Genomic DNA, 143,503 nt, shown 5'->3' with positions numbered 1-143,503 from the left:
ATACAGAAGAATGTGTAGATTTATGGCAGTAGAACAAGATGTACAGATTAATGGGCAAGGAATAAAAGATAAGGTGGGGTATAGAAGGGTGTGAAGTGGAATAGGATGTGTAGATTAATGAAAAGATTATAAAGAGGGAAGAAATAGTAGCATAGAGATAAGGTAGGCTACTGAAGGGTATTTAGTTTAACGGGGTAAGCCAAAGTGTGTAGATGGATAAAGAAGGACTGTAAGGATGGGGAAAGAAGATAGAAAGGGATCCAGAAATAGGAGAAAGTTAACCAATAGCAAGGGAAGTTAAGGAGCAGAATTAAAATAGAAAAGTTATCAGACATAGAGAATAAGAAATATATACAAACTCCACAAAACGACCAGACACATTAATATTGTTTTAGATACATTTTTACATATGGATAGATGCAAATATGTATGTATATATACATTTTTATATTCATGTATAGATACATATTCATATACATATATTATTATGTATACATATATATATGAGGATATTTGTGAATATGTGTGTATATTTAACTATAGTCTGCCTAGGGGAGATGGGAGGAATGAAAGGGGAAAAAAAGAATAAAGTAAAAGTACATAGTGGAAAACAAAAGAATAACCTACAAGGAAACAAAGAAAAGATGGACACTCATGAATATAATCTCTTCTATTATTATATATACTCTCTTGAAATAGAAATTAGTTGTTATATATTTTGAATCCTCTCTGATGTTCTGCTGGGCACATGATTGCTATCGAAGCCACCTGTTAGTGGCTGTTGGGGATCTAATTCTGACCAGGAGAAGAGATCATGTCATGTGAAAGGACAATAATGAAACAAGGAGATGGAGAGGCAGCTGCAGTGAAAATCTCTGAACCTCTTTCTTTATTCCATTATTAATACAGAATATATAAAAGTATTTTAAGTACAGTATGATTATTAAAATAAAAGCATACATTCTTTCACAAACATCTGCATCAGTAAATTTGTTTTATGACCTCCAGACAGATATATCTGACTTCTCTGGGTCATGTGGTCTTTCCTTAAGTCGGTCAGTTCTGCTCAGAGAGTTAGATAAAGATTACCAAAACATTCCTTTAGTTTCTCTAGTGTGCTGTGAGTCACAGCTGTGGGGGGCTGGCATTCACAACTGGGGGGAAAGGGGGTTTGGAAAACTGAGCTGCTCCTTAAAGGCACAGTTTCCTTAAGCATGGTCCTCAACACATGATAATGTTTTTTGTGTGTTTGCTTTTTTATTTTCCTTTTCTGATTTTTTTTCCTATTCTGTCATTTTTTATTTTGAATTTAGATCAATTTTTAAAAACAAAAAAATAAGGCTAGTGGAGGTAAGATCAATTTATAGCCCATCCTAGAGAAGATCAGTGTCAAGAGATGTCCTAAGTATCAAACAATAGCACATATTTTACATACCATCAAATTATGCTTAATATTCTACAAAGGAGGCTTTAATAGTAAGTATAATGAGAATTACCAGAAGCAAAGACAGGTTTTCAAAAATATAGACCAAAATTCACTGTATTATGAAGAAAGAAAGGGAGTTCTAGAAAAAAGAAATCTACTTCTGCTTTGACAACTTCCCAAAACTTCTCATTGTGTGAATCAAAACAAAATTTGGCAAGTTCACAAAGAGATGGAATTACCAGACCATATTACTTGTCTCATGAAGAAACTCTGTGTTGTCTAAGAAGCAAGATAGAAGTGAACACTGAACAACTAATTGGTTAAGATTGGAAAAGGAGTACAACAAAGCTGTCTATTATCACCTGTTTACATAAATCATAGCCAGAGTACATAGCCAAGCTATATGAATGAAAAGCTGGAATTAAGGTTCCTGGGGAAGATATGCAATTTCAGATATGCAAACAATACTTCTCTGATGACAGAAAGTAAAGCAGAATTATTCAACCTCTTGATGAGGTGACAGAAGAGAATGTAAAGACTGACTTGAAGCGTAGCATAAAAGTAATTAATATCTTGGCAACTGGTCCTATCCCTTCCTGGCAACAGAAGGAGAAGAAATGGAAGCAGTGACAGATTTTGTATTCTTGGACTCAAAGATCATTATAGGCAGTAACTGCAGTCATGCAAATAAAAGATGCTTGCTCCTTGGAAGAAAACCTATAGCAAATCTAAGCTGTATGCAAAAGAGCAGAGACATCAACAAAGGTATGTACTGTCAAAATTATGGTTTTCTAATAGCAATGTATAGCTATGAGATTTGGAGATTAAAAAAAAAACCTGAGTGTTGCAGAATCAATGATTTTGAAATGTGGTCCTGAAGAAGACTTTCGAGTCTCTCGGACAGCAAGGAGATCAAATCATTCCACATTTAAAAAATAATTCAGGTTATTCACCAGGTGGTTAAATACTGAAGCTGAAGCTTAAATACTCTGATCATCTGATGGAAAGATGGGACTTGTTAGAAAATAACCTGGTTTTGAGAAAGACTGAAGGCAAAGGAAAAGGAAGCAGCAAGGGATGAGATGAATATGTAGAATCGAGGAAACAATGAACATAAACTTGGACAGACCTTAAGGGATAGTAGAGGATAGAAGAATTTAGTATGTTATGGTCCATAGGATTATGACAGGTTATGACAAGGCCATCGTGACTGCATGACTGAATAACCAATGTTATATTCCATAAGAGAAAGGAGGATGATGAAAATGATAATGATGACAGTGAAAAAGGAGGAGGAGAAAAGAGAAGAAGAAAGAAAAGGAGGTTGAGGAAGAGGAAAATGAGGAGGAAGAAGAGGAGCAGGAGGAGAATTTGAAAAACATCTGTTATGAGCCAGAACTTGAAATAAAGTGTTAACTCACTAGAGTTGATAGAAACAATGCTTAGGTAATTGGTTCACACATTAGAGCTCACACCTTTAAGAGAGTTTACACATTAGAGCTCACACATTAGAGTTCACAAGTCAGGGAGATTCACAAATTACACCTCCCATAATCCCATTCTTGGAGGAGGAGTCAACCTTTGAGTTTATACCTCTAAAAGAGCTTCAAAAGGAGCTGACTCAGTGGAGTCACTCAGTTTGGAACATTGACAGAGTGAGAAGTCGGTTAAGGAGATTGAGAAGCTAATCTGCAGTATGGCAGAACCAAGATTCAGAGAGAGCTGGAGGCTGAAGTTAGCAATAAGATCTCTCTGAACCAAAGAAAACTTACTGGCCTATTTTGGAAGAGAAAATAAAAGATTTGAATTTTTATCAGCTGGCTGTGTTTGAGATGACTAGTACTTTGAGCTGAAACTAAGGCTGCCTCCAGAAAACCTCCCCAAGAAACCTGCTCCCAGAGAACCATCATATATTATAAAAAAGAAGAGAACAGTATAAGCATCAATAACAAGGAAGCAAATGAGAAATCTGATGCAGAAAATTATCTAGAAATTGAACTGAAGAAGTAACCCTAAAGCAGTGAGGATGTAGCCTGGAGAATTCAGCATTTAAATAGCTCCAATAAAATTTTTCATTACCAATGTTTTTGTATTTTCTTGCTAGAATCAAGGAATCAATTTTTGCTAAAGGAAAAAAAAAGATAAAATGAATTTTGAAGAACCAGTTCAGGACATAGATTTTTCTAGTACAAATTTTAATAAGATGATTTCCCACCAGATGTGCAGAGCACAGGATCTCCCCTGAAGCGTGTCCATGGGACATCATGTTGCTCTTGTGAAGTCACTTGCCTTTCCACTGTTATTTTGAAAATTATCCAGTTTATTAAATTGGACTAGAAAAAATAAATTCTTCTGGAGAACTGACCAAGTATTTTTTCAGTCCAGGAGTTGCAATGAGCTACGTCTACTCACACTAACTATGCCTGCATTCCTCTATTACAGAAATGAAGTGATTGGTACTAAGGAGCAAAAAAGAGGTATTTTAACATTTGATCAGAAAAAAGACTATTGCATGATTATCTCGAAGATAATATCTAATGTTCCTATCTAGTCATCTACTTGTTTCACTTTATTATTATCTGGAGATCTGGAAAAAAATATTCATCATATTAAGGACATTGTTTGTCACTGCTGTTTTTAGAAAAGCAAGAGAATATTCCCCATGGCATTCCAAGAAAAAAAAAATTGGCCTCCCAACTTTTGACTGAAAACCTCCAGGGGTAAAGATTCTGTCGCCTCTTGGGGAAGCCTGTCATTCTGTGACAGATCCTGTTATTAGGAAGTTGTTCCTGACATTTAGTCTCACATAGCCCTACTTGTCACATCTCATTGTTTCTGGTTTTGCCTTTGGAGTCAGGCATAAAACAAACTAACCAAAAAAAACCCACTAAGCACTTATATATATGTAGGCCCTTTAAATATTAGAATTAGACCTATTCTCTCTCTTGAGTCCCTTCCTACTATGAATCATTCTCCAAGAAGCCTTTTAATTCCTTTCAAATTTCCCATCTCCAATACAGTTTTCAGCATTTCTTTAAAACCTATCCAAATTCTCTTCATGCTTCCATGTTCTTTCCTTTCCTTCTTTGTCTCATGCTCTAATCCTGAATGTTCTCCAAATAACCTTTACCCTTCCTCACCAGAGGTAGAAGTGAGCAGTGACATAGTCAGAAGGAACAAGCAGGAGAATTATGAGGCAGTGTAAAGGATGGAGAGCAGAGAAGCCTCCATCTGCCTCCTCCAATCCCTGAATTCCTATGAAATATGGAACAGAAATGATTGGTCCAGCTTCTCTCGCCCCATCTTCCTCCCAACTCCTAGATATCTGTTTCTTTCTCTTTTAATTGGGGCCCTCATGTGCTCACCTTGGCTTTGCTTGTGAAATGGACTTAGGGAAGAGATGGACTGGGAGATGGGAAGGAAGAGATGGGAGTTTGCCTGTTCTTGACCATTTCCATGTTAAATTTTATCTCTATCCAGGGAGAAGTTTCCAATAAGGGACAGATTTAACCCAAGTGGGGTCTCCTTTTGAGTAGATCAGCTGAGGATATGTATCATCCAATGGGTTCCTGTATAGAATAAAAATAAAAAGATAGGTTAGGGTCTCATGATTATTTTATTCACAGAATCAGACACTCTGAGGAGGCAGAGACCCTCAAGATTTCAGTCTTGCCATATTTGAAGTCAAGCCAGTGGAAAACTTCAACAGGAGGAGGAAAGGTCTCCCAGCTCTACCTGACAGAGTGCTGGTTACTAAGTTGAGATGAAATTTGAATGTGCCTGGAGAGGTGGGTGGCTACACCAAAGAGACTATGGTGATTCCAGAAGCATCTTTGAGGCACTTACAAGGGTGCCAGGCACTGTGCTGAATGTTAGGATCAAAGAGAAGGCTAAAACTCATTCTCTTACCACAAGGCTCATAATCTCAAGGTAAGAGGAGAAATGTGAATAACTCAGTTCATATAAGTGACATAAAGAATGGGTGCAGGGGAAGGTGATATTTGAGCTCAGTCTTGCAGGAAGCCAGGGAAGGTATGAGACCAAGATGAGGAAGAAGAACCTTTCAGCCATGGGAGAGACGGCCAGTACAAAGTCTAAGCTTAGTGTAGATGTACAGTGTATTGTGATCAGAATTAGGAGACACAAGCATGTGGTCCCAGAGTTCATGTTGCTTACAATCATGGCTTGAGGTGGACCTCAGGCAGTGCAGTTCTGTGAAACATATGCCACTAGCTAGGCCTGCCTGGAAAGATTGTGATGAGAGATGTAAGAGAGAAAGAGCTGTGATGGAGAAGTCCATTCCGATGGGATTAAGAGTTAAGGCAGAGATTCTGGTCCATAAAGGAGGTATAAGACTTCACCAGAGAATTAGGTTCTTTTGTTTTTTCCCTGAGAGAACTGGGGTTAATTGACTTCCCCAAGGTCACACAGCTAGGAAGTATTGTGTCTGTGGCCAGATTTGAACTCAGGCACTTCTTAATTCAGGGCTGGTGAGCTATCCACTACACCACCTAGCTGCCCACTCGAGATGGGCATGGGAAGTGCATTCTATATTTTGAGGTCTGTGTAAGTAAACACATAGGAGGAGGGCAGCAGAGAGCATTTCTAGACATGGGTTAACAGGGCTGTACAAGTGCTGCTTTGCCCTATGGGCCTGAGGGTGTACAAGCAGGGCATGTGTACAAGTGCCCCTCTGCTCTGGGGTCTGAGGACTTGATTTGAGTTCTAATCCCAGTTGTATGATTTGCATGCAAGCTAGGTGACCTTCCAGAGATCTCAGAGTGTTGTAGTTAATGAAGTGTTAGGGATGGAGTCAGGAAGTCCTGTGCTGGAATGCTGCTTCTCCTGAAGCCTTCTGCTGAAATGCCAAATCCAGTCTCACTTCTAAGTCTCTCTGGAGCATAGTCCCTTTCCACTCTTCCTGCAAGTGACTCTTTCCCTGACTACCAGGGACACTGACCTCTGGGAACAGGAGCATGAATCTAGCCTGGCCCTCCTGGGGTGTCTCAAACACTTCTTCCTTTAAAGAGCGTAAGGAGACATTTCTGAGGGACAAGCACAGGCAAAGAGGGACGGTGGTGTCAGGATTATCAGTCTTCTCTGTCTCTTTTTTGGTGGCCTTTTGGTTCCTTGCCAGATTCTTTCCTTCTCAGACCCTTTTGTTGTTATTCATTTTTTGAACACTTCTCTTACACTTCCTGACACCATTCGAGGTTTTCTTGGCAAAGATTCTGGATTGGTTTGCTACCCATTCTCCAACTTATTTTACAGATGAGGAAACTGAGGGAAACAGGGTTAAATGATTTACCCACAAACACAGCTAGGAAGTGTTTAAGTCCAGATTTGAACTCACAAAGATGAATCATTCTCACTTTATTTTACCACCTAAGTGTACTAAGATACTCTGTTTATGCCTTGGATTTATAACCTGAGGTCCATGAAGGTCCAGGGGTAACTATAAAGAGTTTTCAGAGGATCCATGAAGTTGAGGGGGACAACTTTGTTTTTAATAACTTTTTCCTAATGTTTAGTTTTCCATCTAATTATTTTAACTGGTCACCAATGACAAGGGTGGGCCACCTGCAGTCTAAAGTCTCTGTTCTCTGAGGTCTGAGCCTAGAATGTAGAGAAACAGAGGAAAGCTCATGTCTTCTAAAGAAAGATACTCCCTCCCCATGTCCTGTTTCCTTCCCCTGCTCCTTACCTGACTTGGGGTAGGTCACTACTATGACATCTTCATCCTGAAACTCAAACTCATCTTGCATTCTTTGAATATGTTCCACATCATGAATATGGGAAAGAGAGAGTACTCCTTGAAAACAGGAATTTGTTGGAATTCTCCATGGGGCAGTTGGTTTCTACTTAGGTGACAGCTTTCTCCTGATCTTTGTGAGGGCTGCTCCTGTTGCTCTGTTGTTTTCTACACTCTGTCCAAGCTTCAGTCAACTACCCACCTGTTGATTAGCCAAAGGGAAGGTGGGAAGATTAAGAAGCTTTGGAATTAGGTTTTCTGATATAAGAATGATCAAAGCCAAGGAATCGAAATCCCTTGGGTCTTTCTGGCGAGAAGTACAGCTGAATTAAAACAACATGGGATCACAATAACAGATATTAGCTGAACAAGAGCATATTCTGAGTCAGTTTTCATGGTACATATACCTTTAAGACTTCTGAAGGCGTGTCATGTAGAAGAGAGATCAGATCTGTTTGTTTTAGCTTCAAGGACAGAGTGAGAGGGAGATAGAAAGGGTAATTGGAGCCACATGTCCAGAAACGTTTTCTAGCAACTATCATTGTGGTTACAGGTTATTAATGAAAAGCAATCATTAGCCATTAGTTTTTGCAATGCAATAGTTTCTGATAAGATATAGGAAGAGCAGAAGAACAAACTGAATTCCCCATAACTGGTACATATATTTCCTTCTACAACCCTTATGTTTGTGAAGAGTTGGCTCCATTTTACTAGGAATGGTCCCCACCAGGTTCACTTATGAATGTGACAGAGCTTACAGGTGAAGCCATTGAGAAACAGAAGCCCTTACATTCTGCTTCTCTTACTAGAGAGACCACCCTACATTACCCAGCCCATAATAAGCAACTCTGGACAAATGAGAAATCCTCTGTCCTCTGTTGAGTAGCAACAAAGGCCCAAGAAGAGGGAAGCCACTGCTTTCTGAAACTGACCTTGTGAAGGATTGTTCTGGGGAATTTGGAGTCCTATAAGGCTATTGGCTGCTCCTTCTGATTATCCTCCTTCACTTAACCTGGTCTGTAGCCAGAGACCTCCAGAAAAACATGGACCTTGCAGAACTAAGGGGAAAAAGTGGAGAACCCTTTGCTTTAGATTTCCCAGAGCTGAATGTAGCCTAGACTGGGTCATATTCATATAAGTAGCCTGGGACTGTGAGCATTTCCTCCAAAAGGGCGGAGAACACTTCTTGGCATTTGCCTTTGACTGGTAAAGTTAGCTTAACAACCATTCAAGCAGGTATACTTGGATCTATCACTGGAAACAAGTCAAAGGCTCTTTTAAGAGCCTTTACCATGTATCACAAATTCCTTGTGCATCTCAGGGCAAGCCACAGTTGTTTTCAGTTTAACAGCAAAGGATAAGGTCCCAGTCAATAATGATTGCCACTAAAATTTTTTCATGTGTTTTATTTTTTTCTTGTAATTTGTTTAGCATATTCTGATAGAAAAAATTCATCATTAAACATAAAGGATAATGATCACATTCTGATGACATTTACATAATGTAAATGAATGAAAGCTAGTTCACTCACAAACAGAAGGACACAGAAAGTAGTTATCCTGGAGAGGTTAATGCTGCTTAATTCAGAACTGAAGCCCAAAAGGAAATCTTTATAACTGGGGCCCAGTGAACCAAACTAGACTCACTATTGTAACCTGGACATATCCTGAATAAGGAGTAATTGAACCAGTTAGTGTCCATAGATTCCATAAGAAGTAGTCAGAAAAGCAATCATATGTTTAATTTTTCTGCCATATGGCAAACCTTGAGACAGTGTAAGCATGTGTGTTTATGTGTGTGTTTGTGTGTGTGTGTGTGAAAGAGAGAGACGAGACAGAGAGAGTTAGTCTTGTTTAGAACTGACCTCTTCCAATCCTCCCATTTGTTGCTTGTGGCTTTGCTAATTTGGGGATATCTAGGGACTGTGAAATGTGGTCACTGCTGTGGTCACCGGGAAAGACTATATGAAATAAACTACAGGCTATCCCATACCAAGAGCTCCATTCAAATTTGTTCCTGAGTAAACTCTACATCTAATTTGATGAGACAGAGTGATTTTGGGGCAACTCCCTGGGGGTGACCTCTTTGAGAAAGAAGGACTAACAAAAATCACAAGGATACCACATGAAGTCTCTACACAGAGAGAAATTCCAGAGAAGACAATGTGAGTCAAACGTTGCCACACATATTTCTTACAACCTTGTCCACTAGTATTATGATCTAAGTTTAAGACTACTTCTGCCACGGATGCTCACACTCTGTCAACAGGTTCTGCTGTGTGCTCACTCATATCCAGACATTTCCCTATTGTAAAGGAGAAACTGTCAGTGATTTCCGAAATTTGTAACCACAAGGCTGTACCAGGATGTGGCAAATGCACTTAAAAGTGTACCTCACTAAAGGTTTGGGGCTGATCTCTACTAGCCTGTTCTAGTGGGGTCAGTCACTGGCTGGCCAGCCGATAAAGGATGCTTTACATTAAATAATCTGGTCTGAGCTGTCTATCTCATGTCTATCCATTTCATTTGGAGGTTCCACCGAGATAAAATATGGCTCAGAATGACAGACAGTCTCTCTCCCTGGACGGCTAAAGAAGTTATGGATCCTAGGGAGTGGCCACCAAGAGATAGATGTTCCTTGGCCCCAGTTTCTGAGGACCAGGAGAGTGAGACCCAAATTTTTGAATTTGGTTCAAAATTGGTACAGAGCATCCTAAAAGCCAGTTCTGGTTAATAAGATTTTGAGGGGCCCCTGCAACTCTAACTATCTTGCAGCTCCTGTCTAGTCTGGTGAGTACTCCTGTATCTTAGCAAGTGGGGTAAAGGGATGCAGCAAAAGCCCCTTGCCAACCTCCACAGGATGCTGTGTGATGGTCATGGGTATCTAAATCTGGACACATCTGGTCTGATCTGATTCTTTTGGAGGCATTCTTCTAGATGTATGTGTTCTGTGTGATTTGTCTGTTTTGTTCATTTAAGAGCTCTGTTAAATTTGAAGAATAATGATTAAAAAATTTGGGAATTGGCTATTTAAAATTTTGCTTGTGATTTTAAACTTTATAACCTATTGTACTAATTTGTAAGTAAATGGAACTTGGCCATTTTAAACTGACAGGAAAGTTTTTCCCTTAAATCAGTTTTCAGAGCCTGCTAGAGTAGAGGACAATAAAACCTTATCTGATAGAAACTGAGGCTAGGAGAAAACATTTGATTAGAAATATTGGGAGGATTCTGAAATTATGGGAAACAGAATTTTGGTATTGCCTTTGCATGCTAGATTGTTTATCTTGGAATTTGTTTAAATATTGATACGTTTATTACTAAAAAAAAAAAAAAAGGCAGTCTAATTTAGTTAAGGAGGAAGGGAAAGAGCAATAGAATTCAAGCTCTGCCTGCACACATAAGAGACATGCTAATTGTGGTCAGACAAACACTCAGGAAGAAAAAAAAAAGAAGAAGAAGAAGAAGTTTGGTTTGATTCAGTTTATTTCTTATCATTGTAAGTTGTGTTTTATGGAGTTATCTAGCTATTCTCTATATTGTGAATCTTAAAAGTTTGGAAGAGAACCGGAATGCAGGTGATTTATGAAGGATTCATTTGGAGGATCAATTAAACGTTTGCATGATTTTAGGAAGTAAGAGAAAGGATTTTGGCAGCAGGAAGAAGAGGTGGGGAAGAGAGAAATGGGAAAAGGATCTTTTGTCTTCAAAGATAAAGATTCGACTCACCTGCCCCACCCCACTGCTTTCTGCTATCTTAGCAGGGGAGCATCTAGTTAAAGTTGTTGGAGCATGAAAGAAGGAGAAAGTTGGGAATCTGGTAGACTTGGGAAGAAACTGATGGGCTACATCTTGAGAGGTTTTCCTGTGTAAAAAATTGAGAAAATTTTTGTCCAGGAGTGCAGGAGTGGGGGAAGGGTGGCCACATGGAATCCTCTCCTCCCCTCACCCCTCTAAGTGTGTCCCAGCCCTTTTTACTTTAATCAAGTTACTGCCAGTGCAGCAAACTGATTTAAAGGGACAGGCTTACTTTTAGGTTAATTGACTAAATATTTGTTTCTTGGTACATAATGGTTTTCTTGTTTGAGGAATATGGTCATAAATGTGATCCATACTGTGGAGGATTGTGTCTAAAGTTTAAAGAATCTTTCAGATTCTCTTACGTGGTATTTGGACATTCTGTATGAGTTTTAAATTGATTCTATTGGGTCATCCTGAGGTTATTTAAAGGGCCTCTGAAATTAATAGTTTTTCTTTTTCCTTATGAAAATGTTTCTCTTATGGACAATATGCAATTTGGAAGATTTTTCTATGTTTGGGTATTTTCAAAGCAAACTGATTTGTATGTATGATGTTCACTTATGAAACATCTACTTGGATAATTGTTTCAGTTGTGAACTTATTGGGAAATTTTTTTTTTACTATTATCACTATAAGCTTATGGTAAATAACTCTTTAACATTTGTCTGAAATTTGATTAATGGAACCTGTTATTGAGGTAAAATTTCTTGGGCTAATAAGTTAATTAGTTAATGCTTTATGGAGTTTTAAAACTCCACTCTCTGACAGTTAGTGGGACAATTTATTGGAATAAAACTGGGGTAAAGCTATTTTATCCTATATGTGCTAAAGGTTGAGTTTGACTGTTTATGTTAAGTTCTTGCAATTTTTCCTCCCATAACTGATCTCTATAGTCAGAGCAATGATCAATGGTATTGTTAATGCAATTCAATTATGTTATACCTTGCTGTTTTCAGCCTGATTATATATAATCATTGCATCCTAAATGCTTAGGCAAATCAGTATTTAGCCCGGTCATCTGTCTATTATTGGGTATTTGTGTTTTGTTTTTTAATGTTTCTAAACCTTAAGAGTGGTTTGTGAGATCTAACTGCTGTTAAGACTTGAAACTACAGCTGGTGCCTGTCCTGTAAAGCAGTCATCTCTTCCCATAGGAAGCTGCTGGCTCTTCACATTTTGCAGCTGTCTTGTGGACCCGTCTTTTTATCTCAGACTGTTCTAACCTTTATTTGTTAGATTTGTGTCAAATCATGAATATTGACTCGCTTCTGGGACCTTGATCAACTTTGAATGTCAGCATGGCACACCCACCCTCTGCATGGAATGAGAGCCTCTGACCATTTCTCAACCTGCAGTAGTTTTTAAATGAAACTATGGACCCTGCTTCTAGTGAACTTTGGACTGTTATGGAGGACTTTGGGAATGGTTGATAGCTGACTGTTAACCCTCGACTGGGTCATCTATTACTGTGTGTTTAAGATTTGGGATGGAAATTGTTAAAACTATGTAACTGTTGCTGTTATGTTTGAGGGATTTTTAGGAAATGCTATTGCACTAGTCTGTTGTGTATAGGGATTTTGATTCACTCTTGGTATTTATATGTGCAATGGTCATTTGACAATTCCTTTCCATGAAAGAAAAAGGGAGGAAGAAATAGAACATTGGGGAAAACTGGTATATTTTTCTAATAGGAACACCTTATTCTGTCAGAATTGCCCTGGTGAATTCAGTTTGGGGGATTATTATCCATATTATAGCAGAAATCAGACACCTGTCTTGGGACTGGCAGTCTCTCTGATCTGTTTTTTCCAGTCCTATAACTCCAGTTCATTAATTAGGATTTCAGCAATCTCAAAGATGCTTGTAATTTGAAATCAGGCACCTAAAAGTTTGGTATTTGCCTGTCTTGATGGTCTACCTGTGCACAATCTGCTCTCCAATCTGCTCCTTTCTGCAGCCTTGTTTGTTCCTCTGGGCAGGGACAGGTGAAGCTACTCCAAGCCTCACTCTTCTCTCATGGAGAGTGTTGCCCCTCTTAATGGGCCTTGAGCCCCTGAGCCCTGCTGCTCTGTAAGCAGAGACTAAGTTAGATGTACAAATGCCTGCAGACCACCTAACTCACAGTGAACTATCTCAAAAAGACATAAAAGGGATCTGAATAGAAAACAAAGTGGTAAAATTCTCTCTGTCTTTACAGATAATATGGTACACCTGGAAAATCCCAAAAGCTCAACTAAAAAGTTATTAGAAACAATAACTTTAGGAAAGTAGCAGGATGTGAAGTAAATCCATATTATTCATCAGCATTCCTATATATCACAAACAAAATTCTGGAAGAAGAAATGGTAAGAAATACCCCATTTAAAATAGCTCTAAATAGTATAAAATACCTGGAAGTATGTCTGTCAACACAAACCCAAGAAGTATATAACAAAATTACATTAAAAACATTTTATAAAAATAAAATCAAATCTAAATTGGAGAAGTATTAAATGTTCATGGGTAGACAGAAGCAATATAATAAAAATGATAATTTTACCCAAACTAATTGACAAATTCAATGCCATCCTAATCAAATTACCAAAAAATCATTTTACTGAATTAGAAAAAATAACAAAATTCATTTGTAGGACCAGTCAAGAATCTCAAAGGAACTAATAAAAAAAAGTAAGGAGGGCAGGTTAATAGTACTAGTATCTTATAAGACAGTAATTGTAAAAACTATCTGGTATGACTAAGAAATAGAAATGCAGATCAGTGACAGAAAGTAGACACAATTTATAGCAGCAAATAATTATGTTACTTGGTAATTGACAAATGTGAAAACTTAAGATTTCAGGATAAGAAGTTATTTTCTGATAAAAATATTGGGGAAAACTGAAAAGCAATATGGCATAATAATGGGCACAGACTATTGTCTTATTCCATTTACCCAGAAAAGATTAAAAATGTATATATGACCTAGCTATAAAAATATATATTACCAGAAATTTTGAAGAGTATGAAAAATGTCACTTATCAGACTGATGGATAGGCAACAATTTATGAACAAATAAGGGAGAGAAAACACAGTAAAGTGTAAAATGGATCGTTGTAATTACATTCAATTAAAAAGGGATGGTATAAATAAAACAAATGTATCAAAAATCAGAAGTAAAGCTGAAAATTGGGAGGAGAAATATTATAGACAGTTCTCAGAAGAAGGTCATATCACAAAGAGAGAGAGAGAGAGAGAGAGAGAGAAATAGAAAGAGAGAGAGAGAATTCCCTTTGACCCAACAATACCACTGCTTTGTCTATTTTTTCAAATGATCAGGAAAAAAAAGGAAAAGACCCCCTATCTACCAAAGTATTTAGAGTACTCTTTGTGTGGTGCAAAGAACTGGAATTTATAGACACCTAAAAATTGGGAAATGATTGAACAAATTGTCATATGTTATTCTAATGGAATACTACTGTGCTATAAGAAATGATGAGTTCAGTGACCTTAGAAAAACATGGGTTGACTTGCATCAAATAATGAAGAGCAAAGGGAGCAGAACCAAGAGAATATTGCATATAGTAACAGTGATTTTGTTTTAAGGACAACTTTGAAACTTACATGAATTGATGCAAGGTGAAATGAAAACCAGGAGAAGATTACACACAGAAATAGCAATATTGTATGTTGATCAGCTGTGAATAATTCCGCTATTTTCAGCCATATAATGATCCAAGACCATTCTAAAAAACTTAGAATAAAGGACATGATGTATCACCAGATACACCAGAGAAAGAACTGATAGAGCCTGGAGGCAGATCTAAGTCACTTTTTCTTTGTTGTCTTTATTTTCCTTTTTTAAAAATATTTTCTTTCCCACTTACATATAAAAAATATTTTTTACATTTGTTTTAAAACTTTGAGTTCCAAATTCTTTCCCATTCTCCCTCCTTTCCCTCCTCATTGAGAAGGCACATAAGAAGTTACATAAAACTTTGCCATAGAAATCATGTTGCAAAAGAAAACAGATCTTCCCCTGTAATGTTCTGGCTAGCTTTTGGGTGGTCCTCTGAACAAGCCTTGGATTCAGCAGAATAATCATCACAAGAATAGTCAGGAATAAAGTCCAACATCTTTATTTGCTCCTTCACAGTCTGTCTCTTTTGCCTGGGACCAGGCTAACTTTCTGAGGGACCTTCAGATTGACTTTGGTCTTACTTGGTCCACTTAGTGGAGAAGTGAAGGAGGACAGGCCAGCCACAACAAGGGTCTCTGTCTTCATGTTTCTTCAAGTCCTCCTCTAGGTCTGACTCTGACCTCTTAAATACTCTATTACATAAATCCCTTCATCATACTGAGTATAAGCCAATCATTATATCACTAGGGAACGATTATTTGTTGTAAGATTGAATCAATCATACTGAACTAGAGAACTATTAATCACCAAGCTAAACTAGATAACCATTGTCTCATCAATTCCACTGACTTAACACCTTATTGTAAGAATCCTTGCCTCAAATATATTTTTCCAAGGTCTAGCCCATTACATTCTTCCCCCACCCCCCAACGAAAAACTATCAAGATAAGTAGTTTTTCTTTTAAAAACTATTCTTTGTTTGTGGCAGCCCTCTTTGTAGTGGCCAGAAACTGGAAACTAAGTGGATGCCTATCAATTGAAGAGTGGCTGAATAAATTGTAGTATATGAATATTATGAAATATTATTGTTCTGTAAGAAATGACCAGTAGGATAATTTCAGAAAAGCCTGGAGAGATTTATATGAAGTGATGCTAAGTGAAATGATCAGGACCAGAAGATCATTATATACTTCAACAACAATACTATATGATGATTAATTTTGATGGACGTGACCCTCTTCAAAATTGAGATGAACCAAATCAGTTCCACCAGAGTAGTAATGAATTGAACCAGCTCCACCCAGCAAAAGAATCTGGGAGATAACTATGAACCACTACATAGACTTCCCAATCCCTCTATTTTTGTCCACCTGCATCTTTGATTTCCTTCACAGGCTAATTGTACCCAATTTCAAAGTCCAATTCTTTTTGTACAGCAAAATAACTGTTTGGACATGTGTACATATATTGTATTTAACTTATACTTTAACATATTTAACATGCATTGGTCAACCGGCCATCTGGGGAAGGGGTGGGGGCAAGGAGAGGATAAGTTGGAAAAAAGGTTTTGCGATTCTCAATGCTGAAAAATTACCCACGCATATATCTTGTAAATAAAAAGTTATATTAAAAAATAAAAATTTTAAAAAAAACTATTCTTCAATCTGTATTCAGACACAATCATTTCTTTCTCTGGTGTGGAGAAGATTTTTTTCATCAAAAATCCTTCAGAGTCGTCTTAGATCATTGTATTGCTGAGAATAGTGAAGTCATTCATAGCTATGTGATCATCCCACAACTTTTCTATTATTATATACACAGTACATTTACTTTGCTTGGGCTCATGGAGTGTGATCACCGCGCATTTTAAAAACAACCGGAGTCAGGAAGTTAGGGGAAAATCTTCAATCTTTATTCTCAGTAGAGATGAAGAAAGATCAGAGGTAGAAAGGAATTGGCAATAGCAATGTGTGCAGCTGAGTCAAGAAGCTAGCCAGACCAGAAGCCATGAGACCAGCAGCCACCAGAACAGAACCCAGCCAGCCATCTCTCTCTCCATCTCTCTTCCTGTTCCTCTGCCTCCACCCACCAAAATTGTCATTTCCTATACAACACATTAGGACTTGCACAGAAAATGGGAGGGAGCCATTCTTTCTCCAAGCATATATATTAATAGAGTATAGTCCAATTACTATTTTGCCTCACGTGCTAGGGACCTCAGTGCATCAACTCAAGACTCAGCCCATTACATCTCCTGCTTTCTTTTGTTTTAGAACACAGGTGGTCATGCCATCCCTGACTCCTCAGGGAGGTCAGAGCCCCCAGGGGGAGGTGATCCCACCCTCCCTGACTTCTCAGGAAAGGAGGTGAAAGCACTGAAAAGTAGGTGATCATGACCCCCACTGACTTCTCAGGAAGGGAGGTGAAAGCACTAAAAAGGAGATGATCATGCCCCTCCTGACATCACAGGAAGGGAGATGAAAAGCACCAAAGGGAAGTGGGGGTTGCTAGCGGGTTTCTGGGCTGAAGGGTCTTATTATGCACAAACCCATCAGCATGGTAGGTCTTACACAAGCACATAGCAATAACACAGAGGCTATTAGGGATGACCCTCCCCTCAGTCAATGCAAGCTCGATGTGATGTAACAAACATGAATTGTACACACAAGTAGTAGAATAGCAAACAATATAAATCAACATGTTGTTGTAAAAGATCGCCAGAAGTCCTAGAAGGAGGGTATGTAAACAACAGTCACACATTCGCCTTCTTCAGCAGCCAAGAGATAGTCCAAAACCAATCTATTGTCCATTGCTTCACATGTCAGGGAATCCAATGATCCTCCTAAGTTTTTGAAGTCCTACAAAAGTCTTTTTATGTGTTAGGGAATCCAATGATTCCAGCAGATTTTGAAGTCCTGTAACAGTCTTATCATGTATCAGAGAATCCAGTGATTCCTGAGGGTTTTGAAGTCCAACAATTTTTGATGTCCATGAGTCAAACACCATAACTGCCACGCTCTTTCAATGGTGAGCACGATCAGCAACAGAACCACCCAATATTTCTTGGGTCTTCTCCTTTGTTTCAAGGGTCTGCTCCGTCTCTGTGTGATGGACATGGTGAATATGGCTTATTGGCACCCATCTGATTCCTTCTCCACCTGTAGAGATACAAGCAAACCCTCTCCCCCAAGCAGTTAGCCTATCTGGTCCCTTCCATTCACAACTTTCTGGGTATCTCCACATCACTAGGCGATTATCTAAAGATAGTGGAGCTGCTCGTACTGGACACTGCCCTTCCAGTGGGTTATAAAACCTGTCTGCCAGAGCCAGTGCATCTTTGTCAAAAATCAAGAAGTTAATAGTATAAAGGGTTAGATTTAGAAGTTCTCTAGGGTTACCTGTTGCTCCCCCTTTCTTTTGTTTTTGGAGGAGCATCTTAATATCTGTGTTTCTCCTCTATACTAATGTCTGTTCTTGAGGATGTGATGACTGTGTATTTTAAAATCAGCCGGAGTCAAGAACAAGTTAGGGGAAAATTTTCAATCTTTATTCTCAGTAGAGATGAAGAAAGATCAGAGGTAGAAGGGAATTGGCAATAGCAATGTGTGCAGCTGAGTCAAGAAGCTAGCCAGACCAGAAGCCATGAGACCAGCAGCCACCAGAACAGAACCCAGCCAGCCGTCTCTCTCTCTCTGCCTCTCTTCCTGCCTCTCTGCCTCCACCCACCAAAATTGTCATTTCCTATACATCAGGACTTGCACAGAGAGTGGGAGGGGCCCATTCTTTCTCCAGGCATATATATTAATAGAGTATAGTCCAATGACTATTTAGCCTCATGTGGCTTGGGACTACAGTGCATCAACTCAAGCCTCAGCCCATTAAAATGGAGGACTTTCTAGGTTTTTCTGATAGCATCCTACTCTGATAGCATCCAACAGAAAAATAATATTTCTTCATAACCATATACCACAATTTATTCATCCATTCCCCAATTGATGGACATTCTCTCAATTTTCAATTCTTTGCTCTGAGAAAAGAGCTGATATATATGCATATCTGTAAATACACACACACACACACACACACACACATATATATATAAATGTGATTAAGTTCCTTATGCATTTGAGAAGTGAGACCTTCATCAGAGAAACTAGCTTGAAAATCCTTTTCATGAGTACTATTGCTAACTGCATGCCACCCTTGTTAATTCTATTCTCTTTCTCCTTTCATCCTGTCCCTCCTCAAAAATATTTTGCTCCTGATCACCCCATTTCCCATGCTCTCTCTTTTATCACCTTCTCTGCTTCTTGTATCCCTTTCCTTTCCTACTTTCCTCCAGGATAAGATAGATCTTTTTCTATTGTTTGCTCATTTTCCCCAGCCTCTTACTCAGCTTTTAACTCTTTCTTAAAATAGGACTCTGTTTCCAGAGTGAAAAGTGTAATCTCCTGAGCTTCAAGGGTTTTATGCAGCTGTCTTCAGAGATCTGTCTAGGGACAAGTACTGTGAGTCACCATTGCAATCTATGGAGTGAAAGCTCTGGAATCTGCCTCTGCTGCTGCCACCACGACTGTTAATTCAGTGGCTTCCAAGGCTCAATCTTGGTTTTCTGGGGCTCCACTCTCACCCTAGTGTGATAAATCCTTTCTGACAAACTTTCAGAGTCCCTGGTAATCGTGGACTACTTCTGGATGACCACCACTGCTACTGCTGATTAAGAGTCCTCAAAAGGATACCTCTGGGTTGGTGGGTCCCTGGATGTGCTAGCAAGGCCTGTGCCAGGACTGCATCCTAATGCAGTCTTTCTTGCCGATCCTCCAAGTTGTCTTCAGCTAGAAAATTGCTCCGTTCCATCTTTTTTTGGCTTCTGACACTCTAAAATGTGATTAGATTCATTATTTAAAGGTATTTTGAAGGGTTTGGGGAGAGCTTGGTTGAGCCCCTGCCTTTACTCTATTATCCTGGCAAGAGAACGAAATGACACTCTACATAGGCCATCATCACCCCCAGTCTGGCTATTGCAGTACCTGGGGGGTAGGGGTGTCTGCCTTCCTCAGATCTCTCCCTTCCACTCCATTCTTCTTCCAACTAAAAACCTTATTTTCCTAAAGGTAGATCTGACTCTGACACTTCTTTTCTAAATAAACCTCACTTACTCGTTATTACCATTAGGATAAAATGTGAACCACTCAGTTTGGCATTGAAAGCCCTCCATAACCTGCCACCTCCTACCTTTCCAGGCCTTTACCTCACTCAACAGTATATACTCTTACGTCCAATGATACTACCCTTTTGGCTATTCTAGAAACAAGACACTCTATATCTGGGCATCTTTGCTATTTCCATGCCTGGAATGCTCTCCCTCTGTTCCAGCTACTGACATTTTTGGGTGCCTTTGAGTCTTAACCTAAAATCCAAACTTCTGGGTTCTACTATTTTCCTTTTATGGCACAAATATGGTTTTGACACTTAAACCTGGCAGAACAAACTCAGAGGAAGAAAATGATAAGCAAATTTCCTAAATGAATAATAATGCAAAAGAAAACTATACAATGTATTGCAAATACTATGCACTATGACCAGGGATGGTTCAATATCAGGAAAACTCTCAGCATAATTGGTCACATAAATAGCAAAGACAAGAGATGCAGAAAAAGCTTTTGGGAACATAAAACATCCATTTCTATTTAAAACACTAGAAATCATAGGAATGGAGCCTCTCTTCAAATGATATGTAATTTCTATCTGAAACCAAGAACAACCATGATCTTTAATGGAATAAACTAGAAGTCCTACTAAGATTAGAAGTGAAGCAAGCCTGCAAGTTATTGCCACTTATTCAATATTGAATTAGAAATGCATGCTTATAGCTTCTTATGTCAAGATGGTGGAATAAGACAGGAACCTGCCTGAGTTCTCCCAAATTCTTCTACAAAAAACCTTACAATAATGCCTTAGAATTATTTTTGGACTTGTGAAGCAGCTTATTAGTTCAGTATGGCTTGGAAGGTCAGCAGGAAATGCCTGTCTCCTTGGAGTGGGAGGGAAACACAGTAGATGAAATATCCAGTGGCACGTCACACTCCAAGGGTCTACAGCAATGACCTGAGTCTTGGAACAAGCCAGCAACAATGTCTCACCCTCAGTGAGCACAAGAAGAAAGTTCCATAACCAATGCTATTCAGTAGCAAGATTTTGTCCCTGGGAGAGACCAGCAGTGAGGCTCCGCCCTCAGAATAAACAAGAAGCAAATCCCTACCCCTTGTTCAAGCCAATAGTGAGACTCCAACCCATGGACAGGTTAGCAAAGAGACTCCCCCTAAAGCATGCCAACAGGAAGTATACCATACAGTATAAGTCAGTGCAAGTCAAGGCCCTGAGCCCTAGCACAAGAAGCTTGAGTTTCCAGTTTTTACATATAAAACACATCCACAAAATAAACAGAAAATGTGCAAAGTAAAAAAAAAAAAAAAAGAAGAACCTGACCATAGAAAGTTACTCTGATGAGTGGGAAGATTGAGACACAAAGTTAGAAGAGGATTTCAATGTGATAATGGCTACAAGATAAGCTACAAAGAAAAATGTGAATTGATCTCAGTCAGGAAAAAAAAAGCTCACTCTTGGAAGAGTTCAAAAAATGGTTTGAAAAGCAAATAAGAGAAGAAGAAGAAAAATATAGAAAGGAAGACAATCAAAAGAAAACAGCTGAAAATACTGAAAATAGAAAAAGCTGTACAAAGATTTACAAAAGAAAACAACTCCTTAAAAATAGAATTGGCTGGAAACGAAAAGAAAGTACAAAAGTTCCCTGACATCAACAACTACCTAAAATTGTCAAATAGAAGAGGAAGTACAAAAATTCACAGAAGAAAATAATTCCTTAAAAAACTAGAAGTGAGCAAGTGGAAGCTAATGACCCATGAATTGTCAAATAATGATAAAATAAAATGAAAACATAACAGAAAATGAGAAAAATATGTTTCAGAAAAACAACTAAATTGGAAAATAAACCAAGGAGAGAAAATTTGAGAATTATTAGATTACCCAAAAGCCACTTTGAAAGAAAGAATATAGACATCATATTTACGAAAATATAAAGAAGAATTTCCCTGATATCTTAAAACCAAAAGTTAAATGGAAATTAATAGAATCTACTGGTCACCACCTGAAAGAGATCCCAAAATAAAATTTCTAAGACTATAATAACTAAGTTTATGAGCTCCCAGGTAAAAGAGAAAATCCTAACCCTACAAGCAGATATATCCAACCAGAAAATAAATTTTTTAAAAAGTTGAAAAAATGTTGTTTTTCAATTATGTCTGATTTCTGGTAACTCCCTTCATGGTTATTTTGGCACATATACTGGCTTGGTTTTAAATGGTTTTAAAAGCCATCTCATTCTCCAGCTAAATTTACAGATGAATTAAAGTGAATAGGATTAATAGAATTAATGATTTACCCAAGATTATACAGCTAGGAAGTGTCTGAGGACAGAGTTGAACTCATTAATAGAAATCATCTTGGCTCTAGACACCGTATTCGATCTGTACCACTACCAACTGCCCCCAAGATGAATAGAATTTTATAAAAAGTGAATATGATATGCATATGTAGAAAACTGAATAGGAATGCAAAAGATTGTACCATTTTCACAGTTATTCAAGAATTTTTTGCAAAACAAAAAGGGCATGTATTATGGTATAACCACTCACAAAACAAATTCAAAAAAGGTGAAATATTGAATGTGCCTTTTCAGACCTATAATGCAATAAAATTACTTTCAGTAGCAGGTCACGTAAACATAAATTAAAAGTCAATGAAATGGCATCCCAAAGAATGTGTGGTTCAAAAAAAACCCAAATGCCATGGAAGAATAGAGTATTTATGGGGAAATTTATATCTTTTAATGTGTACATCAATAAGATAAAAAGAACAAACTGATGAATTGGTCATGTACCTAAAAAGCCTTGAAAAATAATGAATTAAATATCCTCATGAAATCCTAAAAATTAAAAGAGAGAGATAAATAAAACGGAAAATAAAAAAAAAAGTAATTGAACTTTAAAACTTGGAACTTGTTTTATGAAAAAGCAAATAAGATGTATAAATGATTGATTGATTTGATTTTTTCAAAAAAAAAGATCAGTATCAAAGATGGGAAAGGTAAATTCACCTCCAATGAAGATAAAATTAGTATAATTATTGGAAGTTATTTAGCCTAATTTTATACTAGTAAAATTGACCATCTAAATTTCTCAAATTAAAAAACTAATTACAACATTTAAATAATTCTGTATTAGAAAAGGAAATTAAACAAGCAACAAATGAGCTAAATAAGAAAAATTGCTAGGACCAGATGGATACAAGTAAATTCTCTGAAATGTTTAAGGAACAATTAATCCAATACTGTGTAAACTATTTGAAAAAAAGGAAAGAAAGAGTCTACTAAATTCCTCCTTTGAAACACATATAGTTTTGCCTGAAAACATTTACATGAACTGATATAAAATGAAATGAACAGAACCAAGGGAGCATTGAGTATAGTAAAGTAAATATTTCACAGTGAAAGATCAGGAATGACTTAGTTCTTCTCAACAATACAATCATTCAAAACAGTTCCATTGGAGTTATAATGAAAAATGTTACCCATCTCCAAAGGAAAATATTGGTAAAATCTGATGCAAAATGAAGCTTATTTTTTAAGCTTTTTTTTCTTGTTTGTGCGTGTATGTGTGTGTGGTTGTTGTTTCTTTTTATTCTCCATTTTCTTTCACAAAATGGCTAATATGGAAATACTTTTTGTATGACTATAAATGTATAGTCTATATAAAATCCCTTATCCTTTTTAGGTAAAAGACAAAAGAGGGAGGGAGAAATAGAATTGGGAACTCAATTAAAAAAAACCCATGTAATTGGAAAAAATAGATATTAAAATATTGTTTTGATATCTAAATGAAGAAAAGCAAAATCAGAGAAAAAACCCCTTATAGACCAATTTCCCTAATGAATATTGATGCAATCAAATAAAAGATTCAACAGAATCATAAAAAAGGTAAAAAAATGAAAGAAAAATCATAAGGGTGGTGTTTAAAAAAGGATAAATCATTTACATTCCTATATAGGAATCATTTGGAAAGTTGAAATTATAGAAATAAATGCATTAATGGGAAAAAATGTGCAGAGGTTGCACTATGGCATAGTAGAATCTATGCCAGGAATGTAAAGTTGGTCAGTATTAAGAAACTTAAACATAATTGACTTTACCAATTGTAAAAACAACATAAACCATTAGATTATCTCAAGATGCAGAAAAAGCTTTTGACAAAACATAGAACTTCTTCCTATTAAAAACATAAAAATAAATGAAGGCTTTCTTAAAATGACAAGCCATCTCTATCTAAAAGCAAAAGAAAATATTATCTGTAAAAAGTTAAACTAGAGCTCTTCCCAACAAGATCAGAAGTGAAAAGGACAAGGACTGGAGAAGATGTGCAAAAATAGGGACACTAATGCATCGTCTATCTCTGCTGATTTGGAGACCCATTCATTGGGACCAATGTCATTTCATAGATGATCACTCTTGTTCCAAATGTAACATTTTAAAGTCCATTAGCATTCTACATTTTCTTGCGTTCTGATTTGGGGAAATCAACACATACAGAATTGCAATTGATTTGTCAGATGACTCTCAGGATCTGAGACTGTTTGGTGGCTAGAAGGTTAAACCTGAAGGGCAGGATTCAATTCATATCTCATAAGCTACTTGTTACACTTATAATCTCGTTTGGCTTTTTCTTGGCAAAGATGCTGGAATGATTTTCCATTTCTTTGTCTTGCTCACTGGACATCCAGAGAACTGGGAGAAAAGAGTTAAAAGACCTGCCTATGTATAAACTGTAAATGTCCAAGGATGCATTTGAACTCAATTCCTCCTGATTCCTGAGCCCCTGAACCACCTGCTGCCAAAGAAAATATTTACTAGGTCTCTGATCCCTGAAAATTCATAAAACTGCTCTTCCCTGAGTTTCCATATTTGTAACGTGAGTATTATAATTATACCAATTCCCAAATTGTGAAAATAAAAAGGGAAGATAGCTATAAAACATTATACAAAATGTATGTGGGTATGTGTGTGTGTGTACCACCCTCATTGGCTGCAAGGTTTGCCAACTAATTATGGAATATATGGAAATTGGTTCAACTGCCCTTCCTCTGGGACATGTTGAAGGTTCACCAGGGAGTCTAGCTGGATACAGTTAGCCTGTTTTAAAGATTTCCCCTTCAGGCCTAGGGGCTGTCATGAAATAACATCTTAGGCTCCCAAGGATAATCACAATCTGTATTCTTTTGATTTGTGGGTAAACTATCATGCATTCATTCACTTTATGTGAAAGTCATCAAAAAGGGATGATTTCCTTCATGACTTGTGAAGGATTTTGGGATTTTAGAATCAGAATTAAGTTAAATAAAGAACAAAAAAATAACCAAATGAAACTTTTTGGTGGTAATCATTATTGATTGTAAACTTACGGTTTTTTCATTAAGCTAAAAAACAACAACAAAAAACAATGATTTGCCCTGAAGTGTAGGTGGAAATTCCAAGTGAGAGGCAGAAGTCCTTGGGATACTTGCTGATTTGTTCTCGGGAGTGCATCCAGGCATTTCGGTTTGAGTGGTTGTTGAGCCATTATTCCACTAGTCGAGAACAAATGCCAAGAAATATCTTCTAGCTTTTGAGAAAATGTTCACAAATCAAGTCTGCCTTGTCTATACTTTTCCTCAGAAATGTCTACATGCAACCTTAGAAAACCTTAAATAGATGGTCAGCCCATCTCTCGCCCTTTGGGACTACAAGGCCCATGTTTCTGAGGTTCTTGTGTGGAGACTCAGACTGAGATGAGTTGGCCAGAACAAGTCACCAGAGCTTTTACTCCATTTGAAGAGAAAACTAGACATATGAGCTCTGGGTCCTCCAGAGAAACCCCTTTAGAAGTGGGAATCCTCAAAATTTATATCAACAAATGCAGAGGAAGCAGTCCTGACCACATAAATGTAATAGCTAACAATACAAAATGTGATTCTACAGGACTCAGAATGGAGGATGAGGATTACACTGCTTGTCCCAACAGTCAGCCATTGATGTGGAATTATTCTCAGAGTTTTCTGTGGTTAAGTATCCAGATGTTTGAGTCAAAGAAATGTTGTTCTGTCAGTTCAGGACACAGTTTGGTGCATGGGCTTCAACTCTGAAATAGAGTGCCTGCTCATAGTAAAAAGAGACGGGTGATTTTGAATAGAGAACCTGACTTTTCTCCTTTTAGAAGGTAGGGAGTTTAAGAACCATCCCTTTGAAAGTAAAGGAAAGCAGGTATTCACAGGGTAGCTCATATACTAAAATTGGAATGGTCCAGATTAGCATAGCCCTGACAAGGATGACACACAAATTCAGAAAGTGCTCCATATTTTTTCTCTTTTTTGTTCTTTTTCTTTACTCAGTTCTCTTATACAAATGACAATTTATTCTATTATGATGCTTTTAAATCGAAGCCCATTTTCTCATGTTTGGGTGGAGAAGCTTAGGTGGGCTAGAGTCCATTCCCTCCTGATGTTAACACTAAGGACAAATTGCCAGGAGAAAGATATACTTTGCTCCAATAGTCTCATAAAATATTGCCTCAGAATTGTTTCAGAACCTCTTATAAGGTTTGGGTATTCCTGAGAAGCCTGGAAACTTGACCAGGAGAACCTGTCTTGTCCCATCTTTAACAATTAGGTGATCTTATCAAATTCTAATTGCCAGTAAGTCTGTATATCAGGGACCTGGAAAAGCTGGGACCTGTAAGTTTACAAAGCCATTCCTTGTAAGTAGTGAAAGAGAGAGTGAATAACGCATGGCACCTATGTCTGTTTCTTTGGAAGCAGCAATGACAATCTGTCACCACCTCCGTGGTGCTGACCAATTAGATGATTTCTTTTCTGTACTTTGATCTGTGCTCATAAAAGTGTGTTGTGTCCTGTTGGCATATTGTGGCCAGAGCCAAGGCCACTTAGACCTCTCCTTTATTATCAGGTCACATGCTCCTCATTATAAATGATGAATTATTGGGAGATTTGCTTCCATCTTCCTCTGGTAAATTTCAAATGAGAACATTGGTGTTAAAAGAGAGATATGGATAGGAGAATGTTCCAGCTGCAGAATTTTATCACCTTACTTTGGCCCAAGGAACAGCCTCCCCAAAGCCTCCCTCACTGTTTCTCTTAGGGACTCTTGCTGTGGATAGGCTCTCCACTGTATTATTAAATGTCAGATCTTCTCTTGAAAGAAAAGGTAAATGTAAGGATTAATAGTGTATTTCATGTTACTGTTTTATGGGAATTGCTGAGAACGATGCTTTCAGAAAAACCTGGAAAGTCCTCCATGAATTCTAGCAAACTGAAATATTCCTCTTCCCTTCCCCTTCTGCTCCCCCATCTCTCACTTTTCTTTTACATCATGACTTTTTATGCAAATGTTTTCTGTCATTTCACATGTGCTTTAATGGGAGCTGGGTGTGAATAAGAAAAGAATCTACAACTCAAAGTTTTAAAACCAAATGTAAGAAAATGTTTTAAATGTAACTGTAGGAAAATAAAAAATTGAAAAGGAAATATGTTATATTTCTATGTTTGTTTTGAATGGTTTTTTTTGTACTTTAAGCTACTCCTCCTCAATTTGGAATAGAGTTTGAAAAAATAAAATTTGCTGTCTTTTGGGTGTCTTTGATGGAGAAAAGACTTTTCCATTAATGAAAATCCTCTGAGAATAGAATAAGGAGATGAATTTAAGCAGATTTTAATTGCACCACAGTGATGACTTCTTACTAATTAGAGTGACTGAGGAAAATCTTATGTTCCTTCCAGAATTTAAGACTATTTTGTGGCTATTGGTGCTTCCTAATATTTTGTTGCCATTTTGGGAAATTGACAATAAGTTTGCTAGCCAGAAAGTCAAGTGGTGAATAGTCTTTGGTATTTGTCTTGATGAATCACCAGGCTCGAGACCCATAAAAGAGGACAAAATTTTAAATGAGCAAAAATATATTTATATGTGCTTTACAACTTGAAAACTTTGTCACAGCCAAGTCTCAAGTGACATCTATTGTCCAAATTAGAAACAGCAAACACCTCTATGTGTTTTGAGGAAAAGATTTTGCTTCTCCTTACTTTTGCCTGGAATTTGAATTATTCAAAGATTTCTTTAATTTCTCCACATGGAAGATAAGGAGAAATAACTTTTTTCCTTAGATGGGTTGCTGAGATTTTGCTATATCACAAATATTTATTTTGCATTCTCTTGTATGATGCTTTTATTCTATTTTTTGTATGTTTTAAAGCCTTTTTTAAATACTGGAATTCAAAATAGTAAAAATAACACAGCAAAACAGATTTCTTTAGACAACAACCTATGCTTATGCCATACTTATGCAAGGACATAAAGTAAAAGCAATTAGTTCATCAAAAGCTCACTTTGTCAAGATATAATAGTGTATTCTTCGCTCTCTCTACCTGTCAATTTGTTGAAGACTCTGGAGCAGTAACAGATCTGCTTCAGTGCTGTGTTGCAAAATCGCCATCCCTACTTCAGCAGGTGAAACGAATCAATTGCTGATCCTGTTCTCCCATGTGAAAAACAAATAATCATAGAAGAATAAATAGGTTAGCTCTGGTAGAAGGGTAGTCCCTATCTTCAGACATATCTCTAGTTGATCATCAGAACCACAATAGAACTCCAATAAGTCTGAAAATTACTGAAAGTGAGACAACATGAATATTTGTGAAATAAAATTTCAGGAGACAGTGCAAGAAGAGACGAAATCTGAATCACTTCTATGATAGACTATGCAAAATTGCCAAGCCATATGTTGGCAATAAACAGTCCCATACGTATCATTTGTCATCCATTTTGTTCATCGATCCCCATGAGAGACCTAAGAACATTTCATAATTGAGATCCTGGTTTGCACAATATACCTATAAACACATCAAAAATGAAGGAAAAAAGGAATGAGAATAGGGAGGAAAATAGAATAGGAGGGATAGAAATTGAGAAAGATCAGGTTACCATCTCATAATGGCAGGAAATCTCAATGGAGGTTAACCAAACTCTCCCTTTTCTGCAGACTTAGGGGCTGAGACACTAGGGTCAGTGGCAGGCAAAGTCTACTTTTAAGATCCACATAAATGTTTTCACCTAGGAAGAAAGGACCACATTGCCCAAAAGTATAGAAAGAAGGATAGAGCTCTATGAATAAAAAGTAAATAGCAAAGTAGGTTCCCTAAGGAGTAGTAATGTAATGACAGGGAGAAATAAAGACTGGGGATCTCAAAGACTAAACTTTTTTCCAGGCTCCAAGATCCTAGCTTCTATTTCCCAGGTGTCCCTTTCCTCACCTTTATTTCTCCCTTTCCCACTTTTCAAAATTATATTTATTTATTTAAAACTTAAATGTAAAATAAGAAAATCAAAATAAAGAGTGTTCAAAATATGTAAATAAATTTCATTTAGAAAAGCATGTGGTAATAGAAGTATTATATTAAGGTCCATTTTGCTTCCTTGTAGATTTTCTTTTGTTCAATACTGTGCACTTTTACTTTACTTTTGCCTCCTTTCCTCCTCCATGTCTCCCTAAGACAAGCTATAGCTCCCCATAGATACATTTATAAACCTATATACATAACAACAGGACACATACCCACTCACATACAAATACTACATGCACACATACATACACTGTTGGGATACGGGAGCCTACCTGCCATTGGCTGCTGGAGGTCTAATTCTGACATGAGAATGAATCTTTCATGTGAAAAGATGATGATGATATAAGCTTCATTGCATTATCTGACCTCTCATCTTCCCTCTGCCAATTTATCTCATTCCCAGTCCACAGCACCTGTGTCAATAAAGACTGCTTTGCAGCTCCTTCAGATGTGATGATTCACAGCTGTGGAGGCTCTCAGAGAATTGACCTGCTCCCTTCACCTAGGTCATGGTCCTTACAATCCCTTATGTTTCTTTTCAATATTTAGGATATGAAGTATATTCTAAGGTGCCTAATACAAAAATTTTCCTTAAGAAGTTAGAACAGCTTAAATGACTTTTAGAAATTGATAGGAGATATCCAATGTCTGAGACCTAGTGTTAGGTTTGACTATCAATTTCAACTATTATATGACATTTTAATGGGAGACAGAGCTTTTAAACTGATCATGCCACCTTACCAAAGAAGTTCTCAAAGAGGCTTTGAGAGATTGAACTGACTTCATCCAATGTAGTTGACTTACTCAAAACCCTTGAAATATGAGTTTTGCTACAAAGAGGCACCCATTCAGCATCCTTCATCACAGGAGACAGTGTGATAGAGTGAGGAACCTCCCAGCACAACCAGAACAAAGCCTTACCTCACCCAGTGCTTGTGCCTAGGATCTTATTAAAGGCCATTAGCCAGTAGTACAATTATCCGGGATAAGACCTGACAACATATGTACCTTTTATACAATCCACAAGTTAATGTATGTTGTGAAACTATCCCAGAGTGGCATTATTTTATTGGCCACAGCCCAAATTTCACATGGGTCTCCATTAAGATAATCCAACTATTACATCAATTGGCAATGAGATTTTGATGGAAAAGGTTTCTAAGGTTTCTCCTAAAGGATCAATTATCTTTACAGATGCATCCAAACATAACATTTGTGCTGTATACTCATGTGACTTAACTATAAAGAGAGTAGTCAGAACTCCTTTTCAGTCCACTCAGCAGAATGAATTTTATGCAAAATTCTAGCTCTTATTAATCCAAGAGATATAAATATAAAATTTGATTCGGCCTATTCCACAGGGTAGTACAAAGAATTGCCACAGCCCAAATAAAATTTAGTAGCTCAATATATGTCTATGCTCTTAAGGAACTTCAAAAGCAAGTGAGAAAAGCGATCCAGGTAAGATTTCGGTATCTGAATGTCCACCTCATAGTGGATTTCCAGATGTAAAGGTTTTCTGGAGGCAGCCTTAGTTTCAGTTAAAATAAATAATTACTCCAAATCCAAGCCAGTGGTAAAATTGCTAAACTGTTTATTTCTCTTTCCAAAATAGCCGGTTAGTTGGAGGCCTAACTCTCGCTTGAGCTCTTGCAGCTTTGTCCTTGCTTCTGCCTCTGCTTTCTTGAGCCTCCAGCAGTATCAAGGTAGAAGATACAATGAACTCTCTTGCCTGGAAGATAGGGCTTTATAGGCTTTCTTCCAGAGTCTCCTACTGCCGAGAGCTTTTGTTGTATACTGTACACTGAGACATACTCATCATTATATCACTGGGAAACATTATTTGTTGTAGGATTTAAATTCAATCTAAACTAGATTTAACCATTGTTTCCATCAGTTCCACTTTGTACACTTGTTTCAAGTTCTGGCCTAAAATATTCTATTCTAGATCAAATCAACTCCATTGGCTTAACAGTTTGTAAAGATTCAACATCAGGTCCTATTTGCTTGATGGAACCAAAGGCAGATAGCCCTCTAATCCATGTTGGCCAATATTCCTTTATTTCAGGTATCCAAGAATCTAATTCTAAATATCATCAGGCTGCATGAGCCTTTATGTCTCCAGTTTGGGATTACAAAAAAGGAAGCTAGGGGCAAGTGTAAATTGAGTGATACAGCTTGACCTATCCTTTGCAACGCCCTACGCTCCCTCCAGGGAAGAACCTCATGGTTTCAGACCCATGAAATTTGGCAAATGGATGTGAGCCATTATTAAATATTTTGGTCATTTATCTTTTATCCATGTTGTAGAGACACTTTTCAGGATTCACTTTGCAATACCAGCAGAAAGAGACAGCCGAGTGGTCATTGAATTCCTTATACAAGCATTTGCAATTATGGGTGTGCCACAACCAATAAAACAGACAATGGACCTGTATTACTTCTAAACCTCCTTCCTGAGAAATCAGGTGAGCATGACCACCTGGGTTCTAAAACAAAAGAAATGGGAGATGTGAGGCTGGAATTCTGAAAAGGTGTATTTGAATCAAGGACAGCAGGATGTTTATCGTTAAACACCTAGTGTGACTATATCGACTCTCTAATCATATATCTTAATGTGACATGGTGATATAATGGCTAGCACAAACTCAGTTGCTGTAATGATGTAATTGTACTGAAGATTTAAGCACTGAGAACTGGGAACGACTCTCTCAGCCACAGACACAGAAGAGTCTCAAACACAGAGAAAGAAAACTCAAGACATATTTGACCAGCTTCATGGTGGTTTTCCTGCCTTCATCACTTCTCCACCTAAAGACCAAGGTCCATCCTGAGAGCCTCAGAGAGCTAACTCAGACATTACAATACACTTACATACACACATATAGATCAATGACATATGCCTACATGTTACAAACATAGAGACACAATATTCACATACATCTAAAACAATATTGATATAGCTGCATGTAATGTAGATTTCTCTTCTTTTGAATCGTTAACTTTGAGAAGGCTTCTCCTGAATTAGACTTGACTGGCTCACGGAAGTCTTTTATTTATGCTCCTTCTTGAGAGTGGGATTGTGGGATCCTCCCAGAGTGCTCTCTGGCCCTAAGAGCTTCTTGCTTATATGAGCTCTTTAAAGTGTGAACACAACCATTGTTTCTATCAGTTCTACTTTAGTACTTGTTTTAAGTTCTGAGCCATAACATCTCCTCATAAGGATCAGATCAATCATACTGAACCATGCTAAATTAGGTAATTATTGTCCCTATCAACTCTAATGACTTAACTCTAATCCACTTTGTAAGGATTCCAACAATATCAATCACTTTTTAATGTCACAAAAGTGAGTTAAAAGTGCAGAGAATGCCACGTCCACTAGCTTATCATTTGTTGTTTTTGGAAGAATGTTGCTCAGTTGTCAATGAAAATGCCAATTTTATTAGCTCCTTTCCTAAATACTATTCTCTCATTTAATACAAATGAAAATTGTTGAAAATTCTTGAATATGCAAACAGCAATAGTTTCTCTTAAATAACATTTAACAGTAAACATCAGATGAGGACTTCTCCCTATACTTATCTGAGGTCATGTTGTGCCTTTACTAGGGAAAATCAGATGTCCTAACTAGCACAGAGTGTTTTTGTTTGTCTTTGTATGCCCAGTGCCAACCTGGTTCCTCCCAAATCAGCCCTAATGACAGACTCACTGTCTGTTCTGTAGGCAAGATCCAATCCTAACACCAGTGCCACCTCAAACTCTAAATATACTCTTTAATTTTTGAAATATAACTTTTTATTTACAAGATATACGCATTTGTAATTTTTCAGCATTGACAATTGCAAAACTTTTTGTTCCAACTTTTTCCCTCCTTCCCACCCTTCCCCCAGATGACAGGCTGACCAATGCATGTTAAATATGTTAAAGTATAAGTTAAATACAATATATGTATACATGTCCAAACAGTTATTTTGCTGTACAAAAGAATTGGACTTGAAGTAGTGACAATTAGCCTGCAAAGGAAATTAAAAATGCAGGTGACAAAATAGAGGCATTGGGAATTCTGATAGTGGTTCATAGTCATCTCCTCAAGAGTTCTTTTGCTGGTGTAGCTGGATCAGTTCATTACTGTTGTATTTCAATTGATTTGATTCATCTCATTGTTGAAGAGGACCACGTCCATCAGATTTGATCATCATATAGTTGTTGTTAAGTATATAATGATTTCCTAGTGCTGCTCATTTCACTCCTCAACATGTAAGTCTCTCCAGGCCTTTCTGACAATCACCCTGTTGGTTTTGCCTTAAGAACAATATATTCCATAATATTCATATACTCACAATTCATTAGCTATTCTCCAATTGATGGGCATCCACTCAGTTTCCACTTTCTGGACACTAACAATGAGGACTGCCACAAACATTCTTGCATATCAGGTCCCTCCCTTCTTTAAAATCTTTTGGGATATAAGCCCAGTAGTAACACTGCTGGATGAAAGGGTATGCAAAGTTTGATAGCTTTTTGAGCATAGTTCCAAATTGCTCTCTAGAATGCTAGATGTATTATTCCACCAACAATGTATCATTGTCGCAGTTTTCCCACATGCCCCTCCAACATTGCCATTATTTTTCCTGTCATTCCTAGCCAATCCTGACAAGTGTATGGTCATATCTCAGAGTTGTCTTAATTTGCATTTCTTTGATTAATAATGACTTAGAGCATCTTTTCAAGTGGCTAGAAATAGTTTCAACTTTCTTCATCTGAGAAATTGTCTGTGCATATCCTTTGACCATTTTATCAACTGGAGAATGGTTTGATTTTTATAAATTAGAGTCAATTTCTCTATATTTTTGGAAATGAGGCCTCTTCAGAACCTTTGACTGTAAAAATGTTTTCCCACTCTTATTGCTTCCTTCTTGTCTGCATTAGTTTTGTTTGTAGCAAAACTTTTCAATTTGATATAATCAAATTTTCTATTTTGTGATCAATAATGATCTCTAGTTTTCTTTGGTCATAAATTCGTTCCTCTTCCACAGGTCTGAAAGGTAAACTATCCATGCTCTTCCAATTTATTTATAATCTCATTCTTAATGCCGTAGGTCATTGAACCCATTTTGACCTTATCTTGGTGTAATGGTGTTAAGTGTTGGGTCAATGCTCTCGTTTCTGCCACACTCAATTTCCAATCTTTCCCAGCAATTTCTTGTCAAATCGGAGGTCTTATCCCAAAACTGGGTCTTTGGTTTGCAAACACTACATTATTAAGATTATTAGCTGCTTTGTCCTTTGAACTAATCTATTTCATTGTTCATCTAGTTTATTCTTAGCCAATACAAAATGGTTTTGTAACTGCTGCTTTATAATTTTAGATCTGGTAAGTTAGTTACTTGGCATACATTTCCTATCAGGTATAAGCAGTATGAGGAAAAGCTTATTGGGAGGATCTTGATATGATATCTAAGGAAGTAAAAGCATGGCAAAAATATTTTAGGATGAAAATGGAAACAAAAAAGAAAAAGAAAACAATACTTTCATGACAATCATATATACTATCAAGGATAATATATCATACTTAGACTCTAAAATCAGAATTCCTGTTATCCAGTAAATGGCAATAAAAGAAGAAAATAGGGAAAGCATCCAGATTGGATCAAACATATGTACCTGAGATCTATGTGTGAAGTACAAATTTGAAGATGATATTATATAAATTCTCTAAAGGTGAAGAAGTTAATGAATTGTGAGAGAGGAATTCTGACCTTATAACAATACAAAGAAAAATAGGGAAGTAATCAAGAGAACTATTACAAACTTATCTGTCTACTTTATACTTTAAGATTTCTATATAAACATTGTCCTGAAGGAGGACATTAGTAGGGAAAGTAGCTTTCATAAGTGGTATTTCATTAGGAATGGCAACTTTAGCATCACAAGTAACTCAGAAATGCAGAGAATGCCACATCCCACTATGTTCATCATCTGTTGTTTGGGGAAGTTGTTAGACTCTGTCCAGTGAAATGCCAGCTTCTGGGCTTTTTCCTAAAGGTAGCTCTCAATGTACTAGACTCAAAATTGTTGAAAGTGCTCTTGAAGATGCAACAACAGTATTAATGTTGTGCAATAACATTAAAATATGCATCGATGAGGACTTGTCCCTTTCTTATCTGAGGACATATTGTTCCTGCTAGGAGAATCGATGTCCTTGAGGACACAGAGAATTGTGTTTGTTTTGGTATGTCCAGTAGCAGCCTGTTCTTGGCACTTCCCAATGAGTCCTAAGTCAGACTTCGCATCCTCTTCCTTAGTCAAGATCCTAATTCTAACACCAAGTGCCTCAAACTCCAAATCCACTCCTCAATTAATAAACATAAGCCAATTTTAATGTTTATATTACTCAAAATAGCTTAGTCATTTCCATTTACTTTTGAACAATAATCCTGTTACTGTACAATCATTGCCTTGGTTTTATTCATTTCTTTGGATGTGTGTTTTTCTTCTTTTTCATATTTTCCAATTAGATGTAAAGGCAATTTAAATATTTTCCCTCCTTCCGTGATCTATCTCCTCCTAAGACAGCAAAGCTATGTGATAACATGTTATGCAAGTGCAATCACGACACATATTTCCATATTACTAATGTTGTAAAAGAAGAAACAGAACAAAAATAAAAATGAGAAAAAAGTGAAAATAGTATTCACTAATAGCTTCACTATGCATTGAAACTCCAGAGTTCTTTCTCTGATATGGATAGCATTTTCCATCCTATTCATTGTTACACTTGGGAAGAAGTTATTCACAGTTGATCATTACATGATATTGCTATTGCTCTGTACATGATGTGCTTTGCTTTGCCTTGCCTTTGTTCCTTCCCTTTCCTTTCCTCTGTCCATACAGGTACCATATTCTTACTCTAGGTGCTCTGCCCAAAGGAATGTGAATTTTGATTGCTGAAACCTCATCAAGATATCTTGGTTGTATCAATAGTTAAAGACCATGGCTAAAGCCAGATCAGTCTGCTTCTCCTTGACTGACCAACAAATAGTTCCTAACCAAACCCCATTTGGTGCTTGTTTGGCCCCTGACGGTTCTTGGTGCTAATTATAGCAGAACAAAATAGTGTAATTATGTCAGAGCAAAATTAAGTCATTTTGTCTAAATATACACACTAGCAAGTGTCTCAGCCTGGATTTGAACTGAGGTCCTCCTGCTTTAGAGGCACTGTAGGTCCTAGGTACCAAAGGAAGTTCTTACTAGGTGTGGGACCGTTGGGAATCCACTTAACTTTGTTTCCTGAATTTCTCATCTTGTCAAAGTAAGGATTATAATCATACTGATTCCTAAGCTGTGAAAATATAATGGGAAGATAAGTATAAAATATTATGCAAAAATGTATGTATACATATATAGATATATACATTATATATGGATTACACATATGATCTCATTATTGTTGTTGTTGTTGTTATATGGAGGAGATGAGCTTCCTTTTCAATGTACATGCTTGGATTTCATAACTTTGATCTATTACTTATTATTAGATCTTATTATTATTAGATTATTGATATATTATTATTATTCTATTTGGAAGACAGAGTGTCCTCTGGTTAAAGACAGTTGTAAGGATTCAAATGGGTACTTTATGTTTTCTGAAAAAGAGGAAGAAAGAAGGAATAAAAAGGAAGGAGAAGGAAAGAAAGATCATGAGGAGGAGGAGAAAGCAGAAAAGGAAGGAAAGAGGAAGAAAGATGATACGAAGGAAAAAGAAGAGAGAGAAAGATGAAGAGAGAAGAAGAGCAGAAGAAGAAGAAGAAGCAAGAGAGAGAAGAAGAAGAAGAAGAAGAAAGAAGAAGAAGGAAGAGAAGAGAGAGGAAGAGAGAATGGAAGAAAGAGAAGAAAGAAGAAAGAAGAAGAAGAAGAAGAAAAAGAAGAAGAAGAAGAAGAAGAAGAAGAAGAAGAAGAAGAAGAAGAGAGAAGAAAGAGGAGAGAAAGAAGAGAAAGAAGAAAAGAGGAGGGAGGAGGAGGAGGAGGAGGAGGAGGAATAAGAGGAGGTCAAGATCATTCAGGAATTGGCAAAAAGGTACAAAAGACCTTGAGAACTCTCAATGACAGAGAAGAGAGTAGAGAATGGATATTCTTTCTTGGGAAGAACATAAAACCTCAACACTGGAGAGAAAACAACTGCAGGAATGTGGGTGATAGTGATAAGAAGAGATTGGTTCTACAAAATCTACAACACACACACACACACACACACACTATCCTTATTGACTTCAAGGTTCATCAGTTGATTATGGAATCAATGGAATCAACTGCTCCTTGTCTGGGACATGTCCAAGTTATGTCAGTGAATCCAGTTTGGTTCAGTTAGCCCCAATGTTAAAGATGTCCCCTTTGGCCCTAGGGGTCAATGTGGAACAGCACTTTAAATTCTTCAAGATAAAGGTAATCTGTGTTCTTCTGGCTTGTGAGTAAACTATCATGTATTCATTCACTTATGTGAAAGTCACCAGAAAGGGATGATTTCCTTCAGGATTTGTGATGGATTTTGGCATCAGAATATGTTGAATGAAGAACAAAAAGTTAACCAAATGAAACTTTTTGGTGGTAATCATTATTGACTGGGAACTTACTGCTTTTGCTGTTAAGCTAAAAATAACAATGACCTGCCCTGAACTGTAAATGGGAAATCCTGATGAGAGGCAGAAGTCCTTAGGATACATTGATTTGCTCTGGGGAGTGAATCTAGGCATTTCTATTTGAATGATTGTTGAGCCAGCCAGTACTCCACCAGGAGAGGACAAATTCCAGGAAATATCTTCTAGCCTTTGAGGGGAAATGTTCAGAATTCAAGTCTGCCTCTTTCATATTTGTCATCAGAAATGTCGACACGCAGCCCTAGAAAATCTTAAGTAGATGGTCAGTCCTTTAGTCTCTCCCTTTGTGAATACAAGGTCCATGTTTCTGGAGGTTCCTGTGCAGAGACCAGACTGAGAGGTAATGGTTGGCCAGAGTGAATCACCAGTAGCCTTAGAGAGCTCCAAGTTCCTAGAACAGCCCCTTATGAGTGTCACTGCTATCCAAATGAGAGACTCACAGCAGCTCTAAGAAATTAGAGAGCTCCTATAGGCTATCACAAGCACAGTTAACTCTAATAATAAAATAAAAACAAAAAGCTAACAGTGACCATGAGTAAAAGGCTTTCTTTATTCCATTTAAAGAGGAAAACAAGACACATAAGCTCTGGGCTCTCTAGAGAAAACACCCTTTAGTGTGGGCAAATCTCAAAACATATCAATAAATACACAGTGAGCTGTAGCCCTGACCATGGAGAGATAATAGCAACAATGCAGAAATGTGATTCCTAGCAGGATTCATGAATGGAGCATGGGGATTACAGGTGCCTGTCCAGTCAGATCAGCTAATGCTGATTTGGAATTATTTTCAGAGTTTTCTGTGGCTGACGTTATCCAGATGTTGAGTGCAAAGAATTGTTGTTCTGCCAGTCTCAGGACACAGTTTAGTTGCTGGGCTTCAACTCTGGAAATATGCATCCTCAAAGTAAAAAGAGGCAGGGTGATTATGGAATGGAGAACTTGACTTTTCTCCCTTTTGGCCAAAAAGACGGGGAATTTAAAGAACTGTTAAAGGATGGATCAGTTGTCTGAGAGCCTCCACAGCTGTGAATCATACCATCTGAAGGAGTTGCAGGGCAGCCTTTGCTGACATAGGTGCTGCTTGTGGACTGGGAATGAAATAAATTGGAGGCAGAGGGAAGAGGAGAGAGATCAGTCAATACAACTGCCTTTCAGTTTTTTTTGTATCATCCTCTCACAAGAGGAGATCCATTCTGGGTTGTATCTCCAGCAGCCACTGTCAGATGACTCCTGTGTATGCCAACAAAGAATCATCCCACTTTTTTGCCAGTAAAAAAGAGGCAGGTACTCACATGGGTCCCTCATTTATTAAAATTGGAATGATAAAGATTAGCATGGTCCCTGCAGAAGGATGACAAAATTCATGAAGTGCTCCATATTTTTTCTCTTTTTTTCTTCTTTTACTTTTACTCAGTTCTCCTTGTACAAAATGACTAATTTATTCTATTATGATGCTTTTGAAGGTGAAGCCCATTTTCTTTTGTTTGAGTTTAGAAGCTTAGGTGTGCTAGAGTCCACATCTCCCTCCCTGATGTTACACACTAAGGATACGGTTGCCAGGAGTTAAAGATAGACTTTGTAGTCAATAGTCTCATAAAATATTATCTCATAATTGTTTCAGCACCTCTTGCAAGGTTTCTGGGTTATTCGTGAGAAGCCAGGACAACTTGACCAGGAGAATCTGTCCTTGTCCCATCTTTAACAATTAAGGCGATCTTTCAAATTCCCCAATTACCAGTAAGTCTGTCCTCATCAGGGACTTTTGGGAGTAGCTGGGACTTGAAAGTTTACAAAGGCATTCCTTGGAGGTAATGAATGAGAGGTAGTCTTCATACCACATGGCACCTATGTCTACTTCTTTGGAATCAGCCAATGACAATCTTTCACCTTTGTAGTGCTGAACCAATTAGATGATTTCTTCTCTGTACTTTGTTCTGTGCTTAGAAAAGTGTATTGTATCCTCAAGTTGGCATATAGTGGCCAGAGCTAAGATCACTAGGCCTATGCTTTATTATCAGGTCACATGCTCCATATAATAAATGATAAATTATTGGGAAATTTGCTTCCATCTTCCTCTTTGGTAAGTTTCAAATAAGATCATTGGTGTTAGAATAGGGATTTGGATAGGAGAATCCTCCAGCTACAGAACATTATCACCCTTACACTGGCCTAAGTGAAGAAGTCTCCCCAAAGCCTCCATACTGTTTCTCTTAGGGGTATACAAGAAAAAGAAAAAGAAAGCTTTTAGCATGGGGTATCAAACAAGGAAGTATGAGGACAAAAACAAGCAGGGGTTATGTCTGTAGCTGAGGAGGGTACAGCCCAAGGGAAGGAGTTAAGGAAGTCTTTTATAGTATTTTGTTTATTTATGTTATTTGTATTGAGGCTGGGAAGTTTGAGGAGCATGGCAAGTTGGGCCAGAAGGAATATAAGGACTGTGCTGAGAAGTTTGAGGGGTAGAGCACTTCTCAGTTTCTCAGCCTGCCTTCACTTCTGCCTAAGCCCAAGCATGTGCCCTTGGGATATCCTCTGCTTTCCTCCTCCCTCAACTCCACCTTAATGGGTGGGAGAAGGAGGAGCAGGAGGGACAATGACACACTGGGCACCTTTAGCACAGTTTTTCTTTCTCAAGTCCTGAAGCAAGGCAAAAGAGAAAAGACATTGCACAGCTGTTGGGATTACAATTGAGTGCTTCAGCTTTTTAGTCAGGGCTGCTGATGAATGTCTGCCAACCCTTACCTCTATTCCCTTCTAACTGAAAATTGATACAACAGTGGGTGGAACAGTGGCCCTTACCCAGGAAAAATTCAGGTCTTATTAGATATAGTACAGGAGCAACTTGACCAAGGACACTTTCAACCTTCTCTAAGTCCTTGCAATTCCCTTGTATTTTGCTCTATAAAAGAAATCTGGAAAATGGAGGATATTGACTGATTTGAGAAAAGTGAATGAACAGATGGAAACTATGGGAACTCTTTAGCCTGGGCTTCCATCCCTTACTCAGTTGCCTAGGGAATGACCTCTGTGGGTTATACATATTAAGGATTGTTTCTATTCTATCCCTCTGGATAAGGAAAATTGTTAAGGGTCTTGTTGAAGGCTTAGCTTAAGAAAATGAGAAAATACCAAGCTGGGTTGGTGCAGGGTCAACTTATGAGGTTGATGGATAACAGCATTGACTAAGAATGGGTACAGGAAGGATTGCTATTGGTATTTACAGACCTCATTGTGCATGTACTCAGGGCCTGTTTTCCATCAAACTGAAGTCATGATTGTTGACTATTGCTGAGAACATCAGAGTGTTTGCTGCCATGCAAGAGAATATCTGTTTTTTATTTATTATAATAATTTTTTATTGACAGAACCAATGCCAGGGTAATTTTTTTACAACATTATCCCTTACACTCACTTTTCTTCCAATTTTTCCCCTCTCTCCCTTTACCCCCTCTCCTAGATTGCAAGCAGTCCTATATATGTTAAATATGTCACAGTATATCATAGATACAATATATATGTGCAGAACCAAACAGTTCTCTTGTTGCACAGGGAGAATTGGATTCAGAAGGTAAAAATAACCCGGGAAGAAAAACAAAAATGCAAACAGTTTACATTCATTTCCCAGTGTTCTTTCTTTGGGTGTAGCTGCTTTGGTCCATCATTGATCAATTGAAACTGAATTAGGTCTCTTTGTCAAAGAAATCCACTTCCATCAGAATACATCTTCATATAGTATCATTTTTGAAGTATATAATGATCTCCTGGTTCTGCTCATTTCACTTAGCATCAGTTCATGTAAGTCTCTCCAAGCCTCTCTGTATTCATGCTGCTGGTCATTTCTTACAGAAAAATATTATTCCATAACATTTGTATACCACAATTTACTCAATCATTCTCCAATTGATGGGCATCCATTCATTTTCCAGTTTCTAGCCACTACAAACAGGGCTGCCACAAACATTTTGGCACATATAGGTCCTTTTCCCTTCTTTAGTATGTCCTTGTGGTATAAGCCCAGTAGTAGCACTGCTGCGTCAAAGGGTATGCACAGTTTGATTACTTTTTGGGCATAATTCCATATTTCTCTCCAGAATGGTTAGATTCGTTCACAACTCCACCAACAATGCATCAGTGTCCAAGTTTTCCCGCATCCCCTCCAACATTCATCATTATTTTTTCCTGTCATCTTAGCCAATCTGACAGGTGTGTAGTGGTATCTCAGAGTTGTCTTAATTTGCATTCTCTGATTAATAGTGATTTGGAACACTCTTTCATATGAGTGGTAATAGTTTCAATTTCATCATCTGAAAATTGTCTGTTCATATCCTTTGACCGTTTATCGATTGGAGAATGGCTTGATTTCTTATAAATTTGAGTCAATTCTCTATATATTTTGGAAGGGAGGCCTTTTTCAGAACCTTTAATTGAAGATGTTTTCCCAGTTTGTTGCTTCCCTTCTAATCTTGTTTGCATTAGTTTTGTTTGTACAAAGGCTTTAATCAACATTTTCTATTTTGTGATCAATGATAGTCTCTAGTTCATCTTTGATCACAAATTTCTTCCTCCTCCACAGGTCTGAGAGAAAAAGTATCGTATGTTCCTCTAATTTGTTTATAATCCCGTTCTTTATGCCTAAATCATGGGCCCATTTTGATCTGTGCAAGAGAATATCTTGACCAGTGACGAATGTGTAGGAGTGAGCACAAAGATCTGAGGAGATCCTTCCCAGCTGTAACTTGGCAATAGTTCTTCAGGCTTATATGAGGCAGTGAGAGCTATAGGATATAAAAAAATGAGGCAGGGGGAGAGGCAGAGGAGAAGTTCCTGAACATGTACCTGATTGGCTATAAAGCTGTCTTCTCTTTCCTGTTCCTCTGGCTTCTGGCTGCCCCAGTGGTAGGATCCAGACAGAGAATATAAAAGTTTTGTCTTTCAGTGCCCAGATTAATGTTAGCTGAGTCCTATAAAGATTTGAATGGACAGTTTTGCCATAGGGAATGAAAAATGACCCTACTATGTGTCAAATATATGTTCTTACTCTAGTAAGAAAAGCATTTCCAAAAGTATGTCATTATGTTATTATATTACATAGATGATATCTTGGAGTGTGCCCCTGAGGAGCAAATGTTAGAAGGAAGCCTACAAAAGACCACAGGAACACTAAGGAACTACCAATTGTATACAGCCCCAGAAAAAATTCAAAAATATGTTCCTTCTCAATATGTAGGGTTTGAAATCTACCCCAAGACAATTAATAGTACAAAAACTTTCTTTAGGAACAGAAAAGTGGAATACCTTAAATGACTTTGAGAAACTGATAGAAGATATCCAATGGATGTTTCCAGTGTTAGGCTTAACTACTTATCAATTACAACCATTGTATGACATTTAAGGGAGGCACTGCTTAGACAGACCCACCAGCTTACAAAAGAAGCTCCAAGAGTCTCTGAAAGGGGTTGAACTGGCTTTATCCAATGTGGTAGAAAGATTCACTAAAACCTTAAATATCATTTTGTACACAAGAGGCACCCACAGCAGTCCTTCATCAGGGAGACAGTGTAAGACAGGGTGAACCTCCCAGCACAACCAGAACAAAGCCTCACTCCTTACCCAGTGTTTGTGGCTAGAATCTCTTTAAAAGCCATGAAATGAATAATACGATTATCTGGGATAATTAATGCATGCTGGCAAATTTTATTGGGCACAGCTCCAAATTTAATATATGGGTCCTCCTTAAAGATAATCCATTTATTACATTACTGGCCATGGATTTTTGAAGAAAAGAGTAGTCAGAACTCCTTTTCAGTCCACTCAGCAGGAGTTGTATGCAATTATGCTAGCTCTTATTTATTATTCAGGAGATATAAATAGAATATCTGATTCAGCCCATTCAGTAGGTGTGGTACAAAGAATTGCTACAGCTCAGATAAAATTTGTAGCCTATACTGTATTTCAGCTTTTTAAGGAACTTCAAGAACAAGTGAGAAAACATCCAGGTAAGTGTTACCTCTTTCACATGCACTCTGATACTTGTATTCTAGCAACTATTTTTCTTGGAAACTCAAAAGGCAGATCGTGTTCTCACTATGTTAGCCAACATTGCCCTATTTCGGCCCACTCAAGAAACTCATTTTAAATACCATCAGGCTGCTCGAACTTTTCATTTACAATTTGGAATAACAAGAGAGGAAGCTAGGAGCATAGTAAAAGCCTGTACAGCTGGCCTTCCTTTCCACGCTCCTATGCTCCCTCCAGGGAAAAACCCTCATGGTTTGAGACCCAATGAAATTTGGCAAGTGGATGTGACCCATTATAAATCTTTGGTCGTCTGTCTTTTATCCATGTTATGGTAGACAGCTTTTCAGGAATCACTTTTGCAATATCAGCAGCAAAAGAGACGGCCCGAGTGGTCACTGAACTTGTTACACAGGCATTTGCAATCATGGGTGTACCACAGGCAATAAAAACAGAAAATGGACCTGCATGTTGGAATCTTTATAAAGTGTTAAGTCATTAGAGTTTATAGAGACAATAATTATCTAATTTGGCATCGTTCAGTATGATTGATCCGATCCTACAAGGAGATGTTATGGGCCAGAACTTGAAACAAGGTACTAAGTACAACTGATAGAAACAACGCTTGTGTTCACAACTTTAGAGAGCTCACATAAGCAAGAAGTATTTAAGTACTCATTGGAGTTCACATGTCTGGGAGATTTCAGGGTTTAGTATGAGATATGCGACTTCACACCTCCCTTGAAGCTCTCAGGGCCAGAGAGCACTCTGGGAGAAACCCAAAATCCCACTCTCTCAGAAGAGATCATATATAAGAAACAGAGAGAGGCTCTCTCAGGGAGTTGAGCTGAAAACATTGAGGGGGAGCATCAAGTCAGTTCAGGAGAAACCTTCTCTCGGAGGGGCAACCAGATTCACTTCATCTCACACAGCTGTGGAGACTGGGCTCCTGCACTTCCCCCACTGACACCAAGGCTGGTCTGAAAGGCTCTTCAGAAAGCTGCCTGGAGGTGCTGGCTGAAGGCTGAAGAAAGCAGAGGCAGAAGCAAAGGACCTTGCTCTTGGATCTTAATCTGCAAGAGTTCTTGGAACCAAGCAGAGAGATAGGCCTCTGAGCTAACCAAGCCCAAGGAAAGAGAAAAGAAATAAAAGACCTGAACTTTTATCACCTGGCTGCGTTTGGGGTAATTATTACTGTTAACTGAAATGAAGGCTGCCTCCAGAAAACCTCCCCAAGAAACCTGCTCCCAGAGAGAATGATTATTATATTAAAGAAGAAAAATACTACACCTGCATAGATTTTTTTTTTTTTTTTTTTTTTGCTGAGGCAATTGAGGTTAAGTGACTTGCCCAGGGTCACACAGCTAGGAAGTGTTAAGTGTCTGGGACCAGATTTGAATTCAGGTCTTCCCGACTTCAGGGCTGGTGCTCTATTCACTGTGCAACCTAGCTCCCCCTCTGCATACACTTCTAAATATTTTGCACACTTTTTTACACAGTATCAGATTTCACATACCACTGACATACCCTTCAATCCTTGAGGACAGGCAATACGGGAGAGGAGGAACAGAGTCATCCAGACGCTTCTCCAAAAACCAAAGAGAGGGAGAGCCACACATAATCCTAGAGAACTTCTACATATAACTACTTTCCCTATTAAATGTAAACTTTCTGTACAAGACAGTCCCTGTACCCTTTTGATTATTTGTAATTCTAGTGCTCAGCAAAGTGCCTGACAGACTGAGGGCTTAAATTCTCATTCAATAATTTTCATTATTTTTATTCAAAGTTGATTTCTTATATTAGGCTAATTCATCAGCCCGACACCTATGCTTTAAATTTGATTTAGAGACATGTGATAGCATAGCTTTCACTCCTGCCTTCAATTTTGTTTCCCCTGAATTCCTCAGTATCTCACCCTCTATTGTTTTTCCTAAATTTGGGCTACAATTAGGGCCTAATTAATGAAATGATGAATTCCATAAAGGGGATATATGCCTTCTAATTTTCATTATTCAGAGTTATTATTATGAAAAATATATGCACTGGCTAGAGCCCTAGAAAATGCAATGTGAATGTGAATCATGTGCGCATTTATGAGATTCATTGTGCACACTAACCAGGACCTGACTGTAATTCTCTATAGACTCAACTTTGGTCAATATAGGTGCACAGCTGTCTTTTTTTACCCTCCTTTAAAGCTTTTCAGGTTATATTTGTAAAACTCCAAAAAAAAATCAACTCACCATCGTACTTTATATGTAATTTATCCTTTGTTGCATTTCACAGGTCACAGCATTGCTTAAACTATAAGGACATCCTGTTGTTGTTATTTTAAGGTAGAAATGTTCCAGAAACCAATGGATCAATGGGGATGGAAAAATATCTCATTTTGCAAACTATTCATCATGACCAGGTTGGAGTCATTAAATTTATTTCATCAAGGCAAGCGTTATTTAACATTACATCATCTCTTAACATTATGGATTTGTTGAGAAAGGATTACAGTCACCATCATCTCAACAGGTAGAACATGCCCACAACATTCAGCATTCATTTATGATTAAATCACAAGCTTAAAAGGATCTTTCCACAATAGCATCTAGAGTATGTGTGTCAAAGGTACAATGAGCATGTTGAGTAAGGGATCCAAACTGGAAGCTTTCCTTTGGGAAGCAGCATGTATGTCCTGTGTCTCAATTCTAATTTTTTTTTTCTGCTAGAAATAAGAGCAACAAGAGAGTAAAAGTAGAATAGGGATGCAAAGGAGGAGCCAGAATTATCATTTGTTGATCATATATGGGTGAATTAGAGAACAGCAGATATTCTCCATCTCAGCATTGATCCCATGGGAACAGATCCTGCTCCATCCCCTTCATCTTCTCTTGGTACTGCTCGTTGAATGTTTCCTTTTGAGTCACTGTGAAGTGGTTTTTCCAGTCTCCACAGATTCCTGTCACATATGAAATGAGAGCAACAGGTGCTTGGGTCATGTCCTTAGTGATCATTTTTTCCCATCCCTTTCTCCCTCCTCCTTGACTCAGGAAGGAGACATGGGTAGACTGCAGTGACTGATATTTATGGGATAGCACCCTCCCCTGCAACCAGGGAATATTTCTCTTCATCATTCATCATTCATGCAGTATTGACAGGAAGGCTTACCTCTTCCTCTTACCCTCCTCTGTTTGTTTTTCCTCCCTTACAGGAAAATCTGATAGAGGTTTTCTTGGAAACTCATGCATTCTATCTCTGAGTGTGTCATTGCATAAAAACATACTACAGTCTATTACATTAATGGGATAAATTCTTTGGCTGCCTCTTTTCTGTCATACTGTTTTGTGCTTCACACCTTCTGATTCTATTTCGACGACCATAGATGTCAATTGGGATGGGGGGGTTAACCACCTACTTAGCTCTCTAGTGGTCCTAGACCATTGCTTCTCACCTTTTCTCATCATCATAATTTTGGCAGATTCCATATTCTTTATAGGCATAGGTTCTTTGTTTTCCAGGATGTACTTTTTCATAACTTGGAAAGAAGCATTCTTCATGACTGAATTGATTTCTTCCTCAATCAGCTCCTTGCCCATGAATTGGCAAATTTTTTCCACACTGACCTTAAGATTCTAGAAAAAAAAACAACCTATAATGGTGGGATGAAATAAGTCTTAGAGAAAGAAAAGGAGGGAAAGGGGAAGGCCAACAGGGTAAGAGAAGAAGAAACAGGGATTTTGGATGAAGAGAGAAAGAATAATCTGAAAGGAAAGATGTGAGGGAAAGAGTGAAAGCACTAAGTACAGGGAGAAAAGACACTGGAGTTGGTACTAGGGAGTAGTGGGAATGGGAAGGAGGACAAGATCTGAAGCAGGAGTGCAAAGGCCATCAAGTAGAGAAGAAGAGAAAGAAGAAAGTTTGTAGGTAGAGGAGGGAAGAGGAACGGGAGTAACCTAAGAAATTATGGTGAGTGGATGAAGAGCTGGTATGGGAGGTGGAGATAAAGAACAGAAGAAAAGAGAAGAATTGAAGCAAATAAAAAAAAAAGAAAACAGTAGGAACAGATAAGGAGAAAAGGGAAAAGAAAACAGAAGAGCTGGAGTGAAAGAGAAGAGGAAAAAAGCAGGAAAATAGAGGTAAAGACAAAGGAAGAAACAACAAAAAGGAGCGATGGAGGAATAGAAAGAAATTAAATGAAAATAGTAAGAAGAATTGAAGAAAAAGAAATGAAGAAAGAGAATAGAAGGAATAGATGGAGGGAAAGAAAAAGGAAAATAGGGACAAGAAATGTAGGGAAAGAAAGAAAAGAAAACATTGGAAGAAGAGATGGAGTTAAAGAAAATGGAAAAAAAGGAAAATATATTAGAGTAAAAGGAAAACAGAAAACAGAAGGGAGAGAAATGAAAAAATATAAAAGGTAGAAGTGGAGGTTGAAGAAAAGACAGAAAGGAAGAGAAAACTGGAAAAAATAAACAAAGAGAAAGATAGAAAACAAGAAGAAGATATGAAGGGGAAAAGTAAGAAAGAGCAAGTTGGAATAAGAGTTTGAAGGGGAAGTTAAAGGATACTGAGTAGATGGGGAAAAGTGAATTATATGTTATTAAAGAGATGGAGTGGCTGAGGAGAGGAAGGAGAGAGGGAAAAGGGATTACAGAAAATGGGGGAAAGAAAAACAGCAAGGTTAGGTTAGGTCATAGAGAAGAATGTGAGAGAGATCTCTGAGGAAATTTTTCTTTTAAAACTAAGCAATGAAGAGGGAAGAAAAGATTAGATGAAGAAAAGAAGGAAGATAGAAGAAGGAAGAGATAAAGGATGAACAAAACCATAAAAAAAGGAAAGAAGGGAGATCAAATAGGAAGGAAAATAGATATGGAAGCTGGGTAAGGAAAAGCTCAAGAGATTTCTGAGAAGGAGAAAAGAGGTCCTTCTTATTCAGGATTTTGGGAGCTCTTCCCACCAGGCTTCCAAATCACGTAGAGAAAATCTGACATGTGGAGATATCCTACAAAGAACTCTTGATAAATGCCAGGATCTCCATGGAAGAGATTCAGAGTGAGGGGACTTAACTAGACCAGAGGATGGACCCAGGATCAGAACTGGCAGGGATAAAGAACACTTGATGGTCTGTTTTTTTTTTTTTTAATAAGTTACTACATCATATGTTGCTACCTTCAGAACCAAATACTGGCATATGGAGTCTGGTCTCTCTGAACTGGGATTCATTCCTCCTTTCTCTTTCTCAGCTGCTCTGTTGATACCATTTCTGACAGGCTGGATTGATATTCCAGCTTTCTCCTTAGGTGTGTGTCCTTGGTCCTATTTCTAGATTTTGTGCCTGCTTTCCCCTCAGCCTCTGATGAACACAGCCCTCCATGTCCTGGTTTTGGGCATTTGTTCTGACTTTCCCCCATGCTTGGAAAGTTCTGGACTTTCCTTGGCTTCTTTAATGTCCTAACTGAAATTCCCCCTTGTACAGGAAACCTTTTCCAAACCCTCCTCACCCTAGCCTGCCGGTCTCCTGAATGTGTCCAATTAATTACACACTTATTCTTAGTCATAAAAAGTTGTTTGCACATTTTTTTTCCCAAGTAGATTTTATGCTTTGAGGGTAAGCGCTATCTTTTGCCTTTGTTCATGAACATCTAGTAGAATCCTAGACATATCCTTAGAAAATAGTGTTTCTTTTCTGTCTGAAACAATATGCAATCTGTCATGCAGAATTAAGACATATGCAAGATAAATTGGAAATAATTGAGAAAGGGAAGACAGTAACATTAATGGGGACCCCTGGAAAGGTGACAAAAAGACAGGGACCTTACTTGATGAATTTCCTCATAGGTTAGGAACAAGAACTTCTCTGAATTTCTCATGGGTAGCCATCCTTTGATGTGGTCAAACCAGGATCCATATAGAACTGGAAATGAATGGAAAAGGGGAGATGGGAGCCCAGGTTATTTCTGTTTCAGTTTGATAAGGTGCTTACTCTGCCCTAGATCCTTGTGAGAATGAGAGTCATGGTCAAAGAAGTTCTGCTCTTACCGTACAGTGTGTATCTGGCAGGAAGAGTAGGGAAAATGGTGGGGCTGGGATGGAGAGGGAGTTTGATTCCCAGTCACAAAAAAATGTCAAACAAGAGAAGGCTAACTAGGAGAAGAGCCCCAGGGAAGTCACAAGTACAACCAAAAACTTGGTTCAGGTTCTGTGCATCATTTTACCTGAGAGTTCTCATGCAAAAGAATAATCTAGAAGTTGGAGTCCTCCTGAAATAAATGACGGAAACTTCACTATGGAGATTGAAGTAGGGAACTTGAATGATTTACATTTCAAACCAGGCCTGAGCTGGTCTCTAGAGACTTTGCTATTTCATGAAAGAGCACTGGTCTTAGATCTGAAAGTCCCTAAAGTATGGGCCCCAATTATTGTCAGTCTCATGAGGAAATTTCTTGGTCATAGTCTTGAAAAACATCTTAATTGCAGTCTTCACTACTTAACACTCTTCTCTAAGTGGGTTTTGCAGGCAGTGACATTGCCTGTCTATATTGCTGAGCTTTGAAGGAATGTGCCTCCCAGGAAATGAAGAGATATCAAGAAAATAGGATTTTCATTAACATGGCATACAGGGTGCAGCAGAAATAGAGAAATATGATAAGGATGGGAAGTAGGATGCAGCTCCACTCATTCGCTTCTTCACTCACCATTTCTCTGCAGAAGTCCTCAAAGAAATGTCTTCAAAAGATGGGCAAACGGGTAAGATGGGATATAATTTTAAAATGGTATAAAGAACAAGGACGTCCCTTGGATTCCTGGCAAACATACAGGATCTGAAAGATTGAAATTGGATACACTTGGAGTTATTCTTACATCCATTTTCCTTCTTCATGAAGCAAAGTCTCATAGCAGGGAAGAACTATTTGACCCATTTTTAGAAGCTGCTTTCTCCATCCATTTCTTATATCTCTTTTTTTTTACTACTGTCCTGGTTAACAGGTGCTTAATAAATCCTTTTTGGCTGACTGACTAAATTATCTCTGGCAGTTGCTGCTACTGGGCAAACTGTTTTTGCTCTTTTCCCAGCTGCATGTAATTATTCAGTAGAGTGGATCACTCATGTTAGTAACTTTGCATACATCTGCTATGGCCATGGGAATACCTTTTCACCCCATGGGCTAGATTGCTTTTCCCAACTGCTCTTATGTCAGGTCCTTATTCTCATAAAAAACGACCTCGGAATTAGAGTTACACTTGGATTTTGTCAAAATTCTACACATGATTCTTTTGTGGAGAAAATAATTTCCTCTTTCATGACTTTAGTTTTTGAGTCCCTGCCAATGTCTTTCTATTAATACAAAACAGCTACTCACAGTAATGACACTATTAGATATCTAATATAGTCATTTACTTAGCAATAAGGAAAAAGAAGGAAAGAAAGGAAATAAGCATTTGTTAGACAATGGTTCAGAATAAAGGCATGACAATATCCTGGCTGAGGATGGCATTCAAATAAAGAACAGATAATAATGTGTATGATAGGAGTCTTGTAACTTAAATTAAAATTTTTTCACCTGGAAAGTATGGGAAAGAGAATTATCCAATAGAAGGGATGTCTGTTCTGGAGAGAATGGAAATTCTATACAAAAAAATCCTGATGACTCAAAGGGAGACAATTCTGGGGGTAGATAATGTTCAGAAGAGGCAGATCAAGATGCTCTGGATATATGCTAATTAACACATTTAAAAGTGCAGACAATGCAAACAAGGACAAATCACAGAGAATGTACACTAAAAGTCAAAGTGGGCCCAGATGACATAGTCAGGGAAAATGGAGGGGAAAGGCAAGTGAAGAAGGAAGTCAGGACATGCTAATATCTTAAATATGACTGAACAACTTGTTCAGACATCTTTCAATGAATGTGGTTTTCCACACAGTAGAAATGTGAGCATTTGCTCAGATATGCCAGACATTCAGGGTTCTCCTGGAAGAGTGGTTGGACACAATATGTGACAGCCTTGATGTACTGCTCTTTCCAGCTTCAGCCTCAAAATCTCTATTCTTCCCTTTATATTCATCATCTCCTCCTCTTCAGGCATTTTCCTGAATTTCTTCTTCTCTTCTTCCTTTAACTCAAATTGTTCTTCAGAAAGCTCTAGCATTGCAGAATAAGAGAAGACGAACGGAAGAGAAACAGCCATCCTGTCAAACCCATACATTAATGGAATATTTGTGATTTGAGTGCCATCTGCTCTGGATGCTGCCTCCTTCTCTTCCTCCTGTTACTCCTCTTCCTTCTTCCTCTTTTGCTTCCAGTTCTCTGATTCACCGCCTGCACAAATATGATTCAAGTACATGATAAACCTATTCTAAACTACTTTAGAAAGGTATTAAAGTGAAGTTCTCAGATGCTTCCTCAGATAAATCTAATGTTACAATTTCATTTTGAACCATGAAAACACAAAGGAATTGTTGATGAATAAAATATTAGTGGCCAGAGCAAGATCGTTCAGATCTCTTTGTCTGATGAACCCGAAATTAGGGGTTGCCCAGAGTGATGAAAAACCTGGGAAACAGGCTTTAATGACTATAAAGAGATGAGCAAACACAACAAAACCGACATTTCTCCCTAAATTAATTTACGTATTGACATGGCAGCAATTATTTAATAGAGCTGCAAAAAATTTGGTGAAAGAATGAAAGGTCCAGAATATCCAGGACATTCTTTTTTAAAAATATGGAGGTAGGTGGCCTAGTCATATCTGATTTCCAATTTCATTATGAAGTGGTATTTTTCAAAACACTTTGGTCCTAACAAAGAAATAAACTGGTGGATCAGTAGAATAGATTAGGTATACAAGATATTGTAGTAAATGACCATAGCAAGCTAATGTTTAACAAACCCAAAGATTTAAGCTTTTTGGACAAAAATTCGTTATTTGATAAAAACTGCTGGGAAGACTGGAAAATAAAATGGCAGAAACTAGTTATAGACATACATTTCACATGTATTTCTTCACCAAAAGAAGGCCAAAATGTATGCATGATTTATTCAAAGGTGGTGATACTAGTAGGAAAGTAGAAGAGCATGGAATAATTTAACTATAGAATCTATGGAGAATGGAAGAATTTAACATGAAACAAGATACAGAGAGCATCACAACATGTAAAATGCATAATTTTGACTCTATAATATGAAAAGTTTTTGCCCAACCAAAACCAATACAACCAGAATTAGAAGAAAAACACAAAAGGAGGATAAAACTTTATAATGAGTATCTATGATAAAGACCTCATTTGTCAATAATGTAGAGTTAGGGTTATAAGAATTTGCTAATTCCTCAGTTGATAAATGGTCAAAGGATATGAACAGGCAGTTTTCAGATAAAGAACTCAAAACTATCTGTACTCATATAAACTTCTAAATCACTACTGAGGAGATAAATGCAAATTAAAACATCTCTGAGGTATCACCTGACACTGATCAGATTGTCTAATATGACAAAATAATAGGAAAATAATAAATGTAGGAGGCAATGTGGAAAAAGTAGGATACTAATACATGTTGGTAGAGTTGTGAACTGATCCAACTATTCTGGAGAGCAATTTGGAACTCTGCCCAATAGAATATAAAACTTTGCACCCTTTGATCTGACAGTGACACTATTAGGCCTACATCCAAAAGAGGTAAAAAAGGGGAAGGAATTATTTGCACAAACTATTTATAATAGCTCTTTTGTAGTGGCTAAGATTTAGTAAAGGGGAATGGCTGAACAGGATGTGATATCTAATTGTAATGGCACATTATGTGGTATAAGACATGCCAAGCAGGATTATTTTTAGACAACCAGAAAAGAATTACATGACCATGTAGAAATTGAAGTGAGTAGAACCAAGAGAATATTGTGTATAATCACAGCAATATAGTATGATAAACTAGTGTTGCTTCTCAGCAATATAATGATCAAGTACTTCTGATAGAAATACTATCCAGCTCTAGAGAAAGTAGTTTGGTTTTTGTTTGTTAGTTTGTTTTTGGGGCTGGGGTTTTTTTCCCTGAGGCAATTGGGGTTAAATTACTTGCCCACTGTCACACAGCTCAGAAGTTTTAAGTGTCTGAGACCAGATCTGAACTCAAGTCCTCTGACTTCAGGACTGGTGCTCTAAGCCACTGTACCACCTAGCTTCCCAGTACTGATGTTTTTGAAGGCAGATTAAAACATACAATTCCTCCCCCTTCCTTCATTTCTTTTTTTTTTTCATTCATTTCATCTTTATTTCCTTTTTTCTTCTCTCTTCTTTCTTTCCTTCCTTTTGTCTTCTTGCTTCTTTTTGTTTCTTTATTTTTCCTTCCTTCTTTCATTTGCCTTATTGAACTCAATAAATAACAAGGAAATTTTAAATATGATAGTACATATGACTTATATGAGATTGCTTTCTGCCTCAGGGTAGAGTTAGAAGAGGGAGAGCAGAGATAAAATTTGGAACTCAAAATTTTAATAAAAACCAATGAATGTTTTAACACTATTGTTACATGTAGGTTCCACATAGTTGGAGGAAAATAAAATGTTATTTCAAAAAATAGAAACAGAAGGGATATCAAACAATTTGTACTGGGGAAAAACTCTTTCACAAGTTTTTTCTCCATTTTTCCCTCCTAAACTAACTCAGAATAAAACCATTCATTATGATGTTGCAGATTTCAAAAATGATCAATTTACATGAGTCTATTTAAAATCTCTTTTATGGTATTAGTCCAATCCATGATGTTTTCTTAGCAGAGATACTGAAGTGATTTGCCATTTCTTTCTCCAGTGGAAGACCTTCTGTCAGAACTCTCCCCTGTGAGCCGTCCATCTTGAGTAATTCTCCAAAACCCAGGTCATAATTTCATTAAGTTACAGAATCCTTTCCTTCCACAACAATGAAAAGCTAAAAGGGATGACACAGGAAGATGATCCCTTAGATCAGGTGTCCAATATGCTCCTGGGGAAGAATGGAGGACAACTACAAGAATCTCTAGTACTAATGGAATGGTTGGCCTAACTGGAAGGGAAAGCCCAGCGTAGAGTGCATCTAGTGAAAAAAAAAAAGGGCTGATATTATAAAGATAAATATTGCTAAAGACTCTGGAATATAAGATCTATGAACCAAGATAAATTGGATATGGTCAAATAGGAGATAGAAGGATTAAACATTCACATCTTAGGTGTCAGTGAACTTGAATGGAAGGGAATGGCTGAATTTGATTCACATGATCACTACATATGCTACTGTGGATATCAAGTGATATTTGTTCAAATCTAAGAGAAACTGTTCAAGGTCACAGTAACACAAGCAAGTTCTCTAACCACTGATGCTAAAGAGACCACAGTGAATCAATTCTATGAAGATCTATAACATCTTCTAGAAATAATATGAAAAATCACACTCATTAATTGGACTGGAATGTTAAAGTAGGAAATTAAATGATAATTGGAATAACAGGCAAGATTGATTTTGGTACAGAAAACAAACCAGGGCAGAAACTCAGAGTTTTGTCAAAGTAAATTATTGGTCATAGCAAACACTTCTTTTCAAGAACCTATAAAGAACCTCTACACACAAATATCACCTGATGGTCAATACAGAGATCTCATTGTTTATATATTGTGCATTCAAATGTGGAAAAGTGTAGTCAGCTAAAATAAAACCTAAAGCTGCCTGTGGCTCAGATCCTGAGCTTCTTCTAGCAAACTTTGTACTTAAAAGGAAACCATCTGACCCTATAGTATGAACTAATTTATATCATTTATGAATATGAAATGGAGGTGAATTGAAAGATTTAAAGGATGAGAACTGGTATATAGAGTGCCTAAAGATCTCTGGACAAAAGTTTGAAATATTGTCCAGGAGGCAGCAACAAAGAAAAAGCATTCCAGTATTCCAGATAAAAAGAAGTGTGAAAAAGCTAAATGCTTGTCTGCTGAAGTTTTACAAATAGCTGAGGGAAGAAAGAAAATGGAAGAGAAAAAGGTCAATTACACATATGCCCAAATGAATGCAGAATTTCAGAGAACAGCAAGGACACACAAGAAGGTTTTCTTAAATGAGCAATGGAAAGAAATAGAAGAAAATAATAGAGTAAGATACACAAGAGATCTCCTCAAGAAAATTAGAGAGTTCAGGGAAGTTTGATGCAAAAATGGAGAAGATAAAAAGACAAAAATGCTAGAGGCTTTAACAGGAGCAGAAGAGAATTAAGAAAAGATGAGAATATACAAAAGAAGCAGATAAGAAATCTCTCACCATCACGGATAACCAGGATTTTGTGGCTACTGATCTAGAGCTAGACATTCTGGAGGATGAAGTCAAATGGGTCTTGGGAAGCCTTACTAAAAAGAAAGCTAGTAGGAGGACTCTGGGAAGGTGGCAGAGCAGGTCAGAACATTTCAAGCTCTCAGATTTCTCCATAAACAGAACAAATTTGTGTCTCAGAGTAAACATAGATTGTGAAAAACAAAGATTTGTAGAAGAACAGTGATTCCTCCTGAGAACAGAAGATGAGAAGAAAGTCCCCAGGATAAGATTAACTTGGGTAAAGTGCAAACAACTGCAGAGCTAGCTCCACAGAAAAGCAAGTGAAGAACCCTGGGGCTAGTTAAATTTGGCAGGAGACACAGACAGAATCACAAGAACTTTCACCTCCCAGACATTGTGGGGAATCAGGATCTGAGTACAGGAAATACAGGAAGACTGAGGGAACCTCTGCTGATTAGAATGCCAGGCCCAGCTAGTGCTGCTGAAACATGGCTCTGCAAAAGAAGGAACCAGCATACCCAATTAGAGGTATAATTCTTTGAAATGTTTCCCTGCCCCGAGAAAATTTATAAAAAACTCAAAAAGAATTTTAAATCAAATGAGAGACAATGAGAAAACACAAAAATCCAAGAAAAACACGAAGATTGTGGGAAAAAGTTAACCAACTAAAAAGGAGATAGAGAGTCTCAAAGATGAAAATAACTCTGAAAATTAAAGATTGGGCAAGGAAAGCCAGTGAACCTATGAGACCAGAAAATAATAAAATAAAATAGAAAAAGGATGAAAAATAGAACAGAATGGGAAACATTAGAAAAACAGATCTGGAGAACAGATTAGAAAGAAAATATAAGAATAATTAGAGTACCTGAAAGCTGTGACCAAAAGGAACTTTGACACATCATTGAAGAAATAATCAAATTATCTTTGAGTGACAGAACATAAAGGAAAGTTTAAGTGAGAGAAATTCACTTACCATATCAAAGGGATCCTTTTAGCTTCAATTAGCACTGTTTCTCACATCTCATTGTTCCTGGCTTTCTCATTTGGAGAAAGGCATAAAAAATAACCTAACCACCTGTATATATGTTGGCCTATTAGATAGATTAGATAGTGGAAGAACAGCTCTTCTGTCTCTCCTGAATCCCGTCCTACAACTACTCATTCTCCAGGAAGCCTTTTAATTCCTTTCAAATTTCCCCATCTCCAGTATGGTTTTCCGCATTTCTTCAAATCTATCCAAATCCTCTTCATGTTTCCACTATCTTTCTTTTCCTTTCTCCTTTATCTCATGCTCATATCCTGAATGTTCTCAAATAATCTTTGCCCTTCCTCACCAGAGTCAGGTTAGGGTTAGAGTTAGAGTCGGGAGGCAGTGACATATTCAGAAGGAACAAGCAGGAGAATTATGAGGCAGTGTGTAAAGGATGGAGAGCAGAGAGAAGCCTCCATCTGCCTCCTCCAATCCCTGAATTCCTGTGAAATATGGAACAGAAATGTTGCTCCAGCTTCTCTCTGCTCCAGCTTCCTTCCAACTCCTAGATATCTGTTTCTTTCTCTTTTAATTGGGGCCCTCATGTGCTCACCTTGGCCTTGCTGGTGAAATAGGACTTAGGGAAGAGATGGGCTGGGAGATGGGAAGTGAAGAGATGGGAGTTTGCCTTGTTCTTGACATTTTCCATGTTAGTTTTTATCTCTATCCAGGGACAACGTTCCCAATAAGGGACAGATTTAACCCAAGTGGGGTCTCCTTTTGAGTAGATCAGGCTGAGGATATGTATCATCCAATGGGTTCCTGTATAGAATAAAAAACAAAAGATGGGTTAGGGTCTCATGATTATTTTATTCACAGAATCACAGACACTCTGAGGAGGCAGAGACTTCACAGATTTCAGTCTTGCCCATATTTGAACGAACCAGTGGAAAACTTCCACAGGAGGAGGGAAAGGTCTCCCCAGCTCTACCTGACAGAGTGCTGCTTACTAAGTTGAGATGAAAGTTGAATGTTCCTGGAGAGGTGGGTGGCTACAGCAAAGAGACTATGGCTATTCCACAAATATCTTTGGGGCACTTGCAGAGTGCCAGGCACTGTGCAGAATGTTAGGGATGAAAGGAAACGCAAAAACTCATTCTCTTATCACAAGGGGTTCATAATCTAAAGGTAAGAGGAGAAATGTGAATAACTCAGTTCATATAAGTGACATAAAGAATGGATGAAGGGGAAGGTGATATTTGAGCTCAGTCCTGCAGGAAGCCAGGGAAGGTATGAGACCAAGATGAGGAAGAAGAACCTTTCAGGCAAGGGAGACGAGCCAGTACAAAGTCTAAGCTTAGTGCATACAGTGTATTTGATCAGAGTTAGGAGACACAGCATGTGGTCCCAGAGTTCATGTCACTCACTATCATGGCTTGAGGTGGACCCAGGCAGTGCAGTTCTGTGAAACATATGCCACTAGTAGGAAGATTGCATGAGAGACGTAAGAGAGAAAGAGCTGTCATGGGGAAGGTCCATCCCTGATGGGATTAAGAAGTTAAGGCAGAGATTCCTGGTCCATAAAGGAGGAATAAGACTTCACCAGAGAATTAGGTTCTTTGGTTTGGTTGTTTGAGTTTTCTCCTGAGAGAACTGGGGTTAATTGACTTCCCACAGGTCACACAGCTAGGAAATGTGTGTCTGTGAGCCAGATTTGAAACTCAGGCACTTCTAATTCAGGGCTGGTGAGCTATCCACTACACCACCTAGCTGCCCACTCGAGATGGGCATGGGAAGTGCATTCTATGTTTTGAGGTCTGCATAAGTAAACACATAGAAGGAGGGCAGCAGGGAGTATTTCTAGACATGGGTTAACAGGGCTGTACAAGGGCCCCTTTGCCCTGTGGGTTTGACGGTGTACAAGCAGGGCATGTGTACAAGTGCCCCTCTGCTCTGGGGTCTGAGGACTTGATTTGAGTTCTAATCCCAGTTGTACGATTTGCATGCAAGCTAGGTGACCTTCCAGAGATCTCAGAGTGTTGTAGTTAATGAAGTGTTAGGGATGGAGTCAGGAAGTCCTGTGCTGGAATGCTGCTTCTCCTGAAGCCTTCTGCTGAAATGCCAAATCCAGTCTCAGTTGTAAGTCTCTCTGGAGCATAGTCCCTTTCCACTCTTCCTGCAAGTGACTCTTTCCCTGCCTACCAGGGACACTGACCTCTGGGAACAGGAGCATGAATCTAGCCTGGCCCTCCTGGGGTGTCTCAAACACTTCTTCCTTTAAAGAGTGTAAGGAGACATTTCTGAGGGACAAGCATAGGCAAAGAGGGACGGTGGTGTCAGGATTATCAGTCTTCTCTGTCTCTTTTTTGGTGGCCTTTTGGTTCCTTGCCAGCTTCTTTCCTTCTCAGACCCTATTTTTGGTATTCATTTTTTGAACTCTTCTCTTACACTTCCTGACACCATTCGAGGTTTTCTTGGCAAAGATTCTGGAGTGGTTTACTACCCATTCTCCAACTTATTTTACAGATGAGGAAACTGAGGGAAACAGGGTTAAATGACTTACCCACAAACACAGCTAGGAACTGTCTAAGTCCAGATTTGAACTCACAAAGATGAATCATTCTCACTTTATTTTACCACCTAAGTGTCCTAAGATACTCTGTTCATGCCTTGGATTTATAACCTGAGGTCCATGAAGGTCCGGGGTAACTATAAAGAGATTTCAGAGGATCCATGAAGTTGAGGGGGACAACTTTGTTTTTAATAACTTTTTCCTAATGTTTAGTTTTCCATCTAATTATTTTAACTGGTCACCAATGACAAGGGTGGGCCACCTGCAGTCTAAAGTCTCTGTTCTCTGAGGTCTGAGCCTAGAATGTAGAGAAACAGAGGAAAGCTCATGTCTTCTAAAGAAAGATACTCCCTCCCCATGTCCTGTTTCCGTCCCCTTCTCCTTACCTGACTTGGGGTAGGTCATTACTATGACATCTTCATCCTGAAACTCAAACTCATCTTGCATTCTTTGAATATGTTCCACATCATGAACACTGGAAAGGAGAGGTACTCCCTTGAAAAACAGGAATTTGTTGGAATTCTCCATGGGGGCAGTTGGCTTCTACTTAGGTGACAGCTTTCTCCTGGATCTTTGTGAGGGCTGCTCCTGTTGCTCCTGTTGTTTTCTACACTCTGTCCAAGCTTCAGTCAACTACCCACCTGTTGATTAGCCAAAGGGAAGGTGGGAAGATTAAGAAGCTTTGGAATTAGGTTTTCTGATATAAGAATGATCAAAGCCAAGGAATCGAAATCCCTTGGGTCTTTCTGGCAAGAAGTACAGCTGAATTAAAACAACATGGGATCACAATAACAGATATTAGCTGAACAAGAGCATATTCTGAGTCAGTTTTCATGGTACATATACCTTTAAGACTTCTGAAGGCGTGTCATGTAGAGAGAATCAGATCTGTTTGTTTTAGCTTCAAGGACAGAGTGAGAGGGAGACAGAAAGGGTAATTGGAGCCACATGTCCAGAAACGTTTTCTAGCAACTATCATTGTGGTTACAGGTTATTAATGAAAAGCAATCATTAGCCATTAGTTTTTGCAATGCAATAGTTTCTGATAAGATATAGGAAGAGCAGAAGAACAAACTGAATTCCCCATAACTGGTACATATATTTCTTCTACAACCCTTATGTTTGTGAAGAGTTGGCTCCATTTTACTAGGAATGGTCCCCACCAGGTTCACTTATGAATGTGACAGAGCTTACAGGTGAAGCCATTGAGCAAACAGAAGCCCTTACATTCTGCTTCTCTTACTAGAGAGCACCCTACACTACCAGCCCTATAATAAGCAACTCTGGACAAATGAGAAATCCTCTGTCCTCTGTTGAGTAGCAACAAAGGCCCAAGAAGAGGGAAGCCACTGCTTTCTGAAACTGACCTTGTGAAGGACTGTTCTGGGGAATTTGGAGTCCTATAAGGCTATTGGCTGCTCCTTCTGATTATCCTCCTTCACTTAACCTGGTCTGTAGCCAGAGACCTCCAGAATAACATGGACCTTGCAGAACTAAGGGGAGAAAGTGAAGAACCCTTTGCTTTAGATTTCCCAGAGCTGAATGTAGCCTAGACTGGGTCATATTCATATAAGTAGCCTGGGACTGTGAGCATTTCCTCCAAAAGGCTGGAGAACACTTCTTGGCATTTGCCTTTGACTGGTAAAGTTAGCTTAACAACCATTCAAGCAGGTATACTTGGATCTATCACTGGAAACAAGTCAAAGGCTCTTTTAAGAGCCTTTACCATGTATCACAAATTCCCTTGCTGCATCTCAGGGCAAGCCACAGTTGTTTTTCAGTTTAACAGCAAAAGGAGTAAGGTCCCAGTCAATAATGATTGCCACTAAAATTTTTTCATGTGTTTTTATTTTTTTCTTGTAATTTGTTTAGCATATTCTGATAGAAAAAAATTCATCATTAAACATAAAGGATATGATCACATTCTGATGACATTTACATAATGTAAATGAATGAAAGCTAGTTCACTCACAACCAGAAGGACACAGAAAGTAGTTATCCTGGAGAGGTTAATGTGCTGCTTAATTCAGAACTGAAGCCCAAAAGGGAAATCTTTATAACTGGGGCCCAGTGAACCAAACTAGACTCACTATTGTAACCTGGACATATCCTGAATAAGGAGTAATTGAACCAGTTAGTTTCCATAGATTCCATAAGAAGTAGTCAGAAAAGCAATCATATGTTTAATTTTTCTGCCATATGCAAACCTTGGAGACAGTGTAAGCATGTGTTTATGTGTGTGTTTGTGTGTGTGTGTGTGAAAGAGAGAGAGACAGAGAGAGGTTAGTCTTGTTTAGAACTGACCTCTTCCAACTCTCCCATTTGTTGCTTGTGGCTTTGCTAATTTGGGGGATACCTAGGGACTGTGAAATGTGGTCACTGCTGTGGTCACCGGGAAAGACTATATGAAATAAACTACAGGCTATCCCATACCAAGAGCTCCATTCAAATTTGTTCCCTGAGTAAACTCTACATCTAATTTGATGAGACAGAGTGATTTTGGGGCAAACTCCTGGGGGGTGACCTCTTTGAGAAAGAAGGACTAACAAAATCACAAGGATACCACATGAAGTCTCTACCAGAGAGAAATTCCAGAGAAGACAATGTGAGTCAAACGTTGCCACACATATTCTCTTACAACCTTGTCCACTAGTATTATGATCTAAGTTTAAGACTACTTCTGCCACGGATGCTGACACTCTGTCAACAGGTTCTGCTGTGCTCACTCATATCCAGACATTTCCCTATTGTAAAGGAGAAACTGTCAGTGATTTCGAAATTTGTAACCACAAGGCTGTACCAGGATGTGGCAAATGCACTTAAAAGTGTACCTCACTAAAGGTTTGGGGCTGATCTCTACTAGCCTGTTCTAGTGGGTCAGTCACTGGCTGGCCAGCCGATAAAGGATGCTTTACATTAAATAATCTGGTCTGAGCTGTCTATCTCATGTCTATCCATTTCATTTGGAGGTTCCACTGAGATAAAATATGGCTCAGAATGACAGACAGTCTCTCTCCTGGACGGCTAAAGAGTTATGGATCCTGAGGAGTGGCCACCAAGAGATAGATGTTCCTTGGCCCCAGTTTCTGAGGACCAGGAGAGTGAGACCCAAATTTTTGAATTTGGTTCAAAATTGTACAGAGCATCCTAAAAGCCAGTTCTGGTTAATAAGATTTTGAGGGCCCCTGCAACTGCCTAACTATCTTGCAGCTACCTGTCTAGATTGGTGAGTACTCCTGTATCTTAGCAAGTGGGGTAAACGGATGCAGCAAAAAGCCCCTTGCCAACCTCCACAGGATGCTGTGTGATGGTCATGGGTATCTAAATCTGGACACATCTGGTCTGATCTGATTCTTTTGAGGCATTCTTCTAGGTGTATGTGTTCTGTGTGATTTGTCTGTTTTGTTCATTTAAGAGCTCTGTTAAATTTGAAGAACAATGATTAAAAATTTGGGAATTGGCTATTTAAAATTTGCTTGTGATTTTAAACTTTATAACCTGTTGTACTAATTTGTAAGTAAATGGAACTTGGCCATTTTAAACTGACAGGAAAGTTTTTCCCTTAAATCAGTTTTCAGAGCCTGCTAGAGTAGAGGACAATAAAACCTTATCTGATAGAAACTGAGGCTGAGGAAAACATTTGATTAGAAATATTGGGAGGATTCTGAAATTATGGGAAACAGAATTTTGGTATTGCCTTTGCATGCTAGATTGTTTATCTTGGAATTTGTTTAAATATTGATACGTTTATTACTAAAAAAAAAAAAGGCAGTCTAATTTAGTTAAGGAGGAAGGGAAAGAGCAATAGAATTCAAGCTCTGCCTGCACACATAAGAGGCATACTAATTGTGGTCAGACAAACACTCAGGAAGAAAAAAAAAAGAAGAAGAAGAAAGAAGTTTGGATTGATTCAGTTTATTTCTTATCATTGTAAGTTGTGTTTTATGGAGTTATCTAGCTATTCTCTATATTGTGAATCTTAAAAGTTTGGAAGAGAACCGAATGCAGGTGATTTATGAAGGATTCATTTGGAGGATCAATTAAACGTTTGCATGATTTTAGGAAGTAAGAGAAAGGATTTTGGCAACAGGAAGAAGAGGTGGGGAAGAGAGAATGGGAAAAGGATCTTTTGTCTTCAAAGACAAAGATTCGACTCACCTGCCCCACCCCACTGCTTTCTGCTATCTTAGCAGGGGAGCATCTAGTTAAAGTTGTTGGAGCATGAAAAGAAGGAGAAAGTTGGGAATCTGGTAGACTTGGGAAGAAACTGATGGACTACATCTTGAGAGGTTTTCCTGTGTAAAAATTGAGAAAATTTTGTCCAGGAGTGCAGGAGTGGGGAAGGGTGCACATGGAATCCTCTCCTCCCTCACCCTCTAAGTGTGTCCCAGCCCTTTTACTTTAATCAAGTTACTGCCAGAGCAGCAAACTGATTTAAAGGGACAGGCTTACTTTTAGGTTAATTGACTGAATATTTGTTTCTTGGTACATAATGGTTTTCTTGTTTGAGGAATATGGTCATAAATGTGATCCATACTTTGGTAGGATTGTGTCTAAAAGTTGAAAGAATCTTTCAGATTCTCTTATGTGGTATTTGGACATTCTGTATGAGTTTTAAATTGATTCTATTGGGTGATCCTGAGGTTATTTAAAGGGCCTCTGAAATTAATAGTTTTTCTTTTTCCTTATGAAAATGTTTCTCTTATGGACAATATGCAATTTGGAATATTTTTCTATGTTTGGGTATTTTCAAAGCAAACTGATTTGTATGTATGATGTTCACTTATGAAACATCTACTTGGATAATTGTTTCAGTTGTGAACTTATTGGGAAATTTTTTTTTTACTATTATCACTATAAGCTTATGGTAAATAACTGTTTAACATTTGTCTGAAATTTGATTAATGGAACCTGTTATTGGAGGTAAAATTTCTTGGGCTAATAAGTTAATTAGTTAATGCTTTATGGGAGTTTTAAAACTCCACTCTCTGACAGTTAGTGGGACAATTTATTGGAATAAAACTGGGGTAAAGCTATTTTATCCTATATGTGCTAAAGGTTGAGTTTTGACTGTTTATGTTAAGTTCTTGCAATTTTTCCTCCCATAACTGATCTCTATGGCCAGAGCAATGATCAATGGTATTGTTAATGCAATTCAATTATGTTATACCTTGCTGTTTTCAGCCTGATTATATATAATCATTGCATCCTAAATGCTTAGGCAAATAAGTATTTAGCCCGGTCATCTGTCTATTATTGGGTATTTGTGTTTTGTTTTTTAATGTTTCTAAACCTTAAGAGTGGTTTGTGAGATCTAACTGCTGTTAAGACTTGAAACTACAGCTGGTGCCTGTCCTGTAAAGCAGTCATCTCTTCCCATAGGAAGCTGCTGGCTCTTCACATTTTGCAGCTGTCTTGTGGACCCGTCTTTTATCTCAACTGTTCTAACCTTTATTTGTTAGATTTGTGTCAAATCATGAATATTGACTCGCTTCTGGGACCTTGATCAACTTTGAATGTCAACATGGCACACACCCTCTGCATGGAATGAGAGCCTCTGACCATTTCTCAACCTGCAGTAGTTTTTAAATGAAACTATGGACCCTGCTTCTAGTGAACTTTGGACTGTTATGGAGGACTTTGGGAATGGTTGATAGCTGACTGTTAACCCTCGACTGGGTCATCTATTACTGTGTGTTTAAGATTTGGGATGGAAATTGTTAAAACTATGTAACTAGTTGCTGTTATGTTTGAGGGATTTTAGGAAATGCTATTGCACTAGTCTGTTGTGTATAGGGATTTTGATTCACTCTTGGTATTTATATGTGGAATGGTCATTTGACAATTCCTTTCCATGAAAGAAAAAGGGAGGAAGAGATAGAACATTGGGGAAAACTGGTATATTTTTCTAATAGGAACACCTTATTCTGGCAGAATTGCCCTAGTGTGAATTCAGTTTGGGGATTATTATCCATATTATAGCAGAAATCAGACACCTGTCTTGGGACTGGCAGTCTCTCTGATCTGTTTTTCAGTCCTATAACTCCAGTTCATTAATTAGGATTTCAGCAATCTCAAAGATGCTTGTAATTTGAAATCAGGCACCAAAAAGTTTGGTATTTGCCTGTCTTGATGGTCTACCTGTGCACAATCTGCTCTCCAATCTGCTCCTTTCTGCAGCCTTGTCTGTTCCTCTGGCAGGGACAGGTGAAGCTACCCAAGCCTCACTCTTCTCTCATGGAGAGTGTTGCCCCTCTTAATGGGCCTTGAGCCCCTGAGCCCTGCTGCTCTGTAAGCAGAGACTAAGTTAGATGTACAAATGCCTGCAGACCACCTAACTCACAGTGAACTATCTCAAAAAGACATAAAAGGGATCTGAATAGAAAACAAAGTGATAAAACTCTCTCTGTCTTTACAGACAATATGGTACACTTGGAAAATCCCCAAAACTCAATTAAAAAGTTAGTAGAAACAATAACTTTAGGAAAGTAGCAGGATGTGAAGTAAATCCATATTATTCATCAGCATTCCTATGTATCACAAACAAAATTCTGCAAGAAGAAATGGTAAGAAATACCCCATTTAAAATAGCTCTAAATAGTATAAAGTACCTGGAAGCATGTCTGTCAACACAAACCCAAGAAGTATATAACAAAATTACATTAAAATCTTTTTATAAAAATAAAATCAAATATAAATTGGAGAAGTATTAAATGTTCATGGTAGACAGAAGCAATATAATAAAAATGATAATTTTACCCAAACTAATTTATAAATTCAATGCCATCCTAATCAAATTACCAAAAAATCATTTTACTGAATTAGAAAAAATAACAAAATTCATTTGTAGGACCAGTCAAGAATCTCAAAGGAACTAATAAAAAAAAGTAAGGAGGGCAGGTTAGTAGTACCAATATCTTATAAGACAGTAATTGTAAAAATTATCTGGTATGACTAAGAAATAGAAATGCAGATCAGTGACAGAAAGTAGACACAATTTATAGCAGCAAATAATTATGTTACTTGGTAATTGACAAATGTGAAAACTTACGATTTTAGGATAAGAAGTTATTTTCTGATAAAAATTTTGGGGAAAACTGAAAAGCAATATGGCATAATAATGGGCACAGACTATTGTCTTATTCCATTTACCCAGAAAAGATTAAAATGTATATATGACCTAGTTATAAAAATATATATTACCAGAAATTTTGAAGAGTATGAAACATGTCACTTATCAGACTTATGGATAGGCAACAATTTATGAACAAATAAGGGAGAGAAAACACAGTAAAGTGTAAAATGGATAGTTGTAATGACATTCAATTAAAAAGGGATGGTATAAATAAAACAAATGTATCAAAGATCAGAAGTAAAGCTGAAAATTGGGAGGAGGAATATTATAGACAGTTCTCAGAAGAAGGTCATATGAGAGAGAGAGACAGAGAGACGAGAGAGACAGAGAGAGAGAGAGAATTCCTTTGACCCAACAATACCACTGCTTTGTCTATTTTTTCAAATGATCAGGAAAAAAGGAAAAGCCCCCTATCTTCCAAAGTATTTAGAGTACTCTTTCTGTGGTGCAAAGAACTGGAATTTATAGACATCTAAAATTGGGAAATGATTGAACAAGTTGTCATATGTTATTGTAATGGAATACTACTGTGCTATAAGAAATGAGTTCAGTGACCTTAGAAAAACATGGATAGACTTGCATCACATAATGAAGAGCAAGGGAGCAGAACCAGGAGAATATTACATATAGTAACAGTGATTTTGTTTTAAGGACAACTTTGAAACTTATATGAATTGATGCAAGGTGAAATGAAAACCAGGAGAAGATTACACACAGAAAGAACAATATTGTATGTTGATCAGCTGTGAATAATTCAGCTATTTTCAGCCATATAATGATCCAAGACCATTTTTAAAAACTTAGGATAAAGGACGTGATGTATCACCAGAGAAAGAACTGATAGAGCCTGGATGCAGATTTAAGTTACTTTTTCTTTGTTTTATTTTCCTTTTTAAAAATATTTTCTTTCCACTTACATATAAACAATTTTTTACATTTGTTTAAAACTTTGAGTTCCAAATTCTTTTCCCATTCTCCTCCCTTCCCTTCTCACTGAGAAGGCACATAAGAAGTTACATAAAACTTTGCCATAGAAATCATGTTGCCAAAGAAAAGATCTTCCCCTGTAATGTTCTGGCTAGCTCTCTGGTGGTCCTCTGAACAGGCCTTGGTTTCAGTAGAATAATCATCACGAGAATAGTCAGGAATAAAGTCCAACGTCTTTATTATCTCCTTCACAGTCTGTCTCCTTTTCCTGGGACCAGGCTAACTTTCTGAGGGACCTTCAGATTGACTTTGGTCTTACTTGGTCCACTTAGTGGAGAAGTGAAGGAGGACAGGCCAGCCACAACAAGGGTCTCTGTCTTCATGTTTCTTCAAGTCCTCCTCTAGGTCTGACTCTGACCTCTTAAATACTGTATTACATAAATCCCTTCATCATACTGAGTATAAGCCAATCATGATCACTAGGGAACGATTATTTGTTGTAAGATTGAATCAATCATACTGAACTAGAGAACTATTAATCACCAAGCTAATCTAGATAACCATTGTCTCATCAATTCCACTGACTTAACACCTTGTTGTAAGAATCCTTGCCTCAAGTCTATTTCTCCAAGTTCTGGCCCATTACATTTCCCCTCCACCCAACAAAAAAAACTATCAAGATAAGTAGTTTTTCTTTTAAAAATTATTCTTTGTTTGTGGCAGGCCTCTTTGTAGTGGCCAGAAACTGGAAACTAAGTGGATGCCCATCAATTGGAGAGTGGCTGAATAAATTGTAGTATATGAATATTATGGAATATTATTGTTCTGTAAGAAATGACCAGCAGGATAATTTCAGAAAAGCCTGGATTCTTTTCTATAGCAAAATAACTATTTGGACATGTGTACATATATTGTATTTAACTTATACTTTAACATATTTAACATGTATTGGTCAACCTGCCATCTGGGGAAGGGGTGGGGGTAAGGAGGGGACAAGTTGGAACACAAGGTTTTGCAATTGTCAATGCTGAAAAATTACCCATGCATATATCTTGTAAATAAAAAGTTATAATAAAAAATAAAAATTTAAAAAAAACTATTCTTCAATCTGCATTCAGACACAATCATTTCTTTCTCTGCTGTGGAGAAGATTTTTTCATCCTAAATCTTCAGAGTCGTCTTAGATCATTGTATTGCTGAGAATAGTGAAATCATTCATAGCTGTGTGATCATCCCACAACTTTTCTATTATTATGTACACGGTCCATTTTACTTTGCTTGGGTTCATGGAATGTGATGCCTGCATATTTTAAAATCAGCCGGAGTCAGGAATTCAGGTTAGGGCAAAATCGTCAATCTTTATTCTCAGTAGAGATGAAGAAAGATCGGAGGTAGAAAGGAATCAGCAATAGCAATGTGTGCAGGTGAGTCAAGAAGCTAGCCAGACCAGAAGCTACGAGACAAACAGCCACCAGAAGAGAACCCAGCAGCCATCTCTCTCTCCGCCTCTCTTCCTGCTCCTCTGCCTCCACCCACCAAAATTGTCATTTCCTATACAACACATCAGGACTTGCACAGAGAATGGGAGGGGGCCATTCTTTCTCCAAGCATATATATTAATAGAGTATAGTCCAATTACTATTTAGCCTCACATGCTAGGACCTCAGTGCATCAACTCAAGCCTCAGCTCATTATATTTCCTGCTTTCTTTTGTTTTAGAACACAGGTGGTCATGACATCCCTGACTCCTCAGAGAGGTCAGAGCCCCCAGGGGGAGGTGATCCCACCCTCCCTGACTTCTCAGGAAAGGAGGTGAAAGCACTGAAAAGGAGGTGATCAGGACCCCCCCTGACTTCTCAGGAAGGGAGATGAAAAGCACCAAAGGAAAGTGGGGGTTGCTAGTGGGTTTCTGGGCTGAAGGGTCTTATTATGCAGAAACCTATCAGCATGGGAGGTATTACACAGGCACATAGCAATAACACAGAGGCTATTAGGGATGACCCTCCCCTCAGTCAATGCAAGCTCGATGTGATGTAACAAACATGAATTGTACACACAAGTAGTGGAATAGCAAACAATATAAATCAATATGGTGTTGTAAAAGATCTAGAAGTCCTAGAAAGAGGGTATGTAAACAACAGTCACACATTCTGCTTTCTTAGCAGCCAAGAGATAGTCCAAAACCAATCTATTGTCCATTGCTTCACATGTCAGGGAATCCAATGATCCTCCTAAGTTTTTGAAGTCCTACAAAAGTCTTTTTATGTGTTAGGGAATCCAATGATTCCAGCAGATTTTGAAGTCCTGTAACAGTCTTATCATTTCTCAGAGAATCCAATGATTCCTGAGGGTTTTCAAGTCCTATGTCTCAGAGAATCCATTGATTCATGAGGGTTTTCAAGTCCTACAACAATCTTATCATGTATCAGAGAATCCAATGATTCCTGACGGTTTTGAAGTCTAACAATTTTTGATGTCAATGAGTCAAACACCATAACCGCCACACTCTTTCAATGGTGAGCACAATCAGCAACAGAACCACCCAATATTTCTTGGGTCTTCTCCTTTGTTTCAAGAGTCTGCTCCGTCCCTCTGTGATGGACAAGGCGAATATGGCTCATTGGCACCCATCTGATTCCTTCTCCACCTGTAGAGATACAAAGCAAACCCTCTCCCCAAGCAGTTAGCCTATCTGGCCCTTTCCATTCACCACTTTCTGGGTCTCCTCCACATCACTGGGCGATTATCTAAAGATAGTGGAGCTGCTTGTACTGGACACTGCCCTTCCAGTGGGTTATAAAACCTGTCTGCCAGAGCCAGTGCATCTTTGTCAAAAATCAAGAAGTTAATAGTATAAAGGGTTAGATTTAGAAATTCTCTAGGGTTACCTGTTGCCCCCCCTTTCTTTTGTTTTTGGAGGAGCATCTTAATATCTCTGTTTCTCCTCGCTACTATTGCCTGTCCTTGAGGATGTGATGACCGTGTATTTTAAAATCAGCCGAGTCAGGAATTCAGGTTAGGGAAAATTTTCAATCTCTATTCTCAGTAGAGATGAAGAAAGATCGGAGGTAGAAGGGAATTGGCATAGCAATGTGTGCAGCTGAGTCAAGAAGCTAGCCAGACCAGAAGCCATGAGACCAGCAGCCACCAGAACAGAACCCAGCCAGCCGTCTCTCTCTCTGCCTCTCTTCCTGCCTCTCTGCCTCCACCCACCAAAATTGTCATTTCCTATACAACACATCAGGACTTGCACAGAAAATGGGAGGGAGCCATTCTTTCTCCAAGCATATATATATCAATAGAGTATAGTCCAATTACTATTTAGCCTCATGTGCTAGGGACTTCAGTGCATCAACTCAAGCCTCAGCCCATTAAAATGGAGGACTTTCTAGGTTTTTCTGATAGCATCCTACTCTGATAGCATCCAGCAGAATAATAATATTTCTTCATAACCAAATACCACAATTTATTCATCCATTCCCCAATTGATGGGCATTCCCTCAATTTTCAATTCTTTGCTCTGAGAAAAGAGCTGATATATATACATATATGTAAATACACACACACACACATATATATATATATATATATATATTTGATATATATATTATACATTTCCATATATATATTATATTTGGGAATATATATTTCTATATATATATATATATATATATATATATATATCCCACATTTTCCATATTCACACCTAGTCTGTGCTAGGACTGTATCCTAATGCAGTCTTTCCTGCCAACCCTCCAAGTTGTCTTCAGCTAGAAAATCGTTCTGTTCCATCTTTTTTGGCTTCTGACACTCTAAAATATGATTAAATTCATTATTTAAAGGTATTTTGAAGAAATAGATTTCTATTTCCATATTGAATGTGTATATTATTCACTCTTTGAGCCAATTCTGATGAGAGCCACTCACTCTTCCTCCTCCCCACTTTTGTTCCATTGCAAAAGCTTTTTCTTGACTCTTTTGTGGTAGATAATTTATTCTATTCCCTTTGTCCCTTTCCTTTTTCAGTACATTCCTCTGTCTTCTCTTAATTTTACTTTTCTAGATATTATCCCTTCATATCCAACTCAGACCTGTGCCCTTTGTGTACATTCATACATACATATATGTGTATATGTATTTATATATTTCTTCCAACTGTCCTAATAATGAAATTATTATAGATTAATAGTTCTCTAGTTCAGTATGATTGATTCAATCTTACAACAAATAATCGTTCCCTAGTGATATAATGATCGGTTTATACTCAGTATGATGAAGGGATTTAATTGTAATACAGTATTTAAGAGGTCAGAGTCAGACCTAGAGGAGGACGTGAAGAAACATGAAGACAGAGACCCTTGTCGTGGCTGGCCTGTCCTCCTTCACTTCTCCATTAAGTGGACCAAGTAAGACCAAAGTCAATCTGAAGGTCCCTCAGAAAGTTAGCCTGGTCCCAGGAAAAGGAGACAGACTGTGAAGGAGATAATAAAGACGTTGGACTTTATTCCTGACTATTCTTGTGATGATTATTCTACTGAAACCAAGGCCTGTTCAGAGGACCACCAGAGAGCTAGCCAGAACATTACAGGGGAAGATCTCTTTTCTTTGGCAACATGATTTCTATGGCAAAGTTTTATGTAACTTCTTATGTGCCTTCTCAGTGAGAAGGGAAGGGAGGGAGAATGGGAAAGAATTTGGAACTCAAAGTTTTAAAACAAATGTAAAAAAATTGTTTTATATGTAATAGCAATGCAATAGCAATGTGTGCAGCTGAGTCAAGAAGCTAGCCAGAAGCCATGAGACCAGCAGCCACCAGAACAGAACCCAGCCAGCCGTGTCTCTCTCTGCCTCTCTTCCTGCCCCTCTGCCTCCATCCACCAAAATTGTCATTTCCTATACAACACATCAGGACTTGCACAGAGAGTGGGCGGGGGCCATTCTTTCTCCAAGCATATATATTAATAGAGTATAGTCCAATTACTATTTAGCCTCATGTACTTGGGACCTCAATGCATCAACTCAAGCCTCAGCCCATTAAAATGGAGGGCTTTCTAGGTTTTTCTGATAGCATCCTACTCTGATAGCATCCAGCAGAATAATAATATTTCTTCATAACCAAATACCACAATTTATTCATCCATTCCCCAATTGATGGACATTCCCTCAATTTTTAGTTCTTTGTTCTGAGAAAAGAGCTGATATATATGCATATATGTAAATATATATATATATACACACACATACACACACACATATGTGTATATATACATATATATATATATGAATGTGATTAAGTTCCCTATGCATTTGAGAAGTGAGACCTTTATCAGAGAAACTAGCTTTAAAATCATTTTCATGATTACTATTGCTAACTGCATGCCACCCTTGTTAATTCTATTCTCTTTCTCCTTTCATCCTGTCCCTCCTCAAAAATATTTTGCTCCTGATCACCCCATTTCCCATGCTCTCTCTTTATCACCTTCTCTGCTTCTTGTATCCCTTTCCTTTCCTCCTTTCCTCCAGGATAAGATAGATTTCTATTTCCATATTGAATGTGTATATTATTCACTCTTTGAGCCAATTCTGATGAGAGCCACTCACTCTTCCCCCTCCCCCACTTTTGTTCCATTGCAAAAGCTTTTTCTTGACTCTTTTGTGGTAGATAATTTATTCTATTCCACTTGTCCTTTTCTTTTTTCAGTACATTCCTCTGTCTTCCCTTAATTTTACTTTTCTAGATATTATCCCTTCATATCCAACTCAGACCTGTGCCCTTTGTGTACATTCATATATACATATATGTGTGTATTTATTTATATATTTCTTCCAACTGTCCTAATAATGAAAAACTGTTACAAGCATTATCTTTATAAGTATTAAAGTAAACTGATTAACCTATTTTAAGTCCTTTCTGATTTTCCTTACCTGATTATCCCCCTTATGCTTCTCCTGAGTTCCATATTTGAAAGGCAAAATTTCTATTGAGCTCTGGTATTTTCTCCATGAATGCTTAAAGATCCTCTTTTTAATTGAATATCCACATTTCCCCCAGAAAGATTATACTCAGCTTTGCTGGAGAGGTGATTCTTAGATGTGATCCTACATCTATTGCACTCTGGAATATGATTTTTCAATCCTTCTGACCCTTCAGGATAGAAGCTGCTAAATCTTGTTTTGTTCTGTCTGTGATTCTGCTATACTTGAATTGTTTCTTTCTGGATACTTGCAATATTTTTCCCTTGACCTGGGAGTTCTGGAATTTGGCTATAATATTCCTGCAAGTTTTCATTTTGGGGACTCTTTCAAGAGATGATCAGTAAATTCTTTCAATTTCTATTTTACCCTCTGGTTCTAGAATATCAGGATAGTTTTATTTCATAATTTCTTGAAAGATGATGTCAAAGTTCTTTTTCTCGTCTTGGCTTTCAAGTACACCAATAATTTTAACATTCTCTCTCCTGTTATTTTCTTCAGTAAGACATTTCACATTTTTTTTTATTTTTTAAGTTTTGGTTGATTTTATCTTAATTTGTCAGGAAGTCATTACCTTCAAGTTGCTTAATTCTAATTTTTAAGAAATCATTTTCTTCATTGCACTTTTCTGCTTTCTTTCCCAATTGGCCACTTTTGCTTTTAAAGGCATTCATCTTATCATTAGTTTTTTTATATTTTCTTTTGCATTACTCTCATCTCTCTTCCCAGTTTTCCTCTCCTACTTGATTTTCAAAATCCCTTTTGAGCTCTTCTATTTTCTGAGATCAATTCTTATTTTTCCTGGAGGCCTTGGTAGTTGATGCTTTGACTTTCTTAACTTCACCTTAATGTGTGTTTTGATATTTCTTATCTCTTATCTGACCATATGAATCTTTTTCTGTTGTTTGCTCATTTTCCCAGCCTCTTATTCAGCTTTTAACTCTTTCATAAAATAGGACTCTGTTTCTAGAGTGAAAAGTGTAATCTCCTGAGCTTCAAGGGTTTTATGCAGCTGTCTTCAGAGATCTATCTAGGGACATTCAGAGCCACCATTACAATCTATGGAGTGAAAGCTCTGGAATCTGCCTCTGCTCCTGCCTCCACTACTGTTAATTCAGTGGCTTCCAAGGCTCAGTCCTGGTTTTCTGGGACTCCACTCTTACCCTAGTGTGATAAATCCTTTCTGACAAACTTTCAGAGTCCTTGGTAATCATGGACTAATTCTGGATGACCACCACTGCTACACTGCTACTGCTGATTCAGAGTCCTCGAAGGCATACCTCTTGGTTGGTGGGTCCCTGGATGTGCTAGCAAGGCCTGTGCCAGGACTGTATCCTAATGCAGTCTTCCTGGTTACCCTCCAAGTTGTCTTCAGCTAGAAAATCGTTCTGTTCCATCTTTTTTTGGCTTCTGACACTCTAAAATGTGATTAGATTCATTATTTAAAGGTATTTTGAAGGGTTTAGGGAGAGCTTGGTTGAGCCCCTGCCTTTACTCTACTATCCTGACAAGAGAACGACAAGACACTCTACATAGGCCATCATCACCCCCAGTCTGGCTATTGCAGTTGCTGGGGATTAGGGGTGTCTGCCTTCCTCAGGTCTCTCCCCTCCCCTCCATTCTTCTTCCAACTAAAAACCTTATTTTCCTAAAGGTAGATCTGACTCTGCCAGTTCTTTACTCAATAAACCTCACTTACTTGTTATTACCATTAGGATAAAATGTGAAACGCTCAGTTTGGCATTGAAAGCCCTCCATAACCTGCTACCTCCTACCTTTCCAGGCTTTTACCTCACTCAACAGTATATACTCTTCCGTCCAATGATACTACCCTTCTGGCTATTCTAGAAACAAGATACTCCATATCTAGGCACCTTTGCTATTTCCATGCCTGGAATGCTCTCCCTCTGTTTCAGCTAATGACATTTCTGGGTGCCTTTGAGTCTTAAGCTAAAATCCAAGCTTCTGGGTTCTACTATATTCCTTTTATAGCACAAATGTAGTTTTGACACTTAAACCGGGGAGAAAAAACTCAGAGGAAAAAAAGGATATGCAAATTTCCTAAATGAATAATAATGAAAGCTAATTATGTTGAAATTATATAAATAAATGCATTAATGGGGAAAAAATGTGCAGAGGTTGCACTATGGCATAATAGAATCTATGCCAGGAATGTAGAGTTAGTCAGTATTAGGAAACTTAAACATAATTCACTTTACCAATTGCAAAAACAACATAAAGCATAAGATTATCTTAAGATGCAGAAAAAGCTTTTGACAAAATATAAAACTTCTTCCTATTAAAAACATAAAAATAAATGAAGCCTTTCTTAAAATAACAAGGCGTCTCTATCAAAAAGGAAAAGAAAACATTATCTGTAAAAAGTTAAACTAGAGCTCTTCCCAACAAGATCAGAAGTGAAAAAGACAAATACTGGAGAAGATGTGCAAAAATAGGGACAATAATGCATTGTCTATCTCTGCTGATTTGGAGACCCATTCATTGGGACCAATGTCATTTCATAGATGATCACTCTTGTTCCAAATGTAACATTTTAAAGTCCATTATCTATAAAATTTGTGTTAACATTAATTCTACATTTTCTTGCGTTCTGATTTGGGGAAATCAACACATACAGAATTGCTATTGATTTGTCAGATGACTCTCAGGATCTGAGGTTGTTTGGTGGCTAGAAGGTTAAACCTGAAGGGCAGGATTCAATTCGTATCTCAGAAGCTACTTGTTACACTTATAATCTCGTTTGGCTTTTTCTTGGCAAAGATGTTGGAATGATTTTCCATTTCTTTGTCTTGCTCACTGGACATCCAGAGAACTGGGAGAAAAGAGTTAAAAGACCTGCCTATGTATAAACTGTAAATGTCCAAGGATGCATTTGAACTCAATTCCTCCTGATTCCTGAGCCCCTGAACCACCTGCTGCCAAAGAAAATATTTACTAAGTCTCTGATCCCTGAAAATTCATAAAACTGCTCTTCCCTGAGTTTCCATATTTGTAAAGTGAGGATTATATTTATACCAATTCCCAAATTGTGAAAATAAAAAGGGAAGATAGCCATAAAACATTATACATAATGTATGTGGGTATGTGTGTGTACCACCCTCATTGGCTGCAAGGTTGGCCAACTGATTATGGAATATACGGAAACTGGTTCAACGGCTCTTCCTCTGGGATATGTTGAAGGTTCACCAGGGAGTCTAGCTGGATACAGTTAGCCTGTTTTAAAGATTTCCCCTTCAGCCCTAGGGGCTGTCATGAAACAACATCTTAGGCTCTCAAGGATAATCACAATCTGTATTCTTTTGATTTGTGGGTAAACTATCATGCATTCATTCACTTTATGTGAAAGTCATCAAAAAGGGATGATTTCCTTCATGACTTGTGAAGGATTTTGGAATCAGAATTAAGTTAAATAAAGAACAAAAAAATAACCAAATGAAACTTTTTGCTGGTAACCATTATTGATTGTGAACTTATTGTTTTTACATTAAGCTAAAAAAAAAACAACAACAACAACAATGATCTGCCCTGAAGTGTAGGTGGAAATTCCAAAGGAGAGGCAGAAGTCCTTGGGATACTTGCTGATTTGCTCTGGGGAGTGGATCCAGGCATTTCGGTTTGAGTGGTTGTTGAGCCATTATTCCACTAGTCGAGAACAAATGCCAAGAAATATCTTCTAGCTTTTGAGAAAATGTTCACAATTCAAGTCTGCCTTATCTATATTTGTCCTCAGAAATGTCTACATGCAACCTTAGAAAACCTTAAATAGATGGTCGGCCCATCTCTCTGTCCTTTTGGGACTACAAGGCCCATGTTTCTGGAGGTTCTTGTGTGGAGACCAGACTGAGATGGCAGTTGGCCAGAACTGTCACCAGTAGCCTTAGAGAGCTCCACATTCCCTAGAGCAGCCCCAAATGAGAGAGTCAAGGGAGCTCTGTAACTAGCTATTAACTGAAGAAACCATAGAGCTATCTTACAGTATCAAAACTATAGTTAACTCTAATAATAAAATCAAATCAAAGACCTAACAGTGGTCATACACAAAATGCTTTCTTTACTCCATTTAAAGAGGAAAACTAGACATATGAGCTCTGGGTCCTCCAGAGGAAATACCCTTTAGTGTGGGCGAATCTCAAAATTTATATCAATAAATGCAGAGTGAGCTGTAGTCCTGACCATAGAAAAGTAATAGCAACAATACACAAATGTAATTCCTAGCAGGACTCATGAATGGAGGATGAGGATTACACATGCTTGGCCAAACAGTGAGCTAGTGCTGATGTGGAATTATTCTCAGAGTTTTCTGTGGCTGAGGTTATCCAGATGTTGAGTGCAAAGGAATGTTGTTCTGCCAGTCTCAGGACACAGTTTGGTTGCTGGGCTTTGATTCTGGAAATAGAGTGCCTGCTCATAGTAAAAAGAGACAGGGTGATTTTGGAATAGAGAACCTGACTTTTCTCCCTTTTGGCCAAAGGTAGGGGGAGTTTAAAGAACCATCCCCCCTTTTTGAACAGTAAAGGAGAGGCAGGTACTCACATGGGTAGCTCATATACTACAATTGGAATGGTCCAGATTAGCATAGTCCCTGCACAAGGATGACACACAAATTCATGAAGTGCTCCATATTTTTTTCTCTTTTTTTGCTCTTTTTCTTTTACTCAGTTCTCCTTGTACAAAATGACTAATTTATTCTATTATGATGCTTTTAAATCTGAAGCCCATTTTCTCATGTTTGGGTGGAGAAGCTTAGGTGTGCTAGAATCCACATCTCCTTCCCTCTTGTTACACACTAAGGATACAGTTGCCAGGAGTTAAAGATATACTTTGCTCTCAATAGTCTCATAAAATATTGTCTCGGAATTGTTTCAGAACCTCTTGTAAGGTTTCTGGGTTATTCCTGAGAAACCAGGACAACTTGACCAGGAGAACCTGTCCTTGTCCCATCTTTAACAATTAGGGTGATCTTATCAAGTTTCCCAATTGCCAGTAAGTCTGTTGCCAGGGACTTCTGGGAGTAGCTGGGACTTGTAAGTTTACAAAGATATTCCTTGGAGGTAGTGAATGAGAGAGTGAATAACACGTGGCACCTATGTCTACTTCTTTGGAAGCAGCCAATGACAATCTGTCACCACCTCTGTGGTGCTGACCAATTAGATGATTTCTTCTCTGTACTTTGTTCTGTGCTTGTAAAAGTGTATCGTGTCCTCAAGTTGGCATATTGTGGCCAGAGCCAAGACCCCTAGACCTCTCCTTTTTTATCAGGTCACATGCTCCTTATTATAAATGATGAATTATTGGGAGATTTGCTTCCATCTTCCTCTTTGTTAAATTTCAAAAGAGATCATTGGTGTTAAAAGAGAGATTTGGATAGGAGAATGTTCCAGCTGCAGAACTTTATCACCCTTACTTTGGCCCAAGCAAAGCAGCCTCCCCAAAGCCTCCTCATTGTTTCTCTTAGGGACTCTTGCTGTGGAGAGGCTCTCCACTGTATACTAAACAAGTCAGATCTTCTCTGAAAGAAAAGGTAAATGTAAGGATTAAATTGTATTTCAATGTTATTGTTTTATGGGAACTGCTGAGTAGAATGCTTTCAGAAAAACCTGGAAAGTCCTCCATGAATTCAAGCCAACTGAAATGTTCCCTCTTCCCCTTTCCCCAGTTCTCCTCCCCCCATCTCTCTCTTTTCTTTTACATCATGACTTTTATGCAAATGTTTTCTGTCATTTCACATGTGCTTTCTTAATGGGGGCTGGGTGTGAATAAGAAAAGAATCTACAACTCAAAGTTTTAAAACCAAATGTAAGAAAATGTTTTAAATGTAACTGGAGAAAAATAAAAAAATTAAAAAGGAAATATGTTATATTTCTATATTTGTTTTGAATGTTTCTTTTTGTACCTTAAGCTACTCCTCCTCAATTTGGAATAGAGTTTGAAAAAAATTAAAATTTGCTTTCTTTGGGTGTCTTTGATGGAGAAAGACTTTCATTGATGAAAATCCTCTGAGAATAGAATAAGGAGATGAATTTAAGCAGATTTTAAGTGTGCACCACAGTGATGACTTCTTACTAGTTAGAGAGACTGAGAAAAATTTTATGTTCCTTACAGAATTTAAAGACTCTTTTGTGGCCAGTGGTGCTTCCTAATATTTTGTTGTCATTTTGGGAAATTGACAATAAGTTTGCTGGCCAGAAAGTCAAGTGGTGAAGAGTCTTTGGTATTTGTCTTGACAAGTCACCAGGCTCGAGACCCATAAAAGAGGACAAAATTTTAAATAAGCAAAATTATATTTATATATGTTTTACAGCTTGAAAACTTTCACAGCCAAGTCTCAAGTGACATCTACTGTCCAAATTAGAAACAGCAACACCTCTATGTGTTTTGAGGAAAAGATTTTGCTTCTCCTTACTTTGCCTGGAATTTGAATTATCAAAAGATTTCTTTAATTTCTCTACAAAGATGATAAGGAGAAATAACTTTTTTTCCTTAGATGGGTTGCTGAGACTTTGCTATATCACAAATATTTATTTTGCATTCTTTTGTATGATGCTTTTATGCTATTTTTTGTGTGTTTTAAAGCCTTTTTTTTAAATACTGGAATTCAAAATAGTAAAAATAACATCAAAACAGATTCCTTTAGAAGAAAACCTAACTTATGCAAGGAAACAAAATAAAAAGCAATTAGTTCATCAAAAGCTCACTTTGTCAAGATATAAAGTGTATTCTTCTGCTCTCTCTACCTGTCAATTTGTTGAAGACTCTGGAGCAGTAACAGATCACTTCAGTGCTGTGTTGCAAAGTCGCCATCCTACTTCCGCAGGTGAAACCGAATTAATTGTGATTCTGCTCTCCCCATGTGAAAAACAAATAATCATAGAAGAATAAATAGGTTAGCTCTGGTAGAAGGGGTAGTCCCTAACTTCAGACATATCTCTAGTTGATCAACAGAACCCACAATAGAACTCCAATAAGTCTGAAAATTACTGAAAGTGAGACAACATGAATATTTGTGAAATAAAATTTCAGGAGACAGTGCAAGAAGAGACGAAATCTGAATCACTTCTATGATAGACTATGCAAAATTGCCAAGCCATATGCTGGCAATAAACTGTGCCCATACGTATCTTTTGCATCCATTTTGTTCATCGATCCCCATGAGAGACCTAAGAACATTTCTATAATTGAGATCCTGGTTTGCACAATATACCTATTAAACACATCAAAAAATGAAGGAAAAAAAAAGGAATGAGAATAGGGAGGAAAATAGGAAAAGGGGGGATAGAAATTGGAGAAAGATCAGGTTACCATCTCATAATGGCAGGAAATCTCAGTGGAAGTTATCCAAACTCCCTTTTCTGCAGTCTTAGGGGCCCAGACACAGATAGTATGGCAGGCAAAGTCTACCTTTCAAGCTCCACATAAATGTTATCACTAAGGAAGAAAGGACCATATTGCCCAAAAGTATAGAAACAAGCATAGAGCTCTATGAATAAAAAGTAAATAGCAACAGTAGGTTCCCTAAGGAGTAATAATGCATTAACAGGGAGAAATAAAGACTGGGGATCTCAAAGACTAAACTTTTTTCCAGACTCCAAGATCCTAGCTTCTATTTCCCAGATGCTCCCTTTCCCCACCTTTATCTCTCCCTTTCTCCACTTTTCAAAAGTGTATTTATTTATTTAAAACTTAAATGTAAAATAAGAAAAAACAAAATAAAACCTGTTCAAAATATGTAACAATAAATTTTCATTTCAGAAAAGCATGTGTGGTAATAGAAGGTATTATATTAAGTCCATCTTTGCTTCCTTGTAGATTTTCTTTTGTTCAATACTGTGCACTTTTTACTTTACTTTTGCCTCCTTTCCTCCTCCCTGTCTCCCTGAAGCAAGCTATAGCTCCCCATGGAAACATTTATGTAAATCTATATACATACACAACAGGACACATACCCACTCACTTACAAATCTCTACATACACACATACATACACTGTTGGGATAAGGGAGCCACCTGCTGGTGGCTGCTGGAGGTCTAATTCTGACCTGTAGAATGGATCTCTTCATGTGAAAAGATGATGATGATGATGATGATGATGATGATGATGATGATATAAGCCATTGCATTGTCTGACCTCTCATCTTTTCCATCTACCTCCAATTTATCTCATTCCCAGTCCACAACACCTGTGTCAGTAAAGACTGCTTTACATCTTCTTCAGATGTGATGATTCACAACTGTGGAGGCTCTCAGAGAATTGACCTGCCCCTTCACCTAGGCATGGTCCTTAATAATTCCCTATGCTCTTTTTCAATATTTAGGATATGAAGTACATCCTAAGGTGCCTACAATGCAAAAAATTTCCTTAAGCTAAACATCTTAAATGACTTTCAGAAATTGATAGGTGTTGGTGTTTTTTTCTTCTTTAAAATAATAATAAGATGGTTCTCTCTGGGAGAAAGGGTTTCTTGGGGAGGTTTTCTGGAGGCGGCCTTAGTTTCAGTTACAATCAATAATTACTTCAAAATCACAGCCAGCTGATAAAAGTTCAGATCTTTTTCTGTGTCCTTCAATATAGCCCGGTTAGCTCAGGCCTGTCTCTCTGCTTGGTTCCAAGAGCTCTTGCAGCTTTGTCCTTGGCTTCTGCCTTTGCTTTCTTCAGCCTCCAGCCAGCACCAAGTTGGAAGATGCAATGAATCTCTCTTGCCTCGAAGATAGGGCTTGTGGGCTTCCTCCCAGAGTACTCCTCTCCGACCCCAGTCAATGTTCCCATTGTAACTCCTTGGAGCTCTAAGAGCTTCCTCTATATATATGATCTCCCAAAGGTTAACTCCTCCTTCTGGAGAGATGGGATTCTGGGTTATCTCCCAGAGTGCTCTCTGGCCCTAAGAACTTCAAGGGATGTGTGAACACAAGCATTATTGTCTATCAGTTGTACTTAATACCTTGTTTCAAGTTCCGGCCCAAAACATCTCCTTCCAAGATCAAATCAATCATTGAACCATGCCAAATTAGATAATTATTGTCTCTATCAACTCTAATGGCTTAACAATTTGTAAGGATTACAACAACATACATTGGAAGGTAAACAAGAACAAGCAGAATAAATGATAGCCATGGGGGGAACTTCAAAGGTTAAAATAAAGACCCCAGTCCAGAAAAATGGAAGGGTCTTGTTGAGGTTATTGCCACAAGGAAAGAATAATCCAGAATCCAGAGGAAAAGAGATGGAGAAATCTATGTGATTAGGCTCTAAAATGTGCTTGGACAAGGTCATGTAATAAAATTTTAACTGTGAATTTGATGTGAGAAGAGTCATAGATAGTTTAAAGAGAAGGTTAAAGTATAGGCTCTCCAGTGGACTGACTGATTATTAGAGATAGTATGGAAGACTCAGAGATGTCTACAGGTAAGGTCGCAGGTCATTAGAACAGGGGAGATAGGAACTTGCAATCATCTGCTTGGTCTGCAGTACGATAGTTTGTATATAGTGAGTGATATTTTTCAACAAAAGTCCCATTGGAGTGACTTTGCCAGTATATACTCCTTTCCCCCATCCATGTTGTCTGAAAAAGGAGGATCAAAAGGTAGCATTGCATAATATTCTCTCTAAAATATAATGTTCTCTGTTGAGGTTTTCTTGGGCCCTTTTGGAGCAGCCTTCGTTTCAGTTCAATAATCACCACAAGTACACCCAGAGGTTAAAGTCCAAATCAAACAGAAGTAGTAGCATCAGGTTTACTGTTACATATCCCTAATAAGCAATCTGATGATTCTGACTCCAAGCAGCAGAGTCCAGGAATATTCTGGACTGCAGCTCTGAAAGCTGATCGACCTATGCTCATTATCTATATAAATGGCATACCATCGGAAGCATTGGTAGACACAGGTACAGATTGTACAGTCATTAGAGGTACTATCTGGCCCAGTCACTGGCCAAAGACCAAGGCAAACACCTGTATGTCTGGTATAGGAGGATCAATAGCAGCAGAAGTTAGTCCTGCCCTATGAGACAGACAATTGAAAATGAAACAGGAGTTTTTACTCCTTTCGTGGTTGAAAAAATCCCCATCAATCCGTGGGGAAGAGACATTTTACAGCAGATAAGATTACAATTGAGTACTTCAGCTTTTTAGATAGTGTTGCTGTTGAAGGCCTGCCTGCACTCTCACCTGTTCCTATTCAGTGGAAAACTGATACATCAGTATGGGTAAAAGAGTGGCCCTTAACAAAAGATAAAATTCAGGCCTTAGTAAATATACTGCAAGAGCAACTTGACCAAGGACACTTACAACCTTCTCTAAGTCCTTGAAATTCCCTGTATTTGTTGTAAAAAAAAAAAAAAAAAGAAAAAAAAGAAAAAAAAAATCTGGAAAATGGAGGATGTTGACTGATTTAAGAAGAGTAAAGGAACAGATGGAAACTATGGGAACTCTTCAGCCTGGACTTCTATCTCCTACTCAATTGCCTAGAGAATGGCCTCTTTGGGTTGTAGACATTAAAGATTGTTTCTATTCTATCCCTCTAGATAAGGATATGAGAAGATTTGCCTTTTCAGTGCCCAGCGTTAATTTAGCTAAGCCTTATAAAATATATTTTATTTTCCTAAGCCTATAAGTACAGGCATTTCTTTTTTGCCACAGGGAATGAAAAATAACCCCACGTTGGGGGCCAAAATGTAATATTCTCTCTAAAATGTAATGTTCTCTGTTGAGATTTTCTTGGGGTCTCTGGGAGCAGCCTTCATTTCCGTTCAGTAATCACCAAGTGGAGCCAGGCGTTAAAGTCCAAATCCTTTATTATCTTGTCTCCTTCACTTGAGGCTTGACTAATTTTCTGGAGCCCTTCTAGAGTCCTGTTTTCAGTGAGAAGTGGAGGAGAGCTTACCACCAAGGTGGTGTGAGATGCGATGAATCCGAGTCCAAGGGCTTGGACTCCAGCCTTCGGCCTCCAGCCTTCTGTTTGTTTGTCTCTGAATCTCTGAATCTCCCTGGCTGAGGCTTCTAGCTTATATGCCCCACACTGAGTACAAACCAATCATATCACTAGGAAACCATTATTTGTTGTAGGATTAAATCAATGCTAAACTAGATTTAACCATTGTCTCCTCAATTCCACGTAGTACCTTGTTTCAAGTTCTGGCCCATGACAGCATTGAGGGTTGCTTTCCCCGTGAGACCATGACTCTCTGATCATCAACTTCCTTTGTGGTGGCTGTGAAGTCACTGCTGGAAATGTTAATGGCATGGGAGCATTGCAGATGTTCAGAGAGCCCACAGGGGGTCCGGTGGAGTTGGTTTTATAAGAAAAAGGAAAAGAGAGACTTTTTAAAAATCTGTGGTAGAAAACACTCACCCAGAAAGTGGGGGATTGTGTCAAAACAAAATACCAATTGCACTATGTAGGAGAAATTGAAGACAACAACTTTGGGGACAAAAAAGTTATCAGTGCTAGCAACCCCAAAGTTAGAAAAGACAGTGTCCCCACAGTCCTGATAAGGAGAAAGCATGGTTTCTGAACAAAACTAGAAAGACCAGGACACAACCAAAAGGAGGGGAGATTAAGGATTAAGTTCTTGCCTCTATGCACTTGCCTTTTCTGCAAATCAATAAAATATCTAGGTTCTTCATGAGTGTGCTTTGTAAGCTTTTTCTCTTGGCAAAGTTTAATTAGGGCTTTTTAAAGAGTTTGATTCATTTTTTCTACTTCACCCGATAATTAAGGATGCTTGGCAGAGTGCAGGTGGTAGGAGATGTTTAGTGCCTCTGCTATACTTTGAATAATTTGTGAGGTGAAGGAAGGGCCATTATCACTCTGAAGTGATCTGGATAGACCAAAACAATGTATAATATCTGAAGGAAGATTTTCATGATCTCTCCCTCTTTTCCTACAAGGGAAGCTTCTATCCAGGTTCTTTCTCTTGGTTTTTCCCTCCTCACAGTTTCAGGGCAAAAAGAATGCTTGTGGTCACTTACAGATCTGAGCTTATTTTAACAGAGAAACAAACACCTCTCCTTGCATCATACCATCTTGGAAGAACAGAAAATTTACAGAGATACTTTTAGAAGTATTTCTGAAAACAAATACACAAAACATTGAAGTCTAGTATAGAGAACCCTCCACCCTGGAAGCAGAGCCGCACTTTAACAAAAAGTAAAAACACACCTAGTAAGGTGAGAAATTGAGCAAACAATAATAAAAAAAAAAACTTCTGACCATAGGAAGTTATATAACATAACAAATTGCTTATTATCTTAGGGAAGAGAGAGAAGAAAAAAGAAGGGAGATCTGGAAAACATTTTATCAAAAATGAATGTTAAAAATTGACTTTACATGTAATCGGAACAAATAGTTTCCTATTTAAAAAAATGAAGAATAAATAAAAATAAAAAAAAGACTAGCACATGTTTTTGGTAGCAGCAAAGGACCAGGGAACTGGGGAGTCATTGAAGCTTAAAGAATCTGAGAGGTGTTAGGTGTAAACTAGAAAGGAGAAGAAAGGATGATGTGAAGATCTAATGTGAAGACAGAATGGTCTTGGCCAGATGAAAACCCGACTCTAACCCGACTCTAACCCTATCCAACAGAGATGGGAGTGTGGAAGCAAATGTGAGAGATGATGACAAAGGGTCATGAGATAAGACTAAGGGGGAAAGAAAACACTCCCATGGAAAGTCTTTGGTTTCCTCAAAGGACATCCCCTGAGAATGTGAGAAAGGATTTCTGTGGGAAGCTAGAGGAAAGAAGAGCTGGGGCCAGGAAGATTAGATAACACACGTGTAGTGGATCCAGTCAGCAGTGTGACTTCTAACCCTACTGAGCGGAATGTGAAGGCAAGGAATTAGTGACAATAATATAAGACTGGAGTTTGATAAACTGAATGGTGAAAACTTGGCATATGGATTTGAGAGAAGATAGAGTAGATTTTTTGAGAATATTCTTTTTGATTGTTTTCTTTTTTCTGATTACACATGTACATTAATTTTTATAATACATATATCATTATGAATCGTATTGGGAGAGAAAAATCAGAGCAAAATTAACTAAAGTCATGTTTTAATAGGAAGTTGGAGATGGGACCTGGAGTTCAAGGGATAGTTGAGAATGCCCTGGAGCCAGCAGGGAATGGCCTCACAGGGGTACCCTAGTAGCTTGCCTTCCCTCTTCCCCTAGGCTGTTGGACTGCTCCGAAGGGTTGATGAGACAGGGGACAACAATTCCCCTCCTTCAGGTGAGAGGGAGGGTCACTGAGTGCCCCTCCTTGTTGCTGACCGACTTCTATGTGCCCTGCCCCTACACTCTCCTGCATCCTCTCCCTCTAGTAGACTGGAAGCCTCTTGATTCCAGGGAAGTCCATTTCTGTCCCCAGCACTTAGTGCAGTGGCTGGCACAGAGGGAGTGATCACTCCTCTCTTGGCTCCACTCCTGACTCCTAGTGTTCTTCATTTGTAAGCTTTCTCATGCTATAAGGTACTTCCTCAGAGCCCCCACTGAAAGAAGTGCCCAAGCCAGCACTTCACCTTGCTCCTGTGTGGAGCACCCTTCATCCTCACCATGACTTCCAGGCCTCTCCCAGGCTGACTCCCCTGCATTCTCTCCTCTTCTGCTTATCTTGATCCTTTGCTGAACTAATCCAACTCTACATCTCCTCTCTTGAACCCCACCCCTTTATGCTATCACCAAATATACCCCAAGCAGAATTCATTATCTTCTCTTCTAAACTCTTTCCACCGACCTTCCCTATTACTGAACAGAGTAACCCCATATTCCCACTCCCAAGAGCCCACAATCTACTAGTTATCCTGGATTCATCACTATATCTCTCCCTTGAGGTCCTTGAGGTCAGGAATTCTTTGTTGTTATATCTGGATTCCCTTTGCTAATAAGCATGGTGACTGCCATGGGATAATCATTTAATAAATGCTCTAGTCATCTATCTAAAATTCATAATAAGGCTTTTTCATCATGTATTATGGCTGGATCAGAGAGTTTGAAAGTTATAGACACGGAGTGATCACTGACTGTCTAGGAACTACTGAGTTTGCAAAAAAAAAAAAAAAAAGTTTAGAGAAAATAGAGGACATAGGCCCCAAGAAAAGAGGGGCTGAGGCAAGAGTGACACTTCACCCAGAGACTGAGAAGGGGCGGGGTCAGAGAGCTAGGAGAAGGATGGCCAAAAGCTTCTCCAGGGGCTTCTCCATTTCTCCTCAAGTTCTGTCTGCATAGATTGGGGGGGGGGGGCGTTAAGCTATAGGGGAAATGGCATTTCTGCAACATCCCAGAAAGAGGAGAAAAGCTCGCATCAGGAGTGGGTGGAGGCCAGCTTTGTCCCTCTAGGCTAAAACCTGCCAAGTCTCCCCTTTAGCTCTGAAGGCAATCTCCTTCCCAGAAGGGATGTTCCTTGAGGGTAGGCATTAGATCTTTTTTTTGGGGGGGGGGGAAATCTACATGTGAGGGAGAGGCTGCCCTTGACTCTGGAGGCGAAGAGGGCTGTGCTTTTGATTTGGACTCTGCAACCAAGAGAACCAGAGCGCTCCTATAGCCGCGCCTGCCGCTCCTATGGCCGCTTCGGGGGCCGCTATTGCCGCTTCTGGGGCGCCTGCGGCTACTGTTGCCGTGCCCACCGCTACTGTTGCCGCTTCTGGGGCGCCTGCGGCTACTGTTGCCGTGCCCACCGCTACTGTTGCCGCTTCTGGGGCTATTGTTACAGCAGGGCCTCAGCTGCTGTTGCTCCTTCTGGGGCGCCTGTGGCTACTGTTGCCGCGCCGGCGCTACTGTTTTCGCTTCTGGAGCCCGTTACTGCTCCTGCCGCTACTGTTACCTGCAGCTCCTGGTACAGCAGTCGTCGCTGCCGTAGCCCCCCGGGCCATCCAGCCTGTCCCACCACTACCCTCGGCCACGAGAAGTGGTGGCAGCCGCAGCCGCAGATTAGGGGGGCCTGAGCAGGGAGGGAGGGCTCGGGTGTCCTCCCTGCCGGGGGAGGGCGGCGGTGGTGGCTGCGCTAAGGAAAATGCCTGGACAGAGGAGATGAAAACTTTTCCTTAAGGCCTCTATCTGCCTTTTGAGCAGGAGGCAGCACACACATGGTCCAAGGAAGCCACCAAATTGATTTTCAGCTTTTTCCTGGCCTGTGACAACAATGTCCTGAGCTCCCTGAAGTTGTGTCCAGGTGCATGTTGCAGAATCCTAATAACCTGGAGGCCTGTTGTGCTGTTCTGTTATGGAGAAGGACACTTGGATTTCTCCACTGATTCTGGGACTGAAGGAGGTACAGCTTCTAAGGGAAATATAGAAGTAATCCTAAAGTCTCCTGACCTTCGAGTGCTATTGTCCTAACAATCTGTCAATGATTCTAAAGTCTTCTGGCCTTGGCATAGACAATCTGCTATCAGATAATCTGCTGGTCAGTGATAATCAAGTTCCTGAGACCATAGTGAACAGACCACTCCTTGAACCTACCTGTAAGCCATAAAATTAGAAGAACAAAAAAGCCATTAAAAATGAAGTTCTGGTGTCTTTTTGTCCTATTCATTTATCTTCTTTCTCCTGCTTCTTCCAAATTCTTTGGAACTTAGTCCACTTCAATTGTGACATTATAATTATAATAAACTCTGTCCCTTGACGTGGAGAGGGGTTCAAGCAAATTCTTTTAGACACCTTACGACACCACTCTGTGACCCCAAGCTTTTGGGGTCTCCTTTTGAACCTCAACACCATACTTTTCCCAGCTTGGACAAAATGTAATTCCAATGGAAGGGAAGGAAGTCAGATGAATGGAAGTAGGACTAACTCACAGAATCAGTGATGGACATTTCCCAGGTGGTCAGTCCCAACACTGAATTATTTCAACTGAAGCCACATATAACACCAACTCAAGTTTTACAGGTCTTTGATGTTTGTGAAATCCTCGTGTTTCAAATTCAACATCATACCTTGGATTTCACTCGGATTATAAAGGAGTATCTGACCTTTCTCAACAAACTATCCCATTATGGTAACTTTAGACCCAGATATTCAGACTGGTGGTAATACTCCCACATCTTTTCACAGACATGGTGCACCTCCACCTGGACTTAATAGTCCCCAGGAAAACTATCTCTACATTAGACCTTACATCACAACTCCCAGAAGTACAGTTCAGCAGGTGTCACAACATCCAGATGGCTGTCTCAGGTTAATCCTAACAAGGAGTCTACCAGCCTAGTCTCTGTACTATTTATCCTGCATCTAATCCAGTGTCACATACCTCAACACAACAGACAAAGCAAGAAGGCCATCAGACCTCTCGCATCCACATGCCTGTCATTTCACCTACTTTGCCCCAACCATCAACAATTCATCCATCTGGTAGCTCATGGTCTCCTGGCCATAGCCAGTTTAACGTTCAGAACGTCTCCAATTTTAAAATGACAATTTCTCCAAACAAGCTCCCTGCCACTTCACAAGGTGTCCCCTGCCTTTGAACTTACAAATCTTCTAAGCCACCCTGATCATTATGTAAAAACATGGTATTCAACACCTTCCTGACCTGTTTTAGCACATGGGGGTTGGATCAGTGAGGCTTGGAAACTGAGTATGGGATCTGATGATGCTTCCTACAGGCAAACCTTACTGATACATCAGAAGGTCAGGATGAAACAGCTTCAACAAGGAACTGAGATGCGAAGGAAAAAGCTGGATAAACTAAAATCTGAAGTTAATGAAATAGAGGTTAACTCAGAGGCATTTAAAAAGATCAAATTCTATCTCCCGAGTTCCTTCACTTGAAGAAAAGCAGCAGTTAAAATGTAATAGACATCTACAGATTGACATTGACTAGCAAACCAAAGAAATTGCTCTTTTTTTTCCAAGTCAGAGGGCCACATTTTAATCTCAACACCATTACATTGCATAACTGCAACCACCCCCTCAGAAGTTACTGATTGCTGATTGTGCCTAATCCCAGGCCTTCAGAGATCTCTGGCCACTGCCTCACCAAGCAGTGGTTCTTTATGAATTGCCAGTCTTACCTAATCCCCAAAGGGATTAGACCTTCCGAGATCTGTATCCACTGCCTTGCTGAGCCATGGTTCCATGTTCAACAGAGCCCCCGGGCAAGTCTTTATTCCACACAATCATATCCTGCACTTCTTGCACTACTCCTGCATTCTTCTGCATTCCTCTGCACTCCTCCTACTTCCTGGTCCCCACTACTTATATTGGGTCTATGAGGTCACACACATAGCCAATAAGAGAAGGAGACATCTCCGTTGATCATGCGTCCTCAATGCCTAGAGTTCCCACTCACAAGGCGGTCCCTGCTGCAGAGATCACATCAGGATTCCTTGGACATCAAAGCCTCTTTGCTTCCTCATTACACTATGTGAGGTTCCTCTCCGGACACTTACACACGATTTTCATGACAATATTTGGGTTTGTAGGTTCTGTGCTGCCATAACCCAAAAATCAAAGGCCCATTGTAAAAATAACAAAATCTCAAGCCAGAGGACCATGAGGGAGCTCAATGGAATTGTACTACCTGTACCTTCTTGTATCATCCAGCCTAAATCCACTGTGAACAGTTGAGATGACAAGGCATTTCTGAGCCACAGGCCCAATATCTTCTCTAAAAAGCTAAGAGATTTTTAAGGAAATATTTTTGTCATGAGGAAAAAATGTTTCTTTACTCTGCAGGGTTTTGCAAAATTGAAGGTGTGACAAAATAGGATTTTGCTCATGTTCAATGGCCACAGAGATAACAGTGCCTCAGTGTTGTGCTGCAAGCAGTTGAAATTCATCACATGAAAGGTAATCTACTGAAAGACTGAAAACCCTGAACACTACTACCAATATCCCATTAAAGATAACTCTTGTGTTCAGTACTTGGCTGTTCCCAAAACAACTTTCCCCCCTTTCTCACTACTGAATTTTAATAGCAGAAAGGAATACAATGGTAGCTTTTTGGTTTGTTTTTTAAAGCTTTTGATGAAAGACTACATAAATGGAAAAAAAATTAAAAGAAACAAGCTTTAACTATTTAAACTGTTTGCTACTTGTTAGTGCCAATGGATAAAGGAAGAACTTGACAGTTCTGTGCTATTCATGGCCTTATATTTGTCATCCCTGAAAACATCTCTACTCTGTGAAGTTAAAGGCAGTCTAGTTGTGTCTGAAAAGAAGGGAAATAGTATGTGCTGTCCAAGAGGACAAATGGTGAAATACCCTGGCTTTTCTTACTATATATAGCTCAGGAGCCTGCTTTAAGGGACCTCTTTTCTTTATTGTTTTCTCATCTTTCTTTATTTTCTTTTTTTTCTCTTTAGGAATTAAGCATGATCCTGTCCTTTTTTAAAAGCTTTATCTGAGAAAAGCAATATCTCAAAACCAAAAAAGGGCATTAGTGCAACCAAACTATGCCCAAAATAACTTTAGACATTCTGTGCCTTGACCTTGCAAATGCTGTTCTGTGAAGACCTGCCGAAGCAGCATGGTGAAAATGCAGGAAATATGGGAAGGTTTATGCATTTACTTCACTCTCATGATTTTATGGTGAGTGACTCGATAGTGTTTTGTTCTTTACAAGACAACTTAAAACAATACATTAACTTCTGTCTACCAAGAGAGCAATGAGAATAAGCTTGATTATCTGATTGGGGTGTTGTAGAAATTTCAAAAGATATTTACTGAGGAAGTACACACAACATCAAAACCAGCAACTGCATGGCACACCTTTTGTGAGAGAATTTTAAAGACTTTACTGTTTGGGCAACCAGTTTCTAAACCTGATTTGGTGGCAATGTCACATATATTTATAAAGTGAGGCTAGCCAGACTTAGGAAAACCAAAGAAAAGCTGGAATAGAAAAAGCCAACAAGCAGACTTGAACACTGAAGGAAACCTCACACATCTTTTTATTCGGATTATTTTTTAATAAGGAAAATCACTCAGATGATAGAGAATGTATGTAATTGAATGTCAGAGTCCAGCTCCAGTGAATATCGAAGAATGTGAATCTGAATTGAATCCCCAAGGCCAGGTGGAAGATCTGTTTTTCAATCTCCATTCATTAATTTTACATCCAGAATTTATACACTCTTTAAGTTAGTGTCACAGTAATACCAGCTATCTCCAGGAGATACTATTTATATTCCAAGGTTAATACATAGGCCATACTTTGACATTTCTGTTCTACCTTAACTAGCAATAACAAGGCATCTATCAAAACAGGGTCATAAATAATAATAACTATTAATACCAAGACATTTGTCAAAACAGAGTAGTAAATAGCATAGCTGTTCCTGTCACATGCATTCTCCATCAAGATTATCCTAAATTTATCTCGAGTATGTCTTTCATTCATTGTTAAGGGAGGGGGTGAGACAATGCTTTGACATGTTCACCCTGCTGTGTGATCTTGGGCACTTATGTCACTTAAACCCAATTGCCTCAGGAGAGAGAGAGAGAGAGAGAGAGAGAGAGAGAGAGAGAGAGAGAGAGAGAGAAATAGAGAAATGTTTACCCTTACAGAGAGCAGGTTTCAAGTGATTCCTGAACCAGACTCTTCCTGTACATGGACTTATTCAATACTGACCCTCTACAATGCCCAATTTGTTGGTCTGTTTTTTTCTCTATATTTTATTGATATAAACAATTTGAGAGATAAATTTCCCCCTAAAAGCCACTTTGGTTACATGTCCGGATCCTACCACCGGGGGCAGCCAGGGGTCTTACCATTACCGATCTTCAGAGTACTACTGGACCCAGTCCAGAGGACAACTGGAACTGCAGCCATGTTCTTGAGAGGAAGAGTCAGGAGCCAGAGGAGCAGGAAAGAGAAGACAGCTTTATTGCCAATCAATTACATGTTCAGGAACTCCTCCTCTTGTCTCTCTGCCTGCTTCTTTTTTTATGCCCTATAGCTCTCAGTGCCTCGTATAAGCCTAAAGAACTATAGCCAAGTTACAGCTGGGGATGGTCTCCTCAGATCTCTGTGCTCACTCCCGCACATTCATCATGTGTGACAGCAAATACTCTGAGTCCTCAGCAAGGGTCAATGATCATAGCCTCAGTTTGATGGAAAACAGGCCCTGAGTACATGCACAATGAGGTCTGGAAATACCAACAGCAGTCCTGCCTGTACCCATTCTTATTCAATGCTATTATCCATCAGCCTGATAAATTGACCCTGCACTAACCCAGCTTGGTATTTTCTTATTTTCTCAGACTAAGCCTTCAACAAGGCCCCTAATAGTTACATCCCATAAATTTTGACATATTATTTTATTGTTACTTTCTTTAATGAAACTATTGTTTATTGATTTCTTTTTTTTTTTCTAATGCTAAAAATAAAGCTGAAGCATAATGGAGTCTGCTTGAGCCCCTTACAGAGGTAAATGTGTATCAATCTGCTTCAAATGTGTTTGTTGTAAACAACATATTGTAGGATTCTGGTTTTTAATCCATTCTGCCATCTGCTTCCATTTTATAGATGAGTTCGTCCCATTCACATTTATAGTTATAACCAACTATAGAGGGTTGAAACTCTTGCGTCGTTGCACTGGGGTCGGTTCAAGCACTTATGGCTAATTACTGATTGAACAATACTCTATGGGTATATGCTTGGAAAATGGTCCTTCCCACTATCTTGTGCTGGCTCAATGATTGGTGTATACAGAGGATTGTAGGAGGGACTAGGGGGTGGAGTAAGACAAGCCAGAGTCACTTTGGCCATAGATGAGGGAGAAGGCGGTGGGGGAGATTTTGCTTCTGTCCTGTTCAATCCTGAGTCTAAAGACCAAAAATAAAGACTAAGAACTTTTGCTTATACTGACTCTGGCTGATTCTGGATGTCTGGGGTGCTAGCGTGGTCGTCACAATTAACTTTGTACTTTGTATTTCCCGCCATGCTACTGACAGCTGGACCAGTATGAGCCTCTAACCTGTGGCTGGTCAGTACTCCACAAAGCAGTCTAGAAACAGGAGAGTCAGAACACAAACATGAATCTGATTAATTTTAGATTACGGAAAATGATACTTGCAAACAAAAACCTATCCCCCAGCCCCATCTCACTACCCTCAGAAGAAAAATCTATAGTGGACAAGCAAATAATAGGCAAATAAAATAAGCAAATAAAATAGGGACAAGCAAAATCAGAGCAAAAAGGAAAAAGAAATGAAAAAGAAAATATAATGCAAGCAAACAACAACAAAAGAGTGAAAATGCCATGTTGTGAGCTATACCCAGTTCCCACAGTCCTCTCTCTAGGTGCAGATGGCTCTCTTCATCTCAAGATCATTGAAAATTGTAATATTCTTCTCTAAAAAATGTAATGTTCTTTGGGAGAAGGTTTCTTGGGGGGCTTCTGGGAGCAGCCTTCATTTCAATTCTGTAATCACCCCAAATGCAGTCAGGAGTTAAAGTCCAAATCCTTTATTATCTCCAGCTACAACAAAGGTGGATGATGGAATGAATCCGTCTCCTCCTCTGTGAGCTTCTAGTGGGCTTGTCTTTTCTGGCCCTCTCAGCTTCTCCTTATATGCCCCACACGGAGTATATGCCAATCATTATATCACTAGGAAACCATTATTTGTTATAGGATTAAATAAATGCTAAACTAGATTTAACCACTGTCTCCTCAATTCCACTTACTTAGCACCTTGTAAGAATCCTAACAGAAAATGGCCTGAATTGTCTCATTGTTGAAGAGAGCCACGTCCATCAGAATTGATCATTGTATAATCTTGCTCCTGCTGTGTACAATGATCTCCTGGTTCTGTTCATTTCACTTAGCATCAGTACATATAAGTCTCTCCAGGCCTCTCTGAAATCGTCCTGCTGATCATTTCTTATAGAACAATAAGGTTCCATAACATTCATATTCCATAACTTATTCAGCCATTCTCCAGCAGATGGGCATCCAGTTTCCAGTTTCTTGTCACTACAAAGAGGTCTGCCACAAACATTTTTGCACACGTGAGTCCCTTTCCTTCCTTTAAGATCTCCTTGAGATATAAGTCCAGTAGAAACACTGCTGGATCAAAGGGTATGCACAATTTGATAACTTTTTGAGCATAGTTCCAAATTGTTTTGAGCCAGTTTTGTTGAATAAGGTTTAAACTTTGCCCATCCCCCATCTTTCCTATGTGGGGAATAGATAAGGTGAAGAACTTACAGGAATGTATGAATTCTTTTTCTGTATTTTATTTTCATTATTTCTGTGTTTCCCTCTGACCTGTATAATATGTGCAGACTCATATCTACTCGAGCCTTGGCCAGCTATAAACATATTTACTTAACCCAAGCTGATAACATTTATTGGTATTTGACATTTATCGATATTTAGTCTATTAGCTAGACCACTATCTGCTTGATTAAGCCTGAAGGCCTGACTTTGTTTCCTAGAAATCAGGAGATTTCAGGGAAACAGAAACCTTCCATTCTAATCTCCCCAAATAGCAACAACCAATTAGATGCCTCCTCCTCCCCTTCTCAGTGCTCTCTTACTTGTGATGTAACTTCTTGTATAAAAGCTATGTATCTTTACTACTTCTTTAGCCCTCCTACCTCGAGCTTTCTCTTTTGGAGGTGTGGGGATGTTTGGAGGAGACTAGTGGCCCTGGTAGAAGGGCTTTTAAGAGCTGCTTTCCATCTTTGACTTTCCCTGCGTTTTGAGAAGCTGTAGCATGTACGGCAACCATACCCTGGTAAACCATTTTGGTAGATGGGCTAACCCAGGTGGAGGGTAACTGAGAGGCCTCAAACCCATTGGTGAACAGTTAGGGGTGTCTTCCCAAAGCATGTGAAACTTTCCCCAGTGGAATGGGTGAGAACAATTTTTTCCAACAGCCATGAAGGCTTGGAAACAGGGATAATGGATGCACTTAGACCTTGGTTAGACATTAAAGATGGCAAGGTCATCAACTGCATCCCAAGCCAAGGACAGTCATTTTGACTTTTATCTTGCCACTGGACTCCGGTAAGTCCAATTTATGCACTAGTCAAAAGATATCATCCCACACCATTTTACATTCTTACCTTTCTCAAAGTCCTAGGGTGACAGCCAAGTGACAAAGCAGCAGGTGTACATACACTGGGAGCTACAATCACAACTCTGCACACAGGTGTCCCAGACCATAGTGTCCCCTGGGTATCTCAGTAGTCTTTTCAAAGTAATATATTGCTCATGTGATGTGAGAAAGGAGCTAGAAAAGGTGGCCTGAAAATTCAATCCTGGCCTGTTTATTGTGGCAGACAGACATCCCGTCTTGTGGTCAAAACACAAAAACATGTCCAAAATCTTTTGAAAATATGATTCTACTGACCATTGGTACATAGACTATATGGACACTTACGGACAACATGAGATCCAGTAGACCTGGAAGATGAATAGCTCTTGTGAGAGAACTCAGCAGGTATCACATCACATCCAGGGCAGGTATAGCATCCCTGGGTGAAACATGCCTGGAAAATGAAGGCCACTTGTCTGAGCTAGAGCTGGATCCACGTTTGTCTAGAGTAGCCCCAGTGATGGGGAGTGAAAACAGCATGAGTTTCCTAATCAGATCTCATCTAGACAAAAAGCTTTTCTATCTCCGAGTGAATGACAGGCTTATGACAATGTGATTGCCTTTCAGGAAAGTGCCATCCTACCATCATCAGTGCCCATGTTCCCACCATATGTGAGAAATGATTCTACTCTATTCCAATATCATAGCAGGGTGTGTAAGGATAATTAGGTAAGATAGGTCAACTTAGGAAAAAGAACAACATTGGACAGTTGGTATAAACTTCCAAATGAGCATATACACACATAACCTCCACAAGTAAGTCAAATAACCTTACATGAAATTCATTCTGCATTATAAACCGGGTTGAACATTTCCACACCTACTTTGTGCATAGAATATTTAAATAATAAGAGGCCTTTATAGTGGGCCCGAACCTTAATGTAATATTCACTACTTATTTTATCAGTTTTTGAATCTCATTTGCACGACCACAAGAATATTGACAGATATACTTTTTTTTTCTTTTTGCTCAAGCTTCATGTGGGTGGAATGCTTTAATTCTCTGGAAAGTCCCTGAACTTATTTTTGTAATCCCCCAACCTCTTTTGTCCAACATGAGCAGGTGACCTTCTTAGTGAAGATATGTGCTTCGCCAAAACCACAACCCCCCTGTTGACAAACTACTTTTGGGGGCTGATACATCATTTTTGACCCTCAAGAGCAAGATCTATCACCAATGAGATTCTGTAGTCATGCCTCTTTTGTATATTGGGTACCAAATCCTATAAAAACAAGGTCCTGAGGACCAGAGGCATCTCAGATCATGAAGAAAGTCTGAAGGTCTCTTCATTAGAGGGAGCAATGCGCCCTTTAATAAAATGCCATTGGCTTGGAACTCTGCCTCAGTGGTTTTCTTATAAACTAGAAAACCTCAGACCCCATACACGATGAACCTTGAGCTCAAAGAAATATTTTATAAAAGACTTGGAAACTCTCATCATCAATGTGCTGAAGGAAGACAAGCTTATAATTCTGGATGACTTGAATGGAAGGATACTTGGCAGGGAGTCCTGGAGAGGACTATATGGACACTTATGGACAACATGAGATCCAGGAGACCTGGAAGATGAACAGCTCTTGTGAGAGAACTTGGCAGGTATCACATCACATCCAGGGCAGGTATAGCATCCCTGGGTGAAACATGCCTGGAAAATGAAGGCCATTTGTCTGAGCTAGAGCTGGATACACGTTTGTCTACAGTAGCCATAGTGATGGGTAGTGAAGACAGCACAGGTTTCCTAATCAGATCTCATCTAGGCAAAAAGCTTTGGTTGGAAACAGCAACAGCAATGGTTACTTACTGAAGACTTGTGTATCTCCTGACCTTCTCCTCACCACCATGTTTTCTATTTACTTAAATGCAATGTGTCCTCGAAGCAAACATTAGCATTTAATGGACCATGTGATTGTAAGAGACAGATAGGATGTGAAAGTAATGAAGACAATGTGTGGCACAGAGCGCTGGAAGTATCATAGACTCATTCTCTGCAAGCTAAACCTTCGAATTCAACACAAATGCAGGCTCCTAGGCAAGACAGATAACAGAAGACTTAATGTCTACAACCTAGAGCTCTTCTCTGAGGGAATGGTCCATAGCTAACTTGGAGGGAAAGCTGAGATACACACACACCTTGCAACAGTGGAACAGAAAAGGAGTGGCAGCTTTCAGAGATACAAAGAAAAAAGGTAAAAAGACCTTGTAAAATCTTCTTTGTAAACTTACAATTCATAGTCATCAACCCTGTACAAGAGCTTGCTGTGTTGTGGAATTCCTACTAAGTAAATGGGATTTAAATATTCTATGCACAAAGTAGGTGTGGAAATGTCCAACCCTGTTTATAATGCAGAATGAATTTCATCTTAAGGTTATTTGACTAACTTGTGGAGGTTATGTGTGTATATGCTGATTTGGAAGTTTATACCAACTGTCCACTGTTGTTCTTTTTCCTAAAATTTTAATGGACTTTTCATATGTGGGATTGCAAAATGTATTTTCTTGATCTTCAGTGATATCTTTATATCAAAATGGTATAAAGATGGAAGAAAAAGATATTGAGCAAAATTTTAAAAACCTATAGTAAAATTTGTTACACTATGAGAATAATTAAAAAAAAAAAAAAAAACTTGGCTCTCTTTGTTTTAGTGAAATTGCTATTTGAAGTGAAATTTCATAGGACTGTAATCCAATACTGATTTCAAGTACAATTGTCTGCATTGTCATGAGACCAATAATCTGCCATTCAAGAGGAATGCCACGTGCTTCCCAGGAGTGCAGTTTAGGAACTGGGAGATTGACCCTGACACAACTAAAGAAAGGATCCCTTTGACTTGGTTTTCCCATTGTGTTACTTTTGAACAGGAATGTTCCCCATTTGGTTAAATCCTGAGTCTGACTTTAGCACCCTACAGATGCAATTGGGATTTTATATGATTGGTGGTCCTAGGAACTTAAGCATGACTCCTACCTAAACTCAAGCAAAGCTTAAGTATGCTTTATTCAGTGTATAATCATGTCCCTGTTTCTTCCTATTATGGTTGATAAATGATGGAAGTTCATATTGCAGTGCCGAATCTATTAGTTATTATATCAATGCTAAGGCATTTGAATTACTGTAATAAACTACAAGAGAAAATTATCTTGCTATTTTGATCTGAATTTGTAGCTGTTTCATGGCCTAAAGAAGAGTTAAATTAGTGTAACAACTTGTTGCACATATAAGATTCTGTTCCTGAAGTAGCTCATTCTTTCAGAATGATATGGGCAACAAAGAAGCCTATGAAACAAGAATGAATTTATTAATTTGGGAGGTTAAGATCAACATTTTTGGTTTATATATAAGGAATAGTATATTTCAGTGTAATCAGTTATCTTAGTGGAGAGTAGTAATTTAGAAACTATCTTGTGTTATCAGGAAATCCGACTTTTATTATGTTTATTTAATCAGGGATTGGAACCTATGTGTAACACATGTCCTAAAATGCATGAGTTATCTTAGAAATGTTCCCATTCCTTACAGGGCTTCTGAAAGCAGTAGTTATGCTTATGCCCGTTTGAACATGGTTAATAACTGACTGCGTTTTATTACGGACAACTCGATTAATGGAAGTTATTCTTTATATATTTGCACATCCCATTCCAAGTCGTTTGTTGTTATTGGCAAATTCATTTATGTAATCTATTTAATATGAGGACTGGTAGCTAGCTATGTGTTCATATATGGGATTAAAGCATCTCCTACGCCTAAAAGAGAAGTCAGTGGGAATAGGTTTAATTTAATAAATTAAGGTTTAAGCAACAATATGACATAAGTAAATCATCCCAATGGAATATTTAGCCTCTGGACATGTTCTAACAAGTTCTGAAAAGGTCTTGCACATGTAATGAAGTTCTAGAAACTGGGCTCAGAATTTTACATAAAGTTGGACTGACATCATAAAGAAATAGCAACTGGTATGTCATAACTAAAGTTTTTGGTGAATGATAGGTCCCCAAATCTGATATTCTTGTGGTTCTGTTAATGACACCAGAATCATGAGGCTTGAGTTAAAGTTTTCACCATATAACTTAGCTATGGAAAAAGCAAATTTGGGAGTGTTACTTAATAGTACTGAGATGTTTTCACAAAAAAATTTTCTTAAAATCACTAGGATCCTGCGGGTACCTCGGAACCGGAGAAGCAAATCCACTGCAGAGACTTCTCCAAAGCTGCCTGAGGAGGAGGCCTTTTCTGGGATGTGCAGAGGACGGGTGGAAGATGTTCCCAGCGACTGCAAGGAACACCTGAAACTCAGTACTACAAGTCGCATTAACTCAACCTTGGGAGTGTGATACCAAGTTACATTGTTGAGTACCATCATCACTTTGGTCTTTTGTTTCATGGTGCTTTTACCGTTTTCCTGATATGGACACCTACCCTCCAAGTTAAGCACATGGTGTGCCTTCTAAGTAGTTTGATCTGTCATGCGCCCGTTTACCAAGGCTTGTCTCCTTGGGAAATACATGAGTATTCAGTTTTGTCACATTCATAGAAACATTGGATTATCAAGAATTTGGGGATAAAGGTGTCATAGGAGATTGAATGCAGTGCTGAACTAACTCTATACATATATAATATAATCTATGTATACATACCCACCTATAAATGTATACACACACCTATATCATTCAGTCATTTCCATACATACGGCTGTTACCAGAATGGAGAAATTGTTACATTGATTCTTTGTCAAAGTGTGGTAGGGGAAGTTCTGGATACTGTCTGCAGCTTTTTCTATCATCTGCTTTTTGTCAAGTATCCCTAAACTGTCCTGCCCTTGCTAGCTTGGGAAGGACCCCTCTTGCTGAAGGGGACCTATCTGGATGTACTTAGAACAAAATCCTGTAAATTCTCTTTGTTCAGTTTTGACTCATTAACCAAATGGAAACCCATGCTTTCAACCCCTTCTCTGCTGCTTTCTGCCCCTTTCTGACCAGTGTGCTCAGGTGACCCCCTTCCATGCCATCCCCTATCACACTCCTCTCTTCAGTATCTCCTTCATCTGGCTCCTCCTCCATTGCCTACAAATATACCCAAAACTCCCTTCACGTGACCTTTCGGTCCTCACCATCGTGGCTCTGCCTTTACCGCCCTTTATAGCCAAATTCTATAGTCTACAGCTGATGTCTACTTCCTCCCTCACCTTTGCCCCTTATAATCTGGCTTCTGACCTGGTTATCCCTCAAACTGTCCTCCCCAAAGTCATCAAGGAGCAGCGATCGCCAAACTCAGCCTCCCTCTGACCTCTCCACAGCCTGAGAGCCCAGATCTCTCTCCTCTCTGCACTCGTTTTTCTGGACACCATTTCTCAGACACCTCCTGGTTTTGGACCCTTTTTCTCCTGCTCCTTCCCACTCTCTTTGGCTGCATCCTCGTGCAGACCACATCCTCTGACCTTCAGTGATGCTTGGGGCTCCCTGTTCATCTCTTCTTCGCTTGGGGATGTCCTTAGCTCTCAGACTTAATGACCATTTTGATACCAGATTCCCCATCTACCTTTCCTGATTTGCCCTGTTTGTGGATCTCCAATCTCCCATCTCCAGATCCTGTCAGATCCCTGGAACTGCAAGTCCTGTAGCTACCAACTTCGTATATCCAAAAGAACTCGATGCTCTCTCACCCCTCCGCCTCCCTACCCCCTAGAGGGCACCAGCCCTCCCAATCCCTCAGGCTCCAAGGTCCGTTCCTGCTGGCTTTGCAGCATCCCTTGTCCCTCAGTGGGATCCCCGGGCTCTCCTAGGCCCATTGAACTTTAGAGCTGGAGCAGGGAGCCACCCGACACCTCTGATCCCCAGGACTTGCCACAACCAGGACTGAGACCGGGGCAGAAACCGCAGGGTCGCTGGGGCTCCGTGGGCAGGAGCAGAGGGTGGGCACTTGTTGACAGCTTCTGATACCAGGTCCCCGCCTCCTAAGGCACGGCCTCTCCCCAGCAGCTTCACTGTCAAGCTCCCCCCCTGCCTTTTACGGAGGAAGCTTTGCTCTAGAGGTAAAGAGGGGGCCTGGGTGAGACTTGGATCTTGGGAAAAGTTCTTTGGCAGCTGTGAGGCTGGGAAGAGTTGTTGATGGAGAACCACAGCAGAGCCCAAGAGAGTGCAAGAAACACTTGGAGGCCAGAGGTAAGGCAGAGTGAGGGGTCCCAGTGGACCCAAAATTTCAGACTTGAAACCGAAGCACAGCAGCATCTAGAGAGAGCCGGACCTTGAGAGGAACAAGGAGTGGGGGAGGATGGATGTTGGGCCCCTCCTTGGGGGGGGGGGTGTCTGATGCAGGGGCAAGGGCATTCCCCTCTCCCACTGCTTCCCAACCAGGGACTCTTCCCTTGGCAGGGGTTCACTGGGATGTCTTGGGAATGAAGGTGAAGTAAAATGAAGGGACGAGTCTTTATTGACCACCCTTAATGCCCACACAGTGTGTGTGAAGGGGTCAGAGGGCAGAGGCCCTCCCCTAGCATTCCCCTAGCATGAGGACAGGGGTTTCTGACCCTCTGTCTAGGTCAAAGTCAGACAACAAGATCTGTACTCTCACCACCACCCCCAACCCCAGACTACATCCACAGGAGGCAAACCCCCTCAAAAGGGGTAGGGAATCACTTGCCCCCACAGCAGGGGCCTGTGGATCCCCCCTAAGGGGAAGAGTCATGGGATCCTCCCCTCTCCCCCACCCCACCCTCTAATTCTCTCCAGTGGTGTGACGTTAGAGAAGGGAAGGAGAGTAGAGAGCAAGATGGGGAGGAGAACAGGAGTTGAGGATGCTGTTACTGGAAAATCCTCTCCAGCATCGGCCCAAAAACGGCTGGGGGAAGGCCTTGGGGGCCATTCCCCGCCTCTCTGGGGAACCTGGCGGTGGCAGGGCCCATCCATGACTGCCCTCTGGGCTAAGTCCTTCCTGATCTCCCACTAGCTTTGGAGAAGTCTGCTATCCATCCGGCCTAAGGATTTCTGGGGGATCTATGGCAGGATGGCCCCTTCCCAGAGGGGAGAGCCGGACTCGTGGACGACTCCGGACACAAAGCACAGCGGCGGGTGGCCCAAGGGGCCCCTCCTTCCATCGGCCCGGGGGCAGACTCGGCGGGACCCTCACACATACGTGCTGGCCCCGGGGTCGCAGAAAACCTCCCCCGTGTGGATCCTCTGGTGCTGGATGAGGTGCGTGCTCTGGTTGAAGGTTTTCCCGCAGTCACCGCAGATGTAGGGCTTCTCGCCGGTGTGGATGCGCTGGTGCCGAGTGAGGTTGGGGCTCTTGTTGAAGGCCTTGCCGCACTGGCCGCACTCGTAGGGCTTCTCGCCGGTGTGGATGCGCTGGTGCTGCGTGAGGAGCTTGCTGCAGTTGAAGGCCTTGCCGCACTCGTGGCAGGCATAGGGCTTCTCGCCGGTGTGGATGCGCCGGTGTTCGGTGAGGGACGAGCTCACGCGGAAGGCCTTGCCGCACTCGTCACACTCGTAGGGCTTCTTCCCGGTGTGGATGCGCTGGTGCTGGGTGAGCAGTGTGCTGCGGTTGAAGGCCTTGCCGCACTCGCTGCAGGCGAAGGGCTTCTCGCCGGTGTGGATGCGCTGGTGCTGGGTCAGGTGGGTGCTGCGGTTGAAGGCCTTGCCGCACTCGTTGCACTGGTAGGGCTTCTCGCCGGTGTGGGTGCGCCAGTGCTCGGTGAGGGACGAGCTCACACGGAAGGCCTTGCCGCACTCGTGGCACCCAAAGGGCTTCTCCTCGTTGTGGATCCGGCGGTGCTGCCGCAGGTGGGACGTCTGGTTGAAGGCCTTGCCGCAGTCGCCGCACTCGTAAGGCTTGTCCCCAGTGTGCACCCGCAGGTGCTTGGTGAGCAGCGCGCTCTGGCTGAAGGCCTTCCCGCACTCCCTGCACTTGTGGGGCTTCCCTCGGGGCTGGCCCGCGCCCGCCGTGCCATGCCCAAGGTCCTCCCCGCAGTCGTACCTGCTGGGCGCCTTCTCCGCTCGGATGAGCTGGCATTCCATCAGCGGAGAGAGCTGCCGGAAGCTCTTCCCACACGTGTCATGTTGGGGGGCCAAGGAGAGACTCTGGTGCAGGATCAGCAGGGGGCTCAGGCGGAGGCTTTTCTCACACAGGCCCCACTCGGGGCCCGGGGTCCCAGACTGGACTTGCTTGTCGGCGACGGTCTTCTGCCCCCGATGCTCATTTAACCACCCCTCACATGCCTGGCTTTCCCCCAAGCGGGGGCTCCAAGGACCATCCCGGGTAGACCTTCCCGTCCTCGGCCCCTGGGACATTCCTCCTTTGGAAACATCCCAGCCCGGGGCCGACGCTGAGCTCTCGGGCCTAGTCATCCCATCTGAAATCAATTCAAATCAAAATCATAGGTTGGCAGACACACCCGCAGCGCCGCCAGCTGCCGAACTCCGCCGGCTCCCTCCCGGGGCCACTCTCCGGGTCTTTTCCCGGCCACAGCCTCCACCTCTGTTTCCTCCTGAGCTCCCCCGCCCCCCCTCCTTCCCTTCGGGACTGGGCACAGATAAGGATTCTGGCTCCTCAGCTCCCGGCCTCATCCCAGACACAGTCGGCGTCCTCAAGCCAGGGCTGGACTCGGTTTGTCTTGGGATCCCATCGGCCAAGCACACTGGGGGCCCTTAATAAAGGAAATGATTGCCGGCTGGAACGCTGGGGAGTGGGAGTGGGGAGCAAAGATAGATAGGAGTGGGGAGCAGCAGTGGGAAGCAGAGCTAGGAGTGGGGATCAGTAGCTGGGGAGCAGTAGTTGGGGAGCAGCAGTGGGAAACAGAGATAAGAAAGGGAAGCAGCAGTGGGGAGCAGAGCTAGGAGTGGGGATCAGTAGCTGGGGAGCAGTAGTTGGGGAGCAGGGAAACAGATAAGAAAGGGAAGCAGCAGTGGGGAGCAGAGCTAGGAGTGGGGCTCAGTAGTTGGGGAGCAGTAGTTGAGTAGCAGCAGTGGGAAACAGAGATAAGAAAGGGAAGCAGCAGTGGGGAGCAGCAGTGGGGAGCAGAGCTAGGAGTGGGTAGGAACATCTACGAGCAAAGACCGACTTCCTGTGAGCACACTAGTAGAAGCTGGGCCCCTGCAGCCCAGGCTGTCCATCTGGGCCTTGAACACAAACCAATGTGGTTCTGAAAATCAGCCAACAGGAAAAGGTGGGGCACAGAAGGGGTGAGCCATCTCTGCAGCCTCGGAGCATGAAGAGAAGGGTGGGGGCCAAAGCGTCCAGTGCTGGAAAGCCCGTGATTCTCTGAGGGCACGAGCCCCCAACCCGCAGCTGACACAATCGGGCTTGGCAGGGAATGGCCCAAGGCCACCCAGGAGGCGTTCCGGAGGTGTCCAAGGCCACAGTGGGGGATGCAGGAGCTTCTTGGGGGACACCCCGCAGCCTCCTTCCCCTTTCTGCATTCTTTGGGTAACAGATCGCCACCTGTACCTAAGGGACCCCAGCAGAGCCCAGACGGGACCCTCACACCGCCTCCCGGGAGCTCCTGGCTCTGGGCATGGTGGGGAAGGCTGGGAAGCCCAGAGGGAAGCGACCAGCAAAAGCCGGTGTCGTGGGGCGGGTGTGGGAAGGGAGCAAGTCCAAGGGGGGAGAGCAGGGAGGGGAGGGGCCCGCAGTGGCTGGGAGGGCAGTGGGAGCGGCAGAGCGGCACCGCCTGGTCCGGTCTGGAAGCAAGGGGCTGCCCTGGTTGGCCCGAGTCCTGCCCCAAGGGTCTTCACACCAGCCATCGCTGCCCACCCCATGCAGGAGGCCCATAAATGCAAGCCTCGGTCCACGTCCCCCCACCCCCAGACACAGCCTCAGCTATGAAGGGAAGGCCAGGAGCTCCTGCTCTGCCAAGGAGACCCCACAGTGCTGGGGAGCCCCCTCCTGGAGCCCTGGCCAGGTCCCCCTCCCCCAGCCAAACAAACGCAGGACACCAAAGGGGCGTCTCAGTCCCGGACCGGGGCCACCCAGCCAGGACACTCAGACCAGCGTGAGCCCCAGGGGGGCCGGAAGGCCAGAGGGGAGTGAGTGAGGGCCCGCTGCTCCCTGCCCACGTACCTGAATGGGGGCCACTCGGAGCCTCGCCATCGGACATCCAGGGTTCTTCTCGCTCCAGGAGGGAGATGGCAGCCGGGGTGGGCATGGAGAGCCCTACGGACAGGGAGAGGCAGGCCGTGGTTGTGCTGCCGACTGGGGCCCGTCCCCGTCCTTCGGGCCGGGAGCCTCATCCAAGCTGCGGAGGCCAATGGAGGCTGCTTGGGCCCCTCCGGGGGGGCACCTTTCCGCCCCAGCCCCCTCCCCCCCAGGCAGCCCCTGAATGATGGGACCAAGGGGCCGCCACCCAGGGAGACCAGGTTCCGGTAGGTCCCCAGCATCACGTCCCGGTAGAGCCGCCTCTGAGCCGGGCCCAGCCGCCCCCACTCCTCGGGGGTGAAGTCCACGGCCACGTCCCGGAAGGTCACGGGCTCCTGAAACACGCAGCACATGGGCGCAGGCCCGGGACACAGGGCAGAGACCCCCCCAGGGGCCCCGACACCCGGGCCCTGGCTGGGCCTTCACTAAGAGAAGTGGGGACCTGAGGAAGGAGACATCCCTGTGTCTGCCTTGAGGCCCTGAGGGCCCCTGGTCTGATCCCTTCCAGGCCGGACACGGAGCCTGGAGGCCGCAACGAGCCTCCTGCGGGAGCCCTGGCCCTCCGGCACTGCAGGCCCCCCGGAGCCTCTCTTGGGTGGGAGACCCCGGAGGGAGTCAGGGCTGGGTAAGGTCCCTTCGCACGGGCTGTGAGCTGGGCATGTGACTGGGGGTCCGAGGTGAGAGGAAAAGAGAAAAGGCTGAAGCCAGAGGGCCCGGAGGGAGGGCCCTGAGGGAGGGAGGAGCCGGAGGGAGGGAGGAGCCGGAGGGAGGGCGGGCCCGGAGGGAGGGCGCCAGGAGGGCGGGCCCGGAGGGAGGGCGGGCCAGGAGGGAGGGCCCTGAGGGAGGGAGGAGCCGGAGGGAGGGCCAGAGGGAGGGAGGGGCAGGAGGCAGCGAGGGGCCGGAGGGAGGGAGGGCCTGGAGGGAGGGCGGGGCCAGAGGGAGGGGCCCTGAGGGAGGGAGGAGCCGGAGGGAGGGAGGAGCCGGAGGGAGGGCGGGCCCGGAGGGAGGGCCTGAGGGAGGGAGGGGCCGGAGGGAGGGCGGGCCAGGAGGGAGGGCCCAGGGGAGGGCCTGAGGGAGGGAGGGCCCGGAGGGAGGGCGGGCCCGGAGGGAGGGCCAGAGGGAGGGCGGGGCCGGAGGGAGGGCGGGGCCAGAGGGAGGGCCCTGAGGGAGGGAGGCCCTGGGGGCCACAGCAAAGAGGCGGGTCCAGGCGGGGAAGCGTCCCCCTGAGAGGCCCCCTGGGAGCAGGGAGGGCCCTGGGGCGCACAGGAGGGGCCCGGACCTGGTGGTGTTTCAGGAGGAAGAAGGAAAGCCCAACTCACCTTGGAAGTGGCCACGGGGGGCCCGGCAGGGGCCAGGCCCTCTTCTCCCTGCTCCCCGGGGCTCTGGGCATGGGCTGCGCCCGCGGGGGGCAAAGCTGGGAAAGGACACAGAAGCTGGGAGGGAAAGCGGCCGCCCTCCCCCCAGCCCCCCCAAGGGCCTGCTCTGTAACGCAGGGAAGGGGACAGATTAGACGACGGCCCTGGGCGGGGAAGCCCGAGGAGGCGGAGCCCCTGGGGCCCGGGACCCCGAAGCACAGGCCGTAAGGCCGCGGCAGAGGATGCCTCCTTACCCCGCTCCTCCACCATCGGGGCGCGCTCCTCAGGCGCTCCCAGGGTCTGGGCCCTCGGTCAGCCGCTCTGACTTCTGGGGGGGGGGCCTTGCCTTCGAGGGTGGCTGCTGTGGGGAGAGGGAGGGAGGCGTCAGTGGGGGGGGGACGGCGATCCCAGCCCCCCCCCACACCCTCCCCCACAGGCCTGCGGTGGGAACTTCCTCCCCGGGCAGCGGCCGCCGCCGCCCCGAGACCCCCCAGAACACCGCACTGGGGACCCACCCCGGGGGGATCCTCACTGGGCCCATGGGAAGAGGCGGCGCGCCCTCCCTCCTGGTGTCTGACCAGGGCCTCAGTTTCTTCCCCCACGTGTCCATGGGAAGCCCAAAGGACTTCGTCGCTAGAAGAGGAGCTTGGGGTTCAGAGAGAACCCGGAGGGGGGAAACCTGGAAAGTCTTCCCGGGAAGCTGGATGTCACCTGACCCCGCCCCTTCTCCGGAGCGACCACTCAGGACCCAGCAATAGCCGCGTCATTCTCCTAGCCCCGCCCCTTCCCCGGCCCGAGAGCCCAGCAACAGTTTCAGTCACAGCTCCCTCCTCTTCTTCCTCCCGCCGACATTTTCCTCCCCCTTCTCTCCCCCCCCGGAACCCGCCCCTTCCCGTGTGTGGGCGCATAACGGTTCGCCGGGAGGAGTCAAGGGACTCGGACGCTGGGGTCCGCACGTACAGACCTCAATGACGCTCCCCCGAGGTACGGGGACACGGCGGAAACACCTCAGCCGCGCCGGGAAACTTGGCCTGCAATGGTGGACACGGCCGCGCGCGCAGGTCCAACTTTCAATGGTTCTTGCGCCTGCGCAGCTTCCGGCGCCGGACTACATATCCCAGGATGCCCAGGGAAATGCCTCTTCAGCCATCCAGCGAGGCTCCCGTTCAGGCTCCACTGCGCATGTCCACAAAGAAATCTCCCGCCAGTACGCAGCCAATCAGCGCCCATCCTTTGTGCCCTACGCTTAGGGCTAGGGGCGTGGACTTTCTCCCTTTATGGCAACCGCCCGAGCCATTCCGACTCCGCCTTCCCAGAAACTGAGGTCCAAGATTGGTGGAAATGGGCACGTGCTCAAAAGTCCTGCGTCCAATCCTCTCCGATTACACAAATGAAGGCGTGGCCTGGAAGCGCGGGACCTTTGCTTCAGGGAAAAGTGCCGGGGCTTTCCGAGTCCCAAGAGGACGCTTCTTGGGGATCCTGGGGTGGCACTTGTCATTTAGTTAGCGCCTACCGAGAACACACCAGCCTTCCCGGGGCGCGCAGGCCCCTTCAGGCATAGAGGAAGAGTGCCCGGGAAAGGGCTGCGCGGGGTCGGCCGGGGAATCCCCCTCCACGCCTTTGCCCTCCCATTCCCGGAGCTTGCGTTTGTTTCGGGGATGAAGGTTCGGTTGTTGCGCCTTCTGTTGCTCCCCTTAACGCCAGCGTCCGCCCGAGCCGCCACGTAGTCCGGGAAGCCAAATCCGGCCATCAGACAAATGCTCCTCCTTGGACCTTGGGGAGGTTCAGCCGGACAGACCTGGGGTTAGCGCAGCGGGTGGCAATAGCAGCAGCAGCAGTAAGAGTAGTAGCTGCAGCACTAGCGGCTGCAGCAGTAGTAGCAGGAGCGGCTGCAGCAGCGGCAGGAGCGGCAGCAGCAGCAGGAGCAGGAGCGGCAGCAGCAGCAGGAGCGGCAGCAGCAGCACTAGCAGTAGTAGCTGCTGCAACAGCAGTAAAAGTAGTAGCTGCAGCACTAGCGGCTGCAGCAGTAGTAGTAGGAGCGGCAGCAGCAGTAGTAGCAGGAGCAGGAGCGGCAGGAGCAGCAGGAGCAGGAGCGGCAGCAGCAGCAGGAGCAGGAGCGGCAGCAGCAGCAGCAGCATCAGTAAGAGTAGTAGCTACAGCAGTAACAGTAACAGCCCCAGTCACAGCATCGAGGCGGGCAGACAAAGTCCTCCACCACAAATGGGGCGGGCATTTGCTTAGTAGAGGGCTCGGGCTTTAAGCACGCCAGCCACACCGAAGGCATCCTTGTTTCAGTAGGGACAAACCCGGGATTAGCTCGGCCCGCCTTGGCAGGGAGGCACCTTGTTCAGTTCACGCAAGCCGGGGATTGCGAACATCACTGCTGCTGCAGCCCCAGCTCCCGATGTAGGGTCCTGTGAAAAGCAGGGAAGCACCAAGTTAAACTGTCACTGTACTACAGGATTACATATCACATCGATTGACATCGCATAAATCTCCCGACTTCCACAGTGTATTAGAAAATCATTTATGTAGAAGAGATAATTGAATCCCACAGGAGCTGATGAGATCGCCAGGTGAAGTACGATAGAAGAGAAGGGGGCCCAAGACTAGAATCCTGTGGGATACCCACAGTTGGTGGGCAGCACCTGGGTGAAGGTAGGAGAAAAACCACGAGAGAAGGGTGGACCAAAAAGCTTAAAAGAAAGAATCCAGGGTAAGAGCAGTATAAGAGCGTGTAACCTGAAGCAGACAGTTTACTCTCTAGGGAATTTACCTCAGTGCCAAGGTCAGTTCTGCAAGATTCAAATCCCCCTTTTCCCTAAAAGGAAGAAAATCAGAGAGAGTTGATGCATATGAAATTAAAGATCTTTATTAAATGGAGAAATATGACATGCACATGGGACCAGTTAACCTAATATTCAACAGCTTAACTGAACAAATGACCAGGATGATATATTTTTCAGGCAAAGGAGGCAGAGAATTATGGGGAAAGAAATTAGCACTGCTGCTGCTGCTGCTGCAGCTACTACTGTTATTGCTACAGCTACTGCAGCCGTTACTGCTGCTGCTCCTGCTGCTGCAGCCGCTCCTGCTACTGCTGCTGCCGCCACCCACTGTACTAATCCCAGGTCTGTCCAGCTGAACCACCCCAAGGTCCAAGGAGGAGGATTTGTCTTCCCAGGAAGGAAGGGAACAGAGAGCACCGTTCCCCAGGAGAGGGGATGGTCCAAGAAGCAGAGCACTGGGTGTGAGGAATTCCAGGTGTCAGAGCTGTGGGTCTTTTGATACTTTAAGTAAAGCATTCTTGGTGATAAGCGATCCTGTGGAGCAGTAACGATAAAATAAGGCGATGGCTCCAAAACTCATAAAAACAAGATGTTTCCCAAGAGGCCATAGGCAGCAATTAGGGGAGTCTCTGGAAATAAGATTTCTAATCCTAAACCATCAAGTGGCTCAAGTGCTCTAAGGCTGTTTGAGCTTAATTGAGTTCAGAATCCAGTTTATGCCTTAACCAGACTTGAGGTCTCCCACATTGGAGGTGGGGCTTCTAATCCCATCTGGTTAACAAGCACAAGCCATGGGGGCTAGACACAATTTCAGCACTGAATCTTGCCCTTCAGAGACTGATCTTTTCAGGAGTTGGGTCTTAACAAAGATAGAAGAGAGAGGATAGATGACAAATTAAGAAATAGTTATGAATGTAATAGTATATTAATTTCTCCCATCACTTAGCTCTGCCTCAGTTTCCTCATCTATAAAATGAGCTGGAGAAACCATGAGTATATTTGCAAAGAAAATTCCAGACGGGGTCACAACTGCAGTGACTCAGTAACATGTGCCTGGTACTGTGCTGTGCATGAGAGAAGAGTACTCAGCACCTTGGCAGGATGGAGCCCCAGTCCTTTCCTTAAGCAGAACTTCTGAGAGGAGCTCTCCATTCTCTCTGGGTGGAGGCAGCAAACCTGGGAAGCTAACTGGAACGATGGGGCTCGGTAAAGGGCTAAAACTCTGAGTAGGTGCACTGGAATCAGACAACCAAACACTTAAGGCTAATTACCTGTTGGACAATACTCTATTAGCATATGCTTGGGAAAATGGCCCTTCTCACTATTCCATGCTGGCACTGATCTTTTGTCGTGTACAGATAATTGTAGGAGGGATTAGGGGGTGGAGTGAGACAAGCCAGAGTCACTTTGGAGAAGGACGAGGAGAAGGGAGGTGTGTGGAGAGCTTGTGGCAGTTTTGTCCATCCCCTTCACTTCTCCCTCCAGAGACCAAGGACTTTTTGCTTACCCTGACTCCAGCTGATTCTGAGGCCTCCAGGGAGCTAACCCGGACTTCACAGGGCCCTCAATGGGAACTGCAGGTTAGGACAGAGAAGTCTGTTTTGAGTTCCATGACATGGCCATGACCCTTGAGCACAAGAAGCTGATCAGTAGTGGGGAAAAGAGGATCCCGGACAGAAGCCCAAGTGGCACCAGGAAGGAAGGAAATGAACCTTAAGGGCCTACTACGTGCCCATCACTGTGTAAATGTTTTACCCATACCATTCCCCACTGCCCTCTGAGGCAGATGCTAGAATTATGCCATTTTACAGTTGAGACAGATAGAAATGGGACTTGCCCAAAGCTACATAGGGAACTACAAAGCCCAGGTGTTATTTGAACTTGGGTCTTCCTAACTTCAGGTGCAGTGTCCTATTCATTGCAATTGATACCTGGTGTCCTCGGGAAGAGCAGTATTGGTCATGGAGATGGAGGCCAAAGTAAGAATTTGAGAACTGAGAAGGAAGGGCAAGAAGCGATCGAAATGCTCTTCCACCGAGCTGCCAAAAATGCTAATGCTCGAGAGCACTTCTTTACTCAACTAGCCACCATTGTTCCCCAGGATAAAAGATGGATTCCTCTGCCCAGCCCTTAATGTATAGCCCATCCTGGGACATTCTTCATACATTACTCCACTCATGGTGGGGTCTAGGTGAATCAGCCTCCTGCTTGTTCTTATGTAGTATTTCATTCTACTCCCGACCTCCCCGGAATCCTCAGAACCCTTAGAGATCTTTGATTCCTGTAAAATTCAGCCTAAGTACTTCTCACACAAGCCCATCTCTATTTGCCTCTGCCTGCCTTCTTCTAAAAGTATAAACTTTGCAAAGACTGCAGTAACCTCATTTTTGTCCATGTATCTTGGAAGCTTGGGATAAAACCTAATGTAGTACATGATAAGTGCTTGCTGAGTGAACGGATGTAGGAACATTTTCAAGTTTGGCAGAAGAAATATAGGACATGATCAGCAGGATGGTTTCAGAAAGGCCTGGAGAGACTTACATGAACTGATGCTGAATGAAATGAACAGGACCAGGAGATCATTATGTACTTCAACAGCAATACTATATGATGTTGAATTCCGATGGAGGTGGCCCTCTTCAACAATGAGATGAATCAAATTAATTCCAGTAGAGCAGTAATGAACTGAAGCAGCTACATCTAGCAAAAGAACTCTGGGAAATGAGTGTGAACCATTACATAGAATTCCCAATCCCTCTATTTGTTGTCCGCCTGCATCTTTGATTTCCTTCACAGGTTGATTGTACATTATTTCAAAGTCCGATTCTTCTTGTACAGCAAAATAACTGTACGGACATGTGCACATTTATTGTATTTAACATATACTTTAACAAATTTAACATGTATTGGTCTACCTGCCACCTGGAGGAGGGGGTGAGGGAAAGCAGTGGAAAAATTGGAACAAGAGGTTTTGCAATTGTCAGTGCTGAAAAATCACCCATGCATATATCTTGTAGATAAAAAGGTATAAAAAAAAAAAAAAAAGAAATATAGGACAAGGGTTTGAGAGGATGGTCGGATCAAGTAATAGGAGACATCTTGATGTGTTTGTAGGTAGCAGGGATGGGCTAAGTAGTCAAGAAGTTATCAGGAAAAGAGAGGCATTCAAGCTGAGAGTTGTTCAGATAAGAGTATCTTACCTAAACAGGAAATAAGTGGTGCTGGAGAGCCTTGCCATTCCTCAGTCACTTGACAAACCTGGAATACTCAAGATCTATTAGTACTACATGGTTAAAAGAGGAAAATATACAAATTGACTTTAAAAAACTGAAACAGAGCTTGTCTTATTAACTGGAATTTATATTGGAATCAATAAAAATGATTTCAATCTTTCCAGGAAGCATGAATGAAAAGAATGACAGAAGGCAAAATTATAACTAAAGTAATTGGCTTGAATTTCCTCATTAAATGAATGGAATCAAGAACCCAAATACATCATGTTGCTTACTGGAAATACATTTAATCCACAGGAATAAATTCTACATATGTGCCAATGGATGTCCCTTCAGTGGGGTAAATATTTCTTCAGAAGATACAGATCACAATCCACACCTGGTCTATAGTCTCCCAATAGTTTTCCCAAGGGATGAGAAAGATGCAATGAACACATCTCTGATTGGCTTATATCTCTCCATTTTATGACTTGTTTGGTATTAATGGTTACAGGGTCATTGATCATTGTCATCTTTCATCTCTGAAGAGAACATAAATGATTTTGAGATATACCTCAAAAACACATTTAAAAAAAAAAAGCCTTCCAGAAAGTATTTTGCTCTTTTAAACTAAATGCTTCCCTCTAATCAACAATAACCATGGAGAACCTTGTATTTGCGCGTCTTTTAGTCAACTGTGTGATGGTAAAGATGTGGTATGACTTAAGTGCTTGTTCTCTCCCTTCTAATACCCTTAACAAAGAGTAGCATGAATTATATTTATTTACATGTAAGGAAACATTATCATGGAATAGTAGTGATTGATGCTGTCTTGGTAACCCATTTTTCTTTTTTTTTTTTCTGAAGAAATTGGGGTTGTGACTTGCCCCTGGTCACACAGCTAGGAAGTAAGTATCTGAGGTTAAATTTGGGTCCTCCTGACTTCAGGGCTGGGGCTCTATCCACTGCGCCACCTAGCTGCCCCATTGGTAACCAATTTTCAGGTATAATTAAATCCATGAATCTTTCTATGACTTTTGATGTTTCTGATGTATCTGTTAGAAAATTCTGTGTAGTCTACTCACCTTTGACTCCTCTCCTTTTTAACCTCTGAATCATATTTCCCAACATTTTTCTTCATTCTTGCCTGCCCTGCCGTTGTGCTCAAGGGACTGGGTATCTAAAGTATATGTTGACTTAATTTGGAGAGTCTTACTGAGATCTTAAAGAACTCATCTACCTCTTCACTCTCCCCAATTGATGCTGGTACCTGAGATGAAATTAATTTCATGGTGATTGATTTTTGAAAATATTTATCATTAGCACAACAGTGAGAAAAATTTTAAAAAGCATGAAATGATATTTCTTGATGCCTACAGATACATAGTAAAACCAATTTTGCTAACTTCTATTTTTATCTCTCTAAAGAGAACCTGTGAGCCATCCTTCTACTTAGCTGTGACTTCCTTTTGTCTTTGTTTCATTTCTACGGTAAAAATGTCAAAACTGACACTGTTAAGTTCTTTCAATGATGTCCACTTGTTGGTCACTAGACAAGGAGCTCACAGAGCAAAATTAAAATTTAAAGACTGCCTCAAAACTGTGGTTTTTAAGGATCTCCCCATAGCACCTCCTCCTTTTTGACCACCATTATCTCAGAATCCAAAGCTATACAGCCCCAAGGGCCAATTTGCATTTTGCTCAATTAGGTTTATATAAGTTGCTATGACCAAAGACATCATCACAAGAGGCCTGTAGATGGTGACATGCCTCTAGATGCTTAGACTGGTTATTGGCAAGCTCAATCTGTTGCTTGGACCATATTTAAAGCCTTTCCAGCATGGTGGAATCTTTCCAAACTTGTGTTCTTATGCCATGGAAATCAAGAACCTGTGGTCACTGCCACACTATCATGAATCCTCAAATTAGGACTTCAGAAACACAGCTCTATTAAATTAAAAATAGCTAAGTTTTCAAACCAGTGTGAATGCCCTGGTACTGAGGTGTGTGTGTACTCTGATGTTTAATAAGACCGGGATGGTGACTGATAGCTTTTCCACACTCATATTTATAAGGTTTCTCTCTAGTATGAATCCTCTGATGTTTAATAAGGTTTGAGCATTGATTGAAAGCAATCCCACATTCATTACACTGATACGGCTTCTTTCCAGGATGAATCCGTTCATGTACAATCGGGTGTGAGCAATGACTGAAAGCTTTCCCACATTCGTTACATTTGTAAGATTTCTCTCCAGTATGAACCCTCTGATGTTGAATAAGGCGTGAGTGGTTAGTGAAGGCCTTAACACATGCATTACACTGATAAGGCTTCTCTCCAGTGTGGATTCTCTGATGCTGAGTGAGGTGTGAGTGCCAACTAAATGCTTTCCCACATTCAACACACGTGAAAGACTTCTCTCCAGTGTGAATCTTCTGATGTTGAATGAGGTTTCAGAACTGAGTGAAGGCTTTTCCAGGCTTAGTTTCCCCTGCCTTAAAAAGAGAGGCCAGGGAGGGTAGGGAAGTCTGACATCCTCCACAGCCAACTTGGCCCCTAGAGACCTCCCCCCACAAGACACGGGGTCAGCATTTGCCCCCGGGGCTCCTGCTCCAGCCAGCCAGTCATCCTTCCCCTCATATCTCCGGGCTCCGGGGGGCTCCCTGGCTAGGAAGGTGCACACACTTGGGTGAGGGCCCATGGTCACGGGTCAGCCCGGGTCTGGGAAGATCCTCTCACCTTAAACCTGGGAATCCTGAGGATGGACAGGACTCCTCCAGCTCTGACCTTCCTGAACTCAGGAGAACGGTAGGCACTGGTGGGGGGCTACGTACCTGTCCTCCACGGGAGGCTTCAGCCCAGAACAAGGGCCAAAGCCAGAAAGCCCCTTCCTCTTTGGGCAAGCACTCCCGGCAATGAGGGCACTGCTCCTACGGCGGGTTCACGGGAAGACCAGGGGCTGCTGGGAAGCAAGCTATCCTACGTCGGGGGTGGGGGGATTCCTCTGGCTCCCGAGAAGCGAGCTACCCCACATGGTGGGGGGTGATTCCCCTCCTCCCTCACGCCCGCCTGCTCCGCCAAAGTCTTGTCTAGTGGGGTCTACAGCCCGGATCATGGAAGCAACCCCTGAGCTCAGTCTGGCCTGACCCTCCTGAGCTCTTGCCCCAGCACACTGGCGGAGCGATCCTCAGGGCCTCCACCCTCAATCTGGGTGCCCGATGGCCCCTCGGAGGACAAGCTGAGTGACTGGGGGTACTCTTCCTGGGTCACTCGGCAAATGCCAGAGGACACAAGGGGATGCCCAGGGAGCCACAGAGGGCAGCAGAGCACGGGGCCTCCGGGCCAATGTGATGTGAGCAGAAACTCTCAGCTATTACAAGTTTTGGGGGAAGATTAAAAACGAGGGCTCCGGGTCCACTTTCTTTTACCTTTCCCACTTTCTCTGGCAACGCTCCAGAGGTGGCAGCCCCGGGAGGATGGACCCATGAATCAGTCATTGACCCCTGGACTGATGGGCCACATGACACACCGAGCTCCTGGGATCTCCCAGGCAGGGCTCAGCGAGGACCGAGGGCGGCTCCATCACTGGCGCCTCCAGCTCTGCCCACCTGTGGCTGCCCCATTGTGAACCTGGCCCACAGTGGGCCCTTTCAGGCTCTCAACAGAAGGACACTCACCCTCACGGTTTCCATTTATCCTGCACTTTACCTTTTGTGGGATATTTCCTCACAACAGCCCTGTGAGGTAGGCAGGGCAAGGTGAGGACACGGAGCCCCAAAAGCGGCCACACAACTAAGGTTCTAGCTGGGGCCGGAGCCCAAACCCACCAACCACCATTTGCTGCTTGATTTTGAGACCGGCAGGATCCGCTCTCCTCCTTCCTTTGTGTCCACTACAAATCTTCTGCCTTGCACGTCTTACCAGTGCTTTAATAAAGAAATGTCATTATTTATGGGAAAACGTCCCACCTGAAGAGACAAGTCAGAGCTACAGCAAGCCCGGCTCGGCCTCCCCAGGGCCTTCCCTCGGTCTAAGCCGTGACTCTCTGATCGGTCCAGTTCGGCTCAGTTCACTCTGCCTTCCCTGATTTCTCAAAGGAAATGTAACTCTATCAAGTTAAGAATTTGATCAATTATCTGGAGCCATCTCCTCCCAGAAGAGTTTCTAAGATGCCCCATAGACACCCCCACCTGTAGTGGTCCTGCACTCTGGAACTTATTTATCGCTGTGATATCCCAGAGTCAATTCAATACTGCTCTAAGTCAAGAGAGGCCGGAAAATACCGACTCACCAAAGACAAAGTAGACTTTTCCCATCCCCATCTAGTGCCTCCCAAGGTGCCTGGCACCTATATCTGCCAGATGAACGAATCACGTTGATATCTTCTCTCCACCTAGAACCGACTGAGGTTCAACAGGCACTGAGCTGGGGGTGAAGCTTTTGGCACAGTCGTTAAGTGAACCTGGCTTTTCCTCACTATGAATACTCTGATGCTGAGTAAGGAGGAAAGTCTGGCTGTAGGCTTTCCCACACTCACTACACTTAAAGGGTTTCTCTTCAGCATGCGTCCTCTGGTGTCGAATAAGCGCTGAGGAAAAACTGAAGGCCTTCCCACACTCATTACATTCATAGGGCTTTTCTCCAGTGTGGATTATATGGTGCTGAATAAGGTAGGAACGGTTACTAAATGATTTCCCACAGTCATTACATTTATAGGGTTTCTCCCCGGTGTGAGTTCTCTGATGGAGAGTCAAGGATGAGCCCTGGCTGAAGGCTTTCCCACATTCGTTACATTTATAGGGTTTTTCTCCAGTGTGAATTTTCTGATGTTCAATAAGGGATGAACCGTGACTGAAAGTTGTCCCACATTCAACACACTTATAAGGTTTTTCTCCGGTATGAATTAAATGATGTTGAATGAGGTGTGAGCGATTACTGAAGGCTTTCCCACACTCGGTACATTTATAGGGTTTCTCTCCAGTGTGAATCCTTTGATGCTGAATAAGGTGTGAGATCTGAGTGAAAGCTTTCCCACATTCAGTGCATTTATAGGGTTTCTCTCCTGTGTGAATTCTCTGATGTTCAATAAGGGATGAACTCTGACTGAAGGTTGTGCCGCACTCGTCACATTTATAGGGTTTCTCTCCAGTGTGAATTCTTTGGTGTTGGGTAAGGTGTGAAATCTGGGTAAAGGCTTTTCCACATTCACTACATTTGTAAGGTTTTTCTTCTGTATGAATTCGCTGGTGTCTGATTAGTGCTGACGAGAAACGAAAGGACTTCTCACATTCGGTACACTCGTAGGGTTTCTCTCCAGTGTGAATTCTCTGATGTTCTATCAGGGAGGAGCGATTCCTAAAGGACTTTCCACACACGTTGCATTTGTAGGGCTTCTCCCCAGTGTGGGTTCTTTGATGCTGCGTAAGGTGTGAAATTCTGGTGAAGGCTTTCCCACACTGATTACACTTGTAGGGTTTCTCTCCAGTGTGAGTTTTCCAATGTGAAATCAGATAGGAACCCTGGCTGAAGGCTTTCCCACACTCGTTGCACTCGTAGGGCTTCTCCCCGGTGTGGATCCTCTGGTGCAGGGTGAGGTGTATGCTCTGGCTGAAGGCTTTCCCACACTCATTACACGCATAGGGCTTCTCCCCGGTGTGAACTCTCTGGTGAAGGATGAAGGCCGAGCAGTAGTTGAAGGCTTTCCCGCATTCAGTACACTTCCACGGCTTGTTCTCTTCACAAATTCCCTCTGGTTTGACTGGGTTTGAATTCTGTTTTGCATCCTTCCTGTGGGAATCAGGCTTTGGGGGCCTCAGCTCCATGGGAACTCTCGGAACCAGGACCGCCTTTGTACTTAGGGGATTCTTGCTCTCATTGTATTCATGGCCACTGTCCTCAACTGCGGCCGCGGGGACCCTTAAATGGGTCTCTTGCTTTCCTCTCTTTTCCCTCACGGCTTCTCCTACCTTGGAGTCCAAGGAAATGTCCCTTGGGGGTCTTTCCATTAGCTCTGTTTGAGAAGATCCTTCTTCAGAAACCCCCTGCTTTCCAGCTGACTCTTTAGTCCCCCAGTCTGAAAGAAACAAACCCCCCCATCTCTATAAATAATTAATTGAACGTCATCTCCTGGCGACTGAAACTGTTCCTTCTGCCCCAGGATTCCCAGGGTCCACTCCTCCCATGGGCTGAACCAGTCACCCCTAAGCTCTATCTATCGGGCATTAGTTTCCATCCCACATCACCAAATGTCTGCTGGACATCCCACACCGGACGCCCTGCTGACCTCTCTCCCGAACTCATTCTCTTTCCCTAAGCCTTTCCCTCCACTTCCCCCTTCAAACTTCCCTATTTTTGTCAAGGGCTCCCTCCCCCTTCCAGCGTCTGGGGATCACGACCTCAGCAGCTCTCGGAATCCCTGACGGCCCCTCCTGGTCTCTCTCCCCCAGGGAGGCCTTTGTGCTGCTACTACAAAGGGTTTTCCTAAATACCCTTTGGCATCTCCTAGTGCATCTGTTCGGCCTGAGGATCTCTCCCTGGGGTTTCAGCCAGACACTCTGCCAGGCTTCCTCTTCCTCTGTCCCAGCTTCAGGCTGTCTGCCTCCCTCCGGCCCTTCCCACCCCTGGTCACCTCCTTAAGGCACCTCCCCCACACAGCCAGCCCTAGAGAGCTTGGGGTCTGGCCTAAGGGAGGAAGGTGGCAGGCCAGAGGACAGGGGGACAAGGGGGACTGTCCACCTGGCCTAGGCTGCTCCAGGCCCTCCTTCTGAGCCCGGGCCTTTCTTAGGTCCCCTCCCCTCCAGCCTGAATCCTTGGCTGCGGGTGGCTGGGACCCCCCCCCAATTCCTCAAAGGGAGATAGGGAGGGGAATCCCAGGCACACAGCAGGCGCTCACTCAGTACTCGATGGCTGACTGACTCAACTTGGAAGAAATGGCTCCTTCCATCCATGTGTTTTGGGTTCCCTTTAATGAGCCTTAGAGAACATTGCTGCTGCCACCCCCAATGTCACCCTCTGCCCAGGGGGCTCTTGCTCTGTGGGACACAGGGATGGTGAGAAGCACCCGATGGCAGGGGCAGATAGCCAGGGCTGGAGAAAAGGGGGCAGTGGGCACGGGCGGGGGGGGGGGACTGTGCCTGCAGGGCTGCCAGGGATGGGGTACCCAGAAACCCCACACCACCGGGATCACAGGCTGGCTCTGGGGGTTCTACAGGGGGAGGGCTGGCTGCCAGCAGAGACATCCCAGCACACATGGGGGATGGGGTGGCTGCTGCCCTGACCTGAGGGGTCTGGGCTGCCCAATCTGGCCAGGGGAGTGTCCCTGGGGAGGCTCCGGCCTATGGATCCCGCAGGCACAGATGGAGATCCTGGGCAGTGCCAGGGCAGCCCCTTGTAGCCCCAACTCAGAGACCAAGGAGCCCGGGCCCTTCCCTTCTTAGCCCCTCCTTTCCTCCTCTCTCTCCTCTGCTCAGATCCTCCCCCTCCTGTGCTTAGCCCCTTCCTCCTCTTCCTTCTCCGTGTCCCTTCCCCAGACGCTCCTCCCCCAACGAGGCTCTGGCCCCTCTTCCGGGGAGGGCTGTTCCATCGGCATTTATTAAGTGGCCACTGTATGCTGGGGGGCGGTCCTCCCAGCGCAGGAAGGCGGGGATACCACCTAGCCTCTCGGTCCAGGGCGGCCGCGGCCCCTCAGCCTGCATCAGCTTCCCCTGCTCCTCTCCAAGCAGCTCCGTCCCTCTCTTGTGCCTCAGTTTCCCCACTCAGAACTTCCAAGCAGAAGCCACGCCTCCAGGAACTCTAAGCCCCAGGCGAAGGTCCCGCCTTCGAGGTGTTCCCACCAGGGCCGAAAGCCACGCCCCCCGTTACCACGGAAACCGCGACGCGGCTGCCCAGAACCTGGGACTCTGGGAACCTGGGACCCAGAGTCGCCCTCCTCCCTCCTTCACTCAGGGCCTAGTTGCTCCCGACCCCTTTTCTCTCAGCCTAGGTCCCTGCCTAACCCCAGGGCCGGACCGGACTCTCCGCCTTTCCCACCCCTTTCCCACCCAGGATGCGGACGCGAGAAGACGGACAAAGCAGGGAGAGACGGATGGGGTCCGCGCCTGCGCACATGAGAGGGGGCGGACACCCAGACAATCTAGTTTCCACGAGTCCCCCAGGCCTGCGCCTGCGCACACGGCCAGGCAGCTTTTAGGGCAAGTCTTCCACTCACCTGCGGATGCGCGTGCGCAGTCGCGAACCCGCGGCGGCAGACACTCGTCCGGACTCAACTTCCCAGCGGCCCTAGCGGCAGCGATTCGGCTACTGCAGGCTTCAAGGAAGTCAAGGCTGGGTCCGGGCCGAGGCCTGAAAAACGATTCTAGTCCGACCCGGACCCACCCGCCGCCCCTTTCGGATTGAGAGCACGAACCACAGCGCTCTAGGCGCGACTCGATCCCTACCCCTCAACTGTGCCCTTGGACAAGGTCCTTTTTATAGCGATCTGGACCTCAGCGGCCTCGATGGAACTAACGCCATCTACGGAGGCGCTGTGGGAATGTACGCTGTTGCTTTTCGATGCGCATGCGTCATCCGATGCATTGTGGGACTCGTAGTCCTAAAGCCCTCCGCGGATTGACTTTGCGCAGGCGTAATCTGACGAGAGGGCCGAGTGCGTATTCTGCTTTGTCTGGCTCCGCAAACGCGGCGGGGTGAGTCTGGTTCCACAGCGGCCCCTGCTGGGCGGGGACGGAGTGGGTAGGTCGTGGGCTCCCGAGTTCCGAAGCCGTCCCGAGTTCTAGTTCTGTAGGTGCTTAATTACCCGAGGCTTAAACTCCAGAGCCGCAAAATATTTAGACGTCCTCACCTCAAAGTGTCATTAGTCATGATGGTGCTAATAACCAGACCGATCGAGCGCTCTGCAAACATCGTTTCACTCTGCCCCACGGCCCGAGAGGCAGGGAGGTGCGATCCCTATTTTACAGATGAGGAAACTGAGGCAGGCAGCGGGGATGTGTCTTGGCCAGGGTCACACAGAGAGGAAGGCTGAGGCTCAGTTTGGACTCTGGGTCCCACAGCCGCCCCATGGGCTCAAGCTTCGCTTTCCTCAGGTCCTCGGGTCAGAGACAAGATGAGCGTGAGCTCCAGCGCGGAAGGTGCTTAAAGATCCTGGAGCTCTGGCATCCTGGGTGCTGAAGACCCTCGTTGGCTTCCTGTGTTCCAGAGCCGGGGGGAGGGGTGCTTAGAGACCCCGAGTCATCCTGTCCCCGCAGGTTCCAGAGTCTCTCACGGACTCCAGAACGTTTCCTGGGGATGGACCACGGAAGGTGGACTCTAAGAGCAGCGGGGAACAGTGTGAGCCCAGGTGGCTCCGGCGGGGGCTGGGGGCGGCTCCTCCTGCGGGCCATGCTCTGGCTCTACCTTCACTGACTTCCTGGTTCTGGTCCCCCTTCTCTCCCCTGGCTCAGGGTCCTGGGCCCGTGGCCCCCCGCGGGGGTGGGGGTGGGGAAGGCTTCTCTCCAGAACTTCTGTCCCGTTTTCCCGGCAGCTCTTGTCAGAGAGGGTGCCGGGAAGGCGGCCCGAGAGCCCTGAGGACCGGGCAGGAGGGGCTCCGCGGGAGGGCGACCCCGGCTCCTGCAGCGCAATCGCAGACACCGGGGGGGGGGCTCTGGATGGCCTCTGGGGCCAGGTGAGTCTCGCCTTCCTCTTAACTCCCTCCAGGGGGCGGGGCTTCCCTCTTGCCCCGCCCCCTCCCTGAGGCCCCTCCCCTTCCCTGCTTGTGCCCCGGGCCCTCTCATTCCCGGCTTAGTCTGGGAGGAAGCCGCAGCACCGCGGGAGGGAGCGGGGCTGGGGGCCAGGGCAGCACTTGGGGGTGCGGGGAGCCTTGGCCCCCCAGGAGCTGGTCCGGACTGCCGTGGGAGGTTGGCCCAGGGGTTTCCTCACGGCCCCGCCCTGTCTCCACATGTAGGGGGCAGGGAGTCCCCGAAGTCCCGGAGTCAGGCTGTCGGGGGGCGCCCCCAGGCCTCAGGAGCCGCCCTGCTCCTTGGTGCCTCTCGGGGCCCTTGTTCCCTTGACCTCAGTGCGAGCCCCCCCACGTGTGGCGCCTGTCACCCCGTACCCCCACAGCCACCCAGGGCCAGTCCAATGCCTTTCACCCCGTACCCACATTGGGGGCTCCTGCTGCCCCCCGGCCCATCCAGGGGCGGCTCTTCCTCTGCCTTTGTCCCCCAATCCTTGCCTTCCCATCTGCCAGGGGCCCCGGCCGGCGGCCGTGTCCTCGGTGTTCCAGGGCCCCGTGACCTTCCGGGACGTGGCCGTGGACTTCACCCCCGAGGAGTGGGGGCGGCTGGGCCCTGCTCAGAGGCAGCTCTACCGGGACGTGATGCTGGAGACCTACCGGAACCTGGTCTCCCTGGGTGAGGCGGCCCCCCAATCGCCCCCATCGCAACCCTCCCCTCGGGAATACGATGGAGAGCTGAGGGGGGAGGGAGGTCAGGAACGAGAGGGGGGAGTGCCAGGAGCAAGGTCCTCCTGATGGCAGCCAGGGCTGGGCCCGGCCAGCAGCCTCCCGGTACCAGCGGCCTCGGCTGTTTTGTCTCCCCAAGCAGGGATCCCGGCTTCCGACCCTGACAGGGCCCGGCTTTTGGCTCCAGGGGGCCTGCTGTGTGTTGTAGAAGGAGCTGGTGAGTGGGGGCAGGGAGCCCTGGGAGGAGAAAGGGGGGAGGGCTGAGCTCCATCCCCTCCCTCAGCCCGCAACTTTGGACAAGCAGCAGGGGGCAGAGTCCTGCCCATCCCTAGCTTCTCCCTGTGGATGGGAAGAGCCTGGGGGCCAGGCTTGGCCCCTGGGGTGATCCAGATGTACCTCTATCGGGGTGGGGTGCCGTGGGCCAGGCCCTGAAGCCTTTTGGGAGCCCCTATCTGCATAGCCCTGCTCGTGGTTCATGGTTCCCCCGGTGCCCAACCAGGGCCTCTCCAAGCTTGCCCCCCAACCTGGGACACCAGAGCCCCTCCTCCTTTACCCCAGTCCCCGGCCTGGGCCAGCCCTCCGCTTCTCCCTCCCTCCCTTTCTCTTGTCTTCACCTGGTCCGCTGGATCAGAGGCCCCAAGCCAGGGTGCTGCCGGCGCCCTCCTGATGATTTGACCCACGTGGGTGTCCTTCTCTGGCCCGACAAAGGGGCCGAGGGTTTCCTAAATCTCTTTCAGAGGGGGGGACAGGGTCCGAGGCCTTGGGCCCGAAGCAGGACGCCTCCCAAGACTCTTGCCATGGAGCGGGGCTGCAGAGATCAGACAGGCGCAGCGCGCCCAGAAAGGCCGTGGTGGCCGGGGGCGGCTTGGAGGGCAAGCCGTTGGGCCAGGACCGACCGAGGGCGGAAGCGATCCTCTCCGAGGACACGCCCGCGAGGGAGGCCCATAGGAACTTCCCCCAGAACAAGGGGAGCAAGCCCTTCGCGCCCCGCTCAGACCCAGCTGGGGCAGCCTCCGAAGAGAAACCGTTTCGTTGGGATAATGAGTCGGGGAGACCTTTGGGCGGCCGCCCAGGCCGGATTCCTCCTGAGAAAACGCGCCCGCAGGAGCGAGGCTATTCGTGTGGCCAATGTGGGAAAGTGTTCCGGCAGAACTCGCACTTGGCTCAACACCAGAGAGCTCACACTCGAGAAAGCCCCAGGGAGAGCAGAAAGTCTTTCCGGCCGGGGTCCGGAGAGAAGCCCTTCGCGTGCGGCGAATGCGGCAAAGCTTTCGGCCGCAGCGTCTACCTGGCGGAGCACCGCAGGACGCACACCGGGGAGAAGCCCTACGCCTGCGATCGCTGCGGCAGAGCCTTCAGCCAGAGCGCGCCCCTGGCCAAGCACCGGCGCACCCACACCGGGGAGAGGCCCTACGCGTGCCCCGAGTGCGGGAGAGGCTTCAGCTGCCGCTCCACCCTGGTCCAACACGGCAGAACCCACACCGGGGAGAAGCCCTACGCCTGCGGGGAATGTGGCAAGGCCTTCGGCCAGAGGACCCACCTCATCCAGCACCGGCGCATCCACACGGGGAGAGGCCCTACGCCTGCCGGGAGTGCGGCAAGGCCTTCGCCGAGAGCTCGGCCCTCATCCAGCACCGGCGCATCCACACCGGCGAGAAGCCCTACGAGTGCCGGGAGTGCGGCAAGGCCTTCCGGCGCAGGACCCACTTCACGCAGCACCGGCGCATCCACACCGGCGAGAAGATCTACGAGTGCCGGGAGTGCGGCAAGGCCTTCAACCAGATCGCGCAGCTCACTCGGCACCAGCGCGTCCACACCGGGGAGAGGCCTTACGCGTGCGGGGAGTGCGGGAAAGCCTTCAGCCAGAGCTCGTCCCTGACCAAACACCGGGCGCACCCACACCGGGGAGAGGCCCTACGCGTGCCCCGAGTGCGGGAAAGCCTTCAGCGACTCCTCGGTGCTCATCGTGCACCAGCGCATCCACACCGGGGAGAGGCCCTACAAGTGTCCCCAGTGTGGCAAGGCCTTCACCCAGAGCATTTACCTGAACAAGCATCGGATCGTGCACTCGGGAGAGAAGCCCTACGCCTGCGGGGATTGCGGGAAGACCTTCAGCCAGAGCAAGTACCTCGCCCAGCACCGGAGGCTCCACACCGGGGAGAAGCCCTTCCAGTGCCCCGAGTGCGGGAAAGCCTTCACTTACTGCTCGGCCCTCAGCCGGCACCAGAGGATCCACGCCGGGAACGGGCCCTACCGGTGCGAGGAGTGCGGGAAAGGCTTCCGGGTCCTGTCGGCCTTCCTCACACACCGGGGGCTCCACGCTGCCGCCCAGCTCTGAGGGCCAGCCGGAGGCGGGCCTAGGACAGGGGCTACACGGGCTCCTAAGTGCTTGCCGATGGCTTCTGGCCGATCCCTTTCCCAGACCGTCCTGCCCCGCCCCCCAGTGGGACCTTCCTCCCTGCCAGCGGGGCCAGTGGCCTTCTCCGGCCTTCTCCAAGCGGCTGGGCCAGAGCCTTTGGTCCCCGCTTTAGGACCCCTCCCATCATTTCTTTCCCCTTTATGGGAAAAGAGAGAAGACTAAGGAGAGACTCTGGGGCCTCCTCCCTGACCTTGCTTTTCTGCTGCAGGGGGGCAGGCCCGTGGCCTTGCTGTGGCCCCAAACTCTGGTGTGTGTGTGGGAGAGGCCAGGGTTCCGGAGGCAGCCCCTCTCCCATCTGTGAGTCCTGATACTCGCTGCCGCCTCCTCTTCCTCCTCTGTCCCCGGGGTGCTCTGAGGCTCCCAGAGAACCCCGGGGGAGCAGGGAATAGCCTGTGGACACACAGCTTGGAAGCCTCTGGGACTTGCCCCCCACTCGGTGATACCTGAGAGCTCCTCAGGGCAGGGCCCCTCTCCAGGGATGCAGGCCCATCAGTTCCCGCCTCTGCTGCCTCCATGGAGGATTGGCCCCCAAAGCCCAGGTGAGTCATCCCTCCCTCCAAGTGGCCATTATTGCCATAAAGGTGGGGGAGCATCCTGAGCAGGCTCCATCTGGGCCTGGGGCCGAGTCCATTTCCTCGCGCCATTGCCTGGTCCTCGTTCCGGCCTTTGCTAGCCGCCGGTGACCGGCCCCCAAGAAGCACAGTGCGCTTTTACAAAGGGCTCTGCTCCAGATGCAGCCACTGGGGGAGTCTTCCCGGAGGGTGGGTTCCCCACAGGGCAGACCCGGGCCAGGCCCCCTCCGGAGCAGCTTCTCTGCACCCTGAGTCCATCTCCGAGGCTGTTCCTGGCCCTGCCCTTTGGGCATAAGGGCCCAGGTGGCTTGGTCAGCCTGCGCCAGGGAGGACCCACCAGTGCCCCCTCCCTTCTCTTTCCAGGATGCTGATAGGCAAGAAAGGACTCCTCTTGCCGGGACCAGGGCAGGGGCTGCTCGACAGCCAGTCCAGGAGCAGCCTGCCTCCCCAGCAGCCCTTCCCCCGGCCTTTCCATGGCACACATCCCCTCAGCTCTCCCAAAGGCTCCCCACAAAGGAGAGGCTCCCCTAGAGGATGCCTCCTCTCTGCTGCAAAATAGGTGAGTCCCTTGGCACCCGAAGGACAGCCTGTGGGGGAGCCGGGGCTAAAGGGGAGGAGGTGGGGCACGGTGGGAAGGGAACAGGCTTCCCGGGGAAGCTTTCCTCACAGCTGGGAGGTGGCTAGTTGCCATTCTTGTCCCCATTCTATAGATTAAAAGCTCCAAGACATCCTGGGACTTGCCTCAGACCCTCCATTCTTCTTGGGGCTGCCCGTGGCCCATAGCATTTCCAGAGCAGAAGGGGTCCCAAGAAGGGGCCTCCCTGCAGCTCACCCATCCAGCAGTCCCTCGTCTGGCCTTTGCCCAGAGGCCCTTGTGAGCTAGCTCTAAATGGTGCCCTTTGGGGCCAGCAGAGCCTCTCTGGGACTGGGACCCACCCTCCTTCCCTTTCCCCCCCCCCCTTTAAAATTTGATTTTCTGGTTACACGTGTACATTAATTTTTTAATACATATTCCTTCATGAGAGAAAACAGCAAAAGGGAAAAGCCATGAGAGAGAGAGGACACAACAGTTAGTCAGTGTCCACTTCCCTTTCCCGGAGCTGCTTCAGCAAACTCCGGCTTTCTCCCACTGGCGATCCTCTCACGGCCTCAGACTGAGCCGCTCCTTTTAATAGCTTTGCATTTTCCCCAGAATGGCGATAAGACTTCCCAGTGTTCACCCTTGCGACGCCTTATGTTTGTTTGCTCCCTCCCTCCCAGACAGCCAGCAAGCGATATCGGATTCCAGTGTAGGTTAAACATGTGCATTTCTTCTAAACATATTTCACAAGAAAAGGAGGAAAAAACCATGAGAAAGGGGGGAACCGAGCGAACAACGAAGGGTGCAAATCTCTGCTGGTCCACATGCGGTGCCCGTGGGCCTCTCTGCCCGCAGATGGTACTTTCCATCCCAAGTCGACTGGAACCGCCTTGAACCAGCTCATTGTTGAAAAGGGCTGAGTCCCTCGCAGCAGGTCGTCATAATGCTGTGGCCGTGTACCATGATCTCCTGGCTCTGCTCACTGCCCTGGGCATCGGTTCCTGTAAGTCTCTCCAGCTTCTCCAAAAGCAGCCGCTGGTCATTTCCTTCAGAACAATATTCTTCTATGTTCATTTACAGTAACTTGGGCCTCCACTCAGTGTCCAGTTCCTCGCCATTACAACCAATTTGGCGCGTGGGGGCCACTTTCCCTTTTCTATGCTCGTTTGGTAGGGACGCGGCTGGAGGAAAGGACCCTGACCCGCTTTATCCTTCCCCAGAGGCTCCTTCCTGTGGCACTCGGAGCCCTCCCAGTCCCCCCCCCACTCCCACTCCCACTCCCCTGGCCAGTCTGGGAATACCTACCTCACAGCAGCTCCCCCGAAGCTGCCCGGACAGCCGGCTACCTCACACTGTCCTGTTTCAGCTCCGAGACACCAAGCTCAGTTCCCATTTGGATGTAAGCTCTTGGAGGCCGGGGACCATTTGCCTTTGTGTCCCCAGGCCAAGGGTGGAGGGTGCCTGGGTTACCGGAAGCACTTAAGGGGCGGCTGGGCTGGGCAGCGGAGAGAATGCCAGGCTGCAGTTTAAATCCGACCTCGCTTCCCAGCTGTGTGATGCTGGACAGTCACTTCACCCCGTCTGCCTCTGTTTCCTCATCTGTAAAATGAGCCGCAGAAGGAAATGGCCAAACCCTTCCAGTGTCTCTGCCAAGAAAACCCCAAATGGGGCCATGTGAACATGACTGAAAAGGTCACTTAATAAATGCTCATTAAGTGAGTGTCCCGTGCTGCCCATGGGACCTCGAGGGAGCCCTAACTCTGCAAACCCCCATTTCCAATAGTCCCTTCTAGCTCTTACTAAATGCTCATTGACTGCCCCAATCCTACAAATAGCCTGCCAAAGCATGATGTCCGATTCCTTCCCCCTCACCTTTCCCTTCTGTGGTGTGGAGAAAACGTCTGATTTCCCCCACAGTGAAGGGAGGCCCCAGAAGAGCCTTCGGTACCTGGGAGGTGGGGACACTGTCAGCAGAATGGGGAGGGATGGCTGCGGCTCACTGAGTGTCCACGAGCACACGACCTAAAGGGGGTTTGCCATTTAGAGCGGCTTGAAGTCAGCCCCCTCCTGGGGACTGGCTCCCTGCCTTTCCCATTCTTAGTCGAAGGGACTTGAAGACCTGCATCTTCCATGGTCCCTCTGTCCTCTTCTGTCAAGTGGAAAGAACACAGACCCGGGGCCCGGCCTGGAGTGTCCTCCATTCTCCCTCCTCCCGCGGGGAGTCTCTTCCCAGACCCCCCCGGGAAACGTCTGTGTGAATGTTTCACACAAGTTAAAGTTCTGCTCTGTATTCTCCCCAGGAGGACGGAAGCTCCCAGTGGGCGGGAAGCCCGGAGTGCCCGGCACACGGAATGGGTCATGGGGAAGGGCAAACGGCGGCCACAGGGTGGGAGAGGGGAGGGGAGGCAGGACCGCCGCCAAAAGGCCAAAAAGTGATGAAAGGATTGAGCACGTTCCCTGGAATTCTTCCCCTCGTTTCCTTATACCAGCCCTGGTCAGAAGCCACGAGTAAGGAAGACTCTTGGGAGCCTGAGCTCACGGGTCTGGGAGTGGGTAATGTCCATCCTCCTGGACCCTATGACCCCTCCTGTCTTGTCTCCCACGAGGATTGGCTCAGTCTCCGACTCCTCAGACCAGAGCTCCCCACGGGGGGTCAGCCTCCCCAGCAGAGGGTGAGCCCCCCTGAGACATCTGCTCTCCCAGAGCTGAGGACACAAGGTGGCCCATAGCTCCCTGCCTCCCCGTTCCTTTCCGCCCTCCTTCCTTTCCTCCCCCCATCTCCCTTTTTCCTCCTCCTTTTCTTTCTTCTCTCCCTCTCTTCCTTCCTCCTTAACTCTTTCCAATCGGGGGCCCTGCTGTCCACCCCAGCAGAGTTGTGACGGGTTCTCCCGAGGTTCCTGCTTGCTGGCTGCCTAATCATTTTAAGTGACCCCTGCGGGGGCCCCCAGCTTTTTGGGAGATGCAAATCCAGGCTAACTTAGCAGAAGATGCGCGGGGAAGCAGAATATAACTGGTATCGCCGTAGGCTGGTCTCCTTGGCCCTTGGGTCCTTCTCTGGTCTTGGATCAGGGCTGGACTACACTGGAAGGCTCTGACCCGAGGCCCAGCTGCCGAGGCTCCCCCAGCCTTCACAGGGTTTCCCGGCACCCAATTCTCTGGCAGTGGATCAGGGCTGGTCAGCACCGAGTGCACTCCTACAGCCCGCGCTAGGGTCTTTCTCCATCTTGATGCTACAGGAAGTAGCACCCTTGGAAGGGAGAGACCCGCCCCCGGTCACGTTCAAAGGCTTCTCTCCCCAGTGAATCCGGAGGGGCTCCTCCCATCCCTGACGCACCAAGGATCTCTGCCCTGGAGATCCCCTAGTGCCGAAGGCCAGAATGGCAAGCGGAGGCTCTCCCCCATCGGCCAAGCTCCCGGGACCCCTGCTGTGAGTCCGACACCCCAATGTCGGCTAAGGGGGAGTGCTCTGGCAGAAGGCGCGCCCCGTGGGCCTGGGACCCCTTGCTGGGAGTCCGACACTCTAAGGGGGGGAGTGCTCTGGCAGAAGGCGCGCCCCCGTGGGCGGGGCTCCTGGGACCCTCCTGCTGCCCGGGGGGGATGGCGCTCTCCCGGTGTCCACAGCGCCCCCCGCTGAAGAGGAGGAGGCGCCTTCCCACGAGGCCCCATAGGCAGCCTCGGGACTCCGGGGGGGCCGTCTTCCGGCCGCCCGCTTCCATTATCCCGGCGCTCCGGCACACCGGGCAGGCTCGCTCCTCCCTGCACGCACTCTGGGCGCCTGGCACAGCTCCGGCCCTGCAGCACTGGCGGAGCCCCTGGCCCTCGCCTCAGGGTGGGCCCTTGGCAGTGGCGGCCTTAGCCCCCGACCGGAAGGGAACGGCCCCAGGCTGGAGAGAAGTGGGCGGGGCCCGGAGATCCGCAACCCCTCCTCTGAAGGTGCGCTTGGAGACCCCTCCTAGGGGCAGCGCCAGAGCAACGCAGCTGCTTTCCGTCTTCCGAGTGGCCAATAAGCTCGTCTCTCTTACGTCCCGGGGCTGATAAGTCGGGGTTGCCATAGAGACGCGATGCGCGCAGGGCGAGGGGGCACTGTGGTTTTTGATTGGTGGAACGCTTTCTCTGCCTTTTCCGCACGTGCGCAGTAGCGCCGATCGGCGCCCAAACCCTAGGCGAGCTCGAGAATGACGGAGGTGAAAGTTCGTGGGGGCGGGGGAGTTCGGCCCGAGAGTGGTTCGGGAACGAAACGCTTCCGGCGTGTCCGCTGCCGCGCGTGCCTCGCCGCCCAGGGCTGGTTCGGACACATGTATGTCCACATGAGAACGTGGAGGCTGCGGGAGCCGTGTAGGGGCCGCCCTGGGTGCGCGCCGGCCTCGGGCCGACCTCGGCTCCCGGGCCGCGGCCGCTGAGAAGGCCACGCGAGGGCGGGGGAGTGTGCGCTTTCCCGTAGCTATGGCGACGGCTGCGCCTTTGGCGCATGCGCGGAGCATCCCGCCGCACCGCGTGGGGGCGGAGTCGGGCGCTCTGAGCGTGTTTGCGGCTGCGTGACACCGCGAGGCTTTCGGTCCTAGGTGCGTGCGGTGCTGGTGAGCCCCTTCTCCGCGGTCAGTCCCGTGGCTCCCCTCCCCCCGCCTCTGGCGCCCAAGTTCCCCCCCCCCCCCAACCCTGGCTTCCTGGGGCTCTGTCCGGGACCGGGGAGGGGCTCCCAAAACCGGGGGGGCCTCTGGCCAGCCCCCCCCTTGAGCCCGCGGCTCCAGGTGCCCCGGTGCGGGCGGAGCTGGGCCTGGGTTTTTCCATCCTGAGGCATTGGGCGTCCCTCGGCCCGGGGGGGGGCAGGGGTGACTCGGGGGGAAGGGGGGGGCGCTGCCCGCGGCGCGCAAGGAGCGGGGCCGGGTGGGAGCCCGGGCTCGCGCGCCACGGGCCGCTCTCCCTCTGTCCGCAGGCCCGCACTTCTGCCCTTCCTTCTGGAGCCCGGGAGCTGCCCCTCCATGGCGCGGACCACCCTCCCGGGGGGCTCACGAGGCGGAGTTTGGGAGAAGGGCCTCGGGGCGGGGCCAGCAGACAGGTGCGGGGCCTGCGGTTGGGGGCGGGGATGAGGCGGCTCAGGGGGGCTTTCGGGAATGGTCCCGGGCCTTGGATGTTGGGGGGCGGGGCAGGAGGCCCTAAACCCCAAACGCACAAATGCCCCTTGCCCCAACCCCGTGGGCGCCCTCTTGTGGGCCCAGACCCTGTGCCGGTGACGGTCCCTGCCCTCCCCGGCGTGTGTGGGGGGGGTCAGTGGAGGGAGCTCCCGGAGCCCCCCTCCCAGCCTCTTGCCCGTTCTCAGGGCCGCCTCTGCCTGCAGCATCCCAGGGCCCCCCGGGGGCCGCTCCCAGGAGCCGCCTGCAGCATGTCTTCCACGCTGTGCCCCGCCGGCCTGGTGCCCTTTGAAGAGCTCTTCTCCAAGCCCCCGAATCCCATGCTGGGCCCCAGCTTGACTCAGGATCGGCGCCCCTTGGACCCGGCCTCCACGCCCCCCGGGACCCCACCCCCCCGAAACACGACTCCTTGGAGGACCCGGCCCGCAAGCCCGCCAGCCCCGATGGCCCCAGGGCCGCCGACCGCCTGCCTTCCGGGGGCTCCCCCCGCTGGGACTTTGGGGACCTGTTTTGCAAGCCACCCAACCCCATGCTTTCCAGCATGGCCCCCAAAGCCCCCGCTTCGCCCTCCCCCGGGTCCGCTTCCAGCCAAGACAGTGGCCAGGCCCCTGGGCCAGATCCCGAGGCGGCGAGCCCGGGGCCGGCCCCCCGCAGTCCAGAACGGGGTGAAGCCCGGCCCTGGAACCGGAGCGACCGAGGGGGGGGCCCGCAGCCGGAGGGCAAGAAGAGGAAGGGGGCTGGGGCCGCCGCCGCCAAGGGGATGCAGCCCCAGGAGGAGGACTTCGCCCAGCTCCTAGAGCAGTACAGACGCGAGAGGGAGACCCCCGCGTCAGAGCCAGGACCCCCGCCCTCCGAGGGCAAGGTGAAGAAAGCGGCCAAGAGGGCGCGGGGCGGGGGCCAGCGGCCAAGAAAGAAGAAGCGGCAGCGGCCCGAAGACTACCGCCCCGGCCCCGCCTTCCCCGCCCAGTCGCTCCCCCCGCCCGTGCGCCCCAGTGAGCCAGGAGTTTGTCAGAAGAACACGGTGGCTCTGGGCTCGCAGAGGGTGTGCAAGTACTTCCTGGCGGGGCGCTGCGTGCGTGGGGAGCAGTGCCGGCTGGACCACGCCGCCGAGGGCCTCAAGTTCCAGCAGCTCTGCAAGTTCGTGCAGGGCTACTGCACGCGGGGCGAGCACTGCCGCTTCCTGCACCACGAGTTCCCCTGCAAGTTCTTCCACACCGGCGCCAAGTGCTACCAGGGGGACCACTGCAGCTTCTCCCCACGCCCCTGACCCCCGAGACCGAGGGGCTGCTGAGGCAGCTGGCCCCCCACCCGCAGGCCCTTGCGCCCGCTCCCTCCTGAGGGCCCCCGTCCCAGCTGAAGTCCCCCCTCCTGAGGGCCCCCACTCCCTCCTGAGGGGCCCCAGCCGAGGCCCCTGCTCCCTCCTGAGAGGCCCCATGCAGCCTGGGAGGACGGCCTGGCCCTGGCTTCCCAGAGGCCCTCACTCATTAAAAGCCCGCCAAGCAAGGGGCCCCAGGAAGGATCACTCCCCCCACCTCGCCCCCCCTCAGCTATTGCAGACCTTCCCTTTTAAGAGTTCCCAGTTAGGACCTGGATGGGGCAGCACTGTCCTGTTGGGACCCTGAGAAGGGGAGACGGCTCTGGGGTCTAGGAGGTCAGATTTCCCCCCCTCCCCCAGGTGCAATAGTAGCCCCCTCCCAGGAGGATGTTGGGCCAGGTGAGCTGCCATGGGGTGGGGGGTCACTTGGTGTAAGTTGGGCCAGTCCAGGGGAGGGATAGGCCAGAGCAGGCTGTGGGAGGAGGGGCCCCAGCTCAGCTAGTGGGGGCAGGGCCCACACTGGGCATCCTCTTGCCACAGCCTGAGGTGGCCTGGAGCCTAGCACTGCAGACAGGAGCGGGGATCTTCGTTTGGGGGGGTCAGTGGGTCACACAGGAGTCCCCCGCCCTGGGCTGTCACCCCTGAGGGAGAGCACAATGGCCGGCTCCAGTGGCATGGTTTTGGGGAGCTGAGCCCAGTTCCTCAAGTGCATCCAGAGCCCCCCACTTTAGCCGGGCACATTGAGGGAGAGGTCAGCTTTTTGCCATGTGAGAGGGGCATGGGCCACAGTTGAGGAAACTGAGGCAGGCACCGGGGACCCCCCTCGGCCAGGATGAGTCTCAGGCTTGGCTTGCAGTGGCAGACCCTGGCGCTGGGCCGCCTCCCCTTGGCCTCCAAATCGCATACAGCCTTAGATCATGGGGCCTTACAGGAGGGGCGGGGGCTTCACCTGCTTGGTGCCCAGTCCAGCCCCTGGAGGGGCACGCAGTGGGAAGCAGAGGCTCTGGGGCCGGGGACGTGTCCAGCAGCCCAAGTCCTGGGCAGGGGGCTTTAAAAGCTCATTGGGTACCCGGGAGCCACCGAGGAAAGCAGGCCGGGGCAGGTGGGGTCTGCAGAGGGCGGGGACCCCATCGGGGACCGCGGTTGACCCAGGGAGGGGCTGTGGTGCCGGGGCACTGGGGGGTGGGCAGAGAGGGGAGGCCTGTCAGCCCCACTTTCCCATCTGCCCCTCGGTGGCCGTGTCATCTGTGAGGGGGCGGAGGCCGGTGACTAGGCCCCATCCTCGGGAGGAAGCCTCCCCGGCAGGGCCGCCCCCACCCTGACACTCCAGCCCTTCCAGACCAGCCGCCCCGTGCAGTGGCCTTGGTCTGGTCCCCGAACACAGGACCTTGGGGATGCATGAGGGAGAGCCGGTCCCACACCGACACTGATGCTTCCTGACCAGCAGCGCCCCTCGAGGTGTCCGGGACCCCCCTGGACCACCCAGCAGTAGAGACCCGCCCATCCCCATGAATCCCTCCTCCCCCTGACACACATTCACAGGTCTTGGTCTCCCTCCCGGCTTCCGGGCTCGTCCTGTGGAACCCTGCCGCCATCCCGGCCCAGCGGTGGGTTCCCATCCCCGGTCCTCTTGTCCCCCTGACCGGATCTCTGCTGCCCCCGCGCGCCCATCTCTGGCTGTTTTCCAGCTGGATCCCCATGGATCTCAAACTTGGTCCTTGCCTTTCCCGTCCTCCTGGTCCCACGGTCGGAGCCCCCGGTGTCACCTCCCAGAGCCGGGATGGGCTGCCCATCCCCCCACCCCCCAGTGCAGGCCCTCGTGCTGAACTGTAGCAGTGACTGCTGGAGGGGGGTCCCCGAAGGCTCTCACCTGGCCGTCGCCTCCAGGGTGGGCATTCAGAGCCCTTGGATACCAGCCCCTGGCAGCTCCATGGGCGCCCCTCCCTTTCCCAGCTGGGCACCCCAAGCCTGAAGCCCCTCCTCCCTTCTCGGCGGACCCCAACCCGTCAGGTCCTTCCCTTTGGTTCTCTCCCTTGAATCCTGGGTCTGTCACGGGCTCGGGGAGGGCACAGAAGGCTGCGCCTGCGGTCAAGAGGCCCTGGGCAAGTCGTTCTGCCTGCCTCAGTTTCCGCAACTGGAAAGCAGAGATGATAATGTCACTTTACCTCAGGATTGGTGTGAGGATTGGAAGCAATATTTGTGAAGTGCCTTGCACAACGTGGTGATTAATCGATGCTTATTCCCTTATGTGGCTCTTTGGGAGCAGAGACCGTCTTCTGCCTTTCTGTGTAACCCTGATAAACCGTTTGAGGCACTTAATAAATGCTTGTTGGTTTGCCAGCCCGGAACCGAGTTTTTAGAAGCCTTGCAGGCTCAGGGAAATCGAGTTAGACTGGCCCGGCCTCCTCCCGCGGCTGCTCCTCAAAACTGGAGCCTGTTTAAGGCCCACCCCCCCCCAGCCTGCCCCCTCCCTTACAGATGGGGAGCCGCAAGATCTGGGGCCGGCCCAGGAAGAGGTCTGTGTCCCAAGTCCTGGTACTCCCAGGAGCCAGACCCCCTCTCCTCCAAGCCTCTGCAGGGCCACATTCCTGCGGCGTCCCTTGCTGCCTCTTCCCGGCCAAGCGGGACAAGCCCGAGCCTGTAATGCCGGAGAAACTGAGGCAAGACAGAGATTAGGTTTGTAACAGTGGGATATTGAGAGTAGCCAAAGTCAGCCGGCTAACGGGACTTGGTGTCCAGCAGCGAGCAACTAATCCCAGAGACTTTGTAGGGCTCCGGCTATCAGGGAAACAAAGGCGGGGCAGGGGGCCGAGCAGAAATTCCAGGAAAGGACGGTGACCTTAGTTCTGACAGGCTGGGGGTCTGGAAGGCGCCGGTCTGGGGCGAGAGAGACGGAGCCATGCCCAGGCGTTTGAGATGAGCCGTCTGCACTTTTGTGACTCACTCGGATGTGAGCAGCCAGAGCTTAGCGGGGTAAGGAAAGGAGGGGGGGGGCCATAATGTTTTATTCAGGACATAGCATAATAATTTAGGGAAACTGAGGCAATACACTCTCTTTTCCACGGACCTCCCAGAGGGGGATAGTCCAGGGCACACAGATCGGGGTGAGCCCAGGAGTCAGGGGGCAGATCAGCTTCCTTATCCCTAAGGGGAGGGTCTCTGAGGTCCTCGGCTGCAAGTCTGGAAGCAGAGGCCCCAAGGCAAGGGGGGAGTGAGGGACACCGGCCTTACTCCCTGGCCCTGTCTGGGGCAAGGCTGGCAGTGTGAAATGCTGAGCTGGGCGGGAGCTCCAGGCCGTTCCAGGGACAGCACTGGAAACGGCCGTGGAAAGTCTAGAATTCCCAGCCCACTTTACAGATGGGGGAAGGCCCAGAAAGGTAAAACTTTGTCTGGGGTCATCCAGGCATTAAATGGCTGAGGAGGATTTGAACCCGGGACATCCAGCTTCAGATCTAGTACTCTTTCCACTGCCAAGCAATTTGTCCTCAGTGGTTGGTAGGGAAAAAAAGAGGGGCCACATACCTGCGGGATGTCACTCTCCCCCACCCATCCCGGCAGGAGCACTCAGGGGTCTCCATGGCACAGGGAGAGGAGGATTCTCCTCCAAGCTTTCCTGCTGCAAGAAGAAAAAGTCCTCATCTGCCCCGGACTTGCTGACTGGCTTTGGGGTGAAGTCCAGGCCGGGCCAGCTGCCAGCCTATCCGGCTGTGGCCAGCTTCTGGCCGCAGGGCTGGGTCCCCTTCGTACTCAAGCCAGGCGCCCCAAGGCTTTCTCCCTGTGACCCGAAATCTTAAAGCCCCTCAGAATGCAGAGGATCGTTGGTGTTATCACGGTCAACTCTTACAAATGGAAAAACTTCCTTTCTTCCTTTCCTTTCTTCCATTCTTTTCCATCTTTCCTTCCTTCTTCCATTCCTCCATCTTTTCTTTCTCCTTCCTTTCCTTCCTTTTCCCATTCTTTTGTTCCTCCTTCCTCCCTCCATTCTTTTGTTCATCTTTCCTTTCTATGGTTCCGCATATGGATGCCGGCTTGTGCAGAACCTGTGTTTCCTTGGTGTTATTTGTTAGGCCAAATTAACCCAAGCAGTAGGACTCGGGCTTTGTCCCATCCCAGCTTCAGAGGCTGCACCGAGCGCGCAGCCATCAGCAGCCGAGCTCGGGAGGCGGGAGCCATTTAGGGTTAGAGCTAGAGTAGGGAGGGTTAGCGCGTATCCAGCGCTCCCTCTACAAGCCTCTCGGGCGGAGGATCTGACGCGGGGCGGCATCTGGCATGTGCCTGTTCTCACTGAAGGTGCGCGACATCGTGGCTGAAAGCGCGGGGGCAAAGCACACGGCCTGGTTTCATCCCACTGGTGCCTGGGGAAGTTTAGGGCGAGTGCGAGGGTGGGCCTGGGAAAGGCCCGGCAGGACCATGGACAGCGACCGGGGCTAAGGGAAGGGCTGGGCCGGGGAATGAAGTCCAAGACAGGGCTGGCCCAGGACAGCTGCTGGAACCCAAGGCCGGCTCCGGCTCATGATGAGAACAATGAGAGGAGCCTGAGCCCCCATTACAGGAAGGGGCATCCAAAGCCAGTGACTCCGACACAGAGGAACAGCCCCCGGGGCCTGGGGAGAATGGCAGGAAGGAGGAGAGGAAGTGAGAAAGAGACAGAGACACAGAGAGAGGCAGCAAGAGGGACAAACAGAGGGAAAGAGAGACAGAAAGCAGACAAAGAAAAGGGAAAGGGAAGGGGAAATAAAGAGGTATGGAGAAAAAGCAGAGAAAGAGGAAAGAAAGGAGAGACAGGGAGACCGACAGAGACAGAAAGCAGAGACAAAGGTGGAAAAGGAAAAGAAGGGAAGGGGAAATAGAGGTATGGAGAAAAAGGCAGAGAAAGACAAAGGAAAGGAGAAAGAAGGGAGAGACAGGCAAAGTTGTACAGAGAGGTGGGGGTTTGGGGGAGGTAAAGGGAGGTTGCTTGGCCTTCGTTCTCCAAGAGGGCCGTGTGGCCAGGAAGGTGATGCCGAGAGGAGGATTTCGGGCTCTGGGGAGTTACCGGGTGTGTCCTCCGGAGCCATCTGGGCCCAGTGGCCAGATTCAGATCAAGATGTCGGACTTGGCCCATGGACCTTGGCCTTCATAAGCTAAGGGTTTCACAGTGTGCCGCAGGCAACCCCCATTCATTAAGGCAGGATAGGGATAGTGAAGGAGACAGATAAAGACAGAGGGAAGAGGGGGAACGGGAAAAGGAGAAACAAGGGTGCAGCAGAAGAGAGACACTGAGGGCTTCACGGTTGAGGGACAAACCCAAGGGTGGTGAGGGCGGAGACAGATCCAGTGAGCCGGGAAGGGAGAACAATTTGGACAGTGAGCCCCACAGACCCCTCCAGCCAGTGATCTGGGAGCCCGGAAATCCTCAGCAAGCCCAAGTCAACTTTCCTCTCCCTGCTTAGGGGATGTTGTTCTTGGAAACCAGAGTCAGAAGCGGGGCTTGGAGGAGGGGAACTGAGAAGTGCCCGAGGGCAGCCCACTCACTGCCAGTCTGCCACATGGATTGGGGGTTGCAAGGTGGGCAGGGCCCTGTGCTCCCCTCTGTCCCTCCGTTTTGGGGGGGATAAAAGTAGGGGTCTTCCCTGGAGGCCTCTCCGGCCTTGGAGCCCCATCTCCTCCCTCCTTTCTAGCCTGTTCCTATCTCACGCTGTGAATTCAGTCAATAAACATTTATTAAACACCTACTGTGTGCCAGGGATTGTGCTAAATACTAGACGGCCAAGAAAGGCTAAAGGAATAATCCTTCCTCTTAAGGAGCTCACAATCTAATTCGGGAGCAGGGGCAGGGAACAAGCCAAACGATTATGTGCAGAGTAACGTGGAGAGAAGGGAGTCACCTCGCCAGGGCCTGGGGACTTTTTGCTGGGGCTTGAAGGAAGCCTGGAGCGGAGGGGGAGGGAAAGCATCCCATGGGGAGGAAAGCCTTCCACGCGTGGGGAAATGCCATGGACTGTCTTGGGTCTAGGACAGCCAGAAGCCGAGTCTCAGGGTGTGGGGTGCTGAAGGGCAGTGGAGGTGGGAGGAGCCCTGAAAGCTGCTGGAAAAGGCTCTGAGCAGAGGCAGGAGAGAGGAACTGGAACAGAGAAAGGGAAGGGTGGAAGGGAGACCGCGGCGCCCCAAGGACTTGGGGTTTGATCCTGGGGGCCACGGGCTGGGGGAGCCGAGGGAGATCTTAGGAAGGGATGTGGCTCAGGGTTTGCCGGTGTCATCACTGATGGAGGAGCTAGAAGGACCATCAAGATCCTTGACTCCAGGGCCTCGTTTTCCAGGAAGAAAGTGGAGGCTCGGTGAGGGAGAGGGGGGTGTCCAAACGCAGCAGACAACCCAGGAGGGGCAGCGTTGGGTTCAGGAGCAGCTGCTTCCCCACCTCCCCGCCTTTCACTTGGGGGCTCCATCTCTGATCCGACTCTCCCCAACTGCCTCTCTCTGACCCGTCTCTTTGCTCCCCTGGGCTCCCCCACCTTGGGTCTCCCCCCTCAGGTTCTCCCCCCCTCAGGGTCTCCCCACCTTGGGTCCTCCCCTCAGGTTCTCCCCCAGGTCTCCCCCGCAGGGTCTGCCCCCAGGGTCTTCCCCATCCATCTTGGTCTATCTCTCTCCTTTCCCACGGTCCAGGAGTCTGCATTTCCCAGGCAGACCACTGAATTGCAGCCGGCGTTGAGCTTCAGGAACGAGACCCAGGAGGAAATGTTTTGATCCTTTGATGACTTAGCCCCCCCCCATCTTCCCCTTGCACCCTCCCCCACCCGCTCCTGTGCCCTCTCAGAGACTCTGATGGAACCAAGAACAAAGGTCTAAGAATAGAGCCAGAAGGAGGTGGGACAGGATTTGGCACTGAGGTGTCAATGGGGCTGCTGGGAAGCAGAGCCCAGGGGACGGAAGGGAGGGGGCAGGAGGGAGGAAGGGCTCCCAGGACCGCGTCATCCCTAACTGAAATCCCTGGCTTTGGACTCCTGGTTGGCTGGGGGGGGCCTGGTCTGGCCTTGGCTCACTGCCGATCCCCTCCCCGAGCACCAGCTCTTGGCTGCCCCCTTCCCCCAGTTCTCCAGGTCAGCTCCATTTGGGGCTGGGGGGTTGGGGAGACTTTGGGGACACTCCCTGTGCCCCTCTTCTCAAACTCTGTCTCCCCAGAAATCCTGGGGAGGGCAGCCCACATGGCCTGGCCCCTCGGCATGGAGGGAACAGCCCGTGGCCTGCCAGGCCAGCCCAGGGAGCTGGGGGGGTTCTCTAGAGGATTACTAGAGGAGGCAATTTGGGGTCCAGGCTTCGAGGAGAGTAAAGGCCAGGGAGACTTGGGCCGGGCCCAAAGCCCAGAAGCCCTAACGGCCCTTCCTCGGCGCCCCAAGGAGGGCCAGAACTTTCCATGCGTCATTGACAGATGGGCCTGGAGACCAAGGTGAGGGCCTAGAGAAAGGCCTGACCCCCCAATGTAAGAGCCCTGGCCTCCCTGTTCTGCAGACCCCAGCCCAGAGCCCCGAGAGGGGAGGGGGAGCCTGACTCCCAGCCCAGCAAGGGCTGCAGCCTGCCCGGTTCAGGGGTCCCTGGGAGTCTGAAGTGCTAAATCTCAAGGCCAGGTGGATCACATGCAGGAACAGAATTACCCAGGCCCAGCACAGGTTCTGTGCATCCTTCCAGGAGAACATCAGCCCCGTCCACCCGAGGTGTCAGGCTGAGGGATCCCTCCCCGGGGATGTCGCACAGTGCGTCCTTGTGGGGGTCGGGGGTAGACTGAGGGACCACTGGAGCCCACGACAACTCAGAAATGATGGCGTCCATAAAATCCTTGAGGGCATCCAGTGGCTGGGAGAGGCAATCAGAAATTAAAACTTTTGTTAAGGAGAAAAAAAGAAAGGAGGGAGGGAGGTAGGGAAGAAAGGAAGGAGGAAGGGAGAAAGGAAGGAGAAAGGGAGAAAGGAAGGATGAAGGGAGGGAAGGAAGAAAGGAAGGAGGGAAGAAAGAAAGGAGGAAGGAAGGAGGGAAGGAAAAAAGGAAGAGGAAGGAAGGAAGGAAGGAAGGAAGGAAGGAAGGAAGGAAGGAAGGAAGGAAGGAAGGAAGGAAGGAAGGAAGGAAGGGAGGGGGGAGGGAGGGAGGAGAAAGGAAGAAACACATTCATGAAGGCCCCCGTTTCCCTGGCCCTGTGCTAAGCCACGAGCATTGGGAGGTTTGGATGATGCCGGATGTTGGGGGAGGACATTCAGGGCCATTTTGGAAGTTTAATCGGTGATGTTGAGCTCATTACAGAGGACTGCCCTTGCTGAGGTGGGACCCCGGGGAACCAAGAGGAGTTGAGGAGTACGAGGCACAGAGAGGTATCTGACTTGCCTGAGCCTCAGAGGTGGAGCTGGAACCCTGGTCCTGGGCTTCAGAGACAAGGTCAATCCGCTCTAGAAGCAGATCTGTAGGGGCAAATCCCCTCGAGGAAGGGTCTCTCTCCCTCTGGGTGGGTCCTTTCCTGTGAGAGAGTGGCATCTGTGACTCTGGGGAAGGAAGAAGCTGGGACCTGGGGCCCGGTTGGTCTGGGACAAAGGCTCTCCTGGGCCCCTATCGCCCCCCTATCAGCCGGTTCCAGGCCCCCACCAGTCAAAGGTGGGGCCCCAACTGGGCGCTAACTCTGTGGGGTCTCTGTCTGTGTGGTTTAAGAAGGGACCCCAAACTCTCAAACTCCTGGAAGGAGAAATTCTCCTGGGCCTCTGCCTCCGTGAGGGCCCCGCCCGAGGGAACGGAGACAAACAGCTCCATTTCGTTTATTGGGGGTCAGTCCTGAGCAAAAGGATTCCAACCTGATCCAATTAGCTCCTTCAATCCCATTCAAACATCCACTGAAACCAGCTTTAAAGCCAG

At 44.4% G+C, this 143,503-nt stretch overlaps 4 protein-coding genes, 1 non-coding gene and 3 pseudogenes across 5 annotated transcripts; 6 read left to right on the top strand and 2 right to left on the bottom strand.

Moving 5' to 3' along the window:
• Positions 1–25,966: 25,966 nt before the first annotated feature.
• Positions 25,967–26,065, top strand: LOC116423110 (annotated as a pseudogene).
• Positions 26,066–39,069: 13,004 nt separating this feature from the next.
• LOC116423104 lies at positions 39,070–39,158 on the top strand (annotated as a pseudogene).
• Positions 39,159–46,204: 7,046 nt separating this feature from the next.
• On the bottom strand, positions 46,205–60,357 carry LOC116422749 (bile salt sulfotransferase-like). The gene is made up of 6 exons (XM_031961853.1): positions 59,999–60,357; positions 57,654–57,862; positions 50,527–50,602; positions 49,601–49,695; positions 47,233–47,413; positions 46,205–46,740 (listed from the first exon to the last, which is right to left on the bottom strand). The coding sequence occupies exons 1-6, from the start codon at positions 60,138–60,140 to the stop codon at positions 46,622–46,624; spliced, it is 822 nt and encodes a 273-aa protein (XP_031817713.1). The 5' UTR covers positions 60,141–60,357; the 3' UTR covers positions 46,205–46,621.
• Positions 60,358–78,193: 17,836 nt separating this feature from the next.
• LOC116423103 lies at positions 78,194–78,295 on the top strand. Its single transcript, XR_004233575.1, has one exon. It is a non-coding gene; the product is annotated as a U6 spliceosomal RNA (small nuclear RNA).
• An 11,313-nt stretch (positions 78,296–89,608) lies between these two features.
• Positions 89,609–90,603, top strand: LOC100924221 (annotated as a pseudogene).
• A 10,770-nt stretch (positions 90,604–101,373) lies between these two features.
• LOC100924483 (zinc finger protein 135-like) lies at positions 101,374–108,518 on the bottom strand. The gene is made up of 5 exons (XM_031964131.1): positions 108,438–108,518; positions 108,148–108,242; positions 107,037–107,163; positions 106,754–106,846; positions 101,374–105,047 (listed from the first exon to the last, which is right to left on the bottom strand). Exons 1-5 carry the CDS (start codon positions 108,451–108,453, stop codon positions 103,822–103,824), a joined length of 1,557 nt encoding a protein of 518 aa, XP_031819991.1. The 5' UTR covers positions 108,454–108,518; the 3' UTR covers positions 101,374–103,821.
• A 17,144-nt stretch (positions 108,519–125,662) lies between these two features.
• LOC100924748 (zinc finger protein 501) lies at positions 125,663–128,958 on the top strand. The gene is given in 4 exon segments (XM_031964140.1): positions 125,663–126,507; positions 126,509–127,578; positions 127,975–128,170; positions 128,872–128,958. Coding segments are annotated over 2 exon segments (1,209 nt in total). The 5' UTR covers positions 125,663–125,748; the 3' UTR covers positions 126,959–127,578; positions 127,975–128,170; positions 128,872–128,958.
• Positions 128,959–132,362: 3,404 nt separating this feature from the next.
• Positions 132,363–134,658, top strand: LOC116422748 (zinc finger CCCH domain-containing protein 8-like). The gene is given in 5 exon segments (XM_031961852.1): positions 132,363–132,786; positions 133,125–133,247; positions 133,509–133,671; positions 133,674–134,573; positions 134,576–134,658. Coding segments are annotated over 3 exon segments (1,083 nt in total). The 5' UTR covers positions 132,363–132,786; positions 133,125–133,247; positions 133,509–133,571.
• Positions 134,659–143,503: the final 8,845 nt, after the last annotated feature.

This window comes from Sarcophilus harrisii, chromosome 3 (genome assembly GCF_902635505.1).
Source record: "Sarcophilus harrisii chromosome 3, mSarHar1.11, whole genome shotgun sequence".
Classification (NCBI taxonomy): Eukaryota; Metazoa; Chordata; class Mammalia; order Dasyuromorphia; family Dasyuridae; genus Sarcophilus; species Sarcophilus harrisii.
Note: the sequence above shows the minus strand (reverse complement) of the source record. Positions and strands in the feature narration are given on the sequence as shown.

Excerpts from the sequence above, each read along its gene's own strand:
- LOC116422749 (XM_031961853.1), bottom strand. The coding sequence starts at position 60,140 with ATGGAGAATTCCAACAAATTCCTGTTTTTCAAGGGAGTACCTCTCCTT. Across the intron at positions 50,603-57,653 it reads ATTTCACCAGCAAGGCCAAG|ATCCTGTATGTTTGCCAGGA; the intron begins GTGAGCACATGA and ends TCAATCTTTCAG. Across the intron at positions 49,696-50,526 it reads AATTATATCCCATCTTACCC|TTCTATATGGATCCTGGTTT; the intron begins GTTTGCCCATCT and ends ATTCATTTCCAG.
- LOC100924483 (XM_031964131.1), bottom strand. Across the intron at positions 107,164-108,147 it reads CCCCCGTGGCCACTTCCAAG|GAGCCCGTGACCTTCCGGGA; the intron begins GTGAGTTGGGCT and ends TGCGTGTTTCAG. Across the intron at positions 106,847-107,036 it reads CCGGAACCTGGTCTCCCTGG|GGCTCTCCATGCCCACCCCG; the intron begins GTGGCGGCCCCT and ends CCCTGTCCGTAG.